We start from the raw sequence: 106,061 nt of genomic DNA on the forward strand, positions 1-106,061 counted from the left end.
ACTGGTAACACCCGTGCATCATCGGGAAGGGGAGGTCACCGACCGAAGTGGCGAGAATTCTCAGACGGGGGGTGGGGTGCTACGCACCAATCCGAGGATAAATGGAGATACGCACATTGCGAGAGAGGGGCTCGCAGGTTGCCCTCACAGACATCTCCCTCCGCGGTGTCGGATTTTGGCGCATGAAACCCCATCTGTCTTCTCTGTCGCGTCAACACACGTCATCAGAGTTGCTGCTTGCTCGGATGTTGTTTCCTGCTGTTGCTTGTGTTCTTTATAGCCGATTGTCATCACACTCAGTCACACTCAAGGAACACAAAAACAGAAAGAGAAGAGCACATGTAGTGTGTGTGCGTGTTTGTGTTCAGTGTCATCACGGCTTGCGGAAGGGGTGAGGTAAAAAGGCGGAGCTGCGACTCTCTGCGACTAAGGAATGTGAAGTGGTGCCAGAGAAAATCAGGGAGGCTGAGGAAGACGCATGACACACACACAAAGAAAGTGCAGATCGCCGGCGATGAGGAGCACACAACAACAAAGCACACAAGCACGTCGCTCTTCTTGTCTTCTGATGTACTCTCTTTTGTTTTTCTCGCGCCGCCTTCTTTGTTTCTTCTTCCTGCGAAACTACCCAACTACACTGAAGCGGAGAGAGAAGCAAGGGAGGACCTCTTCCATGCCGTACACATGCCCATTGGAGACGTGGAGAGGGAGTACCACGGGGTCACAGAGAGGAGCGGTGAGGACGATGAAGGGACGCCAGGAAGGTGAGGTGGTGAGAGCCCGGCTTACCTGTGCATTTTCCGCTTTCTCTACAGTGTCTTCATCTCCTTCCTGCTACACACAGAAGCGTACGCACATCACCCACGCAGACACGTGCGCCGATGCTGTGGAAGCAGAAGAGAAAGGAAGGGCAAAGGAGAGAAACGATAGGTAGCTCCTCCTCTCTTCCGTTCTTCAACGTGAGGAGGAGTGGTACGTGCACGTCAGCGTGTGTGTTCCTTTGTGTACACACTCATGTGCGCTCAAGTGGGTGGTGAAGAAGGGCACGTGAGAATGCACGTGATTGTACGGTGCGTCCGTTTCGCTGTTCTCCTCTTCGTGGAAGCGCGCCTTCGTTGCTCGAGAGGACCGCTCGCTTACCCTCGGAAATGCGCCAATTAAACGACGAAAACGCGTAAAAGGGCGAGTGGGTGAGACACGCATACAAAAGGTGCAATCGGACAAGAAGCAAATGGAGCGACGAAAGCTGCGGCACGGAGCGAGCAAGGAGGAGGGTTGACGGACGGTCTGGCATAATGAGGAACAAGACGGACATGGTCCTGCACGTTCATGGAAGGGGAGGCGCAAGAAAAGCAGATCCTCTGCCGCGCAAGCCTACGCAAGTACACATGCGAAAACACTCAGTGGGATTCGCGCTCGAAGGCAAGCGTGGACTCTGAACCGCAGACACTCGCCCGCACGCACGCGCAGATACATCCATATGCACCTACACGCAGCATTGCGCCTTCAACAAGGTGCCAACCATACGCACGTGTATGACATCGCACAGTAGCAAGCGAAACAAAAACACACGCCAAACACATGCACACACACATACACACCAACATCACTCTGGCACAAGCTCACAGATGCGAACACGCGCACGCGCATGGAGAAGGAGGGGGCGAAGAGGGAGAGATAGACTCATGTACGTATGGGGAAGGGGCGGGCGTAAGAAAAATCAACACAAAAATAAAAGAGGCGGACTGAAACGAAAATAGAGTGGAAAATGAGCGTGTTGTTATGTTAGCCAAAGACAAGTCGCGAACTTTCTTTTTGCCTGTGCTCCTTTTCGCCCCGGTGGGGTGGGGTGGGGTTTAAAACGAGATGAAAAATGAGAAGGCAGAGAAAAAGCGATGTGAGAGACAGAGAGAGAGAGGAACAAGACGTAGCAAATATTAGATCCTCATCAACAGACGCACAGACACACACGCACACACAAACGCACTTGCGCCTTTAACATTACATTGCTCCCGGTGGACTTCCACCGCGTAGGAGAGATACGTCAGCACGCATACACACACGCACACCCTCCCCCAAAAATCCCAGTGCTTGGAAAGCACACACAACACACACCACGAGCGGCAAAAACAACGGCGTGCCTTGGAGATGTGAGCGGGAACAAGGTGAGAGAGACGTGAGATGCACACGGACTCGCGCATCAACACACAAGCCCTCCAAAAAAAAAACGACTGGCGTGCACAGCCCCGAGAAAAAGAACCACACAGATACACACTGGCACCCACCTCAGGGAGGGCCTCGAAGCCAGAGAGGAAAGAGAGCGCTCGTCCACTTCACTACTCGAGACAAAAGATAACCGAACAGAAAATAACTGCGGTGTGGAGAAGGTAGCTTTTCGTTCTCCAGCGCGAATGTGGCGGGTGTCGGGACATACAGGGAGTACCGTACTGAAGTCGATCCACATCGTCTTCGGATACCACCGTCGTCCTCCAACGCCCTTTCCACGAGGAAGTCAGCACAAAGCATTACGTTACATGACAACCTCACTGCCCTCACTCCTCAATTCTTCGCCGCGCGAGCACTGATGTAGTACGGCTTGATAGCATCAACGCCAGATAGCACCAGCGCACCAGCGACACCACGCAGAATGTTCGCGCCAGCACCGCGGAACAGCGAAGCCGCGCCCTCGTTCTTCACGCACTGCATAAAGCACTCAAGCGAGTTGCGGTAGTTCTTGCCGGTGCCGGACGTCATCATCATGCGACGGCGCACCGTGTCCAGCGGGTATGAGATCAGGCCAGACACGATGGTCACAACCCAGCCCAGCATGAAGTTCACAATGAAGTTGTTCACCGGCAGCATCGGCTGCAGCGTGTCGTACAAGCCGAAGTAGAAGCCGCGGTACGCAACAATGCCCACGCATGACACGCAGAAGCCGCGGTACAGACCTACCAGGCCGTCGGTCTTGAACGTCTTGATGTAGCAGTCCACCATGCCGCTGTACTGGCGCTCGCCACCCTTCTTTGCAGACTTCGTGTCGTTCGCGAGGCGGGTACGCACGTAGTCCAGCGAGTACACGAAGCACAGCGACACAGCGCCGGCGAGACCGCCGGACGCCATGTTGCCCATGAACCACTTCATGTAGCCGTCACGGTCCTTCTTGTAGTTGAACATACGCTTGAACTGGTCCTTGAACGCGAAGTTCAGCGCCTGCGTCGGGAAGTAGCGGATCACGTTCGACAGGTTGCCGCGCCACAGCGCGTACAAGCCCTCCGTCTTCACTGTGCGCGTCAGGCAGTTCATCACGCCGCTGTACGGGCGGTCGAGCGTGCCCTGCTTGATCATCTCACCCTGGTTCTGCACCAGCAGCTTCACACGCTCGATCGGCGCCGCAGCCGTCTTGGCAGCGCCAGCGGCCACACCGCTGATCATGAACTCCTCCCAGAAGCCAAGCTTCGGCATATCCTGGCGCGCCTTCTTCGGGGCGGCCGCAGAGTTATTGTTGGCAGACATCCTTTCGTCGCGGTTGTGAATATGCGGCTTCGCTGGTGTATAGTGAAACAAGTGAATAAGAAATATGGACAAACGGTGGTAAGCGGAAGAAGAGGGAAAAATAGAAGAAGTCGAGAGGAGCTGTATGTGGTGGTGCAGGTCATGCGTGGCGACATTCGTGGGTCAGTGAGTGGGGTGAGTGGGATCAACGGGTCGGCCAATGGGCCAGAAAGAGGGAGAATAGCAGAGGAGAGTGATTCTACATGAGAGTGAACTTAACGAGGTGCTAAAGCGGGGGAGACAATGAAGCACCACGTATCTGTCGTGATGAACACTTGCCGGCTACGCTGCACAGCAGCCTCCGCAGAAAAGAAAGAACGGTAATGAAGCGGTGTCTCCAGCACGTACGGCAGAAACGAAACACCGACCATCAGTTCTGCCAAAGAGGTGAAGGTGGAGAAGAGCAACGTGCTGACCCTAACAATGCTTGAACGCAGTTATGCTTCCGACTGTTTCCTTTCAGTTCCCTTTTTGTTCTCTGTCGGCATGTATGTGCGGATCTTTCTCAAGTTCGCCGCATACCTCGCAGAGGCACGGCACACGCTCAGCTTTAGAGAATCCGTTTGGTGTGAGCAAGCGCTCGACGCAATCTCAACGACATCAAGTACTCATGCGAACGCACATGCACAAAAGCCGGAAGTTCCACAAAACTGCACTTCCTGGCAAGTACAGGTCGACAGGGGGGGGGCAGAGACTTGACAGAGACCATTGCTGTAGCTTTCAGCGGATGCTGACAAGTGACGTTTTCTTGCAGGCATCCCCACCTCTCTCGCCTTGTACACACACCATGCGCAAAGAAGACAACTTGTTGCAGCAGAGCAAGAACACAAGCAAAAACAAATAACAATTCCACAGAGAACAGTGAAGCAGAATGGAGTGCGGAAAGGAACAAAACGAGCCGAGAAAGAGAGGGCTGCGGAGGCGTCGCGCGGGGGAATGGTGCGGACGTAGAGACGGACAGGGGTGAACGCACATCGTCACAAGCAACTGAAAAACAAAGAACACACACGCACACTCTGTGCGCGAACCGCACTGCAGCTGGTAAAAATGGGAGATGGAGAAGAAGCGGCTGTTGCGAGGAGGTGTATTTGTTCCCGCGCCCGTCCTCCGCCATACAGCACGCCGCACCACTCCACCCTACCCCTCACAGTCAGCCACAGGCCCCCGTTCCGCGGGGTGCGAAGCAGCGCCAGAAGCGCGTTACAGCAATGCGCCGACACAGTCATCGGAGCACCGTCTCTGTCTCAAACTCTGCCCACCCCGCCCACCAAGCAGGTTGCCTCACAGTCGCTTCCCGTTATGCTGCTCCCCACATAGCGCACCACACTCGGGGTGGCACACAGGCGGCCCGCCAGCAGGGCAGTGAGGGCCGGGCGAGATACGCTCGAGTCACGCCCACACTCTAGCCATCATACGGATGGCACAAATGTGCTCGCTCTCACAGGTCGCCCCGACGCAGCGCCATCCAGCACCCGGCCGCCAACATCAGTAGCGATAAGTCGCTCTGACCTCCCACACGCCGTCAGTGCCTGGCCCTATCAGCAGCAGAAGTGCTTCGGCATTTGGCACGGACAGAGGCGGGGGCTGCTCGGCCTTCCCACAGAGTGGGGGTACTGGACCGCGGATACCACGCACTGAGGCGTTCCCTCCCACCGCCATCAGGGTTGCCAAAATGTACAGAGAAAGAAAATTGGGGGTGCGCTAGAAATTATCTTGCGGGTGCGTTCACGTGCAGCATTCGCCTCGCCTCCTCCCTCCCCGGTGCTGGAAAGAAAGCAGCGCCATGGCGAAAGAGTGGCAATGAGGCAGAAGGCCCTGTGGCACTGCTGCGTCGAGCCTAAGAGAGAAAACGAGAACGAAAAACGCCTGTGTACCTGCCGCACAAGACGCGTCAGCTGTTCACACGCATGACATTGGCCATTGTGAGCTCCTTTCCATGTGTCGACGCACTCGAGCGCGAAGAGACGTCTTTGCAGTTTATGTGCAAGTGAGCAGGCGTGCGTTTTTCCTCCTCTCCCCGTTTCTTTAGTCTTGCAAGCTCTGATTACTGTGTCTGCCCTGCTTGCATGGAAAGGTCAACGCCAAGAGTGAGAAGAAAGCAAGAGGGACGTGAGCCGTGAAGGCGGTGATGAAGGCGCTTGATGCGAACGCCGTGGAAACGCTTCCTCCATTCCTTTTCGTGCGAACATGGGAATCAGCTTCTTTGATGGTGGTAAGGGGTGCATTGTCATCTCTGGGAGAGACTACCAAAAAAGATAAAAAGGGCCCGAACACAAGAGGAAGCACCGGCGCAAAGCAAAGTGCGGCACTGACGCAGAGGCGCAGAGGGCGAGTAATACAGAGAGAGCGCCCACGTCCAACCTCAAAAGGCGCGGAGAGGGGTGAAGGGGAAGGCGATGGGCGAAACACCGGTGGGCAACAATCAATCAAGAGTAGAAAAGGTACTACCGCGCCTGCCAGTATCTGCCGCTGCATGCTAATGACTTTGTGCGTGTGTGTGTGCGTCCTTGTGACTGGGGGACACATATACCTATGTGTGTACCAGTGACACACGCATACAGAGCGGGAGGCGTCCTCTCTCAGCTTCCACCCGCGCGGCTATTCTTATGCGGCAAGGCTGAGATAAAAAGAGAAAAGGAAGAGAGGGCGCAAAGGATGACAGCAGCAATAAAAAGAGACAGGGAAATGGCGATGCCCTTGCGTAGATCAAGTGCAAGCACATACACACACATATGCCAGTGAACGTCAACTACTACACAGCAGAGCGACACAGAATACTTATTGTTTCACTTGATTTGCCTTTTGATGTGTAAGCGCGTCTCTTCATTGAGGCTCCGGGTGTTGCTGTGGACAGGCATGAGAAGGACGGAAATAAAGTCGAGGCAGGCGTGTGGGATGGATTCGATAGAGCACAAGTGGAGTGCGTTGTGTGAAGAGACGCCGCCGTTGTCGAGTCCTTTGATGCACACGATTTCGGCATGACAAAAAAAGCACGAAGAGAAGAGTGTGGGCAAGACGAGGAAGCCTTGGAAGTGTTCAACGCATCATGCCATGCGCACATTTCGCAATCGAAGAGGGGGAGGGGATGAGAATATCTCATGGCCTACTCCATTTTCCGTGCGTTCCAGCCAACGACGAGAGACGGCGATGGTAAAGTTCAGGGTTGCAAGGGGGGTACTGCAACTGGAGGGCAGAGCGCTTTTCACCAGTTCAGCGGGCGTAGGCACGCCATGCGGACTCAGCTGACGGCATGGACACACCTCCCCCATAATCAAGAGACCGAGTGGCTGCGCGTTGCTCGCATCTTCCCGGCTCCACACCACATCTATGAACACTGTAGCAGATACAGTGGCACGTGCTCGTACGAAACACATATGCGTGGATGCCTCCCAACCACAGCAACGCATCACGACACGTGTGTCCGTGTGTGCTTGTATGACTATGTTTGCAATTGCCTTCCACATCTTCTTTTCGTCGCTATTCCTTACACGGGACAAAGCCCATCATTTTTTTTTACACAACAAAAAGCGAAAGAGAAACAACGCCCACAGTCGTCCTCCCTTTTCCTTCATTCGCTCTCCATCCTCTGTATCGGAAATGCACCCCATCAGACGAGCGCCTTTGGTGAGCTTGCGCACCGTGAGAGAAACGCACCAGAGGCGGCCAAAAATAAAAATAAAAAAAGACAGCGACCCATTAGAAAAATAAGAGCGCAAGAGACAATATGCGCTGCCAAAGATCGCACACAGAGACACCGACACACACGCGTGGGTAGATGCGTATGATCTATTTCCTAGCTCCGCCGATATACGTGTGTGGCCTGCGTACTTGACTACACACGTCATTCACTTTTTTACATATTATGGTTTCTCTCCTCCCTAAAACTAACCCGTGCCTCGATGATTACATCGACCAGATACCCGCTCTTACTTTCCTATTTTTCCCCGCTCTGGTGGGCAACAGCACACCCGCCACCGGTCTTTTCCCGCCTTTTGTGTGTGTGTGTGTGTGTGTGTGTGTGTGTGTGTGTTGCATTCCTTGTCTTTCTTTTGCACATCCTCTTCTTCTGACTGTTTCACACACTCTCGATTTCCCTCGCTCACGCACACGCACACGCACGCGGAAAGAGACTAGGCAGCAGCAGTGGAATCGGGATGGCAGTGCCGCGCCTTGGCTCACCCAGTTCATACATATCTCACACCCGAGAATGCCTGACGAAAACCAACACACAGACAATGGCACAAGAAGAGGCGCCAAACACTACACGAAAACACAGGGAGCACACATCAGGTTGGTCCGGATTACAACCCAAGACACGCACCACCACAAAGTGAACACCGCAAAGGAAAGCGTCGGCAGTCGCCCAAGTCCCTCCTCTCATCCTCCGTCCTATAGCGACGGAAAGAGACCGGGGGTTGACACCCGCCTCACTGCCCTCACTCCTCAATTCTTCGCCGCGCGAGCACTGATGTAGTACGGCTTGATAGCATCAACGCCAGATAGCACCAGCGCACCAGCGACACCACGCAGAATGTTCGCGCCAGCACCGCGGAACAGCGAAGCCGCGCCCTCGTTCTTCACGCACTGCATAAAGCACTCAAGCGAGTTGCGGTAGTTCTTGCCGGTGCCGGACGTCATCATCATGCGACGGCGCACCGTGTCCAGCGGGTATGAGATCAGGCCAGACACGATGGTCACAACCCAGCCCAGCATGAAGTTCACAATGAAGTTGTTCACCGGCAGCATCGGCTGCAGCGTGTCGTACAAGCCGAAGTAGAAGCCGCGGTACGCAACAATGCCCACGCATGACACGCAGAAGCCGCGGTACAGACCTACCAGGCCGTCGGTCTTGAACGTCTTGATGTAGCAGTCCACCATGCCGCTGTACTGGCGCTCGCCACCCTTCTTTGCAGACTTCGTGTCGTTCGCGAGGCGGGTACGCACGTAGTCCAGCGAGTACACGAAGCACAGCGACACAGCGCCGGCGAGACCGCCGGACGCCATGTTGCCCATGAACCACTTCATGTAGCCGTCACGGTCCTTCTTGTAGTTGAACATACGCTTGAACTGGTCCTTGAACGCGAAGTTCAGCGCCTGCGTCGGGAAGTAGCGGATCACGTTCGACAGGTTGCCGCGCCACAGCGCGTACAAGCCCTCCGTCTTCACTGTGCGCGTCAGGCAGTTCATCACGCCGCTGTACGGGCGGTCGAGCGTGCCCTGCTTGATCATCTCACCCTGGTTCTGCACCAGCAGCTTCACACGCTCGATCGGCGCCGCAGCCGTCTTGGCAGCGCCAGCGGCCACACCGCTGATCATGAACTCCTCCCAGAAGCCAAGCTTCGGCATATCCTGGCGCGCCTTCTTCGGGGCGGCCGCAGAGTTATTGTTGGCAGACATCCTTGATAGCAAACGGAACGAGCTTTGAAGTCCGATGCGCGATTGGCGAGATGAAAAAAGATGACAAGCAGGTGTGGGAGAAAAGACGAAGTAAGGGAAACATTCTGGGGAGTACGAGAGGGTGGAGTCGTGGCGTCGAGTACGGGCTGCAGCCACCCACCCGCATTACACTCCTGCCTACCTCCCGTGACAGCAGCGTGTGGGAAGAAAGCCTCCAACAAAGGATATGGTGCTTAAATTCGACAAGCAGCGTATCACGGCTGACACTTGTCTCGCTATTTCATCAAGTTCGAGAGACGAAGCGCTTTCGGTACTGGTGTGACCATATATCAAGGCGCAGCATGCAGGGTCCCATTTGCTTGAACGTGTGACTCTTTCAAGCAAAAACCACTGCGATCGTATACGATTGGTATGGATTCGGAAAATAGAAGTGTGTAGCAGACCAATGCGACCCACAATAAAGGACGGCGACCGTTGGCCGACTCCTGCGCTCACACACACACACACTAGAGCAACAGATAGTCTAGCGAGTGCAGCCATGCAGTAGAAAAAAAAACGTACAGGCGAAACAGACGTAAAGACAAGACCGCAGCACAAGCCATTGAGCGCCAGGCCCAGACGAGAAAGGAGTTGGCGGAGAGGCGAAGCTTTCGTTTCGAGGCGTATACGGTCTCCGCCATACAGCACGAGCGGAACGCCGCACCACTCCACCCTACCCCTCACAGTCAGCCACAGGCCCCCGTTCCGCGGGGTGCGAAGCAGCGCCAGAAGCGCGTTACAGCAATGCGCCGACACAGTCATCGGAGCACCGTCTCTGCCTCAAACTCTGCCCACCCCGCCCACCAAGCAGGTTGCCTCACAGTCGCTTCCCGTTATGCTGCTCCCCACATAGCGCATCACACTCGGGGTGGCACACAGGCGGCCCGCCAGCAGGGCAGTGAGGGCCGGGCGAGATACGCTCGAGTCACGCCCACACTCTAGCCATCATACGGATGGCACAAATATGCTCGCTCTCACAGGTCGCCCCGACGCAGCGCCATCCAGCACCCGGCCGCCAACATCAGTAGCGATAAGTCGCTCTGACCTCCCACACGCCGTCAGTGCCTGGCCCTATCAGCAGCAGAAGTGCTTCGGCATTTGGCACGGACAGAGGCGGGGGCTGCTCGGCCTTCCCACAGAGTGGGGGTACTGGACCGCGGATACCACGCACTGAGGCATTCCCCTTATCGGGGACAAACTAATACTGCAACAAAAAGAAGGTCATTGATGAATTAGTCACCATTCGACGAGGGGTTTGGCTGCACGGTTGTGACGTTTAACAACCGCACCACTTCGTCTCTTCGCTCTCATTGCGCTGCTGCGCGTTATGTCATACCAGGCCGTGAGTGCAGCAGGGACACTACGCCTCTCCGCTAAACTGCGACGTGCTCAGTACTTGCGCTCCACAAGGAAAGAGCAAAATGTGCGCATCAGCAGTTTCGGAAAAGAGTCCTCGAGCAGCGGGTCTAGGGCGTTCCACATCTCCTGAAGGCGGTGGCGCGCGATCAGAAAGCACTCCGACGTAGCGTCAACTTTCATGATAAGTTCCACTGCCTGCTGAATGTCTGCCGCTTCCTTCGTCGGCTTCCGCAGAATTGCCCAGAGTGTCTGCCGGTCCGCGGCCTCAAGACGACCCATCGCGATGGCGGTCGGGTATGTTATCTTGCCGTCCTTGATGTCCTCCGCTTCCTCTTTCAGATTTTCTTCAAAGCCGCGGATGTTTAGCGCGTCGTCCACGATTTGGAATGCGAGACCCAGCGCGAGGCCGAACCTCTCCACAGCCTCCGACAAAACTGTAGGTGCCTCACAGAGCACACACGCCATGGAGCAGAGCGCTCCTACTGCACCACCCGTTTTGTATGTGTGAATCGCATCGAGCGCATCGAACAGCGTGCTCGCATCGCCAGTCTCTACGACTTTAGGCATCAGGTAGTCGAGGCGGTAGATATCCAAGCCTTGGCCCGCGTGCCCAGCGAGCAGCACGTCGAAGTACAGCTGGTAGATGCGGCTGGCTTTCTCCGGCGGGAGGTCCTGGATGCGGGCGGCACGCGGCCCCATAAAGTAGCAAGCACTGCCAGCGTTGATGGCAGTCGCGACGCCGTACTCCACGTGCACACACTTGCCGCCGCGGCGCACCACGGAGTTGTCCTGAATGTCGTCGATGATCAGAGACCCCACGTGCAGCAGCTCGGCTACCGCAATGTAGCGGCGGCAGTCGAAGTACTGACGAGACAACGCATTGCAGCAGCTCACGAGGATCAGGCTGCGCCACGACTTGCCGCCACGGTCGATGATGGAGCGCACAGGCCGGAACAGAGTTTCACAGATCTTGTCCGCAGGCGCCCCTCGATCCATCGCATAGCGCCCCAGTACATTCTCAGACAACCAAGAATCAGACGCGGCCAGCGGATAAATCTCCTCGAGCGCACCATGCACGTACGACCCAACGTACTTCAGCAGCTCCGACGTGTTGCGATACGGTGCGGCGTTCTTCTTGTACTCGAAGAAGCCGCGCAACGTCACGGCGTCTCCGCTGCACACGCCACTGCCCTCCACGACTCCCTCGTAGAATCCTGCACCGCCAACCAGAACTGTGCCGATCTCCTGCGCGTCAAAGGCCGTGTGTATTGTCACATCCAGTCCCATCGACGCCGAGCATAGGCGAAACTCAGACGGATACTGCATGAACGTAACAAGGCTTGACCAGCTCTTATTCGTCTCCATGATCAAATCGTCGTGGTAATGGCGACTACCATCCGCTCGCGTCTCCACGATAACTCTCTCTTTCCCTTCATCTTCAGCATTACCTGAGATATAGAAAATGCTCAATTGCGACATGTTCGAGGCATGAAGAGACAGCCACGACCAAGTGTACTTGGCTTCCCTATCGACTTCAGCGGTAGACCCCCCCACCTCACGGTCATACCACCCCAAGCCTGTCACCTCGCGCTTCAGACCCTTCACCACAACGTACCCTGTCACACTCATCGACGGGAAGTAGTAGTAGTACATGCCGTTCACACAGCCGTCCTTTCCATGTAACACTGGCTGCTGCTGCGTCTCCAAGCACACCTCCACGTGAACATCATCCGCCGCGTTCGTCAGTGAGAAAGTATAGCGCCGCGCTGATCCCTCTTGTGCAATCGTCATCACGCAGCTGTCGTCCAGTGCGATGCTAAAGGGATGCTGTGTGTAAACTGCCTTCCTCTTCAAGAGACGGTCTGGACGCGGCACCCGCCCCTTGTTGAGAAGCTCCAGTAGCGCGACCTCCACGTGCTCCAACTTCCGACCCATCACTGCCGGATCAAGGCGAAGCTTCAGCTGGTCGATTGACTCGGGGTCGAGCGCACTTTCCGCATAACATTTCTTGTTTTTCAAGTCGATAAGGGCCCACACACAAGCGTCGTAGTACTTCGTAGCGGCTGTCGGACAGTTGTCCCCTGCCTGCCTGAAGAAGGAAGCAAAAAACGCCAGGGACGAGTTGTCCTCACCCTTCACTGTGAGGTGCGCATTGACGTACCACCACTGCAGCGTGGACGCGCTGATAAACTGATCATACACCTCGGCATCTGGCACTGTTCCCCTCGGTGGGAAGTGCTGGGGCCAATCCTCGCTCATGTGCGATGCGCAAATATGCAAATTAGTGCTTGGAGTCCGTTTCCTAACTGAGACAAAGCCCACAGGATCGCCTAAAAGGTACAGAACGTGTGCAGCAATAACTACCGTTGACGATCAGATCGATACCCGGGACAGCGCAAATGCGGTTAAGCGAAATCTCAATGTCAAAGGCAACTTGACTACTCAGATGCTTGCGACACTTGACCCATAATAAATGAAAAGACACGAGGATAGGTGAGGGCGGAGAGTATCATACTGTTATGAGAGGAATTGAACACGATGAATACATCAGCGTATCGCTTGTCCTGTACATAGCGAACAGAAACAGCGAAAGATGTTGGTGACAAACGCATAGTAGCTTGTTTTAGTACTCAACATAGTGCTCTGGAACATGACACAAGCAATCGCTTGATTTTTTTTTTGGCCACATCAGCTTATAAGCAAAAAAGGGGCTTTGCAACCCTTGTGATGACACGCGCAGAGGGCAGGGATTAAAAGCCATGAAGGTTATACAATGGCGTTTTCGCTTGTCTATTTCTCTACTTTAGCACGCGACAGAACATGTATACATACATGTACTCATCGGTGCTTTCACTTCAGCAATTGAAAACATAAAACTCGGCAGAACTGACACGAACAGCACATGCGAACGATGCGGTAACCAATAGTCGGGCACTGAAAGCGAAATAAAATGTGCTCATAGGGTCAAAGACCGTCTTTCATATGCATGCGTCACGTGCAGTACTGCAGAGCTGCCACCTCCTGCCCCTGTGCAGTACAAAAACTGAGACTGCGTTGAGACACTGCAGCCGAATATTTTTCTTTTTTCCCCGACAAAAAGGGTGCAACGAGAAAAAGCTGCAAGATGAGTGAGGCGACCAGAAAAATGCAAAAGAGAGACCGTTCAGACTGGGGACAAAAAATATGTTTTCAGCGTCACTGGAGCATGTAAGCATTGAAAGCAAGAGCATCGTATGATATACTACCAGAATTTCTATAATCCGTAAACTCAGTACACCGCCCAATTTGTATGCAAGCTGAAACACTATCTTAAGGATGGAAATGTCTTTTTTCTTCGACTTTTTCCTTGAATAGTCACATACAGATGGGGACGCCACCTCGGCTCTCAAGAAGCCCGTGCCTTCTTCGATCAGTTGGCGCAGAGCTCCGGCATTTAGAAGCCAAAGTTACACCCGGCCTCGTCGATGACATTAAACTACCGACACATCCCTACACTCCCATGCTGTAGCGAAATTTGGAATGCCTTAATATGAAAGTGACTTGAACCCACTCGAAAAGGGGTAAACGCAGCTTTTTGTTGCTTTTCTCACACGTGAAGCAATATTTTGAATAAATGCTACAGCGCAATGATTTCTAAATATCCTCCATGAGAAGGCCCAGCGTATAATCGATTTGCTAAACAAAAGAAGCAGAAAAAAAACTGCTTTCTTCTCTACCAGTCACACGTGCCTCTGCGCTGGCGTGGAGAAGTGGGTCATTAACGTGTGATCAGGAACTGAAAAATAGATCCGAACTGGAGAAGGCAGGTGACCTGAACGGTTGCGCCTCTCGCGCTTTCGTTGATTGTCAACACCCATATATTAAAAGAGCGAAAAAGGCATGGTTTGTCGTGCTTCTAGAGTCGCGAGCACACGTTCGCTGTCAGTGGAAAAGGAAAATATGCAAAACCAAAGATAATTACACGTCCCCAACCAGCAGCTCACCTTATATGTACAACTGAAAAGCAAATTTTACATATCTTTCAACGCCTCGACTGTCGGTGAATAGTGCTCATTGAATCCCCTTTCCAGGAAAAGAAAAGGCCTTCAAAAAATGAAGCTAGAACTGCGATTATTACTCAACCGACTAGAAAAAAAAAACAGAAACAGCTCGCAGTCCAAACGATTAGAGTGTAGATACAAGTATACTTTTTCGCATTTGCTGCAGACCATTATTTTTTTTCTTTTTGCGCCCACAGTGAGCCACCACGCACTTCTTTCCATCACGCGAAAGACGGTCAAGCACATTATGCTCTCAAAGAAACAGGAGACACATCACTGGTGTCTACAAATGAGTTTGACAATGGTGACCGCTTGCGCCAACCGCTTATCTTGTAGCGCTGAAATAGAGAAAGAGGTAGCGAGTCCGAACCAGTCGCTTTGCCAGTTACCGACTCGAACTAAACTGAACAATTTCTCTCGTTTATGGGAGGCTTTCACCACAGTAAATTTCATGAATAATGGAGAAAATAAACCATTCGAGTCTGAGTATTAACCCAACAAAGATCTGTGCACACTTAGTCTCCAGTGCAGCTGACTCGAGCTTCGTTCTCGGAGTCTTTTTCGAACCGCTTTATGTGCTCCCATGCTCAACGAAAAAAAAATCATACGAAAGGGGGAAAAGGTGAACGGCGAAGTAAAGGATTTTCCTCCGTTCTTGCAGAAAACAAAAGCGAAATGGAGCGTCAAAGATGAGATTGACTGTCCGCTGAGCTAACAACTTTGATAGACCGCCTTTGCTCCCCTGGACACTTCGTCACTTCGCCATCTTGATGCTAGAACGATCTCTCCAAGCCTCAGATGACTGTGGCTTCGCGCTTTCCGATATGCAGCGCCGAGCTGCAAGCTCATTATTCAACTGGCACTCATACAATAAACCCAGCAGGCGGAACGCTGTCCGTCTCGGTGTTCACTTTGTCATCCATTAGTGAAAAAAAAACACTGTCGAGTTCTGCCATGAAGAGACAGCTTGGTTTTGTGCTTCCGTCAAATGTCGCCGCGGAAAACACAGAAAAAGAGGGTCTTGCCGTAAGTGGAACGCACCGCTCTGCCTCGCGTGCTCCTGTGATTCATTAAACATCCAGAGCGAAGGAGCCAGTAAAAACAAAAGCAGGCCTGCCAGCAATTGCGGTGCGCTAGTGCAGAATGCAATACTTAACCCAATAAGCTACTATATCCTAGCACCCATCCCTCAGCCCCGTTTCCCTGAGGGAGCCAAAAAAGTATAGGGTTTGCAAAGCGTTGGCAGGATCTCTCTCGGTAGAACTTTCACAGCTGCTAGAGAACATCTGAAAAAGAACGATGTTCATTTTACTATCATCTACGCACTCGAGATACGCAGTGTGGCCATCAGCTGCATGGACGTAGGGATGGTCAGTGTATTCTTCACATGCGCTTTTAGTAGAGTTTTCTGAGTACCTGCTCACAAATTTTACGTTTTAGCTTCCCGTTGCAAGAGGAAGAAAGCACCGTTTGCTTTTTTCTATCACAGAAGAAACGAACTGCCCAGTCTCCACCATGCTTCTCGGAGAAAACAAGACCAGGATTGGGGCACAACTTCAGAATCACTACATGTTTTTCTGAGCCTTTCACTTCGGTGCAAAAGAACGTCTCACAAAATAATTACAGTTTAGCGTCCACAAAACCTGTAGAGGTTTGCGTTTTCACCCCTGAACAGCGGTTTATAACAGTTTCCTGTCAGTGTGCCTCTACTGTACAGGTATGCCAAACTTGGAGAAGGAAGCAGTGCCCCCCCCCCTTTTCTCAACCTTGAGCGCAACGTCTTACACTCTGTCTGCGTGAAGGAGAGTCGCTCAGTGCTTCTTCGCACCCCCCCCTCCCTTGTCCTCAAGTGTTCCTAGTCTATATAGTGCGCAGATAACATACACTCTTGGCACGCAAGGAAGGACAAGCGAGCGGGCTGCTCAGTGCTTTAGTGTGGAGTATTTTGTGAGCCGCGTTCGTGTTTCAATCATGCGCCCCGTGTGTTCCGCTACATCAGCTTTCGGAAATCGACGGCCATCAAGAATGGATGCCGTGAATGGTGGTAAGACACCACTGCTTTTTTTTTCCAGCTTGAGTTTCCTGTGTCCCTGGAAGATTGTTTTGCATCAAGCAACTCCCGGAAAGTCCAAGGTATCTCACCTGTCAAAGGCCATGCTGTGTTCTTGTTTCTTTTCGCAAACCGAGGGTAGGGCGAGATGAAGCAGTGGTGATGGCGCTGCACGGCAACGAACTGATGGAGCGCTGGGTGTTAGTTAAATTGAATCTCGCCTCTCAACGACATCGAGAATTGTTGACCGGCATGCTAGCCGCCACTTCCCGCAGTCAGTGACTAGCAGGTGCTTGAAACTATTCGGTGGGCCGCACTGAGAAGTGATGCTCTCCGGGTACTACTATCATTTCTCCCCTTCTTTTGAAGCAGCTTTGGAGCTGTAAGTTGATTACCTCGCTTTTTTTCTCGACATCTGGTACTCCATTTGTTGTTCGCTAAAAGCCAAGCAAGGTTCTTTGTCTGTTGATGTGCTCGGCTGACAAACTATAGCTGTTGTAAGGACGATTTCGCCTGGACGCTTGCTGGTGTGGCGAAAGAACAGTACAGTGTGTAAGGCACACGAAAGCGTGCCTACTCCCCCGCGCGCCGCGCGTCCCAGTGAAGTGCCTGGCTGAAAGCCCTTAATCAACTGTTGTTCGTGCACTCCATGTTTTTCTAGACTCTGTCTTCTGCATGTATATATGTGCATTTTTTCTTGTTTTTGCTACCTTGAAGCATTCTGTCCACCTTTAAAGATGCAGACTGAGACTTTCATTTACCTGTTTGCTCAAGGTCTGCTGAAAAGAGCATTTATCCTTGCTCAATGTCAACCCAGAGTTCACCGTTGGGTTTTGGGCATACAACGGGAAAGCGAGCATGAGCTGCATATTTGTGTTGCATTCAATTTCTCAAGTATTAGGAGTCCCCTCCTGCTTTCGTTTTCATTGTACCCAGTTTTCAATGATGTGCTTGGTGAGTCGAAAGAGTAGAGCCCGTATCACATTACCTTTGTTGGCTTCTAGCACTTCAGTGCCGGGATTGAATCATGCTATGCTTGTCTCCAGCGGCTCGAATGCAACAACTCGCTGCCGATGCGAAAGCCTTGCTCCACTTTCTGGTTTGGCCTTTTCATCTTTGCCGACTGCTCCGTTGCGTCTTTCTGTCGTACATTTACCAGTGTCTTGACGGTGAGACGGATCGCTGGTTGATCTTGTCATTTGTTTTCTGCATACCGAAAGTGGACACAGGCTCTTCAAGTAGCGGAGGGATCAGAACTTTCTACGGCGCCAAGAATCATCTGCTTTAATGCTTACTCGGTCACTGATCGAATCAAGCTTTCTCTCTCATGCCTCTTGTCGTCCATCTCTCCTTTTGCATTTCTCGGGTACGTGTCGATTTGAGTTTCTTTATTGAGGAAAGACAGTAACAAGCTGTGCAGAGCATTCCTGGAGTTCTTGCCGTGCATTATCTTATCGGCGAAATCGCCCCTCCTCTGCTCCTTGGTATAGCTGTACTTATGCGCTTTGTTTCATGCTTCGAGAACTCCTCAGAGCTGCGTATCTGCTTCCGTCTCAAACACTGACGAAGACGAGGTGCCATTACCGCAGAGAAAAGCACTTTTTGTTAAAATGCTGCGACAATCCAGCCTTTAGTCTTTTCCTTGTTGAATGAACTTTGCCAAGTGTCAAGTAAGCCATTTACTCCCTTCTATGTATTACCTTCTTTTGCTTTTTCAGGACACTGTTATCTCTTTTTCCCCTGTTGTGTTTGTTATGTACAGCGTTTTCGCTGTGGATTGTGGAAGCAAGTATGCTCGATAGGCAGAAACATCGCTTTTATGCAGCCAGTGGCACATAAGCCCATAGCATTGGCACCCCAAAGCTTCGAGAGTGAAAAAAAGGGGGCGAGTGGTGGCAAAGAGTTTCGTCTGTTGAGGCTACAGGACACTCGACTTTTAGTTTTTTTTTTATACGTGTCTAACCTTGCTTCGGCCGCTCTGCGATACCTCAATCGTGCGGCTCCGGGTAGGGACTTTTGCCAAATGAATTCGCGTAATGGGGTCATTTGACATGAAAGCTTGCTAGTCGTGCTAAACCAACAAAAAGAATGATTTGCGGGGCTACAAAGACAGAGGGCGATGAAGATCAGCGTACCGTATCCTTATTGTTCCACTGGTTTTCTGTTTGTCATACAGGCAGGGTTTCATTGCCTCTTTTGAAGTCGCAATTTTTCTATGTTCACATGAAGACTTCCACGGTGCGATGGAAAGTGTAGTAAAACTGATACGAAGGCATGTGTGCTCCTACTTGGCAGAGCGCCAGTTTAGCTTTGTATTGTAACAAGTGAAAGAAGCGACGACATGGAGAAGGATATAAATATCTATGCACACCATATTGACTTGGAAGACTCCTTCTTTTCGAAAAAAATCCACCGAAGAAAAGGCCGAGAGACGGCGCTGAAGATGTGAAGGGTTCTTGTATCTTGCGCCGGTAACTCGAACGTGATTTTCTGTTATGTGCTTCTCTGGAGTATGCAGCGTTTTGAGAGAGCGAACCAGGCCGGGAGAGTGTCACCAGGTCGTTGGTCGTGAAAAGTAGCAATGGTAGTGATGTCATTACTAAGAGCTACCACGCGTTATTGCGACTTCTATTCAGGCAAAGAGGCCGTCCACAGTCAGCGTTGCTGTTAGCTCTTTCTGTTTTTGATTTGTTTTTCCTTTCCCTCTTCTGCATCGACGGTTCATACCACACTCTGACTGCAGAAGCAGTTGCCTTTCAGCGCGAATTTTTTTCCCGGTTACTGTACTTTTGGTGAGTGTAGGCCGTCTACGCTTGCGCTGCGCGTATTCAAGCAACAGAATCTTAGTTGGGGTACGGTGACAAGCATGGTATTATTTGGCCGGTCGGACGTCTCGACTGTGTTTTTGAACCAAATAATGGTTCGGAGTTTTTCGGTGTTTTCAGCTTGCGTGGACGCACTGCATGCGCTTTTCCGATGCTGGCAGCATCCAGTGTCCGGCGGTGCATTTCGGTGGTCCTAAGGCAGTTCCCATCGACTCGCAAAACGAATTCGGGGAGCTTCACGCAAAAAGTCGCCGTGTCTCTCTCTTTATCGAATCACACGTTCAAATGAATGCGTACATTTTAGTCGCTCATCTTCCCCCCCAAAAAAAAACATACAAAACCTCATCCTGGAATCTTCAGCAGCGGTTCTCAAGAGCTCTAGTAATAATGGCAATAAAACAGTTATGAAAGCGAGCAAAGGGGCGCTTGTTCGAGCGCGCGGCAGAGATACAAAGAAAAGTGCCTCGCTTTGCGGTTTATTGGCGAGTACTCATGATCCTGCTGTGAGCTTATACCCGAACACCCATGCAAAAGAAGCGTTATTGTTTCTGCCGTTTTGCGTCTCTTGTACATTTCATGGTTTCTGAGTATGCTTGCTAAGATTCCCTGCTCTTCGCATTCATTTCCCGTGTTTTGTTTGCCGCTACCTTTGTTTGTTACTCCTTAATCATATTAATACCACTTGACCATCTTCCCCACTCCATTGATCCCCTGCTGCGAATATTTTAGCAGTGCTGTCTCGTCCAAAGCAAAATGTTACGGCGCCAGTGCGTGCCGCTGCGTGTGGTGGCTGCAGGGTTGCGCCTCAACTCCTCCAGCTCTGGGCCGTCGAAGACGAATGATGGGGGCATTCCCAACGCGACGGGCATGGACAACGCGCCTGGGCTTTATGCTGAGAAGCCTTCCAGTACCTATTGCGAGGAAAAGTACCCCAACAAGGTTGAAGAAGTGGGTTCTCTCAAGCCACCAACGTACGACGTGCCTCATGGCCGATCTGACAACATCAAGACACCTGAGTTCAATACATCTTTAGGAAAGTTTGATCAGGCTCCCTACTTCACCGGCGGTCCGCCGGCGATGCGATACCACGGCTACAAGCGGGACCCCGCTGTCGAGGGTGTAGACTACCGCGATGTCCTGCCAAAAACGCCGATTGAGGACCATCATCCCCACATGGAGTTCCTTTCAGTCACTGGACGCCGCGAAGGAAGTACGTTTCTGCTGGCGAACGCTGGTGTGAACTGGGAGCTGAAGGCCGCTGCGATGTCTCTCTACCGCACAATCCTCAAGTCTTTGCCAATGATTAAGCACTACTACTGGCTGCTCGTTCCTCTTCCGGCGATGAAGGACAAGATTCGCCTCCGCTTTTTGCAGAACCAGCACACGAAAGACCCAGACGCGATTCGGCACTTGCTTCACAACGGCTGGATGGAGTTTCAGGAGTCTATCATGTTCCGCCGCCCCCGCGCGACCATCGAAAAGTACTTCGAACACGAGAGCATGGATGAACTAAGCAAGCAGTACACCAAGGAGGAAGGCCTGATGAATAGTGAACGCGAGTTCTGGAACGGCGAGGAGCAGCGCCGCGAAGGCCCGCACAACGGTCATTGGTCGTGGCTAGGTGAGCAGTGCGAGAAAGAGTTTACCAAGATTGCGGGCCGCATCCCGATTTCCTGGACAGCCTCGAAGGGCTACTTTGAGAAGGGGCAAGCCGACGGCACGAACTACTGGGAGAAGAATCTTGACTACGAAGGTTGGTACATCAAGAACGTCGACCCTGACCGGCAGAATGCGCGGCGCGAGATGCAGGGGTGGGTTGAGAGCGGCTACAACCAGCCGAAGCACTACGCCAGCAAGAACCGTCGCGGCTACCGCCGCATGGTGAAAGATATTGAGACGCTCATGGAGACCTCCATGGAGGATCTGTATACGCACAACCGCGAGCAGCTATTTCAATACCTGATCCGCGAGAGCAGCCCTGAATCCAATCGCATCAACGCGGAGCGCACGCTGGCGTACCAGGACGACGACTTCTACTCTACTCGCTTTGAGGAGTACGAGAAGTACCTGAAGCAGGCCATGCGCGAGATGCCCAACCCGCGCCTATGGAAGACCGACGCCTTCTACTTCCGTCTGCGCTACCTGCTGGCGCCGTTGGAATACAACTGGGCCAAGGTACCCGTCGGCGCGACTCAAGAGAAGCTCTTCAACGAGTGGATCTCGGACAACTGCAACTACGCCATATATACGAGTAGCGTCTTCACTCAGATCAAGGCGGACAAGACGCGTAACCCCATGGCCAAGACGTGGGCTGACTTCTACACGGAGTTCGATCCCGACGTGCCGGAGACGCGCAATCTCCCGTGGTACCATAGGGACTTCGACTACGACCGCCGCCACAAGTGGGACGAGCGGTGCATGCGGATGAAGCGCTGGGTGCAGAGCGGCACCATTGACGGCAAACACGCGTACTTCGACAGCATCGTTGCCGAGTGGGAGCAGTATGTGAACCGCCCAGAGCGCTTCCGTGCGCCAGACAGCGCCGAGCGCCGCTACGCAGCACCGCGAATGGTACAGCTGTACCGTGCACTGAACCGCGTGATGGATGTGGCGCTTGCAGACCAGATGAGGCAGACGATCGAGAAGGGTTGCGACCTCAGCAAGATGTCTGTCGAGGATGTGCAAAGGCGGCTTGCCGCGGCGGACTTCACCAACTTCCGGTTTGAGGTGCCTGTCATTATTTACCCTGACTGCGCTGCCCAGCCGCAGCTTGGTCTGAATGGCTGCGCTGTCGCCACCGCCGCCGCCTCCGCGACAGCGGCTGCGTAGAGGGCGGGTGAAATCCACGTTGCTACACCTGCATGCTTGAAGAATGCTCCTTGTTTTCATCGTTTTTTTTTTTCACTGTTATTGCATTTTTTTTTTAGCGCTGCTTATATATTTTGTTGGACGTTGTACGTCTCCTGGTGTGTTTGTGTCTTGGCACTGGTTTGATGCCCCGCCTTGGGGCAGGCGTCTTGTGTTTCCCTCTTTTTGTCGTTTTCTTTCCCCCTTGTGTCTTTCATGCCTCAGGCTCTGTGCCTTATGGTTGTGTTTCTGCTTAGTAGTAGCTTGCCGCGTGTACTGGGATGTTTACGTGTGACGACTTACCTGCAAAGGGAGTACGCTGCTGATGTGGAAGGTTGAAGGCAAGGCGGGAAGAGGGACCTGCATGCTGACGCTGGGGGCGCTAGAGCACATTATCAGTAGGAGCTGCTCGAGCTGATCTAGTGGGTGAAGAGTATCTTAAGAACCACAGAGGCAACAAAGCAAAGCCTGCACTTCTCGTTTCTCTCATACGTCGCTCACTGTCACCCGCAGCCGCTGAGGAGCGCGCACCACCGGCTCTTCGCCTCTCCCCTTCCCACTCTTGCATAGACTTGCGTAGAGACATGAGGATACCGTTCCTTTTCTTCGTGCGCTCCATCGGTGCGGCACACCTATGTCTCTTTTTTCGTTTTAAGTTCCGTCCTTCTCTCTTCCCCTCTCCACTTTGGAGAATCTCGCTCGCACGAGTTTCTTCTCACCAGTGGACCCCATGCACGCGGCTGGGAGACGAGGCTGGGTTCTGTATCCGTTAGGGATGCCGAGGGATGGGGGAGGTGAGAGATACTGGAGGGTTGCTCCATCTAGCGTAGAGGAGAAGGCGGATTTTCCTGCATTCAGGGAAGGTAGCTAGTAGCAGTAGTAGTAGCGAAACACGCCTGGGGGCGCCGAAGATATGTATCGAGAACGAAACACAACGAGAGCTCGAAAAAAAAAGGCGCCGTAATGTCGAGGGTAGCTGTCATTCCTCTCTCGTGGTTCTACTTAGGGGAGATGTAGACACAGCATGGAAGCCACGCGCTACAGCGAAGGCTGCTGGCGCGTGTTGGGGGTTAAGGAGAACGCAGGGCAGCGCGTTTGCTTGGAATGAAAATGGTGCTTCCGCCCACTTCTCACCACAGACTTGCTCACCCGCTTCTTGCCGCGCGCGCGCGTCGATGAGGCGCTCTCCTGTAATGGCGAACCGTCGCACAGTGGCGCTTTTGCACGCGAACTCACCACGGACGGTGCGAGAGTGGATCGCGTGACCGGCAAGTTCACCTGCATGATTCCTCTCCGTGCGCTGAAATCCTCCTTGCCTTCTTTTTTTTTCGTTTTCGACTATCTTGACTATGACGCTGAGGGCGTCTGTGCGTACGCTTTGGAAGCTCCCGTGCGCTGTTGGCCCCTCACGCGCGCATACACCCCCTTGCACACAGAATACAGCGACAGCATCCTTGACCTGCGCACACACTAGCGCGGTGTAGTTTCCAACGGTTTCTTCCATCCCAGAAGGTGCAGCTTTTCATGTTCGTCCTTGTGCTTGGAAACGCTCATCGTTTTGCTACTCTCTCCATCGTCTTGTGGAGTGACCTTCTTTTTCCTTCTTGACGGCATCTGTTTTGTTGCCCCCCCCCCCCCACTCACACACCCACCCACCCACACACCCACTCGCAGACAAGATGGTGAAGGTAAAGGCTTCCAAGTCGAAGCGCATGTCTTCGAAGCAGCGCCACAAGATTGACCGAAAAAAGCGCGAGCACAAGCGCGATCTGAAGAAGGCGGCCAAGGCGCTTAAAAAGACTGGAATGGCACCCAAGAGGAGCAAGAAGTCACGCGACATGGCAAAGCTGGCGCTGCAGGTGTCAAACCGTCACCCAGACAAGGAGCAGATCCTCAGCCACGTACTACAGGCGCGTGAAACGGCGCGCGTGATGAAGGCAGAGCGTCGCGCCCGCAAGGGCACCGACGCTGAGACGGACGGTGGCGAAGAGAACCAGACAGTCAGCGTCGGTGCATGTGCTAGCAACCGGCGTCAGCTGCTCTACATTTCCGCAAAGGACTCGAACCACTTTCGTGTGCAGTTTAACCGCGCGCTCACGGAGCTCATCTTTCCTGCCGCGGCGACGGCCGAGGTTAGTGCCGATGTGCCTACACTGGAGCTGCCGGCTGCGGCGTACGTCGTGACGCTCGACGTCCGGTTCGCGGTGCAGTCGATGCCGTGGACTCTGTTGGACGCAATCATTGACCAGGCCGCCGGCTACACGGGAGGGCGGAAGGTTCTGCTCCTCTTCACTTTGACGAAGGCAGATGTGGTCTCCGCTCCTGCTATGGTGTCGCAGCTCGCTCTCGTAGCCTTCGCCCTGCAGCAGCGCTACCCCAAAGGCCTCGGCGCCAACATCGTAGCAACCGTCACGCCTTTTTCGGTCCATAGCGAGCGCACGCAGCGCCAGTTTCTGCGGGTGCTGAATCAGTTCCGTCAGAACGAAGGTTGCAGCAGTAAGAAGATGGCATCGAACTTGACGGGCAAGATTTGTGCGTTTGTGATCGGCCTGCCCAACACCGGCCGTCGCACACTGTGCCGTACCCTCTCGAGGGAGGCCAACGAGAGCGGCGTGAGCACCGTGCCGCTGCGCGCCGCCCAGCTGCAGCTCATCCGATCCGGCCTCACCGAGGAGGAGGAGAAGGTGCACACGAAGTTTGCCATGCCCAATGCCAAGGCAGTGACGCTGGTGCAGCTCCCGGAGGATGCCGGCATGATGAAGGAGCTACACACCCCGGTCGGCGGCGACGTGCTTTTCCGCTCTTTGGCGTTCGTTGAGCGCGCCCCGGAGCCGGAGGCGATGGGGTGCGTCTTGTTTGACGGGGTCGCGGACAAGACAACAATGGCGCAGGCCTTCTGCGTGCCGGCGGTGGGCGGGGCAGAGGGCGAGGAAAAGAAGCCGCTCAAAGTGGCGGAAAAGTTCCTGCGCGAGCTGGGCCGCGCTGTGCGTCGGGATGGTGGCTTCCACGTGTCCCCGCTCTTCGCGTCAGACGCGGGCACCATGGGCAAGGTGACCAGTAGCGGTCTCACCGGCCACGGAGGCTTCAACTCGGGCCAGCAGCACAGCCAGTCTACCCTTCTGAATGTCACCTATAGCAACGCCACGCCAAGCAAACTCGTACACATCTCAACTGTCATGAAGAAAGGCAAGGGCAAGGCTAGGAGGTACCAGAAGGTCTCGCGCTCCGACGCGCACAACGCGCTTCGGCTCGGCGCTCGCACGTTCCTGCGCGAGATGTCGGAGGGGCGCCACGTGCCGTGGGCCGTCATGCGCGCGCCTGGCGACGTCACACTGACGCCTGCAGAAGTCGGCGCTGCGTCAGAGATCTTCTCGGTCGCGGCTGCCGAGGGCAAGCGGCTCGCAGGAACGGACGAGCTAAAAGGCACGGACCACCTCAACGCCCTCGTGGACGTGTTGGCTACAGCGGTGCGTGACATTGCGGTCATTTTGCCAAACGGCGTGGTCGAGATGAATCCTGACTTCCTAATACCTCCTCAGTACAAGCTGGAGAAGGACGAGGCGACTGTGGAGGAGACCGATGAGGATGATGTAGAGGAGGCTGCTGGCGCGCAGGGTGGCAGCGACGCTGAGGAAAGCTGCGAGGAAGCGGCGGAGGGCAGCGAGGAGATCGACCTGGAGGACGAGGAGTCGTAGAGGAGCGCCGTGCCTCTTTTCAGTCTTCGTTTTCTGCGTAGCACGGTATCCTCTCTCTCTGTGGACGAAGCGGGCAGAGCCAGCCGCTGACGGAAGGGAGGCGCGCACATCAGGCGTACCGCCGTTGCCCCCCTCACGCCGTCTTGTGGTCGCCGTTTTTAACTTCTTTTTTCTTCTGTCTGTCACTCCTCGTCCCTTTCCGCTCATGTCCCGCCACTCCTATGTTGTTGTCTTGCGTTGAGTGCTGCTGAACTCGCCTGAATTTGAGAACATGGCTGATTGGCTTTGGTTTTGGCATCTCCTAAGCGCATCTTGAGTAACTCTCGCATAAACCGCCCGCACAGCCGATTCCGTCTAACAGGCAACGAGGCAGCAAGACTCGTACACTCGGATAAGGCATAAAGAAAAGCGAGGCACATGCCAAAGGCACACACACACACACACACACACATATTTATATATATAGACAAAAAAGTAGGCATCTCGGAGGCAGCAGCGACGCCATTGCTGCTGCTGCTGCTGTTGGACAGATGGGGCGGTGCATCACGCTGCTGAGCATCCGGGGAAAGGAGAACGTGGGCGATGAGATTCAACGTGAGTCTGCGTAGCCGTCCCCTTTGCTCACCGATGACACCTCATGACGCACTTTGATGCCTTCCATAGGCGGCGCGCTGCACTCGTGTGGTGCTGTTAGCGCTCCTGCAATGATTATGATGCGTGGAGCAGAGAGAGAGCCTGCGCATCACTTTTTTGCAAAAAAAAAGTGATGCGCATATAAGAAAGCACATGTGCACACACACTCTCCTTGTCCCGCTCCCCCTGTCTTTCACTTTGCGCCCACCCTCCCCTCCCCTTTTCTCTTCCCTTGTATGCCCCAACCCTTTTTTTTTTGCGTCTGCGGCTCGTCTGTACGCGACGCTCCGCCCCTTTCACCGTTGCTTGCGGCTACGCGGACTCCTTTCACGGCGCGCCCTTCCTTTGCGTCCCTCTTTCTCATTTTCGCATGAGTCCTACTCACAAAGTCAACGCGTCAACTTGCCGCGCTTCTCCCTATTTCCGTGTCTGCATCTGCTAGCTGTAGAGGGCGGAGGAAACCTGCCGAGACGTAGCCGCTCTCTCGCACCCCCTCTTCTTCCCCCCTCGTGCGTGTAGGAAGGCGAGAGGCCATTTTGCGTTCCCTGGAGTCCACAAATCGCTTGCTCAACAGAAGATAGAAAAGCACCACCATTTTTGTTTTGCTGTCGTTGTCTCTCTCTCTCTCTCCCTCTGTATTTGAAGTAGCACTCTTGCTTGCTCTAACCGACGGTCATTGAGTTGGCGGAAAGCAACAGGATTGAAACCTTGCTTGGGGCCGAGTCGTCGTCTCTTGACTGTCACTGTTGCTTCGCCTCCTCGCCTGGATTTCTTCTCTTATCCGGTGTCTACGGCCGCGCTTACGTGGTGACGTTTTTTTTTTTGCTGTTTTCCTTCGTTCTTCTTTTGTCTTCCGTTGAGTCGTCGGCATCGGCGATTAGAGACGCCTGTCGGCCACTGTACCCCATTCTTTTTCTCTGTTCGTGTGCGCGTTATTCTTCCACCGCCGCCCGCCTCGCTTCCTTCCTTTGTCCTGCAGCAGGCCGTGAGCAGAGAAGGACAACAGAAGAAGCTATCTGTAAAACAGTAGCATCCGCAACACCGCCTCCCCCCATCCTCCCTCTTCGTTTTAATGATTGAACCACCCCTTTTATTGTATTTGGACGCTCCTCATGTTTCACTCCGAGGCGAAGTATGGCCCTCGCCTGCATATGTACCTGTGCCACGTTAGCTCCCATGATGAAGTCCACCCGGCAGACGCGCTTCGCGCGCAGGATGGGTACTCGTGCGGATGGGTCTCGCGGAAACACGCATCGTACCCGCAGGAGATGGGCTTCCGCTTTGACGGTATCGTGTTGGCAAACACCCTACGCATTCTCGCCAACGAAAACAAAATATCGTCTTGTATGGTCGTCTATGTTGCCGAGCCGACGGCACAAGAGGAGCAGCATGGCGTGTGCGGCCCGTATAGCAAGGCAGCCTTCAAGCGTCTTGGCCACGTCAGCTTCTCCAACAACGCGGCTAGTGACTACCAGGCGCGGGAGCTCAAGACCGTTGGCCTGCAACGTTGTTGCACGTACCTGAAGCTGGTGCTGCGCAACCCCCATCCTAACGGCTACAATATTTTCCAGCAGATCGGCGTTGTGGCCCTGGCGGTGCACGGTAATCTGCTGAAGAAGCTGCGGGACTGGATCGATACCCCACTCGCTATTCACGTAGGAGAGCGCGCCACGGTGCCACTGGATGAGATGATGCCGACCCCACACAGTGAATACGCCCCAGGCACGCCGGCGAGGGTGACCGGCAAGCTCATCACCCGCGTCAGCGAACTCGCTGCTTTGAAGCAGAGGGCCGTGGAGGAGGAGGACTTTGATGCCGCGGAGGCACTCAAGCAGCAGATCATCACAATCGAGAACGGCGAGCGCGAGGTTGCACAGCTCGAACTAGAAAAGCAGCGCGCAGTGGCGTTGGAGAACTACAAACTAGCCAAGGAGCTCAAGCTGCGTATTGAGACCCTCCGAGTGGCAAACGAGAAGATCGCCGCTGCCCCACCAAACACAGCACCGTCTGCCACGGCTGCAACAGATGCCTTTTCATCACCACCGCAGCACCGTTCCCCTACGGTAGGCGCGTCAGGCAGCGCCGTAGCGCAGGAAAAAGGCAACAGCACCGCCTCCTCACGCCCCGTGCAGAGGGGATGGAACGTGCATGACGAGGTACTAGTAGGCGGCAAAGGCTACTATGACCTCTCCGACGCCACAGGTGGCTTGACGAGCAAGCAGCCAAGCAAGCAGAACGGCGCCGACGAGGACGAGGTGCCGCTCTCCGGCGACGGCGCGGCCTGGGAGGTGGTCCTCAACACCGCCATCAAGCGCGTCTTGACGGCGCCGGTCGGGCCGTCACCACTCACTGGGGACGCCGCCGCAGCGGCGAAGCCTTACACAAAGGACCTCGGTGTGTACTGCGTAGCTTGCTTGTTCAGCCGAAAGGGGCAGCAGCGGGAGGCAGCCTTGCGTGGCGCCGTGTCGAGTGACGGCTGCCAAGCCCTAGCCTCCCATAGCACTGCTGCATGGACGCAGCTGGTGCTGTACATGTCTGTCAAGGGCTACGGTGTCGGGGACCAGGTGGCAGGTGCTGCCATCGCAGCCTGCAACGCTCTGACAAAGATTGTGCAAGGCAAGCTGCCCGGGGCCTCGGCAAACCAGGTCGCAGAGTCTGTCACCAAGGTGCTTCCGGAGCTGACGGCGCGACTCGGCGAGTCAAACGCGCGCGTTCAAGAGAGCGTAGAGAAGACAATAGTGGCTGTCGCCCGCTCCCCGCTGGGTCATCGCCGCATCGTGGAGTTGCTGCTGGTGGACCCGGACAAGCAAAACAAGAAGCCTGCCAGCGTCCGCGCGCATGTGTCGCGCATCAACGTTCTCAGCACCTTTGTGGATGAGTTCGGACTTGCACGCAACGCTCCCGATGGCCTGGACACACACAGCTTGTGCTCCATGGTGCTGCTGCCCAGCCTTCAGCACTTCAACGCCGATGTGCGACTGGCCGCAGTGGATCTGTTGGCCAAGCTGCTCTTCCTGGACCCTAGCTCCACGAGCGGCTACCTGGAGGACATCAAGCCGGTTCAGCAGGCACTCATCGAGGAGCAGTTGGAGCAGTACAAGCAGAGCCAGCTCGTTGATCACAGCATTGAGCGAAATGTGTCAGACATGCAAGCGGACACAGTGGCTGTCCAGCCGCGCGGCAGGGGCAGTCCAGGCTCACCACAGGCACAGCCCCAGCGTTCATCGGCGCCTCGTGCGAGAGAGGCGGGTGCCGCTGCCGCTGAAGAGGCCAACCTTCACGTCCCCACTGCGCCACTTTTGCAGCGGGCGCCTGCGTTGATCAGCGAGATCGAATACCGCCGGCTGCGTACGTGCCAGTTCTGCGGCGAGTACAATTCAAGCTTCAATGAGCATAACTTAGACCTGCACTACGTGAGTGCCTGTCCGATGCTCTGCCCGTGCCCGCTGTGCGACCAGGTGACAGAAATATGCCAACTGCAGCAGCACTTGGTGACCGAGTGTGAGAAGCGGCGGCTGGTGCGCGAGTGCCCTCGATGCCACGAGGCAGTCCGCGCAACAGAGTACAACGAGCACCTTGCGGCGAAGAAGTGCATCGAGGCTGTGCTGACGCACAGCGTGTGCCCACTGTGCCACGAGCGCTTCAAGAACAGCATGGACGAGTGGCGTCATCACCTTGCCTCGAGTCCTGGTTGCCCAAACAACCCGCGATGTTACGACGGCTCCGGGCTCGCCATGTAACTCCCCTGAGACTCTTCTTTCTCTCACGGTGGCTCTGTGAAGCCAGGAAATGATGGAGGGGCTCGGGGCAGATCGACGCTGCGCGCCTGCCCCGGCGGGTGTGCCTTGTGCCGCACCCCCTTTCTCATAATGGGGACGACTGACTCGCTTGTGGTGTGCTAGCCTTCCTCCTATGCCCTTGAGCATCTCTTTTTTTTTGTCGTATGTCTTCCTTCCACATGAGGAGGATCCGGATGCAGCCGTGGGGTGCAGCTGAGGCAGGTGACTTGTGGTTGTATCTGCGCCTGTGTTGCCTACATGTTTGTGGATGGGATCGGGACACGCTGTAGCAGCACCCGCGCAGCAACTTGTTCTTCTCTCTCTGCTTTTTTTCTGTGGCATGGAAACCGTTGTCGTTGCTGTTGTTGTTTGCCGTTGTTTAGTTTTTTTTTCCTCTGCGTGATTTGAACCTGCTAAGTGATCTACGACACTGCTAGTGAGATATCCACCTTATGGATTTCTGTGTACCTGTACAGTCTGTTGTGTGTGCTCGTCCGTGTGAGTGTATGTGCATAGGAGCCGCTGCAACGCCCTCTTCCCAGCTTCCTCGGCATTTCTCATCGCCCTTCCTCTTGCTTGTCCGTCTTCTCCCATTCCTCCCTCCGTCTTCTCACCTCCCTCACCTCTCACACACCGAGACTGGCTCGCTTTTTTTTGATAGATGTGTGCGTACTCTTCCCTGATGACGAGGTACGCCTCAGTGCGTGGTATCCGCGGTCCAGTACCCCCACTCTGTGGGAAGGCCGAGCAGCCCCCGCCTCTGTCCGTGCCAAATGCCGAAGCACTTCTGCTGCTGATAGGGCCAGGCACTGACGGCGTGTGGGAGGTCAGAGCGACTTATCGCTACTGATGTTGGCGGCCGGGTGCTGGATGGCGCTGCGTCGGGGCGACCTGTGAGAGCGAGCATATTTGTGCCATCCGTATGATGGCTAGAGTGTGGGCGTGACTCGAGCGTATCTCGCCCGGCCCTCACTGCCCTGCTGGCGGGGCGCCTGTGTGCCACCCCGAGTGTGATGCGCTATGTGGGGAGCAGCATAACGGGAAGCGACTGTGAGGCAACCTGCTTGGTGGGCGGGGTGGGCAGAGTTTGAGGCAGAGACGGTGCTCCGATGACTGTGTCGGCGCATTGCTGTAACGCGCTTCTGGCGCTGCTTCGCACCCCGCGGAACGGGGGCCTGTGGCTGACTGTGAGGGGTAGGGTGGAGTGGTGCGGCGTGCTGTATGGCGGAGGACGGGCGCGTCGGAAAAAAGGCTCTTTCTTGTGTGAAACGAACTCGTTGCGGCTTGTGCTTTCGTTTTTGCTTGCCTTATTTTGGGTGTGGACTTTTGTGCGTTTCTCGACTGGCTGGATCGCTGTGCAACCGTCTGTGTGATGGTGTGGATGAGGTGTTGGGGACGTGGCTGGGGTAATTTGCTGTGGGAGATACGAAAGGGACTGCATCACGCTAACCTTTCTCTGCCACACAGAAGCTGAGGAGCGGATGATGGGAAAACGAAAATGCAGAGCTGCGCATACCGACACACTCGATGCTTCCGATGCGTCTCTATGCGTTTGCTCTCTGTTAGTGCGCCGTGCACCACGCGCACAAACTCACAGAATGGAATGTTATGCAACAAACAAATCGAAAAAAAAACAGCGATAGCAAGCTCAGCATGGCCAGGGGTGGGTCCTACAGTCCTACACGGGGTCGCCGCGCCTTCGGTCTGTTTGAGCTGTTGTTCCGTGGGTGTCTCCTCTACCCTCTTTTCTGTAGTCATCCTCACAACCCCCCTCCCCCGCCACCAGACGCACGTTGTGAGGGCTGATAGCGGGCGGGTGCTTACAGCTGTCGCGTACTCGTGGCCGACATTTGGTTGCCATCCTCCACTATTTCGCATCATGGTAGATTCTTGCAGTGTATGTGAAGCTCAGCCCCTGCTGTCCTACCGGGTTCACTCGAAGTAGAGAGGCCACTACGTGTTCAACCCATGCGCAGAGACTGGTCAGAATCCTCCTGCTTACTGGCTGTGGCATTTATTCTCGACCTCGTGTATGCCCACCATCGACAACCTTCTCTCCAACCTCCTGCACTCGCCACGCCGCCTCCACACATACCTACTCGCTTTGTGGGCTGTCAGCACACCCGCCATGATCACCTGCAGGGACAAGAAGAAGCATACTTTCGAACACATACACATACAGGATCATACAAAAAACAAGAGTTGTGCGTTGACCACGACCTCTCTCTTTTTCCCTCGCTCTGCGTGCAGTGTCTCTCCGTCTTTCCGGGCACTTCCGCTACTTTCCTGTACCCCGCCCTCTCTCTCTCTTGTGTGCAACTGCGCATTGTTGTCTCCCCACTTCACTGTTGCCCTCGCGTTTTTGCAGCTTTGATAACGGAGCGACTCGGACCAACAATCACACGACACCAGCAAGACCCCCGCAGAGCGCGTGATGAGCCTGCCGCCGAGTCGTGGTGGCCCACAGGCCGTCGGGACCTCTGCTATCGAGGCGGAGGTGCAGGAACTGCTTTCGCGAGAGCTGTCCTCGCGCAATGCGGATGGTGATCCGGATGCCACGGCCCTTCTCGTCGAGCATATCCGCCGTGGCAACGGTGGCGCTGTCCTCGAGGGGATCCGTCAGAACTTCAAGTACAACCCGCCCGCGACGCAGATCTGCATGTTGACTGTGATGGATCAGTGCCTCATGCATAGCGGTCCGCAGTTTGCCGTGATGCTGTCGTCGGAGAAGTGGACAGATCGTCTGTTCAAGGTCGCCAAGACGACCACTGCGAATGAGGTGCGCGAGAAGATTATCTACACTGTCATTAAGTGGTACCAGCGCTACCACACGAGCGGCCACCAACGTCTGATGCAGCGTTTTCAGCAGAGCCGCGTCCTCGGTGAGCCGTTTCAGCATATCTTCAGGATGGCTAAGGACCAGCAGCAGCCGCGTTCTGTTAAGGATCAACGCGACTTCACCACCCTCAGCACAGCCAACCGCAACGAAATCCTCGACACGGAGGAGACGATTCTGCTGGAGTGTCAAGGCGATCTGGCCTCTCTCGAGTACGCACTGGAGCATCCGCACATTCTCCCGGATACCGAGATTGCAAACGAATGCAAGGAGCACAAGCTGGTGTGCATGCGCATGCTCGAGTCCGGACAGCACGAGCGCATCGCAACTGAACTGATGAGTCTTATCGAGCGTTTTTCCGAGGCTCTGAGCCTGTTCGAGGCAATGACCGGCATCGACGTCGGCGAGGGCGATGCCGCCAAGCGGCGCGCCGTGGCCGACAAGGATTTGGAGGAGACGGATAGCGATGACGACGACGAGCAGCGGCGGCTGCGCCAGCGCCGCAGGGGTGGCAAGCGTGCTGATGCGACCGCGGTGATGATGCAGGCACAGCAGGAGACGGAGAATCTGGTTAACCGCGAGCGCAGCGAGGCGCTGCAGCTGCGAGCGCAGCTGGAGGAGCTGCGCCAGAAGCACGAGGAACTGCAGAACAAGTACAAGGACGCCAAGGCAAAGAACAAGGAGGCCGTGGGCATGCTGGAGCAGTACGCCCAGCGCGTGGAGATGCTGGAGACGGGTGCCAACGGAGCTGACTCCCACCTATCACCTCTACCAGTGCTGGGTGCCACCTCACTTGGCGCGCTGGATTCTGCTGCCGGTAAAGGCTCCGTGTCACCGGCGCTCACCGCAAACATGCGCAGCTTCTTGGCAGCTATTCGCAAGTCCCTGCGCGAAATCAAGGAGGTGTACTGCACCGACCTCTCCCAGCAAGGCCGCTACTATTCAGCGCAGATTTCGAACGCCATGGCCGCCATGATCCAAGCGAGCGACATGGACCGCGAGGCCGACCGCAAGGCACTGCAGTGGACGCAGGAGCTGTACAAGCGTGAGGTAAAGCTGCGCAAACAGTATTACAATACCATCCAGGAGCTGAAGGGCAACATCCGCGTGTACTGCCGCGTGCGGCCAATGCTGTCGAAGGAGATCAAGGGCGGCTACTCGGACGTCATGTCGTACCCCACGCAGGACGAGGTGAGGCTCATCGACGCGAGCGGGCGGCCGAAGCTCTTCGAGTTCGACGAGGTATACCCGCCGACGGCTCCGCAGGCGCGCGTGTTTGAGGACACAGCCCCCCTTATCGATAGTGTCGTCGATGGTTTCAACGTCTGCATCTTTGCCTACGGCCAAACGGGCAGCGGCAAGACCTTCACAATGAACGGCACTGAGGGCGAGAACAAGGGCATCAACACACGTGCACTCGAAAGGCTCTTCGGGGTCATCGAGGAGCGCAAGGAGACGGAGGTTTCTACTGTGACGGTGTCGGTGTTGGAGATTTACTGCGAGCAGATCCGCGACCTGCTGGCCACGAAGAAGGAAGCGTCCGGGCTGACGTACGAGGTGAAGCAGGGCGGGCCGTACGGCACGTATGTGACGAACCTCAAGGAGGTGCCGGTGACGTCTGCGGGGGACATTGACGGCATCATGGCGACCGCGCAGACGCACCGCAGTGAGGGCATGACAAACATGAACGAACACTCGTCGCGGTCACACATGCTTCTGTATATCATCGTGCGCACCACGAATAAGCAGACGAACATGCAGGGCTACGGCAAGCTGTCGCTGATCGACTTGGCCGGTAGTGAGCGCGTGGACAAGAGCGGTGCGGAAGGCCAGCGCCTCAAGGAGGCCGTGGCGATCAACAAGTCGCTGTCGGCACTTGGTGATGTGATTGCTGGACTCGCTCAGAACTCCAAGCATGTGCCCTTCCGCAACTCTGCCCTCACCTTCCTGCTCCAGGACTCCATGGCCGGGCAGGCAAAGGTGCTCATGTTTGTCTGCGTGAGCCCGGCTAGCTACAACGTCAGTGAGTCTAGCAGCTCGCTGCTCTTTGCCTCTCGTGCCCGCGGCGTCGCCTTTGGCCAGATCAAGAAGAACGCCACAACAGAGAAGGCATCGTAAGTGGTAGAGGGCCGTAGGGAGGGAAGTGAAAAAGAATGAACGGGATATGAACACACGCGAAAAGTGGTGTGAGATCAAGGCCGAGGGGCATAGAATCAGGGAAGGATGCGTGCGAGCACGCCGAGGGGCGAGGCTTGGTGGTTGGCATTTGAACTTGCTCATGTTATTTCTGTGTTGGGTGTGCATCTCTTTTCAGTTCCTTCTCTCCCACTTCTTTCGAGGTTGTCTCCTCTGCTTCAGCCGTTCCGCGGAGAGGGACGTGTGTGGTAGTCTCTATTCCCCTTGCTCTGGGAGTCTGTTGTGCGGACGTGTAGTGTCGGAACGCGTTAAATATGACGCTTAGAGAGACAGGAGAAGGAAAGATCGCTGCGGAAGCGAAAAAGAAAGACACATGAGTACATACAGCCCCCCACCTGTACCTCCACTTCCCTTCAATACCTTCCCCATCTTCCCCCTCCTTCCCCATGCTCTCACACGAACACACGAAGGCACAGGCCGATACCGTCCTCCTACTCTCGCTTCTCTTGCTTCTCCACGGCTCGACTTGCGTGGCGGTCCCCCTCTTCCTTTGACTTTGTCAGAGGGTGAGGGAAGGGGCGTAGCGCCAGCTTCTCTGTTCTTGCGTCAGCGGTTGCACGTCTCTCTTGCCCAACCGATTGCTTTCCTTCCCTCTCCTGCCGCACATGTGCTGCGGTCTTGTCACGTTGCTCACTCTCGTTCTTTGTATCGCTGCTAGCCTCTCTTCTCTCTCGTGGCCCCTTTTTTTCTCGCATTTCTGCTTCTTGTTTGCGGTCGAACGTTTTTCTGTTATTTCACCTCCCCACTTTCGGTTGTGTTCAGCTTTCTGTTCTCCCTCTTTGTGTATGTGTATCACACCAGTGCGCTTGGTCTGTTGTTTCCAATGCTGCACCTCTCCCGCTCTCAAACTCGCCCTCATCTTTCCATTTTCGTGTCGGGCTTCTGAGTTCGCTCTTTCGTTTACTCCCCTTATTTGTTGTGTGCGCCTCGTGTGCATTTCTGTGCTGATTCGACTTGGTGTCCGTGTGTGTGGCTTGCGTGTTTTCTGATCTGTTATACGACGGTTTTCGCTCTTCTTATGATGCTTGTGTGTGTGTGTGTGTGCGTGTGTGTGTGTCGCTCTTCTTCGGTCTCGAATTGAGTATGGCAAGTGAGGTGGCTCTGTTCAAAAACGAAATCAACGAAAGAAGGAGAGGGGCGAAAAGGAATATATATATATATATATACAACAGTGGGCCGTGCTAGTTATCCAACATCCACGCACACGTCCGTCTCACATACATGCGTGTTTGAGCAGCACACAGCAACAGACATACAAATCGCCGATGAGTAAGCGATCTAGTCGTCTCCGCCTTCTGTTGCTTTTTCTTTTTCGTTCTCCGGTGCACAAGTTAGAGGCTAGAATGTGTGTGTGTCTGCCTTTGTCGCCTGCGGGAAAAATTATAGGTGGCGTAGAAAGCAACGATACACGGAAACAAACACCTTGAACAGTGCACATCTGTTCGACGGACGGCGTTGGGTCGCTCCTCGCCTCCTCAAGCGCAAGGGAAGGGATGGTTGATCACGTCGATCCGTTGGTCGTGCCCCGTGCACCTCTCTTTCTGCTCGGCGTGCGCTCTTACGAGTCTCGGATCCTCTTCCCTTGGCTTTGGGCTCGGACGCTGACGTTCGACGTGCACCTCTTCGGTCACTGCCCCCCCCCCTCGTGTTCTCTACTCCCCCAAAACTCAACCAAGCGCGCGTGAAATGGCCCACACGGGCTCCGTTTTCATATCCTCCTCCCTCTCCCTGTCTTCTTGTTGCCTCTCTCTCTCTGCACGGAACTACAAAGTATAACCGAAAGCAAACAAAACACACACAGACTGATATACTCCCCTCCCCCCACACAAAGAAGAGGCAAGGAAAGTCAACCATAGCAAGAAAAAGCAATTCTTACCATTATCTATCCCTGCAGCAGGAGAGAGTGACAGCTGGAGACTCCCTCCCCCTCCCCCACACACTCTCCCGTGTGTTCTGTCCGAATCAGCGCACGCACGCACGCACACACACACACACACACATTTTTCCTTACCACTTCAGACAGGTCCAGCGCACAGATCAACTTTCGATTCGCCCTTTTTCTACCCCCCCCCCCTCTGACAACAACAAAAGAGAGAAAAGATTGAAGTTACCTGTATCGCAAGAACGCACAAGACAATTTACTCATTGCCGCACCCTAACTCCTCTCCGTCTGACCGCCACTGCTACTTGACAGCGCATTTTGCTGACTTTGTGCGTGTTTGTGCTTGTGCTTGTCTGTCTGTCTCGTATCTGCCTGTCCGTCAAAACTTTTTTGGGAGTTGACTCTCGGGTCATCGGGATCTTTCCATTTTCCTCATACACAAATACACACAATCCCCCTTCCCCATCGCGGCCCCTCTCCTCTTCACCCTGCTGACGTCTCTCGAACCCCGCACTACCACCACCACTACTACCCAACACAACCCACTCTCTCTCTGGTTCACTCCCTCTGTATCTCTCTATATCTCTGCGATTCACTTTGAAACAAAGCGGTGCTTCTTCTCCCTCTCCACTCGCCTTCCTTTCTGCCCCCCCCCCTCCCCTCCTTTTGTTTGTTTGTTCGCCTTGTCGGTTTTGTGTTCCCTTTTGCGTGTGTGCTTTCGTTTTCTCTGTCTCTTGCGTGCGTCTCTCGGCCGATTCCGCGTTGCCACTCGTTCTCTCTCTCTTTCTCGCTTTCTCTTTGCACTTTTCACTCTCATCTCTGCTTGGTCGGTCTTTCGGGTTCACAAGAAGTTGTCTATTTTGTCTTCGCTGTTGTCGTCGGTGCTGGCGCTGGTGCACCGCCCCGTTGTTTTCACCCTCCCTCTTTCCCTCTCCCTTTCCCGCTAGTCTTTTCGTCTTCTAGCCCTCTCTGTTTCTCTCTCTCGCATCATCTCTGTTCGTCTATGTTGTTGTCGTCTGTCGATTGACCGTCATTACCTCGTTGGTGTTGCTCTCGCCCTTTTCATCATCGCTTGTGCGCACGTGTGTGTGTGTGTGCCTCTCTCTATATGTGCTTCGACCACGTTTGAAATTGCAGGCTTGTCTCCCCGAGCAATCTCTTCATCAGTCTCTCTCTCCTTGTCAGAGTGAGTCTCCTTCTTGTCGCTGTCTGTGCGCTGGCACTGGTGCCTCAGTTTGTGTGCTCGTGCGCGCGCTGTCTTGTATGGGTGCGCGCGTGTGAAGGTACGGAAAAGGAGAACGTAAAGCAAAAGAGCGAAGGACGGCCTTTCTCCTTCCATCACACTTCCCTTCCCTCCCCCTGTCCCCGTGTTTTGTTGGCCTTGCGTAGCACGGCTGTGCTTTTTTTTTTTGAACCTAAAGTGCCTTCTATACACACCCCCCCCTTTTCTTCGACTCTTCAACGCCATTCCTTTGTGCCCTTGTTCTCTTTTTCTTTTCGTCGACGGCTCTTGTTGCCCGCATCCCTTTCTCTCTCGATCCCGCTGTCTGTGTCTGTTGCCTGTGCCTTGTCTGAGTGTTCTCATCCCCTCCCTTCGCTCTCGTCGAACGAAAGCAGCGTAGCCGATAGCTCGAAGACAAGCGCGGTGTTGTGGGCCACAAGCCGCTAGCTCCGCTCCAATACACGAAAAAGAGGAAATCGCTACACAGCGCATACCCTCCTAGCGATCTCACACGAACTTAAACGCCCCTTCACACCTCTAATCCGCTCATCACCGACATTACCGACCAGCTCAGGCGCAATTCTATCCGAAGCGAAACAGTCGAACGAACATAGACACACACACGCACACGCACATACACACACACACACACACACACACGCACAGGAACAGCAGCAGCGCCGCGTTGTTACGCTGACATACGCGCGCAACACAAAAGACAAGGCAACGAGAAGAAAAACAAACAACAAACAGGAAAGGGCGGGGCGACAGAGCCCACATCAGGTAAGCAGAAAAGAAGGAAGCAAGCGTTCAGTTAAAACGCGATACAGCACGAGCCGTAGAACAAAAATAAAGAAGGAAAGCGAAAAGAGGGAGAAGAACAGCGGAGCTCTACACAGACGCATTCACGTACTCAAAGGAGTGTGCGCCGAAAAGAGAGATCAGGTCCCCTTGTCGTTTTTTTTTTCGTGACATCTGAACAGACTATACAGGAACTTGTACATACTAGTATTGGTACTTTCTCTTTCTCTGGCGCCTCTTTTTCTCTTGGCGTTGTCTTCTCTCCGCTTGTCAGTGCAGAGTCGCCTGCCATTCACTTTCCCCTCCTCCTCTCTTTTTGTATATTGTGCCTTGTGACTCTCTCCCTCTCTGAGTTTGTGTGGACGTTCGGTGTTCTCTTTCGACACCTCTTCTTTTATCTTACGCACCGGGGTTTTTCTCGTAGCTTCTCTTTTTTCACGCGTTTTTTTTTTGCTTCTCCTCGTCTTTCTCTTGAGCATACACCATTGCCACGGCGCGTGTGTGTCGGTGTGGCCGCATCGTTTCTGTCCACTCTATCTCTGCCTCTCTGTACGTCTGTGTGTCGACGGGATTCGATTGCTTTCTTCGCTGGACCTCCTCTCCTCTCCGTCACTCTCCCTTTCTGCTCTGCATCTCTCCTGCCAGTGTGGCTCTTGAGTGTGTCATTCGTTGTGGTTGTTCGTCTCTTCGGTATCTCCTTCTGCAGCACTGTGTGGTGGCCGGTCGTCTGCTGTGTGTGCGCTGCTGTGTGGCGTCGTCCCTGTTCCTCGTTTACCGTTCTTTTTTTTTCTACACACTTTCTGTTCTTCGCATTCGTTTTTCCTCTTTCCTCTCTACGCCCCCTCTTCACCTGAGCGATTTCAAAGATTGTGCGGCTTGCCTCTCTCTCTTTCTTCCCTCTCCGCCTTGCCTGCATTGATAAGAAAGCACGCATATATATATATATATATGTATACATACATATATATATATGTATATATATATGTATACAGCTCCCTCTATCTTGTTCTCTTCGTTTACTTCTTTTTTTTTCGTAATCCGCGCATAAAGCTCACGCCAAGTTGCTTTATCTCTAGCAGAGACTGAGAAGACGAAACACGGAGAGAAAAGCAAGCAAGAAAAAAGAAGAGTCGGAAACTGCTCTCGTTGGCTTAGGCCACCACCCTTTCCCTCTCTCTGGCTGTATATCTATCCTCTCCTTGGTGGTGGTGTTACTGTGTGAGCTGCTGCAGGTCATCTCTTTACGTCCTCTCTCTTTCGCTCTGTCCCCTTCGGCTCCTTCGCCTCTGCACGTGTGCGTGCGTTTTTGTTTCATTTTGTTTCTTTTTTTGCTCTCTCCCTCCCTCCCCCTCCCTCTCCCTCTGTCATCATCTGTGAGCCTCCTTTCTTTGTCGTTCGCTCTTCCCTTTTTGTTCTCCCTCTTTCACGGGATCATCTTTTAATATACAGACACAACGAAGCAACGAACGGAATAGAAAGGAAAAAAAAACAGCCTCACTGTACACACAAGTACAGATAGAGAGACGCACACGCGGAGCACCCAACCGCATATCATCACGCCAGTTATATTGTTTTCTTTTTTTTTCTGTTGCTCGTGTAAGTCCTCTCTCTCCTTGCACGCCGTTTTCATCTCTTTTCTTTCCAAGTTTATGCACGACTGACACTACGCTCTATTTATCACCTCTCCTTCTCCCTTCTTGACTCTGTCTCTCTTTCTCTCTCACTTTTTCTTCGTGGCGTTGTCGGTCTTATACCTCTTGCTCTTGTCTGTGCCCTCGTGTTTGTGCGCGTGTGTGTCTGCCTGTGTGTTCTGTTCGTTGTTCGCTGTCCTCCCCACACCTCGCTCTCTGCCTCTTATTTTTCTCGCTTAGTCGCTTGCTTTCACGAGCAGCTGCTCTGTATGTGTTGTTGCTGTTGTCTGCGTTCCCCTGCTCACCTTCGCTTCTCTGCCACTGCTTGAACTTCTATCTAAAGGTGCACTGCGGTGGTACTGCCACCCTTAATTGCGGGTTGTTGCTTGTGCACGTGTGAGCAGCGAAGCATTCCGTTCTCTTCTTTTCCATCGTTCTCTCTCTCTCTCTCTCTCTCTGCAGCACCAACCACGGAGAAAGGAAAAGAGAGCCGTTTGACGCTTCTGCTGTGGATGCGTGCCGCAGGTTTATCGTCGTAGGCGGTTTCATTGAGATACCACTCCGACTACTTTCATAGACGACGAGGACAAACAAAATAAGACACGTGCTCCGCTCCTTCAAGTGTGTGTGAGTGCGCGCTCTCTGTTGTTGAAGCGACGCCTCGATTGTTTTCGCGCTTCGCTTAGTGCTTGCTCTGCCTTCCTCTTCTTTGTGCTCCTCTGCTGTCTTCTGTTGCTCTTCCGGCTCATTGTGTGGACGTGCTCACTTGGATATTCGAGGAAAGGGAGGTGCTCCGGTTCTCCTTTTCACATACGCACATACACAACATATAGAGTGCAAGGGGTGCACTATAGAAATAAGGCGCGTCGGCTCCCCGTGCGTCCGTGCATACATTTGCTGTGAGAGCGGCGCATAATCTTGGGTGTCTCTGCCGCATAATTCTTGTTGCTGCCGCTGCTTTTATTATTAGTTTTGCTATCATTGTGCGCGCGTGATTGGGCGAAGTTGGGGTTGGAAGTCCCCCTCCTTTTTGGGGGTTTCTGTATCCAAGCGTGCGTGTGTGCCTGTGTCCGTCTGTATCTGTGTTCGTGTGTGTCTCTTCTCCTTTCCCTCACCCTGTGATGGTGGGCTGATCTCTTCTCGCCTTTCTGTTCATCTATTTATATTGCTGTCGAGGGGATCCGGGATCGTTCTTCTGCATCATAGTATTGTCTCTTGGTGTTGTTGTTGGTGTGTTATCATCATTTTACGTTTGTTCTCGTCTTTTCGTCATCCCACCCTCCCTTTCCGTGCTCGTGTGCGTGTGTGACGGCCCGCGCTCGCGATCTTTCCATTTCGCTCGCTCTCTCTCGCTTCGTCGGCACCAGTAACCGGCATCAACTCGCCCTGCCTCGTCGGCAGGTCTTCTTTCCTTGAGAAACGTCTGCGTCCCCTTCTCCCACTCCCCCCACTCCCTCCGCACCGCCTACACCGACAAGCGTCCCTTTTTTCCTGTGGGCACGCAGCAGTGAAGAAGATTTCCGCTGTTCCTGCGGTCGCCTGTGCATACGTGGCTGACACCCACACCGACACACCACTCTTCAGCGCGGGCTTTGTCGCACCCATTTTGTCCGTTGTGGCACTTGTTTTGTGTGGGCTTGCGTTCGTCTGCGTCGTTCTCTCGCTTCCTTCCTTTTCGCCTTTTCATCTTCCGCTCATTGCGTCTCCGTGTCTTCGCCTCGTCGCCGTCGTCGTCTCTTTCTCTGTCGCCCTTCCCATCTTTTTCGCTTCGCCCGTTGCGTGTCGTCTTTTCTTTCGCAATCGTCCACGATTGCGTTGCGCCTCGTCGGGTGGTAGTGGTGGTGCCTGTTACCGTGGTGCTGTCGAAGAAACGTTGACAATTATTTCGCCTGTTTCGTTCCCCATCGGCGTGCGCTTCGCGCAACGGCGGCGAAGGAGTGCGCCCCCTTTTTTGGTGCGCTCTCGCCCTGCTCTTTCGGATTGTTCTGTATCGTTAACGGCCGCCTCCCTCATAGCGCCACCATGGAGACGAATCGACCACCTTCGACGGCGAAGTGGGTGAGTCGACGCACGCTTGACAGTCAGGCGAACAACCGCGAAAACAACGCAGGACTGACGCACCCGCGCGGGTCCAACTCAGACAAAAACCCAAACAACGCGAATTATCACCACAGCGCGGAGAAGCGCAAGTATGGGCACGCCCCAGACGCTGTCATTGCGGCAATCGGTCGTGGCAGCGGCAGCGGCAATGGCGGCGGCGCCGCTGCCGCTGACAACTCGCCGTCCGCACCCTTCCACACGAACGGCGGCTGCGGCAGTAACCGATTTGGCATTTCCGGCAGTGGCCACGGCGGCGGTTGGGGCAGCAACGCTCCCAACTCACATGCCACCAACAACAACGAACTCAACCACCAGGGTAACACGTTCGGCACGAACACCGTTAACGCTCATGGACCACACAGTAACGGCAATAATAACGCCAATGGCGGTAGCCGTCGCGGCTATGGGGCCGGTGGTGGGTACGGAGAGGCGACGGAGCCGACAATCCCGCCACCACCGCGCAGCGTGCAGATGGGGCAAGGCACCTTGTCTGCCCAAGCCGCCGCGGCCACCTCGCGGGATTTTATTCCGCAGCCGCGCCACGCAAAGGCCAACAGCAGTGCCAGCAGCCACTCTTTGAAGTCGATGGAAGCATCACCGCCTCCTCCTGGCGCCGTGCCTTCTGTGCCTCCTGCCACCCACAGCCCTAGCTCGGCCCCAGCGCTCCGCTGGGGTTTCAACGCCGCCCGAACACCGCGCAGCGCGAATGGCGGCGCAGCAACGCCGAACGCACCCCCATTGGGTTATACTGCCGCCTCCCACTTCGACGCGCTGGCGGGGCTCCTCGTTTCCAAGTCAGCTACACCGTCGCCCCTCGCGAGCGCAGCAGACTGTGGTGGCCCCGAGGCAACGGTTGCTGCCCAAACACCTCCGCCTTTCACGGCCGCACCGTTGGCGTTTACCACGACAGTGCCCTCCGTCAACGCCTGCCTCACCTCCACCGCACCAGGCGCAGGTGCACCAGCGCCCCAGCGGCCGTCCGCTACCACTAGCGCCATGAATGTCGAGCCCTCGCCCCTCGATTCGTTTCACATCGGCGAAAACCTCAGCTTTGGCGCCTCCGCATTCGGCGGGTCGCTGCACTCGCATCCGTCCGAGATCGAGACGCTGCTGGGCCAGGTAGAGCGCAGCGCGGGGACGCTGCCGGTGGGGGCGGCGGGTGAGCGCGTGATAGGCGGCTCACTGCGCGAGCGGCGCTCCGTGACTGACTGGGGCATCGAGGAGGCGATCCGGACGGTGCTGCCGGGGATGGACGAGGACGAGAACTCGGACAACATACAGGGCCCGAATTTCTCTGGCGGCATCGCAGCCATCACCGGCAACTGGCACACATCCGGCGATGTCGAGGCGCAACCTGTTGCCAGCGGTGGCGTCATTGGCCTGCTGGCTGACTTCCCCACATCGTTTGCCGCGTCCTTCTCAGAGTCGGCGAGCACGTTGCTGCAGTCGCCCTTCGCCGTCGATGCAACCTCGAACACGATCGACAATCTTAGTCGGGCCTTCAGTACCGCTGCCCGCGTGGATTGCTGCTCCTTTACTACGTCGCCAGCCACCACGACGGCGACCCCGCTGCAGCGCCCTCCAACGTCGCCGGGGGTGCGGCTGCCAAACCACGTCACACCGGTAGAGGCAATGTCGATGCCGCCCTCGATGAGGGATTTGGCACACCATAGCGGCAGCCTCTACACGGCTCCCACAGCGACGCCGCCGCCGCCGCCGCGGTCTACCAAGTCGGAGGCCTCAGCGCGCGTCGAGGATCTGCCGGGCGCCGGGCAGGGCGGCAGCAGCGAACTCTTCAACCTCTACACCCTGCCGCCGCCAACGACCACGTCTCCGTGGCTTTCATCAGGGATCGGCGAGGCAGCGACGCCGATGGCGCCTGTGAACCGCACAAGCGATTCCATGACCGCCAAGCTACCAGGGCACCGCTCGCCGCGCACGACTACGGCTCGGCCAGAGAGGCTGCAAGCGATCCCATTGAAAGAAGGGAGCATGAACAGCAACGGGGGGCTGACGACGACGACCGGCAGCACCACAAGCCCTGCTTTGGCAGCGGCCCGTCAGTCCAGCACCTCCAGCCACGGCGGCTCGGCGCCCAACACGCCGTCCCTGCGCAAGGAGCTCTCGACGCCGCTGTCGGGGAGCCGCTCGCAGCCCTACACGCCGGGCGGCTTGCGCCCGCAGCGCCCCTCCCTCTCCGCCCCTCTCGTCAACCGGCACACCATCACTCACATCTTCCGCGAGACGCCGCAGTCGCTGCGGCGCAGGGAGCGTATGGAGCACAACCACTATCACAGCGACCGGGCATTGTGCAAGGATTTACACTGGCCCCCGCACGACGAGGCGGATGCAGAGCACATGCTGCGGGAGCGCAACGCGACAAAGCTGCTGCGTCACCTCACCATAATCAGTTTTTCCCGGCAGCACGTCAGCGGGGTGCAGGAGCTGTTCGACACGTGGGCCAAGAATGGCATTCCCGCGCCGGACATGGGCTTCGGCGCGTATTACTTCTACGTCAAAGAGAAGAGCGAGAAGCTACTGTGCATGAAGCACAACGGCCGAGGTGCCTCGCCGGGCCACGGCTACGGGCGGTGCGACTTTGAGAGTCGCCGCCCGTACAGCACGTGCCGCTACGAGCACGTGTGCCTCTTTTGCCGCTCTAAGGAGCACGGCTGGTTCGAGGAGGGCAAGTGCCAAGGCTACCAGCAGCTGCTGACTGAGATGGAGGAATTGGGGGTCACCGAGGAGGACGTTGTGACGCTGCTGAACGCGATGGAGAGGCCGGTGAAGCCAACGCGATCCAGGTAAAGCCCCCCCCCCCTCCTCTCCCCCTCCCCACACAACCATCTTTTAGGTGGAAATCAGCGACGCTGTTCGCATACATGCTTATCGGTTGCGCTCCTCTGACAGATGCCACGCACGCACATACTAGGCGCCTCGTTGAGCTCGCCCCTGTCCGTCACGTACGTCTGCAGGGTCGAGGAACGTTGCGGCTAGGCGACGCATTGTGGAGAACATTATTGCTTTCCTCTTTCGTTTGGTTACCGCGCATCCATGCGCGCCCCTGTGTATTCGCGTGCGCGTGCGTGTGTATGATCGTCCTTCTTAGCCGCAGACGTGTATGTAAAGATGTACATCAAGGGTGGGATGTGTAAGTACCCATATATTTATCTATGTAATCTGTGGTGTATGTAGTTGCGTGATTCGTTGTCATTGATGTCGTTGCCGCCTTCTGCTGATCATACTGTTGTGTGTGCGTATGCCTGTACGCGTATATGTTACCGCGTTGCGATGGCAACGGCGTCCTTTACTTTATCTTTCGGTATATATATATATATATATATGTATCGTCGTGCTGGCGTGTGTACGCCTTCCTCGCTTTTTCTTCGTTGCGTTTGTCGTTCCTGCGCCTTGTTGGGTGCCGCCGTTTTCGCCTCGGCGGCAGCTGTGCGCGCGGCTTCTATCACCCTTGTTGCGCGCACGCGCTGTAAGACCCTCTTCCGCATTTCGCTCTATCTCTGGTCATTCGACGACTCCCCCTCTCTCCTTTTTCACCGTGTGTGATGTCTCTGTCGTTGCAAGGGCCGAGCAGCGCTCATTTTGTGTTGTTTCCTGTTTGTTGTTGTTTGCTGCGCGCCACGGTGTGGTCTTCTGTACCCCCGGCGTTTGCTGACTCTCCCTCTCCGTTTCTCTCGCCTTGCACAAGTTTCTCTCCTTTCAGGTAGCTGTGGTCTCTCTCTCTCTCTTCCATTTTTGTCGTGATACTGTCGTTGATGCCGCCTGGTTGCGCTACATGTGTGTGTGTGTGTGTGTGCGAAGTGTGTTTGTGAGCGTCTTGTCTACCTGTGTTTTCTGTCTTTTCTGACCAGTGATGGCAATAGACTTGAGATTCTTCGCTTTTTGTTCGCATTCTCTCTTCTCATCGATACGTGCTACTGTTTTGTTTCTTCCTCAAGTGCTCTGATACTCACAGAGACTCTTTCTGCCACACGATAGCCAACACATGCACCAACCTCCCCCCACCCCCCCCCACACACGCACACACGCACGTGGTACTAGGAGGCTCAATCGAGCTTGTACAGGTACTCAGTCCCTCTTTTTTTCGATTTCTTTTGAATGTTATGTTTGAAGGCGAGTGGAACCTGTTATGCCTGTGTGGTGTTGTCGAGTCACTGCGGCTGCTACTGCTTCTTTGTTGCTATGTTCACCATCGCTCATGCACCCCCTCCCCCTCTCGTTAACTCCCTCCTGTGGTCCGACTCTCTCTATCTCTGACTCTTTTCTTTACCTCTTCCTCTAGATCTCTGCGTTGTGATTTTCTTTGCTGCTTCACGATTCCCGAACCTTTTTGTGTGTGTTCTTGTCGACTTCTTTTCAGCTTCACTGGTGCTGTCCCCTCACATACTCCATCACCGCTTGTGTGTCTTTGCGTCGCTGCCACTGTAGCTGCCTCTTCCCCTATTTCTTTACGGGTTTCTGCAGTGTCCGGCGTCCCCTCTTCAAGTGCGAGTGTGCTTGTGGGCATCGTGGGTGGTGTATGTGTTCCACCTCGAGAAACACGACGCGGTGTGTGTGTGTGTGTGTGTGTGTGTATGTCTGTGCCTGTGTCTAGGCATGCAAGATGGTTTTCCGTTGATACAGAGAGTGCCCGTCACCTTCTTGACATGTTTGCCTCTCCGTTCCTCTTGCACCCTAATGTGCCATGAACGCTCGCTCTACCGCTTGTGTTTTGCCGTGCATCGCGGATGTGCGGATGTGACTCACCTTTTCCCTCTTGATCCTGCCGGCGCAACTGTTCTTGTGGCTGTGGCTTCGTAGTGGCAATGTCGCCGGAGTAGAGAACAGCATCTCTGGTGGGGGCTCTCTTCCTCTCTTCCCTGTCCTCTAGCGTGTGGCGCAGCTGGACTGTGGGACGTTGGCGGAGGCCGTTTTTTGTTTAGCCTTTGCTTGTGTTCTTGTGCACGGGCTTGCGCGGTGCCGTGCACTGGGAACCTGCTCTCTTTTTCTCTCCGAGGCCCCTCTCTGTACATATTTTCTGGTGTCTCGTGTGTGTGTGTGTGTGTGTGACTCTGTCTCTGCGTGCCCGCTCCCCCTACCCTGCGAATGTTTCCCCATCCCCTCCCTCCCTCGTGGCGCGTTGGTTTCGGTGTTTGTAGTTTCCTCTATTGTGCCACCACCACGACACACACACACACACACACACACCACTCTCTCTGTTGCTCGCTGGCCACACCCCTCTTCTTCCCTCTTTTTGATGTTTTCGTGGCTTCTCACCTCCTTCGTTTATTTCCACGTCATTTGCTTCTCTCGTCATGTGCGCCTCCGTGCCTGTTTCTTCGTCAAGTGTGTGCGTGTGGTTCTCTCTCGTCTGGTCCCTCCTCACCTTCTCCTGCCCGATCTCCAGCATCTTCTGAGTCCTTCCTTCCGGCAGCGAATCGAGTGGCCAGATGATGCGCCACCACCTCTCTCTCCCACTCCCACCCATGCACGCAGCAACAACAGTAAACAGCGCACGGACAAAGAGCCGTAACAGATGATTCAGCAGGGAGACGAGAGCACAGACACTCTGCCTAGCTCTCCTCCCCTTTCTGGCCAAGGCTGGACAACGGTGACGCGCCTCTCTCACGTGTAGGGGGTGGGGATGGGACACCGCGTCTCACCCTCTCCTATCTCTCTGACGTGTCCTCATGTCTGGGGAATGCACACATGCAGTGCATCTCACGCTCTTCAAGTCAACGAAAAAAAAACGGCCAGAAACTGGCACCGATCAACCTTCACGTCTTCCCTTCTGCCTCTGCTCTACGTCACTCTTTTTTTTTCTGCACCACACAGCACATCTTCCATCGTCCCACCTGCGCCCCGGACGTGTGCGGCGGTGTGCCTTTGTACCCCCGATCCGTGCGTGCCATCATGCGTGTATCTTGAGCGCTTGTTTGCCTTTCCGTCTCTGGTCCGCCATTTGCTTGTGTGTGCGTCTGTCTGTCTTTGCTTGGGCGCATCTTCTTTCTCTGCTCTGGTGGAGCTGCTACGTGAGTGGTTTGCTTGTGTCACTTGCAAGGCTGCTTTGCCGTTCTCTCTCTCTTTCTGTGTGTGTGTGTGTGTGTGTGACGCCGTCCCGGTCTTCATCCCCATCCTCCTCATCGGCGTCGTCGTACTGATCGCTGTTGCGTGCGTGAGAGCTGACGTGCGCTTTGTGTGTCTGTGGGCGAAGCGGGGAAGGGCGACTTCAACAGCGTCATCTCTCGCAGCGAGTCTTCGCCCCTCTTCTTCTTGTCTTGCGCATCTTTTTTTTTCCGCGTTGCCGATGTCCATCTCGGGTGCCGCTGCCCCGGCGCCTCTGCGTGGGAGGGAGTCGGGCGGCAACGTACCAGGCAGCATGGGGGCGCTCATCAAGAAGCTTCACCCTCTCTACACTCAGCGCGTGCGGCCGCTAGAGGAGATGTACAGCTTCGACGTCTTCCGCCCCAGCTGGTATGAGGAGACAATCCTCAACGAACGCCCCTTCATTACGCTGTTTGGCCCGTGGTCGGCTGGCAAGACCACCTTCATCAACTACCTCTTGCAGAGCAACGACTTGTGGACTGGGCCCCAGCCGACAACGGCAGAGTTCACGGTGGTGATGTACGGCAAAGAACCGGGCCCGGTTGCCGGCCAGGCGCTGGCCAACTCGAAGCATCTGCCGTTCAAGGGGCTTCTCGATTTTGGCGAGTCCTTCATCAGAAACCTCAAAGGCTTCCAGGCGCCTCATGCACTCCTGGAGCGCGTCACGCTCATCGACACTCCTGGCGTGCTGGAGAGCGCTAAGGACATTCACCAGCGCAAATACGACTACGTGAACGTGTGCCGCTGGTTTGCGGAGCGAAGCGACTTGATCTTTGTCTTTTTCGACCCCAGCAAGCTGGACGCCGGCGGGGAGCTTCGCCAGCTCTTCCAAACCTCCTTCAAGGGGTTTGAGAATCGTCTCCGTCTTGTATTGAACAAGGCCGACACCATCTCCACCCAGGAGCTCATGCGGGTCTATGGCAGTTTGTTCTGGAACTTATCCAACTTCATCAACACAACGGAGCCGCCGCGAGTCTACGTTGGCAGCTTTTGGGATAAGCCGTACAGCCCAAACTCCTTTTCTCGTCTCTTCGCTGAGGAGAAGTTAGACCTGCTACATGAGTTGCTCGAGGTCATCCCGCAACAGGCGAGGGACAAGAAGGTCGCGTCGCTCATTCGGCGAGCCAAGGAGGTGCTCGTGCACGCCGTCATCCTTGGTGGCATCCGGGCCGACCTGCCGCTTCTCTTCGGCAAGTCTAAGGCGAAGAAAAAGGCCGCGGAGCAGCTGCCAAGACGCTACGAACTCATCGGCGCTCGCTACAAGATGAACCACCGCGACTTTCCCCCGGTGCAGGCGTATCGGTCTTTTCTGGAGCGCTTCGACGTCGCGAAGTTCCCACCGCTGCAGAAAGCGGAGAAGGCTGGTCTCATCCGTGGCATTCAAGAGCTGATTGACACGATCCTGCCATCCATGCTGCGGCCGGTGTGCAACACCCGAGCTGCGAACCCGTTTGAGGAGGATAAGCAGACGGGCTTGCTGAGCATGTACCGCGATCATGTGCTCTTGCAGCGCGATGGTCGGCCTGGCATGCAGGGAGGCACTGACAAGGTCGCCTCCACCATGGGTCAGGGGGTGCCCGACTCGGCGACCACGGGTCCGTCTTCCAGTGTTGCCGCCGCCCCCGCATCCGGCCCGTCGTCTCTACTTGGCCCCGGCCCCGCAGTTACAGCACTTTCTGCGTCGCCACCCTTCATAGAGTTGCCTTCCCGCGCGATGGCTGCTTCTTCCACGGCTGTCGCCGCTTCGTCGCCGCCGCCACCGCCGCCATCATCAGCCGCGGCGACATCGTCGCCAGCTGACATGCAAGCCATGATGGCGATAATGCAGCAGATGGTCGCATATCAACAGCAGCAGCAACAACAGCAAGACCGACAGAGCAGCAGTGCACCTGCTACCGTCAACTCACACGGGACACTATCCTCATCGTCCTCAGAGACATCTGGATGTCTTGCTGAGTCCTCCGTCCCGGTGACCCCGCAAGAGTCGAACCTCAACAGCGAGCCGCAACCACCTACCGTGGTGCCTCAACTCGGCCTGCCCAACAGCTGCGCTACCCAGATTAGCGCATGGGCTGGCGGGGACGAGTCAAAGTCGCAACACTGAGCCGAGTGCCGCGCTTCCTGCGTATCACAGCCTTGTCTCTATCTTTTCTACTCGCATTCTTGGCTAACAAGGAGTATCACTGATCTGCCGCTGTGGGCGCGTCTAAGTTCTTTTCCTTCCTTTGCGCGTCTTCTTGTGTGTGTGCGGGTGTGCTCGCGGTCTCTCCGTGGTCTCCTCTTGTTCATCCATGACGACACCACCTTGCCCGGTGTATGATGGTGCATACCTTGTGGTAGCGGCTCGTGAGGGGATGGCGGGCAGGGTCAGAGCTTGACTCCGTCACCCCTCCCTCCGCTCCTGTCTTTACGCGACCTCACTATCCCTTTCCTCTGTGGTGCACCCCCGTTCGCTGGTCTCTCCCTCAACCTTTGCTTCTTTTCTCTCTGCGCTGCCGACTGGTCATGGCGACATCGAATGGTGCGGCCAGGAGTTGGAGAGCGCTGGCCAACTGCCCTCGCTTTATGCTATAGGGCACCATCAGCGCAAGGCCTACCCCGCACTCCTCACGCACACAAAGCCGAAGGGACTGAGGACGAGGGGGGGGGGCGGCAGCGAAGGGAACAGATGTTGAAGCCGCACGTGTGCCTAAGAGACGTGGTGGCCATCGCTGAGATGGGGTAGCGGGGGTGGGGACACACGCACCAACAAGTTCCAAAGAGGCTTTCTCAACTTTCACTGACGCTGCGTATGTGACGCTGCCACAGCTTCTGTCAAGGATGTGCGCAGGAGGCGGGGATGGGGGCATCCATGTGGGAATAAAGGGGTGGGGAGGGTGTGCCGTTCCACCCTCTCTTCCGCTATCTTCACATGGCTGCCACGTTGAAGTCCCTACGTGTGTTGTACGATGCGAATTTCAGCTCCGCACCACTAGCTTCCCACTGCTCTGAACACGCTGACCCCTCTCTCCACTTGCTACGCTTCTCTCCTCTTTGTTTGCTTCTGCATGTCGGGTCACATAAACTGCGACGGTTGCTACCTGCTGCTGCGCCCTACCGCGTGAGCGACGTGCGTGCGCCTTCTGGCCGCATGACCGCCTCGTTGTTGATACTGCAGACGGCTGCATCGTTGGTGCGCGCAGACACAGACTGTAGTGCGTGGGGAATAAAGAGAGGAGGAAGAGTCATCACACTCTCCTTCCCTCGTCCTGCTCTGGCTTGTGAGTAGCGTGGAAGGCACCCATGCACCCACACACGCGCACATTTCGGCAACGCGCCTCCGCTGACGCTGTTTTAACGACCGCCGCCCTACAGCCTCTGCTTTCCCAACGCTGTGCTGCTATTTCATCGCGAGGGATAGGTGTGTGGGGGGGGGGCGCCCACCACTAGCGATACCGCGAAGAACATGAAGCGCAGCATCTCTATTGCGCCGCTTTCACTTCCTCCCTCACTCTGCGTTTATCGAGTGCGTGTGTACAGTGACGCACAGTTCCCTCACTCAGTGCTCGGCGGGACACGATGCGCGGCGAAGTCTGTGATGATGGCCTACATGCAACGCCGCCGTCGAGCAGTTGTGACAGCCACAATGGCAGTCATGTTCTCCATGACCCAGAGCTGCTTGATTTGATGGAGGCTGCGGAGGATACAGCGCTGTTCTTCCGCGCTCGAGCTGACTACAGCGAGGCACCGCCTTCCAACAATGAAATCGCTTCTAGCATGTCAGAGCAACCACCCAATGCCGCGAGCACAGACAGCCCGGCAGCCGTCGATGTACCTGCCGCAGCGTCACTGCCTTGCCTGCCCACTTCGCTCCTTGTTGGCGGATCGCTGTTTGTGCGTGAGACTCCGGTGTCTTCGCCCGCTGCCATAGCGCACGGCAAGACGCCATCTCCCTTTGGAGCGGCGGGTGTCGCAGCTGGCTCGGTCTTCTGCCCCTTCACGCGCGGCTTTGTCTCCATGTGCTCGCCACACTGGGGCCACCTGTGCGCGGTCGGTTTCAGAGTTCGTATGTCGCTGCAGGGCGGCAGGCGCGTGGTGCTACAGAAGCCGCACCTACTGCTAGCCCGCGCACGTCAGCTGCAGGAATGCACCATGCAAGACAGCCTCAAGATACCCAGCAATTCGACGGAGCCTCACAGCGCCAGCTCCGCGAAGACGCTCAAGGACTCTAGGTGTACGGAGACGAGACAGAGGCGTCCAGCAGGGCTTTTCGAGACGTGGGGCTGGAGCCCGCACCTGCAGCAGACTCTCGGCGCCACATTGTGCTCGGCCCCCCTGGAGAGCGTGGCCGCCTTCCGTGCTGCGGTAGAGGCGAATATGCTCGCTGGAAGCCTCTGTAAAGGTGCACAACTCATACCAGTCGTGGGGGCTCGTGGCAGTCGTGCGATGATGCCAGCTCCTTTTGTCGCAGGGCAGCGCACCGCGCCCGCGAGAGATGGAGCCCGAGAGGGATGGGCAGCGGCGCGCTGCCCGTGGAACACTCGATGTCGCGTCCTGCAGCCCCCCTCCTCCTTGAGGCTGGGCTGTTCGTCTACAAGTGCGGTCGCGTCATGGGTCACCGCTTGGACATCTGAGCCGATGGGGTCGCCGCCGAAGCTCCTGCATCCGTGGCCTGCGTGGACGGAAGCCCACACGGACCGCCCCACGTTGCGGTTATTCGGCCTACCCGCCTCCGTGCGCGCTGCTTTTCTCGACGTTCCTTTCCCCTCGCCCTCCACATCCTCGTCGTTGCCGACGCCAGCAGCGCTGATGGAGGCTGCCTGCGGTGCCGCGCTGGCCCAGCTGGCGGGGCAGGTGCAAGATGCGGTGGAGCACGGCCAGCTTGCCGCAACGTCGCGACTATACTTCTGCCCCCTCGCCCACGCCGTGGACTACAGTGGCACTCTTGACTTGCGTGCGTTTGCTGTGGAGTGGGGCCGGCGGCACTGCGACGGCGGCAGTGGCGGTGGCGCATCCGCTGCGCCGCGAACGACAGCGGTACTCAGTGACTCGTCTCCTGTGCTATCGCTTGGAGCGGAGCTGCCCATAAGCGATGATGCTGATCCTGCTGATGCGGCGGCCGGACGCGCCGCTTCTACTCCGCCGCTGCGAGTGGTCGTCTTCAGCAACGCCCACATGCTGTCGAAGCGAGCGATTCGCCGCTTGCTAGATCAATGGACCCGGAATGGAGCGTCAGTGCGCAAGCTACGCCAGCAGCAAGAGCGCGCGCAGGCCGGGCCGCGCGAGTGGCGCACGCTCATGGGTAGCCGTCTGCTTCTTCCGCTTGATGCCGCGGCCATTCTGCCCCACGTGCGAAGTCTCTCGATTCCCTTCGGCGACGTACAGGCCGTCTTTATTGGCTACACGGCAAGCCAAGGCCCTGTAGAGGGGGCGAAGGTGATGAATTCGCCATTGGATGCGGGTAGGCATGCGCCACTTCCTCTGCCGGTGTTACCGCCATCAACAACGCCTGTAGGCTTCCCCGTGCGCGTCGAGCTTGCGGTGAGCACGAGCGCGCATGCGGACTTGCTTCATGTGGAGGAACCCCTCTCCGCTGCTTTGCTCCGTGCATCCACCCTCTATCGCAGGTGCCTCGACGCAGCACAGCGTCGTGAGTTGGTGGAGGCGGTGGTGCAAAGCACTGTGGATGGCGCGCCAGCGGGGGCCGTCTTCGCGAAGCGGCAGTCTCAGCGACTCTCTAGTGGTCGTATTTTCTTCGAAACCAGTAAGGTGCCCCTAACTGGCACTCAAGGTCGCCTGCAGCTGCACGAGGCGTGCGAGGCTGCCCTGTCGCTCTTATCCCCGCTGGAAAGCCTCCTGCACCCACACCTCGGCACTGAGAGAGCTCGCGGCAACCGTCCTGCGAGGGACGACGACGTCGTGTCACTGCTTGTCATGTACCCACTCTTGAGCACCGTGCACATTCGCCACGTGCTGCTAAGCGCTTTTCACGTACGTGTCACGCCGACCTCCACCGCGGGTGATGAGGCTCCACCGGCTGTGGCTGCTGCTGCTGCTGCTGCTGCAGTCGATGGCCCCGTCGCAGCTGCGGAGATGGTGTGTCTCCGCGGCGGCAACGACAGGACCACTGCCGGTGCCGCAACGCCGCCTCCCTCCGACCCCCGCGTCCGCTTTGTCGCGTCGCGCCTACGCGCTAATGAGCATGAGCAGCGGGAGCGTGATGTCCTGCTGCAGGCGGCGAAGGTGCGTGCCGCGGCGGCGGCCGCAGTGACGGCAACCCCTTCCTGTGCGCCGCGCGCACCGCTTCTTTTTCAAGCGTATGCCGCTCATGTGGAGCCCGCGGTGCTGCTGGGGTTGTGGACGCCGACGCTGCTCTTCCGGGCCCCCACGTTGGCGGATGTGATGGCGTTGCGCTGCTTCTTGTTAGAGCCACTCCGCACCAGCTACGCAGCCTCGCACCGAACTCCTACAGAAGCGCTGCCTCGCGCCAACTTCGCGGACGGCGGCGGTGGCGGTGGCATGATCGCGCTTCGAGTGGATGATGTGGACGTCATTCACTTTGACTACGCCGACGGGGCAACGCGCCACAGGCGCACCCACCGCCTGTTTGGTGTCCGGGCATCCTTGTGCCCCGCATCGGCAGCTACACCACCCCCGCGAACAGGAGCCGGCGCGGTGGGCGAGGAGAGTCTGCGGGACGCGAGCGGCCGCAACCTCGTCGCGCGTGAACTGGCTCTGTTGGAGACGCTGCTGCAGCAGTGTCTCAAGGAATGTGCGCGGGCAGCGACGTTTTTTCCGCTGTGGACGGAGCACCGTCGCTACGGCGACGCCGCTCCCTGTGCTACCACGCACCAGAACAGCGAGGCGGGCCCCATGACGAACCATGGCGATGGGGGCCCCGCAGGGCTCAACTTGCTGCCCTTCCCGTTCTTTCCCTCGAGCACCAATCACCGTTCCCTCCTCGACTTTCCTGGCGTGACGGAGTCGTTGGCGTCGTGGGCGCCACGGTCGACAGAACTGCGCCTTTTGAGCTTGGCTGCGGCACAACGGCCTTCCCTCTCCCTGACGATCCGCAGTCGAGTGGTGCTGCTGGAGTCGGTGTACGTGCCGGCCAGCGACGAGGTGGACGCACCGGACGACGATGCCGGGAAGGTTGCAGCAAGGAGCGGTAGAAAGGTCCCAAACCGCGTGGTTGCTCGACGCGGGGAGGTGTGCGAGGTGGCCGGCTTTGTTCCCTGCAGCCTTCTCCTTGGCCGTGGAGTGGCGTCAACAGCGTCGGAGGGCGCCGGGGGGTCCAGGAGCCGCGACGAGAGCGCCACGCGTGAAATGTCTCTTCCACGCCTCGTACGGCAGCAGGTGGCTGGTTGGTCTCTCACTGAGCGGCGACTGATAGAGCACTACATGGCACAGCAGCAGCACGCATCGGCCTTGCCGTTGCTGCGCTGTTGCGCCGCTCCCCAGCCGCGCCGGGAAGATCACCTGAGACAGCCGAGCACCAGCCTTTTCGTGCTTCCTCCACGTTGCACCGTTGTCGGCGGCTACCGCTCCCTTCACTACTACGGCCTGCCGTTGCTTCACTTGCCATTGCTGATCTTGGCTGGCGGCTTAGCCCGCGCTCAGCCTCCCCACTCGGCCGTGAGCCCCTCCAAGCTGAGCAAGACCGCCCTAGGGTCTTGCAAAGCGTCGCGCGCGTCTGCCTCGGACAGCGATATTGGCGCACCGCCAGCACTTCTTACGGCCACCTCGCCCTCGGCCTCCTTCGACTATGCCCTGCCTCATCTCTTTCACCCGCATCACGCCGACCCGGCCAGCTGCAGAGCAACTCTGTGCTTGACATCACAGGAGCGACAGCAGGCCCTCGATCTGCTTTTCGCACAACTGCGCGACGCCACTGCCGCGGTCAGCGATGGCGTGAAAGCAGCGTGTGGGAACGACGCCGCACCACGCTCGCTTATATCCTTTGTGGAGGACGTTCTCTTTACTGAAATGTCGGATGGCACTCGCAACAAGAAATCCGCAGATGCTCTCACTGCAGGTGACCGTAACAGCAGTGATGCACATGCGGTGCTCACGCCACCGGTGTGCTGTCCGCTGCTGACCGAAATGGCCCTCTACTCGCACGTGCGGTAGACCATCTCCAGCCCGTGCATGAGGGCCTCGACAGCGCCGCGCTCGTCTCTAAGCGGTACACATGCGCGTGCGCTGAGAGGTGGTTGAGTGTTGACAAGGAGCAAAAATGAGCTCACTCTCCATCGATTCAGCTATCCGTGAGAGATTTCAGCGTGCGAATACATGTGCGTGTGGGCTCCACACCGCGCCACGGCCTCTTTTTTTTTGCGGCGGCTGGGGAGGGGGGGGGGGCTGTGGTGACAACCGCCGTGCACTTGATAAGTGTCCCCCACTTAGCTGTTGACTGGATTGCTTCCCTACGCGCACGCCCCCCTCCGCCTCTTCCCATCTCTCCCTTTGTTCCTTTCTGTTCCAATCGCTGAAGGGACACAAAGCGCATCTGCTCCTCTTGATCTGCTGGCTCTGCTGCTCTTCTTTTTTCTTTTTTTTTTGGATGCGGCGGTGGAGAAGGAGAGGGGAGGGGAGGCGGTCTCCACTTTTTTTTGTGGGTGCTCTCGTGGTGGACTTCAGGCCGCCTCGCCCGGACCCCGCCCCGCTTTTGGTTTTTCTCCCGTTCATGGAACGGAAGACGAGAAGGCCACGCGAAAAAAAAAGGTAACCAACGAGTATCACGAAGGGCATGGCTCACCTCCACAGGTGTGCGCGGTTGTGTGGCGCGCCGTTGAGGCGAAGTACGCTGGCCTCTGTGTGCATCCACGGTGCAGAAGGGGGGGGCAGCGACGGATTACTCACTACCCCGCATGGGACCCTCTCTTTGCATCTCTCTCGCCCCTGGTGTTTGCGTGGCTTTTGCAGTGGGCGACGCCGCATCGGGTGCCGTGGCCTGCGCTCGTGCGTTTCCTCTGCGCCTACCGGTGTCTGTGCCGTCACGACTCTCTCTTTGCTCTTCACTGTCTTGCACCCGTTCACCTCCCTCCCCCCTCCCCATGCGTGGGTATCTGTGCGCGTGTGCCAGCTGTGTAGTAGGGATAGTACGCGTGATCTCCTATTTTGGTTTGGCTTTGTATACCCTGTCTTTAGTGGGCGCGCTAGGGGACCATCTCTAGCATAGTGATTCCCCGTTTTGCATCATACACACACACACACACACACACGCAAACACACAAACAGACAGACAGACAGAGAGGCACAGAACGGCACACAGACACACTCAAGCCCTTGCCCCACCCGCTCCACTCTTCTCTATCACACACACACACACACACACACACAGAGACACGCCCGGCCTTACTCAGACGCACGTTGGTGACGTCGAGCCAAGGATCTTTGGCGGCGAGTTTGATTTCACAGATAACGCAGGAGGATTGCCCTCTAGCTACAAATATATAAGGAAGGAGTCCCACGCCAAGGGAATCGGGTGAGCACGCGCACTTGTTGATCGCCACGCACAACCTCTTCCCCACCCTGCTCTCCACGTGCTAACCTATCCTTTGTCTTTCCTCCTCCTTCCCCTGCCCCTCTTCTCCGCTCTCTCTGCCTCTCTCGTTCTCCCGGCCCTGCGCTTGCACATCCTCGCATCGCTGCGGTCCGTTTCTGCGCTGAGCCCCATTTGATTTCCTTTCTGCCGTCTTGTCGCGTCTCTTCGCCTTCCTTCTCATCCCTCTACCCCCCAGGTCGCCCCCTTTTCGTCTTCTTACCTTGCGCTGCCGCCGACTGTCGCCGGATGATGAAGTCCAACGTCGAGGCCGACGCCGCCGCGACGGGCCCCTACCACTGCAACGGCATAATGGCGCCTGCCATGAGCGCAAACGAGCCCATGCAAGTGGTGTACAACCGCACACAGAAGCGCGTGCCGGTTTTCCGTGACAGCCTGATTATGTACGAGCAGCAGATGGTGCAGGTGATGGAGGAACTGCGCACGCTGACGATGGACGTGAATGCACTACGGGTGCATTACGAAGAGGCGCTCCAGGAGAAATTGTACATTGAGAACCTCGCTGCACAGGCGGAGAAGCGCGTGCAGGACGTGAAGGAAATCGTGGACCGCTACGTTGGTGTCAAGGACGCGGTGGTAGCCAGCGACGGGTTCACGTATGAGCGGGAGACGATCTCCTCGTATATCGAAGGCTGCAAAGAGGCTGGCGGCACGCCGACGTCGTACCAGACGGAGAAGCCGCTGACCTCGCTGCTGATCCCGAACCGCTCGCTCAAGACGCTGGTGGATCGCTTGGTGACGCTGCAGAAGGCGGAGCCGACGCCGCCGGCGCCGGCCGACCGCAACCCGGTGCAGCACCACTCGAAGTCGATAACGGCGGGTCGTGCAGGAAACATCTCTATCAACCAGCACGAAGGCCAGCGGCGCAACATGCACGGCGGCGGAAAGGACAGTTCCGGCCCGGTGGAGTTGAACGCCAAGGGCGAGCGAGTGCACCCGTGCATTCGTGTGTACGGATACTGCAACTACAACGAGAGCTGCGCGTACGCGAAGTATCCCTACGATGCGTGCTTGTCGAATCTCAAGAACAAGTGCCGCTTCAAGAACCAGTGCCACGAGCGCCACGTCGAGTTCCGCGGCCCACTCGACGACTACGGTAACTGCGCTTCCACTAACCAGGGGCCTAACCAAGAGAACATTGCGTCCGAGCCCGTGGGGGAGGCGAACAAGTAGGCTCCATGTCTTTCATCTTGGACGCTCCCCCGTCGCTCTCTGCCACACGCACACAGACGCAGACGCAGACGGAAGTGGGACGGCAAGAGAGGAGAAAGGCACCGCAGCCACCCTTGCCAGCGGGCCGCCTTTTTTTTTCGTTGTCGCTTTAAAGGCTATATTTGTTGCATCTCCCTCTCTCTGTGTGTGCAAGAGGGCTGTTCTTGCCCCTCCGACTTCCTGTCGGATGCTTGCTGCTCTATTTCCGAGTGTGCTTGTGTGCGTGTATTCTCTGTTGTCGCTCGATTCAACGCCGGCATTTCTGCACCTCTCTCCCTCCCTCTCTCGCGGCGCCTCTTTCGCGAAAGAAGCCGTTCTCTCCTCACCCCCGCGCATGTTGTCTTTTGCAGCCGTCCCTTTGTTTTCGTTTCGCTTCTCCTTCTCTTCCCCTCTCTTCCCTTCTTCCTCTCTCCCTCCTCCTCACCTCTCCTGTTCCGTGCTCGACGCGCTCTCGTTTCTTCGGCTCCTCTTCTCTTTCCCGCGACCTGCGTGCTGGCCGCGCGCCATTGTTGGCGTCTTCGGCCAGTGTGCACTGGTGAGGCACTAGCTTCATTGCGCGTATGCGTCGACTGTGATGGCCGAGGTCTCGTGAAGGCACTTCTTGCCGATGGGGTTGGCGGGATGAGGGGTGGGGCGGGGTGTTGAGAGGAAGGCTCACGGGCTGGGGTGAGTCGGTGACTCGGCAAAGACGACGCCTCGTCCAAGGACTGTTGTTAGCACACACCCTTCTTCCCCATTCGGCTCCCCGGCAAGCGACTCTTTTTTCCGGGGTTGTCTCTTCTCCGAGTTGCGAGACAACAAGAGGACGTCCTTGCCTAGGCGCGTGCGGGCACCTGTCCGCACTTTGGATGCCTGCAGCCACGTGTGACGAGCATCGACAGCGTGCAGTGCTAATGGCGTACTGCCCACTGCTGCGCTCGCGTTGTTGTGCCCTCGCCCCCGCCGGCGCCGCTGCCCTCCTGCCTGCGCCTGCTGCGAGGGCGTCCGGCTCGGCGTTGTGCTCTATATGCCGCGTGTAACCCGTAGATCGCTCACGGCTCAAAGCGCAACTTCTTGCACGCCATAATCTTGTCCACAGCGGCCTGATTGTGCACACCGCGCTCGCGCTGCGTGGGCTCCTCACTTGTCAGGTGTTCATGGCTGCACACCCTCTCTGCCCTCTCAGAGGGCCAGACCACGGGCTCTCTGTGCGCGGGCGCATGCCTATGCACGGGCCCCTTCGGCTGGTCACACCGACTCCTGTGGGGGGCGTGCGTATTCGGTAGAGGATGGTGTGTCCCCTGCCGCCACAGACTCATGGCCGCGTTGCGCCTGTCGTGGCGCGTGCGGGCAAGCCCCGCAGACGCGCCCCGGTGAAATGGACGGAAATGGAGGATGAAGACAGCGAGCCCCCGAGACAGCAACGCCGTCCTAAAGCAGGCCCCATGATCCGAAAACGTGAGCGCTGTGTGCACGCGCTCTCAAGCACAGGTGGCATGGTGTGTCGCATTCACGCAAGGCATCCAGAGGCCGGCAGAGCAAGAGTGATGGACGGAGAAGGCGGGAAGGGATCCATGCAAATGGCCCCCCACCCCGCCACACACACACACACACACACAATGCATGCGTGCGAAGCATGTGCGGCATGCCCTCCATCTGACCGTGTGGGCTGGCGCGGCGCCGATGCGGGAAGCACGCCGAGAACACGGCGAGTCGCGCCATCGAGTCCTCCCGGCTCGAATGTGGCGAGCCGCTGCAGAATCTTGTGGAATGCCGCGGCTTGAGGCGACGGAGGGCGAAGCATGGCATGCGGCCCGGGCACAGGGACTCGGAGGGCCCTGGCCCGCAGCTGGCCAGCTTCCTGCTTGAGCTCACCAGGCATGCACCTTGACCACCACCTGTTATCCTCACAGCGGATGCCACCGTTTCCGGCCTGGGGCAGGACCCTGGGCGCAACCCTCTCGGATCAAGGCATGCCGTCCTCCCGCGTCTCCGCCTGGCGCTGATCGCGCAGCGCGTATCGGAGAAGGGGACGAGGAAGGGCGAGAAGAGTCCGTACGACGCACGGCCCGATTCGACGGCAGGGACGGCTACGTCCTGGTCCACCAGGAGGTAGCTGTGGTGCAGCAGAGGTAGGTGAGCTGCGGTTGTGTCTGCGTGTGTACGTTTATTAACTTGTGCGCGCGAAGGTGTGGAAAATGTCTTCTCAGCTCTTTCTCATCTCGTTCTCATCTCGTTCTCATCTCTTTCTCATCTCTTTTGTTTGATTGTGTTTTCCATCGGCTACTCTTGGCGTTTTCGCGTGCGCGTGTGTTTGTTTGTGCCGGCGTGATGTGGGACAGGAGGGAGAAGACCGCCTGTGTGTTAGCCCCTTTCTCTTGCGTGCTAGAGTGTTGCGAGATGCGGGCAGATGGTGGGGAGCGACTGTCGGGGACGGCGAAGCTCATGTTCTGGTTGACGGTGTGGCGCCTACTCTCTTGCGTTCTCTCTGCACGCGTGCGAATACTTTTTCCTCAGCGTTGTTGATGGGCAGACGGTGCGCAACCGCGTGTGGTCGTTCTCTCTAGCATCTGGGTCTCTCTACCGCCAAGTGATGCGTTCTTGCATGTCTGGTGTTATCCTCCTGTGTCCGTGTCTATGCCTGCGCCTCTCTCTATCTTTGCAGTTGTATTATGGTTCATGCACCGCGCGCTTCTGATGCGAAGGATAGGTGGGGGTGGCCTTTCCGATGGTGTGTGTGTGTGTGTGTGTGTGCGATGCGGGGTGTGGTGGAGACGGACAATGTTTTTGTTTAACGTGGCCAAACCGAAAAAAAAATGGAAGAGGGAGTGTGGGAGAAGAAGAGAAAAGTGGGAGGGCTGCTCCTGTGCTCTCTGTAAGCGAGGGCTTCACCTTCGTCTTTTTTGTTGTTGTTCGCTGTTGGCGAAGGGAGCAGACAAGGATCGAGTGAGCAGCAAGCACAAGACGAAGCAGCAAGAAGGAAAGCATGGTCAGGGGGGAAGGGGGCAAGAGAGCGTCGAGGAGAGGCAGCCTGCAGATGTGCAGCACAGGGGTGGTAGGGTGGTGTGTGGTGGCTGTGTACATGTGTGTGAGTGGGGGGCGGGGGAGTGAGGGAATGGCGAGGAGCGCGGCGATCTGCTGCATTCGCTTGGGCTGTCATCGTCTCTCACGTGACTCGTGTCTCGTGAGAAGTTGGGGCCTGGTGCCCATCTGGCTGTGCATGCGCACACGCAAACACACGCGTCCTCTGCTGCGTGTTGGCTTCTCGGCTGCCCACCATCTCGGCTGCGCGTGCGCGTGTATGCATGCCGTACGCACCGACGCAGACAACTGAAGATGGCTGCTTGTGCGTTGCCCCTTTCCATCCTTGCCGTTTCACAACGCCTCACACCCTTCTTGGATGCTCTTTCCATCCTCTTCTCTTACCTTGCTTGCCATGTTTCCCTGGCCTGAACAACAAAACACACGTGCGCGTGTGCACACCTTCCTCGCCAGCGCGCTCCTTCGCGTGGGGACCTACATTTGGGTACGCTAGACGTGTGTGTCCGTGTATTGACTTTCCTTTGTGCGCGTGCATGCTATGCTGCCCTTGCGTGAAACTCTAGTGCTTAGCCAGCAACGGAAGCAGAGCAGCAGCAGTACGCCGCGCCGTCAGCGCTGCAGCACCGGCTCCAGCACCAGCACGGGCTGCGCGCCCGCTCCCTAACCCCTCTTGTCTCCGTCTCCTCTGCCGCCCTTTCAAGGGAGCGATCAGCCTTCACTACCCTTACTGCAACAGCGTGCCCCAAATTGAAGGCGGTGACACACAGACGGGACTTCTGGCTGGGACTCTCTTCTGTATCCGTACGTGCCGCAGAAGCAGACACACCGCACAACCAAAGGACACCCGTCCGTTGCAAGCGTGTTCGGACCAGGCGCTCGAACAGCAGCACAACGCAGAACACTTGGAGACATACGCTAATACCTCTCTTCATCTTGCAGCCCCTTTTCCTAGGCCAGACAATGACAATCCGCAAGTCCACAAACCTGCTGGACGGCTTCCTGTCGTCGCTGTCCATGATTCTTGTGAGTGAGATTGGTGACAAGACCTTCTTCATAGCGTGTCTCATGTCGATGCGTCACCCGAAGCTGACGGTATACATTGGCGCTCTCGGTGCCCTAGCTGCAATGACGATACTGTCGGCGCTGATGGGCGTCGTGGTGCCCAACCTGCTCTCTGTGCAGGTGACGCAGATGTTGGCGGTGGTGCTCTTCATGGCGTTTGGCTGCAAGATCCTTTACGACGAGCTGATCCGCAAGAAGGCTGACGACGAGGAGAGCGAGGACGAGATGACGGAGGCTGCTGCGGCGTTGCGCCGTCGCGATCCGAACGATCCGGCTGAGACGGGTAGCATGGCGTCGTCGGCCTACGTAAGCGCACCGGCTCGCCGCTGGCGCAAGCTGCTCAACCCCGTCATGGTAGAGGCATTCACGCTAACCTTCGTTGCCGAATGGGGAGACCGCAGCCAGCTGGCTACGATTGCGCTTGCGGCTGCGAAGAACCCGTACGGCGTGACAGTCGGCGGTATTCTCGGCCACGCCCTCTGCACCGGCGGCGCCGTTGTGTGCGGCAACCTCATCGCGCAGCGCGTGTCCATGAAAACGGTGAACATAGTTGGCGGCGTTCTTTTTATCATGTTCGGTCTCGTGACCTTGTACGAACTGACTTATGGGGGGCATGAGATCGCCAAGACTCACGAGCGCCCGGCGAGGACGGAGTAGTCAGTGTGGAAGGAGTAAGCACACGCACGTTCACATGCAACACCTTACAGCGCCGTTGCGCAGCTCACCACAGCACCGAGGATTGTGTCCGTTGCGGGCACGCTCTCCTCTGCCTCCCCTGCCCTGCTTCTTCTAAACGCTTGGTTGTTCTGTTCCACACGGGCTCCGTGATGACTGGGTCGTCTCACTCTCTCTCGCTGCCGTTGTGTGCCGGTGTGTCGCTCCGCTTCTCTTGCTTGCTGGTGTTGCTTGTCGGAGAGCAGCAGCAGTCCCCCCCCCCGTTTCTCCTTTGGCCATTCGACTTTTTCCTTTTTTTGCTTTCCATCCAGTTGCGTTGCTACCGCATGTAGTTGCTTGCATGCGGCAGGCGCCCCTTACCCCTCTCCCTCGTCGAGTGCATGCCCTCCGCCCGCCCCTGCCCTTCTCCTTGTGTGGCTCTCTTCCACGGTCATCCATGAGGAGCGACTGAGGTAAAGCGCACGCGGCTGGGGGGGAGGGGACTCTGTGCGTCTGCGCATGAGAGAGAGCGAGGGGAAGGGAGGGGGGGGGCGAGCAGGCGCTGCGGCTCTTATCACTGATTATCTCGTCCTTCATGGAGCACTTGTGTGCGTGTGTGTGTGTGTGCGTCTGTGTTTTCGTCGCTGTTCTTCATTGCTCTTAATCCTTGGCGCTGTCGCATCTCTGTCCGCTGGATTCATTCCCTGCCACTGCTGTGTAGGTCCGTTCAATAGGCGAGTGTCGGACTGCTCGTCTCTTTGGGCATGATGGCGGTGGCGAGCGGCTTTTGTGCGTGTGTCCTGTGGTTGGTGGCAGAGCGATGCCCCTTTCAGTCAAGGCCACTGGCCAAGTCTCTCTGTTGGATCGCTATTTGTTTTTTTTTTCCCTTTTCGGTTTGCTTTGAACGCCGCCCTGATGACAGGGGACACCCCTCAGCGCGTGGCATCTCAGGGTCGAGCACACCCGCTCTGCGTGGGGCAGCTGAGTAGCCCCCCGCCCCTGTCCCCCGCCAGTGCCGAAGCATTTCTGCTGCTGGTAGAGGGCCAAGAGCCTACGACGTGCGGGTGGTCAAAGCAATGTAGCGCCACTGACGTCGGCGGCCCGGTCGTATATAACGCTGCGCTGGAGCGATCTGCGACTGTGAACACGACTGTGCCATCCATATGGTAGACAGCGTGTCAGCGTGACTCGAGCGTATCTCGCCCGGCCCTCACTGCCCTGCTGGCGGGCCGCCTGTGTGCCACCCCGAGTGTGGTGCGCTATGTGGGGAGCAGCATAACGGGAAGCGACTGTGAGGCAACCTGCTTGGTGGGCGGGGTGGGCAGAGTTTGAGGCAGAGACGGTGCTCCGATGACTGTGTCGGCGCATTGCTGTAACGCGCTTCTGGCGCTGCTTCGCACCCCGCGGAACGGGGGCCTGTGGCTGACTGTGAGGGGTAGGGTGGAGTGGTGCGGCGTGCTGTATGGCGGAGACCGTATACGCGTCGAAATGAAAACAGAGTAAACCTTGCGACATGAAGATGCAAGAGGGGAATAGGTGGGAGTATGAAGGAGTAAGAGAGACGAGGCGGAGAGGGCAGCGGACAGACATGGCTTGCGATTAGGTGTCTTTACTTGTGGCTCGCCTCCATCCTTGCATCGAGGGTGTGCGCGTGCTGCGCCTCGCTGCTCTTTTCTCTTTCTCGCGTATTCTTCCGCTCCATCTCTATCTTTTTTTTTTCTCTCCCTCACCGGTACGGTAAACTCTAAGGGACAATACCGATGATGCGACTCGGTGAGTACGCGGATAGAAGAACACCATGCAAAAAGAAGCGGGACGCCGCTCACTCGCTGCCGCATCCCCGTCTTCCCTCCCTCCCTCTATCCTGCTGCGAGACGCCCATGCAATACGCACTGGATTGTCACGAAGGAAAGTGATGCTGCTGGTTTTGCATGTGGATCGGTTGAAGCAGACCCACGCACACGGTCGTTCTCCCCACCAACACCATCACCACTCTCCCATCTTCCTCTGCTGCGTCTTCTCTATGCGTTTCTCCATTCTCCACAACCCCCATTTCACTTGCACACACGCGCGCGGCGCACATGCGGTATGCGCGTTGGTGTGCTGAACCGCGTGTGTCTGCGATGTTTTCTCTTCGCACTTGTGTATTGCCTTTCTGCACTCGACGTGAACAGGTTGTGTTACTTAGAGAAGTAAGAACCCTCTCACAAAAAAGAGCTACGCGGGGCGACCAGCACTGGCTGCGCACTCCCCCAACAGCCGCCGCAGCAACCACACAGCCGCGATTGAGGCCACGGCGCAAACGACGTCGTTACTGTTTCTCCCCTCTCGCTCGCTCGCTCTTCTATCGCTTCCACCGACGCTGTCACGGCGTGTGGTTTTGTCGACTGGCGCAGTGGTGTCGGTGAGGAGGAGAGGTTTCGCGTTCCTTCTCGCGCTCTCTCTCTGCGGGTGATCTCTGCTCTCTTGCCCTTCCAAGCACCCCTTCCCCACATACAAGTAAACGTGCCCTGCCGCAGCCCTACCATGACGGAGGTGACTTCACCATACCGTGGCAGGGTAAAGGAGATGTGGCCGGCACCGACGGCCGGTGTAGAGAGCGAAGCCGCCGCCGCCGCGCCGCCGCAAACGCAGCAGACAAAGGTGTGCTTTAACGTGTGCCGCCAGGAGCCGTACCACCCCAACAAAGGGTACCGGCACCTCGCGCGGAAGCTGCGGCAGGGCGGCACGGTCGAAATGAACAAGGAGGACATCACGCTGGACCGCTTGAGCGCCAGCGACATCGTCCTCTTCCCTGCGCCGCAGACGCCCTTCTCGGAGGAGGACATCGCGGTGATTCGGCAGTACGTGGAAGGTGGCGGCTCTGCCATGATCCTCCTAGGTGACGGCCACGGGGGGCAGTACTCGTACCTCAATAAGGCCCTCGACGACTGGACAGGGATTACCATCAACGAGGATTGCGTCGTGCGCACAGTTCTGCACCGCTACCTGCATCCCAAGGAGGTGTGCGTGACCAACGGCATCACAAACCGCGCCATCAACAAGGCCGCTGGCAAGAAAGTGTTCGGCGCCGTGGGCGGGTCGCCGAGCAGCGGCTTCGGTGTCGGGGCGGGCAGCGTGGGGGCGAAGGGGGTCACCTCCACCATGGGCATCGGCTCCACGCTCATGACGCTCAACCGCACGGTCGGTGCTGGGCAGGCGACAAACGCGGCGCTACTCGCGCAGAGCGCGGCCGCGGGAAGCGCTGCGGCCATGGCTGTCGACGAGGCCGAACAGGAAGCCACAAGTCTGGTCTTCGTGTATCCATACGGCCTCACCTTCAACGTGCAACGGCCTGCCATCCCGCTTCTCAGCAGTGGTTTCATGGCGTACCCGCTGAACCGCCCGATCGCGGCGGCGTGGGAGTGCCCAAAGGTGGTGGAGCACCTTGGCCGTCGCAAGCAGGGCAAGCTGCTGATAATCGGGTCGGCGCAGCTCTTCGATGACGCGTGGATTGAGAAAGAGGAGAACAGCACACTCGCCTCCATCCTCTTCGACTACCTTGACCACAAGCTGAAGCTGAACCAGATCGATGCCGACGAGCCGGATATTACGGACTACCATCACCTTCCTGATACCGCCTCCCTCTCCGAGCGGTTGCGCGTCGCTGTAGAGCAGCACGAGGAGCTACCGCGTGATTTTACGCAGCTGTTCCAGCTAGATTTGTTCAAGATCGACACGGACAAAATACCAGATGTGGTGGACACCTACTCGAAGCTGTCCGTGAAGGTAGAGCCGCTGACACTGATCCCGCCGGAGTTCCAGACGCCGCTGCCGCCGGTGAAGCCTGCCGTTTTCGAGGCGATTCACCGCGACCCGCCCCCGCCTGGACTGGACCTCTTTGATCTGGATGAGGAGTTCGCGCCGGAGCGGGTCCGACTCAGCCAGCTCACGAACAAATGCAAGGCGGACGACGTGGAGTACTACATCTTGCAGGCGGCGGAGGTGATGGGCGTGACGAAGAAACTGCGCAGCCCACGCAACCGCGACCCGCGCGCGCTGCTCGACTACGTGTTCCGCCAGGTGGTAGACTACAAGAAGGTGAACAGTGGCCCTGTCGCGTCGCAGGAGGCCATACATGGCGATACCGCCTCCGGGGCGGCCGCGGCAGACAACGCCGCTGCCGCCGCCGCCGCGGAGAACATGATGCGCGTGATTCGCGTCAGCAACGACGGCACCGGCGACCCGACCCCATTCGACGAGAACCCACTCTGGAACCTCTACCTCGAGGCGGACTTTGCAAAGGGCACCATCGAGGGTAACCTGCAACTGCTGCGGGACTCGAGCCGCTTCGGTGCACAGGAGGCGCGCATCGAAGGCGACATCAAGCCGCCAGGCGAGCGTGAGTACCCGATGGAGTGGGGCGTCGTGCTAGACGCCGCCAATGGCGAGCAGATCATCTACGTGTTCTTAGGAATGATCCAAGGCAACCAGCTGCGCGGCGTGTGTGAGCAGGGCGGCGGCGGCAACACCCGCAACTTCCTATATACGCTCGAAGAGCTGTAGCGCGGAAGCGGCGGTTGGGCGACTGTCGTTTGCCGACGTCTCTCTCCAGCGAGCACAGTGTATATATATATATATGCATATTTTTTTTTTCTGTTGTTGTTCTCTTGCCTCGCCGCTCGTTGTCGCGTGTGCGCCCCCTCCCTCCCTCCTTACCGTTCTCGCAGAGTCTTACCCTCCCCTCCCCTCCCCCCCCCCTTGTACATGGGAGTTTGCTCTTTCTCGGTCTTGCGGCGTATGCGTGTAGTGCACGCGTCTTCGTTGTGCGTGTATTAGGACTTTTATGCCTTCCCGCCTTTTACCCCGTGCGCGTGTGTGCGTGCGCGTCTTCAGTCGCCCCAGTGCTTGCTTCTCTTCCTAGTTTCTCCATCGCGTTTTTTTTTTGTTGTTGTTGTTGTTGCACCGCTCGTGGACAGTTTCGCAGGTGAGGGTTGTGCATGGCGGCCTGGTCGTATTGCATATGTGTGTGTAGGTGTGTATCGTGATGTCAGTTATGTTGATGTATGTGCGCATGCGTTATGCTTTTTTCTTCCTCCCCAAACGCGTGGCGGGGCTCGCCGTTGCACCCAACGAACGAGGCTTACCTGTGCGCGTCTGTGTGCAGCCAAGCAACGGAGGACGACATGGAAGCGAGCGACTCGCTGGGGAGGGTGAGCGAGGGAGACGTGGGAAGGGTGTGCATCATGTTACAGGAGGAGCGCCTTTATGTTTTCCGATGTAGATAAGCGTGCCCGGCCCCCCTCCCCCCTCCCCCCTCCCCTTCGCACAGATCTGTAGGCTAATGTGCCGTACATAGTGGGATGAAGGCGGCGCGCTCCAAACACGCACAATACGAGAGAAGGGTACGAACAACGGCAAAAAACATGGATTCAGCTCAGCAAGCAGCATGTGCAGGGTCACTGCATGTGCTTGCCGGTCGTGTAACCGGCTAGGGCGGCTGCTAGGATGACAGCGGAGGCAGCAGCACATGGTAGCACTGCTATTTGTTTGCGTTCGCCCGCGTTGGGCATGTGGGGCAAGCGAATCTACTAGTGGGGCGGCATGAAGCAAGTCGATGCCAGTGATGAGGGCACGAAGTGGGCCGGGGGTGGCGCTGACTAGAATTGTATGCCCTTTCTCGTCTTCTGATCCCTCTCTCTGATTTGCCCGCACGCGGCCGTTCTCGATGCACTCGCGCATGCTACCCTTTCTCATACCATCCCTCTCTCCTCCCTTACCCCCTCCCCTCCGTGCGTCACGCTGCTGACCTTGGGCATGTCTCACAAGGACAAAGGAGAAGTGCATCCGCCGAGTAGTCGAACCTGAAGCATCCCCACAACCCTCCCTCCGCCTTCTCAAGAGGCTCTTCAAAATAGAGGCCGTGTCCACAAGAACGCACGGATAAAACCAACGAACGTACGGCCACACACACACACACACACACGCACACCCACAGCGGAGGAGGGGGCGTGTCTCCAGAGGCGTTCTCTTGTCGTTATTTCTGTATTTCTGCTTGCTTCGCTCCCGCTCGCCACGTGACGGGAATCATATCGGAAGGCCGGTTCCGAGCCGCCCTCCCTCCCGTTGGACGCGCACACCTCGGAGAGACGAGATGCGGCTGAACATCACGTCTGCGAAGGAACGCCACGGGGAGGCGTGCACGACTGTCGCCGTCTCGCTAAACGGCGACATCATCAGCGGTAGTGACGACTTCACTGTTCGCCGATGGAACGCCAACGGAGAGGCGCTAGGGGTGGTGAAGGAGTTTGACAGCTGCGTGACTTTCGTGACATGGGTGCCGACGGTAGGGCGCGGTGCGCGTCTGGCCCGTGGAGCGGCAGCGGAGACGCGTGAGGGGCGTGACAACTGCCTTGTCGCGTGTGCCGATGGTAGCTTTTCCTTCGTGAACACGGCGAGCGGGCGAGTGGAGCGGACTATCGAGGCGCACGCTGGCAGCATTACGGCCGCTGTCTACGCCGCAGATGGCTCCTCCATCATCACGGCTGGCGAGGACGGGTGCGTGAAGGTGTGGTCGCAGGCCGGAATCCCTCGCACGACTCTCGCCAACGCCGGTCGGTGCATCAACGCGCTCTGCTGGGGTACGGAGGCGACCGAGCTGGGCGGTGACTGCGTGCTGTACGCCGTAGGCAGCGACGTCGTCATCAAGCCGCTGAACCCTGCCATGAAGAAGCAGATCAAGTGGAAGGCGCACAAAGGCGTTGTGCTGTGCGCGGACTGGTCGCGCATGAGCGGCATGATCGTGACGGGCGGCGAGGACGGCGTCTACAAGGTGTGGGATCCCTATGGCTGCAGCATCTTCGTCGCTGCCGCTGGCGAGCACCCCATTACGTCCGTGCGCTTCGCCGCGGATGGTGAGAGCTTCGCCGTCGGCTCCTTCATGAACGTGCGTGTGTGCGACAAGACCGGCTGGAGCCACTCCTACGAGCGCACCACCGAGGGCAGCGCGATGGCGCTGGACTGGATGCCAGATGGTACGCAGATGATCCTCGGCAACGGCACTGGCGCCCTTAGCATTGCGCAGATCGTGGACCGCAAGGTGAGTTGGGGGCCCTACACCGTCACCCTCCTTGATAGCCGCCGGCTTACCGTGCAAGACGTGGTCAAAGACACGGTTCAGGAAATCGAGCTGGCGGACAAGGTGATCAAGCTAGAGCTGGGCTGCGGCTACCTCGTCGTGTGCACGACAACGCAGTGCTGCTGCTACCCCATGGACCGCTTGAACGCGCCAGTGCAGTTCGACCTGCGCGACCCCGTCATCTCCATCATTCTCGGGCCGCGCCAGTTCCTGCTGGCCGACTGCAGCCAGGGGCTGCAGGTGTACTCGTACGAGGGCCGCCAGATCAGCGTGCTGCGCCTGCAGGTCACACTGAAGCCGGAGATCATGACAACAAACCTGCTTTCGCTGTCCCCAGAAACCGTGGCAATGCGTAACCCGGCCGACGCTAAGCGCATCCTCTTCTTCGATGTGAGCAGCGGCAAGCCCTTCGACGCCGCCTCCGTGGCCCATCACCTCGACATCGTCTCCGTTCACCTCTCCCAGTCCGGCTCCCTGCACGACCGCAAGATCGCCTTCATTGACCGCAACAACGACTTGTACTTTGGCCCCGTGCACACCCAACTCGGCTTTCATAAGCTGTCGACGATGACGACCAGCGTGGCATGGCACGACTCCCACGAAACCCTCGTCGCCATCGCAGACGGTCACCTTGCAACGTGGTACTACCCTTCCACCATCTTCACCGATCGCGATTTGCTGTCGCTCACCAAGACCGTGCGCGACGGCGGCCACACCGAGTTCACGCGGAACGACCGCATCACACACTTTCACCACACCCGCGTCCTGGTGCGGCGCGGTGGCGATGGTGCGTTGCTGACGCTGCCTGTCTCGCCGTACACCGTGATGATCTTCCAGCTTGTCACGCAGAAGAACAACTGGGACGGCGCCACACGACTGGCACGTTTCCTGAAGGACCCGTTGTTGTGGGCGGTGCTGACCGCTCTGGCACTGCGAGCCGGCGAGCTGAACGTGGCCGAGATCGGCTACGGCGCTCTCAGCGACCTGGCCAAGGTGCGGTACATTCACTACATCAAGGGCATCCCGACGCCGGAGGCGCGGCAGGCGGAGCTTGCACTTTTCCAGCACCGCCCCGCCGAGGCGGAGCGCATCTTGCTGCAAGCCGGGCTCGTCTACCGCTGTATTGACATGAACACACGTCTGTTCAAGTGGGAGCGGGCACTGGAGATCGCAAAGGAGCGCAAGACGCATCTGGACACGGTGCTGGGCCGCAGGGAGCGCTACCTGCAGGAGGTCTCCCAAAAGGAAATGCTCGCCCCGTTCAAAGACCTCTCCGGCAAAGTGAAGGTTGACTGGGCAGTGATTGAGGAGAAGGTGAAGCAGGAGGTCATCAAGGAGTCGGAGCGGCCCAACGCGAAGCCATATGCGTAGTGTCTCTCGTCTCCTTCTTTATCTCGCAGCGCTCATGTCAAGTGCGCTGCCCCTGGCGTAGACTAGCGTGGTCGCTAGTGACCAGCGGCCATTCCATGATTGCTTCGGCGTAATCTTCACCGCTGTCGACGCCCCCTCCCCCCGCCTCCTCTTCTTGCCGAGGCGCACAGAAGCACCGAGAAACGAACATCTTCCCTTTTCTCTTCACGTTCTCGTTCAACGCTGTCGAGTGCGGATCTGTGGGAGACGGCCGTGCAGCTTGCTGCTGCTTGGTGCCAGCACCGATAGTGCCCCCCTCCCGGTGTCTGCCAATGGTGAGCAAGTGCGCTCATGTGTTTGGTTGCATGGGGGCGCACGTGTGCTCGACCACGCCTCAACTCTCTCCCCTCCCCTCTGTGTGTGCGGTGCATGAGCGGTTCCGATGTAACTTAGAGAGTCCACACCGCCCCCTTTCGTTTGTTCGTTGGTTCCCCGTTCTCTCGTTATGTTTTTTTTTTCTTCCGTGCTCCGTTTACATACGCGGGGGGGGGAGGTACGCACGTGGATGTGTGGTGTGTGTGTGTGTGTTATCTGTGTGTGGCGCATGCGGGTGTTTGTATCCATTGGCACTCAAGATGCAAGCAGAACACACGCGCAGGCGCGCGAAAAGGAACGGTGGCACTCTGTTACTCACGGAGTACGCCGAGTGCGCGGGGGGGGTGACATGATGCGTGGCGGATGGAGGCAACGTAAAAACGCAAGGCCGCCGGATGGCCCCTCCCCTTCCCCCTCGCGCTCAACGGAGGGGAAGCGAGTGGTTGACATGATCCAAGCACATCTGCTTGCTCGCGCTTCATCTCACCCATCTTGTGGGTTGCGTGTGTTGCTGACGACCATGTCCGCGACGCCATGCAGTCCCCGTGTCTTCCTCTGCTCTGCTGAATGTGTGTGATCACCGTCTTTTTTCTCGTCGTTGTGAGGCTCAAATCAACTCTTGCTCTCTGCGCCCTTGCTTTTACGTCTGACATGTACTGGCCTTTGCACACTCTGCACGCTCACACGTGGACTGCAACAAACACCCAAGCATCGCAGAGACGGGTCGAACTGTTAGTTGGTTCGCTGCACTTCCCTTCCTCTCTTTGAGGAAGAGTCACCATTGCTAGATCGCATTGCTCATCTCACGAAGCCCACTGCTCTTGTCGACCCTCTCCTCGCTCCACGCTGGTATCATCGTTCTCCAGCAACTGTCACCACCGTCGCACGAATCGGTTAAGCGAAGAGAACAGCAGAGTAACGGGTCAGTGCCTCCATCCACTGCCTGCGCCGCACCTTCCCCTCCTCCACTGCACGTACGCCACAATCGACACACACTGTAAACAACAACGAAAAAAAAGCAAACATTGCACAGCCGTGCGGCCGTCTTCGCAATGATCGGTGGGGAATACAAGAAGGAGCGGCTCAGCGAGCGCTTGACCATGGCGCAGAACCAGCCCAAGAACCGCGGCTACCTGCCTGGGACACATCTCAGGACGGGCGGCTACGGCACCGGTACGCTGCTGGGCAACTGGAGTGAGGAGCGATTTGATGCGGGGTACTACGACGGCAAGGCAGTTGTCGCGTCCAGTCTACGCCCGGTGTGGAGCACCACGTACCGTGAGATGGTGCAGAACGTCTCGGCGCCGCCTGGCTTCGTCGCCTCCGCGTCCGGCGCTGACAGCAGCAGCTGCGCGACCGCCAGTCGCACACCCGAGGCCACCGCGTGCGATCGCACACAGTTTTCTCAGCAGACGTTCATGGTCATCGAGGACCGCACGGGGAGATCGTACCCAGGCCACCAGCCTCAACTTGACCCTGCGTGGCAGGAAGCCGTGCAGAGCAGCCACCATAGCACTTTCCAGTCCTCCTACATCCATCCCGACGTGCGAAGGCAGGAGGCAAAGGCGTACGTGCCGCCGGTGCTGGGCGGAAAGCCGTCGTCGCAGTCCACCGGCGTCCTGCTGCGCCTTCGCCGGCAGTTAGAGCTGGCACAGGAGTCGCTGCACGGCGCCGCCGGCACGTGCACGGTCGTCTCCGCCTTTCCGGGCAATGTAATCCGCTCCGTCCGCAAGGCGTTGGCCAACGCCTGCACTGACCCCAACGGCAACGTCAACACCGACGAGCTGCAGGAAGGCTTCGCCGCGGCGGGTGTGACCGCAGCTCCGGCTGAGTGCGTGGCGCTGTTGCGCTACTTTGACCATGAAGGCCATCTCACGGCGCCGTACATGGCGATCGTCGAAGCCGTTCGAGGAGAGATGAACAGCCGCCGTGCCGACCTTGTCGAGAGCGTCTACAGCCTGTTACGCTCCTTCAGCCCTGAGGGTGTTGTCCGCCTTGACAAGCTGGTTGAGTGGGTTGACGTGGAACAGCTGCCGGCAGTGCAGTCGGGCTCCGTGAACGCGGACGCGGCGCGCGCCGCCTTCGCCGCCCAGTGGGATGCCCGCACGCCAACAGCGCACATCACGCAGGCCCGCTTTGCCGACTTCTTTGCCGACGCGTCCTTCGAGATTCCACTGGACAACACGTTCGAGCTGACACTGCGCAATATATGGCACATGAGCGGCGGCCGCGGCAACTGCGAGAACACGTCCTGCCGGCGGGTGGAGGTGGTGCACACGAACGGGCGGGTGACGAAGGAAGAGATCAAGAACGACCTGCTTGTAAAGGATAGCGGCGACGGAGCTGCCTTGGACTCGCTGCTGCGCGCAAACTTGGCGAAGCAGGGTATCAAAGATGTCAAGTCTGTTCGTGTGGTGTCACCCGTCTGAGCCATCGTGGTGCAATGTGGCCACCCGAGACCTATGGCCACGGCCGATGACGCGCTGCTGAAGTTGCTGTGATACTCGCCTGTCCCCTTCTTGGTGCAGGCGCCTGATCAACGGCGTTTTTCTTTTGTCCTGCAAGGAGTGACGGTTCTCAAGACGGGTGGTCTCCATGCACAATGCTTCACACGTGATAGCGGTGGTGGCACCGCCAACGTGAGTCACGTCGCTTGCGCATCACCGGAGAAGTAATCCAGCGAGGGAGACAAGGAAGCGAAGAGGGGGGATGGTGGCGGCTGCCGACCGACGGGTGATGATCGTCAAGGACGCCGTCGCTTCGTTGCTCTTTCCTTCATCCGCAGTCGTCTATCCCTTTCTTTTGTTCTTTCTCCACACATCGGACCCCCTCCCCCCAAAAAAAAAGTGAATGACCACGTGCTCTCTCTCAATGTCCGTTTCACGCTTCCGTGTGTGTATATGTGCAGCTGGCGCGCAGTCAAGCGAGGGTGTTGGTGGGTGGTGGCGCTACCGGCGTTAGTGCCCTCCTCGTGTGTTCGCATGTGAAAGACGGAGGGAGCGAGAGCGAGAGAGATGGAGATGTATGTACATTAAAGCATGCGTGCGCACATACACGTACACATACATGTGTACGCGCGTGTATATGATGTTTCCCTACGGCGTCGTTTTTCCCCTTCTTCCGTCTTGGTGACGAGATGGACTGTTGATCGCACGGGAGGCACCGGACGCACGCGCACAAGAAACGGGCAGCACACCCAACAGCAGCAACAACAAAACCAAACCAAACACAAGTAGCTGGTGGCGTCTTTTCGCTCTGCGCACAGGCGGAGCGAAGGGCGACGGTGATCCATGTGAGACGAAGAAGTCTCAGTGGCTGCGTGGATATGTGTTGCGGAGTAGAGAGAGCTGGGGGCTTAGGGCGAAAGCATGTGTTTGCGCTACTAACGTCGCGAGTACGGCGGAGGCGCGCCAAGGCACCTTTCACTCGACAACCCTTCACCGCCTGCGAGTGAGTGCAACATCCAGCCATTGTGAGGGGGCACGCGTGCACATATCCATCGTTAGGGACTAGCTTGCATGGCGGGGCACACGCGCGCGCCTAAAATGAAACCCCCGCGCCTTACGTATTGTCTCTGTCTTTCCATCTCTGGCCACTCGCCCCCTCAGTTTTACTTGTCGCTGCGCCTCCCTTCCCTTGCACCCATTTCTCTTGCTCTTCTGCTGACACCCGCGGCATCGCCTCTCACGGCGTGAGCACGGACGACACGCGTGCTGCACCGCAAACGGCAAGAGATACACTTTTCTTTACTGTTCTTGAGTTGTGTGTTCGCTGGCAGCGCAGCTGAATCTTCATTGCTGCATCTATCCTCTCCCCCCTGCTCGCTTCCCAAGGGCACACAGTCCAGAATAATACGAAGGAGACGCCTAGCACCATTTTTTTTTGTGGTGGAACGCCTCTCTCTCGTGCTGTATTACATCACGCGCGCGTTGTTTCTCCTCCTCTTGCGTCTCGTCTGCTTCTGCTCTCCACTGATACTCTCTGCCGCCCCCGCTCACGTTGTCAAATGACACGTGCGCCTTGTTCTCCCTCCATCTTGGCCGACGCAAAAGCACCAATCACGTGTTCCTCTTCTTGCTCCGCTCTTGTGCGTAAACCAGGGACGATCTGGAGTCCAAGCGCCCACTACCACGCCGGTGTGCGCCGTGACACACCCACACCCACACCCACACCCACAACGAATAAGGGCATTTGGTTCACCTGCTGGCACAACCGTTGCCATTGACACCGCTTCTCCTTTTTTTTTGTCAGCGTTTTCCATCGCCGGCGCTCACTCGTGAACGTCAGCGTCGACTGTTGTTTCTTCCTTCCCTGACTGGATCCCTAACAAGCGAAGGAGAGAGGTAGACGCAAGACACACACACACACACACACGCGGAGGTGCAGGAGCAAGGCGTCCGTCCCTCATCCGCGGTGCACTTCATATCGTCGTCTTTCCTTGCGTGTGTCTGCTCTCTGAGCAGCTCACCCACGCGACCTCCCTCCTTTCCCTTCCCCTACTCACCCACGTTTTTTTTTGTTCGTGGGTGTCTCATTCTCCCCAGAAACGAGAAAGGCACGTCAAACTATACCACGACCAACACAGAAAGAGAGAAGTCGGGGCACGTGCCCGAGACTAAAGCAACAACAGGAGAGCACGAAAAAATACAATGCTGCGCTGCTGCTCTGCTCTGATGTGCCCGACGGCTGTGCCGAGCCGCGTCTCGCCGGTTGCTGCTGCTGCCGCCGCCGATATCGCGGGTTCCTCAGAATCGACAGTCAGCCTCGTGGCAGATGTGGACAAGAAAAACTCGCAATACAAGCAGATCTTTCTGGAGCGCTTTCGCAAGAAGCTTCAGTCGGACAAGACGGGCATGAACAACTTGGAGAGTTTTGTGGAGCTGCCCGAGGGTGTCGCGCCGTCGGCGGCGTCGATTGGTCCTATCAAGCGGGGAAGTGAGCCACTCCCGCCGTGGATAAAGCTAAAGGTGCCAAAGGGCATGACGCACCGTCCGCGATTCAACCGCATCCGCCGCAGCATGCGCGAGAAGAATCTGTCGACCGTGTGCGAGGAGGCCAAATGCCCCAATATTGGTGAGTGCTGGGGCGGCAGCGACGAGGAGGGCACGGCGACGGCCACCATCATGGTGATGGGCTCGCACTGCACCCGCGGGTGCCGGTTTTGCTCGGTGCTGACAAGCCGCCGCCCGCCTCCGTTGGACCCGGAGGAGCCAGAGAAGGTCGCGGCCGCGGTGCACGAGATGGGCGTGGACTACATCGTAATGACGATGGTTGACCGTGACGACTTGCCAGACGGCGGTGCCTCGCATGTGTGCTGCTGCATCCATACCATTAAGAAGAAGAATCCGGAGCTGATGCTGGAGGCTCTCGTCGGCGACTTCCACGGTGATCTGAAGCTGGTGGAGCAGTTGGCGGTTACCCCGCTGAGTGTGTACGCGCACAACATCGAGTGCGTGGAGCGCATTACGCCGCGCGTGCGTGACCGGCGAGCCTCGTACAGGCAGTCGCTGCAAACGCTCGAGCACGTTACGAAGTGGACCAATGGCAACATGCTCACAAAGAGCAGTATCATGCTGGGCCTCGGCGAGGAAGAAGCGGAAGTGCGGCAGACGCTGCGCGATCTGCGCACGGCTGGTGTGTCGGCGGTGACCCTTGGCCAGTACCTGCAACCCTCACACACCCGTCTGAAGGTGTCCCGCTACGCCCACCCGAAAGAGTTCGAGATGTGGGAGAAGGAAGCGATGGACATGGGGTTCCTCTACTGTGCCTCGGGCCCGATGGTGCGCAGCTCCTACAGGGCTGGCGAGTACTACATCAAGAACATTCTGAAGCAACGTCAGAGCGCCGAGGGTGGAAAGGCTGCGGCGGCCGCCACCGCTGTCAACGCAGGTACTGCGATTGCGTGAAGAGGAGGTGCATGTGCAATGAGCATCTCTCCGGATGGCGAAGCGGCACTGGCGACGCCGCCGATATCGTTGTCGGCGGTTGTGTGACAACATTAGCGCGAGGACGGCGCAGCGTTCTTTGTTCTTGCGCGATGTCTCTGGTGTTCAGCTCAACACCTTCAGCACAGACAGAGACGTGTGTTCCTGTGTTGTTCCACACTTCCGTGTGCTCTGCGCGTGCGTGCCCCCCCCCCGCATGATGTGCGTCGCCTTTCGTTTTTATTCTACTTCGGTGCTTCTGTTGGTCCACACGGTCGTGCATTGTAGCAGAACGTTCGTACTGAGAAGAGGGAGTGAGAAGGAGGGAGTTGAGCTACGCGGCGTCTCCCGCCGCCACCGCATCATAATGGGCGGAGGATGTGCCTTGTCAGGCGTACTTTCTTCACCGGGACGGTCGCTCTGGCTGACTGCAAAAGCATGCGATGATGACAGGGAGCCGCGCCTCCTCCTCAGTCCACTCAGCCGCCGTGAACATTAGGGTCGGTGGGGTAGAGATAGGCGCGCACCCTTGTGCGCGCGTCCACCCGTCTTCTGTTGTGTGGTCTCTGAGTGCCCGACCTGTGAGGCAAGAATTCTGCCTTCTGGCATGTCACGGACACCCGTGTTTACTGCGCGCGAGCAGGGAGTGAGGGACATGGGCGGCGTAGCTGTCCAGTTGTTCGCGCCAGCAGGGCGGTGGCGCGAGCCCGTTTCGCTTCCTCTAAGGTTTCCACTGCATCCCACCCCTTTCTCCCTTTCCCTCTCTCTATCTCTGCGCCTTTTCTCTTGCGTGCATTGAATACCATCGTGTTATCTGCGATGGTGTGCCACCTCCTGTGCGGTCCACTACCACCACCACCACCACACACACACACACACACACACACACACACACACACATAATGACACGCCCTTACTCGCGGCAAACGCGATACAAGAGCAGCGAACTGCACCCCGTCCGCGTGTCTTCCTCCCCTCCTCGTCGTTTCCCGCGCATTTGTCCTCCGCGTCTTCCTCGTTTGGAGCAGGCTTTCGTTTCGTTGCTGCATCGCGCGCGCTCTCTCTTTCTCTCTCTCTCGCAGACCGTTGTGAGCCATTGGTGAGTCGGCGTGTGCGCGTGCCTCATCGTGAAGGAGCTGGCACAGAAAGTCGCCGCAGACGTTCTTCTTATTTTTGCACGGCAGGAAGCAAGCTCGACGTCGAACGACAACGCGAGGGAGACACGCACGCGTACTCCGGAAGTCTTCCCATACGTACTACTGCAGAGGTATTCAACCCGCCTCAGTGGTGGAGGCGCAAGCCGCCACCTTCAAGCGCGCAGCCCCATACACACCCACACCTACCACACTTCCTCCGCTTGTGTGTGTGTGTGTGCACACATTTGGCTTCGCTCGTTTCGTTATATATGTTTCCTGTTAAGTCGCATTTTTATTCTCTTCGTTGATTCATTTATGCATCATCACTCTCTCCCCTTTTTTTTTCCGTCCTTCGTCTCTCTGACTCCCCACCCCCACCCCCACCCCTTCTCGATCTTTTCTGGGGGGTCTCCACCACATCCGCTTGGCACGCCCCGTTTATATATTTATGTGTTGGCTCTTTGATTTCGCCGCCTTTTCCATTGACACACACACACGCACACGCACACAGAGAGAGAGAGAGAGAGAGACACACACACGCGACCGGAGGAGACAAACTGAAAAAAAAAACAGAGAAAAACGACTAGCGCCTGCCCACCCTTACGAGAACCCGTCACATCCGTACAACTGGCAGAGGGGGCAGGCGGAGGAGAAACCAACAAAAAAGCAGGTCGTTACTAGAGGCTGAGAGAGGGCGTTATATTGTATATATATATCACATGCATGTACACTACCTTCTTTTATTCATTTTGGTTATTTATTATTATTTTGTGTGTGCGCGCGCGCGTTGACGGCTGTCCTGATTGAGGACATTCGCGGCCTTCTTCTCGTTGGGGCATTTCTTTGGTGGTCGTCGTGGTTTCGCTTCTACCGTGTGTGTTTGTGTGTTTGAGGTGCGCGCTCTCTTTGTTTTTTTCTCTCTCATCGTCTTTCATCTTTGTGCGCGTCACTGCTGCCGTTGCCGTTTGCTTGGATCGAAAGAAAACAAAAGAGTCGCCTCCCCCCTCTTCCCCTCACTCTTCACCCCTCACTCCCCTCTCCGTGTTGCTCGATCTCTGCAGCTGACGATCTCCTCCTCCTCCTGATTTTTTTTTTGGCGTGCTTACTGCTGTTTTGCCCGCATCGCCATTGCCTATGCCCCCTTGCGTACGTGTGCGCGTGCGTGCTTCTCCTTGTTTCATTTATATTCCCTCGCGGTACGATTTTAGCTTCTTCTCTGTGCGTTTTGGCTCGGGTGGTGTTGGAGAGCGGAGCAGGCGCGTGCGTGTGTGAGAGCAGAAGTGGCGGCCGCCTCCCCCCTCCCTCCTCCCTCCTCCCTCCCTTCACTCGCTTTTCGCGTTTTTGCTATTTTTTTTTCTTTCGGGCCTGTCTGCGAGGCAGGCTGCATCACGATATATTTTTTCGAAGTTGGATGCGGGCGCGCGCGCGTTTGTGAAGGGACCAGAAGGATCCGGTCATCTAGCGGGCTACTCGGGCATCACCGGTGCATCGCTTTCGCGTACCCCGTCACCGTCCTTCACGCATCCTCCATCGCTACGCGGCCGCAGCACGACCGCAACGACCACCGCCGCATCACACATTGTCTCATTCTTCCTCGCTTTCCCGCTTTGGTTTTGGTTTGCATCCTCTTCGCTGTACATTCGTTCGCCATACGTGCCCTCCCCCCTTCTCCCCCCCTCCCTCTGCCGGTTTCCGTGTTCCGTCTCTCGTTGTTTTATTCATTACTGTCTCCCTCTTCTCTGTACCCCAGATGTCAAGTAGCAACCTTGTGACAGACGCGTACCACAGCACCGAGTCTACAATCAACGTCCTCTTCTCTAGCCCCGCCGATGCGAACCCCGTCACGGACAAGCAAGCGACCAAGGTTCCAGTAGTGCCCATCGCTGCCTCGCTGTTTCCGGCAAACGCCGCAGTCATGATCGACGATGACCTCGCGCCTGGCGTGGCTGACGCTGGCGCCACAGCAGAGCCAGCTGTGCGTAGCCCGTTGTCCGTTGAGCGCGAGGCTTTTGAGAATTCCATCGCAGGCATCGGCGGCGGCGGCGGCGCCCTATCTCAGTCAGTGGTGAGTCGCCGCGACATGTCGCTTGCGGACATCTCCCGAATGCGACTGGAAGGCTGTCGTGCGCGGCACACACTCTTCGCCGCTACCACGTCACTGCGTGGCAGCATGGCCTCGTCGCTGCGGTCTGCCTCACTGTCGCCCATGTTCCCGCTGACCGGCCGCGTGCGTGATCATGCGGGGATCTTCGATGAAACCACTTCGGCAGCCATATCGGCAGCCTCACAAGCCCCTGCGTGGTCGTCCCTTAATGGGCCTGGTCGCTCATTCAACCGCCGCTCCAGCTTGTTATCGGCGCGCACAAACGCACTTGACACGTCGATTGCCATTCTTCAGCACATGGCGCACGACACGGCTGCTCGTGTGGAGGCTGTCTGCAATGCTCAATCTCTCGCCGGCACCGCGTCTACTGCCACCTCCGCCTGTGGCTCTGTTGCGCTGCCCTCGTTGCAGCCGACACAGCTCTATTCAGCGGACACCCACGCCAGCGCCCGTGGTTACAAGGTGGTGGGAAGTGGTAGCACAGCTTCGGTGGAGGACAGCTGTAGCGACAGCGACCAGCACACGCCCGTGCTGCACACCGTGCACACGCGACAGTTCACCCGCGCTTTAGACTCTCCCTCTCCGCTGAACTCGCTCTCTGAGTCCGAGCTGCGCAGCGGGCACCTGCGCGCTGGCGGTTGCTCACATGTGTCTGCACAGGCCTCGGCAGCACGCCTTACCGGCGGTGCTGGCGTTGCCAAGGCGGCGTCGGACTTACAGCACAGCTCTCCACGGTCTCACCCGGACAGATCTCCCTTGCCTGCAAGGCGGCAGACGAATGACACAGCGGATCATCGAGCACCCCATCAGTCAGTGGCGGCCACCGACATAGGGGTCGCATTGCCAAGCGCAGAGAACCAGACGACCGACGTGAGCGTCTACAACCACGACTTCCAGCACATTGTCCCACTCGAAGTGAAGGAGGCACTCCAGCGCAACATGCGCCCAATCTGCGAGGACGACGATGAGGACGAAGACGCGCTGCTGCACGACGGGCTGCGTGCTCCGATGCCACCGCCGCTGACATCCTTCGCGAACGTGACGCACAGCATGTACGAGGATACCTGCAATTTGGACACTCCGTCCAACTATGCGTGCACTCATGGCACCGTCAGCGTTGGTTGTGCCGGCGCGGCGATCGCGGATGCCCCGTTCAGCTTCCCTTCGAGTGCCCTTCACGCACCTAGTCGACTGTTCGCTTCACCAAACGCACCGGCGCTGCAGACAGCCACCCCCTCTATGATTGCCTGGCAAACAGGCGGCACTGTCGAGGCCAAGCCGATCCGCCCATTCGGTAGTGGCACAGCGGAGACGCTGGCGGCTGGCCTGAGCATCAGCGGTACGGGAGTACCCTTCCAGACGTGGAAGTTTCCGAGTTTGGGCAAACCGAACTCCGCGTCCTCGCTGCGCAAGACGTCGCTCGGCGAGAACGGCAACGCCGAGGCGTTGCCGGAAAGCGCGGTGGGGGGTGCGGCCGCGGCGCGTCAGCCGGCTGTTCCGCTCTCCGAGCACTGCAGCCACCCCACTCGCGAGACCCTCGTGCCGGAATCGCCGCAGCGGCAGTGCAGTGAGTCTTCTCCGCTCACCCGCAACGGACGTCAGGCCACCAGCGAGCACAACACCCTCAACGCGGCAGCCACGCCGTGCTCTTCCGTGGCGGTCGGTGCTTTGTCTGGCGCTGGCGACGTTGGCCCGTGTGCCGCGTCGCTGCTGTCCGGTGTGGACGGCACGCATCGAATGTCCTCAGTTGCGCACGGCACCCCGGTGCGCTCCAATGACGGCGCAGGTGGGCACTTTGTGCAGGCTGCTGTCGCGCAGGGCTCGACACCCAGCGCGGCTGGTAGCTTGAGCGCCGCCGCTGACAGCAGCAACACGCGCAAGCTGGAGATGATGTACACAGTCTATGAGCGGCTGCTGCACGCACGGCCTCCCGACAACAGCTTCCCTGAGGCTACCCGGAGGAGTCTGCAGACGCAGACTTCGCCAAGTCTGACTGAGGAGGTGATGCCGCCGCTGGACATGTCGCCGTCAACGCCGGCTGCCCAGCAAGCGCCGCAATCTGGTGTCGCCGGCGCTTGCTTCGAGGCGATGAGTCAGGGTGACTGTTCCCCATCGATGTCCTACTCCGGCGCTCTGAGCCGCTCGGCGGGTTACTACAGTTTCGGTAAGCGGATCAGTCTCAGTCACCCGAACAGGCAGACTCTGCCACACCAGTTCCTCGGCAGCGCCTCAAACCTGCATGCGACGTCGTCGCCGCCGCGAGTGGCGATGCTCGGCACCCCCGCAGTGGCAGGCGTGATCGTGACGTCGAGCGGTAACAGCAGCGGCACCACCATGGCTTTCTCGCCCACTGCGCGCGCGCGGCGACGTACTCTGGATTTGTCGGTGCTGCAGCGCATCGACTCCCGCCCGCTGCTGCAATCGACGTTGCTTTCGCAGAACAACATGTGCACCATCTGCGAGGCGCAGGCGCGGTTCACGCCGAAGGAGAGAGTGGAGGATGCTGGACGTGCGGATCAGCGCACCGCGATTAGCTCGGCACCGTCGAAAGCGGCTGTATCCGTGACGGTTGAATCCGTGCCCCAGTACACTGTTCCGTTAGAGGAGCAGAGTGCGGCTGGTTTGCCGTCGCCGGCGAGCGTGGCCGACGTGGAGACGCGTGAGGGTGTGGCAGGGGTGAGTCAGGGGCGGATGACTGGCCACACGGCAATCGCCGAAACGGCTTCGCCGGTGGGGCTGGGCTCCGCTGCCGCTTCGGCCACGGCAGTGTCCGCCGCGCGAGAGTCGCAGCAAACGAGCGGCAGCTGCAGAGATACTCAAGTCCCGTCTGTGGACTCTGTGCTGCCGTCGTCAGTCTCGTCCTCAATAGGCAAGCGGCCCAACGCGTCGAGTCTGTCCCTCGACTGCATTCACGAAGGGCAGGGGGGGCAGGAGGAGCACCTCCGCAAGCAGGCCGAGATGCACGTGAATCCCACCGCGGCCACCGCCACCGGCGTGTCTGTGGCACATGAGAGCAACGGGATCTCACCACATCGGTGCTACCAAGCCCTCACGGAGGCAAAGCGCCTCGTGCGTCACGTTCACGGCGTCGATGGGGTGGAACGGGAGGTAGACGACGACTCTATGAACTTGGTCGTGCACGTTGGCATGCACCTGATGGGCTGGTTGGAGGTGGTGAGTCTGCTGGGCTGCGGCAGCTTTGGCCAAGTATTCCTTTGCAAGGACTTGCGCATCTGCGACGGCCACTTTGTCCACCCAAGCGAGATCGAGGGCGACGACTACGAGTATTGGAACTGCTCCCACGCCTACCTCCCCTTCAGCAGTGTCGACGCCGTGCCGACGCATCGGCCGCTTGTCGCCGTCAAGGTGGTGAAAAGCGTGCCGCTGCTGGAGCAGCAGTCGGTTCTGGAGGCGGAGATGCTTGTGTTGATCGGCGCGCAGACCGCGCTACCTCCGGCGAACGCAGCGGGGGAGGGGTGTGAATCGGCCACCCCGACATTTGCAGCCGCAACAGGAGGTCGCATTGGCGTCAATGAGCCACCGCCGGCGGATCCACGCTGCGCCAACATCGCAAAGGTGCTCGCCGACGGCATCTGCTACGGCCATCACTGCATTGTGATGGAGAGGTACGGCGCGAACCTGTACGAGTACATTGCCGCGAACAACCACCGTGGGCTTCCCATGTACCAAATCCGCTCTATCGGCGCACAGCTCTTCTCCGCGCTCTCACTAGTGCACGAGGAGTGCCACATCATCCACGCTGACGTCAAGCCAGAGAATGTGCTGCTGACGCTTGGCTCTAGCATGGGCACACTGCGGGTGAAGGACGAGCCGTCGCCCATAACCACTACCACAGCAGCTGCGGCGCTCCCCGCTGGGGCGATAAGCAAGAGCAACGCCAGCACCACTGCAGTGGCGACCAAGACCCCGCGTAGCGTCCCACAGCGAAAGGCGTCTGCTGAGGCTGCGCATCGCTCTCCGAGCAGCACGTCGCCCAATACCGAACCGCCGTGGCACCAGCAGCGCACCGAGTATGCGGCATCGTCGCCCGCATCGCTCTTGCTGCCGGCAGAGCGTTCGCACACCGCGCGGGTCGGCCCTGGCGCTGTCGCGCGGCAGCGGCTCAGCTTTAAGGGGAAGCGCCAAAACTCGAACACCCTCCTGGACCTCTCCTCCTCGCCGATGGCGCTCGCGACGTACAAGGGTCATAGTTTTTGCCACCTCCGCTCGAGCTCGGCCAGCCGCGCCACCAGCGTGGAGCAAACAGACATGCCGACCCCCGAGCCGCGCCGCATGCACATGCTGAGCCAGTCGGCCGGTCTTGTCACCAGTGCCGCGAGCGGCATGTCGTTGCTAAGCCTTGGCGGTGGTGGTGCCGGCAGTTATAGTCGTCAGATAGTGCAAGCACCTGCTGCGCCCGCGGAAGAGGCGCCGGCGGCGCCAGTAGCACCGGCTGCTTCACACCTGCACGTTCGGCTCATTGATTTTAGCTCCAGCTGCTACGACGGTGGCCCGTTTTACCAATACATCCAGTCCCGCTACTATCGCGCACCGGAGGTAATCATAGGGGCGCCGTACAACTCTGCAATCGACGTGTGGTCAACTGGCTGCTTGCTTGCGGAGCTGCTGCTGGGCATGCCGCTGCTCCCCGGCTGCAACGATCACCACCAGCTCTCGCTCGTGGAGGAGATGATTGAGCCGCTGCCCGACCACCTGGTAGAGAATGGCGACAACGCAGGCTTGTTTTACATCGTAGCAGCGACGGGGGGCGAGGGCAGTACCGATGCCGCGCTGCCTCGTGCGCCAGCAGCTGCAGCGCCCGGCGCAACTGCGTCAGCGACGCTGCAGAAGCCTCGGTCGTTTGCTTTGCGCACACGCGAAAACTACCTGGAGGTCACCGGCAGCGAGCCGCTGCCGTACCGCCGCTACTTCACATACCAGACTCTGCAGGAGCTGGTGCGGCACTGCCCTTTGACGCTCGAGGAGCGGCGCATGAGCAACGGGCTACATCCGTACGTGTCAGCGAATGAGTCCTCTGCGATCCCCCCTGATGCGACGCCGTCGCTGTCGGTGCGATCGGACATGATGAAGCAGCGCTTCTTGCTCTTCGATTTGCTGCGACGTCTCCTTCAGACGGACTCGAAACTGCGCCCCACCGCCGCGCAGGCACTCCAGCACCCGTTCTTCAGCTCGCTTCCACCGTATTTCACGACCTTCGCGCTCGACTGAGAAGCCTCGCTGCCGGCGGTAACGGTGCACCTTCCCGAGCACGTGCGTGCTCTTGTAGTGGCTGGTGTTGATACAGGTGCCCCGATGAGGACAAGGGAGGATGGCGGCATCCCTCAGCGCGTGGCATCTCAGGGTCGAGCACACCCGCTCTGTGTGGGGCAGCTGAGTAGCCCCCCGCCCCTGTCCCCCGCCAGTGCCGAAGCATTTCTGCTGCTGGTAGAGGGCCAAGAGCCTACGACGTGCGGGTGGTCAAAGCAATGTAGCGCCACTGACGTCGGCGGCCCGGTCGTATATAACGCTGCGCTGGAGCGATCTGCGACTGTGAACACGACTGTGCCATCCATATGGTAGACAGCGTGTCAGCGTGACTCGAGCGTATCTCGCCCGGCCCTCACTGCCCTGCTGGCGGGCCGCCTGTGTGCCACCCCGAGTGTGGTGCGCTATGTGGGGAGCAGCATAACGGGAAGCGACTGTGAGGCAACCTGCTTGGTGGGCGGGGTGGGCAGAGTTTGAGGCAGAGACGGTGCTCCGATGACTGTGTCGGCGCATTGCTGTAACGCGCTTCTGGCGCTGCTTCGCACCCCGCGGAACGGGGGCCTGTGGCAGGCTGTGAGGGGTAGGGTGGAGTGGTGCGGCGTGCTGTATGGCGGCTAAGGAAGACCTTGTAAAAGAAAACGAAAATGACAGGATGGGAACGCGTGAAGGCGTGCATTGCGTGTGTTGTTGTTGCCGCGCGTGCAGCGCTCGCGACACACGCACAACGCGCCCAAAGCCTGCATGTTTGCTTTGTATGTATGGTTGGAATGAGAGTGACCGTCTGCCTTATGTTGCGTTGTCCGTCCAGCCTTTTTTTCGTGTGTGCGTGTGTGCGCGCGTGCGTGTCTTCTTCGGTGATGCGGTGGATGGGTTCCTGTTCGCTTCCTTCTTTCCTATTTTTTGAGGGTTTCGCTTTTGTAGATGGACTGTAATTTGCGTCCGTGTTTCGGGTCTTCCTCTCTCCGTCCTTCACTGTCACTTGCTCGTTTCCATTTTTTTTTCTTCGGTGCGCGTACGTGTATGCGCTTGCCACGCGATGGCGAGGATCTGTCACGTCTCGAAGTGTGTATGCATGTAGCATGTATATGTACTTGTGTGTGTGTGTGTGCGTGCTGACCACGCACGTGTACAGTTGTCTGGGGTCCCCGCCTGTGCATGCGAGTCTCCCGTCTCTCTGACTCTCTGTCTCTGTCTCGACTTATATATATATATATATATATACATCTCTTGTCCCCCCTCCCACACACACACATAAACGTCGCCTCTTCTTTTTCTGCCTTATTGTTGCTTAGCGTACTTTTTTTCGTGTTCGGTAACGCAGCCTCAGTGGAGCGTGTGCAGAGGAAAAGGTCTCGTGAGTCATGCGCCACCACACGCGCTGCCGTACCTGCTCCCACGCTTGCTCCACCGCCCTTCCATGACGGCATAGGGGTGGGGAAAAGGGGCCCTCCACGAGAGCAGCGATGCAAACGGAAGACAACTTGCGCAAGGAAGGGATCGGCACGGTCTGCAGACACGCTTACGCACATACGCAGGCGCTCTTCTTAGCGCCCCACGCCCCACCAACTCCTGAAAGGCTGCAGAGCAGAAGAAGGGAACAAAAGGGGGTGGAAGAAAATTCGTACAAACCCCCTTTTTTCCAGTGGCGCCGTCGTTGAACAGCAGATTGCGCTCTGCGGCAATCTGCAGCTCGGCGGCTCATTGTCGTCGTCCTCAGCTTCGTTCCCTTTGGCTAGGAAGCGTGCAAAGTTTTCAGACGCTACACCAACCACAGTTTCTCTCGCCCTTCTCTACCTTCGCCGCATGTGCGTGCACCGGCAGCTCGAGGAACTTTCTTCTTCCCTCGCGGTGACGCGCCTTTGAAGAGGTGTATCACACACGGTTTCTTCACCGCATCAAGACGATCGTGTCTGCTCACTCGTCCACTCCCCCCGCCTCACCCCCTGCGTCGTCTGCCTCTTTTCTGTTTCAAACACGCAATCGAACACAACTGCGTGGACTTCATCGACGACACCCGAACCGCGCACAACACGCTTCACGGTACACCGCACTTCACCATCCCTTCAATCGACCACGCTGTTCCCTGTGGTGCCCTCCCTCTCTCCCCCCGCTTCCGTTTGCTGCGGTCAACGAGAAGGAAAGAGATAGAGAAGTCGTTCCTCTGTCTCTCTCACTCTCCGACGGGACAGAGAAGAAAAAGGAAAACACGAAAACGAAAGGGGAAGACATCGCACTCAAAATAGAGTAGCGGTCTTCTCCCTCCCCCTCACCCCCTCCCCTCTCCTTCCACGGCATACTCATTACGGGGGAGGTGAGCCGAAGCCGAGCGTCTTGATCCTTTCGTGTTCTTTGTTTTTGGTGTGCTGCTACGGGAGGTTTTACCGCCCCTTTTGCTGTCTGTTGTGAAGTGGGGAGGAAGACGCCGACTTGCGCCCCTCCCTCCCTCCCCTCCCTCTCCTCCCTCCCTCCTCTCTCCCTCTCCTCCCTCCCTCCCTCCCCCCCGGTCCTCCGCTTTCTCATTGAGGCACATCTACCTTGCTCTTCGATCGCCGCGTGACGAACTTGCGTGCGCAGAGGGGTTCAAAAGAGAAAGCAACGCGAAAATCCACAGCGGCCAGACAAAGAGAGGGGAGGGGCAATCGCCTGAGGGCATCAGAGGTTGTTCTCCTCCCCCTCCTTCCTCCACAGAGCTGGTTTGATCGCTGAGACTCTTGCGTCCTCTCCCTTTCGTTTTTGTGCCTGTGTCTCTTTGGGGGGGGGTGACGGTTGCGTAGGGCGTCCAACTCAGAGTCTTAAACACGTACAGAAATACCGGAGACACGCCTGCTTTTCACTCATCAGGTGTGTGTGTGTGTCTGTGTGTGTGTGTGTGTGTGTGTGTGTGTTTGTCTGGCTCTCTCCCTCTCCCTCTCCGTGCATGTTCTTCTCTTTCCGTTAAACCCCCTTTGATTCTCTTGTTTCAACGCTACGCTCTCACTTGCGTGTCGATCAACCCACCCACCCTTTCCCCCTCCAACGTTGACAGAGACACGCGAGGGTGGGCTCTTCCCTCCTCTCTCTCTCTTCTCCACTCTCACAGCCCTCCGCCACACCGCATTTCCTTCCTCATCTTACGTCTTCTATAATCACTGCCACACACGATCTCTCTGATTCTCTTTCTGCGTGTGTGTGTGTGTTTGGGTCTTCTTTTAGTTTTCCCCTTTTTCCTTTCGCTTTGAAGCGTCCGGGTGCCGTTGTTTCTGATCTGCTGCTGCTTCGTCTCTCCCTCGTCCTCTCCCACTCTCCGTGACCTCATGCATGAACTCTGCGCTTGGGTGTGTGCGCGTGCTTGACTGCTTCTCTCGGTAGCATTTGTGCGTGATTTCCCGCCTATTTTTCTTACTTTTTGGGACACCTGTGTAACGAAGAGAGAGAAACGACTTTCTGTCCCCCCCCACCCCCACCCACCCACCACCACCAACCCCCCACGTTCTCTCCCGGCCAGCGAAGATAAGCCCCTCTCCGTTTGCCTTTCCTTCGGGCCCCTGTCTCTCTCTCTCTCTCTCTCTGAGGGAGTCTCGTACGAGGCGTTCGCCGCTTCTTTACATACGCACAGCGACACTCACTCCCTCACCCCCCCCCTTCACACACACATACGCGCTCGCTGCTCCCTGCTACACAGCACACCTGACCATCCCTCACGACTTCTCGCTTCCAACAAACACGTTCGAACACAGCTATACTTGGTTTACTCTTCTTCCACGTTGTTCTCTTTTTTCTTCGTTGTTGCTGTTGTGCTCTTAGCATAATCACGTGTGCGTGCGTCTGTGTCGCGGGGCGCGTGGTGCAACCCTGCGCGGCTCGCTGGTGTTCGTCTTGATTTCAGAACGAAAAGGGATCTCTGCGCTTTGTTTCCTGTGGAGGTGGCGCGTCGCCGAATCTTCGTGTTTGTTGCGTTCTTCTCCCCCTCCCCTCCCCCCTCCCCCTCCAAACATCGAGTTTGCGCGTCCAACGTTCGACCACCGACACGTACGCATTACATTGTCTGCAACGCCCCCGCCCCTCCAACCTCTTCTTTTTTTAGTTGTCTACTTCTTCGCTCTCCGCCGTCGATCTAGGCAAGTCACACAACCCTGCACAGAACCCACGAAAGGCAGGACGAGGCGAGTCAGGTACGAACCAGAGCTAGAAAAGACACGAAAATAAGAGCAACCAGACAAACAGAACAAGGAAAGCAACGACGACACGGCCACTCACGCACCCACACCGTGTTCACAGGTATATATACTTCGTTTAGCGACAGGAAAAGAGAAACTCATCTGCCTGAAAGAGGGAAGGCTCGTGCGGCGAGCGAGCTTCAGAGGCAGAAGGGGCGCAGCATCGAAACGAAGGAGGAGACGTAGTTCTGCATCCTTTCTTGAGAGGAGAGGAGATTGAACCTCTTTCCCTTCTCGTTTTGTGTTGCCCTCAAGTTCCGAGTGCGTGCGTCTGCTCTCTCTTTGTTTTTGCCCCCACTCCCTGCTTTTCTTTCTTCACCCCACGTGGAGGGAGAGGTTTGGCAGAAGTGCGTGAGCGATTCAAGTGCGAGTCCACGTGCGCGCGTGTTTCTCTCTCGGTATATATGCGTGTGTGCGCGCATTCTCGTGTTCTTCACTCTTTTCTTTTTTTTTTATGTTTCCAACCGTGAGAGAAGTCTCTAGGCTCTGTCTTCTTGTTTGCGGGTACCGAGCGTGCACGTGTTCGCCTCAGTTCCTCCATCTCCTTATGTGATTCAATCATTGACTGTTCTTCTTTTTCGTCGTTTTTTTTTTGTCTTCGCGTGCCCAGGATTATCATTGCTTCTCCTTATCTATACCTTTACTTCCTTCCCTACTCCCCGCTGTGTTTGCGTGTTTCTCTCTCTGTGTGTGTGTGTGTGCGCGCGCGCGAGCGTGCATGCGCGTAGCTCCGTGATTGGCCGTTGCTTTTTACGCTGTTTCTTTCGTGGTTGTGGTTGTTGTCTCTTTTTTTTTTCGTCTTTTCGCTTTGTTTGCCAAGTCACTCCCCTCCCCTCCCCTTCTTTCTTCCCTTCCCCCCCCCCCCCTTCTTTCTCTCGGCTGCCTTTCCTCTGCTGGCCTTTGAGTCCGAGTCACTTCTATGTACCTCTCTGCGTGAGTGTATGTGTGACCTTCTATATTTTGCTGTGCGGTAGCGCTCACTGTTACACACGCCCTCTCGTTTTCTTTTCGGTTTGTCTGCCTAGTAACACGTCTCCTGCTGTTCTCCCTTTCTGCGCCTGTGCCGTTCGCTCTCCCCCTCCCTCCCCTCCCCTCCCCCTCCACCACGACTGCCTCTGCTTGGCGCATCGTTTTTTTTTTCTATTGAATTTTGAGTCGTTTTTTTTTGTGTGTGTGTCTTTTTACGTTGTCACATCCTCGCGTTTTCTTTTGTTGGTTGTTTTGCCGTATTTTTTTGTTCTTTTTCGGTTTCCATCGTTTCCTCGGCCTGTGTTGTGTGTTGTGTGTTGTGTGGGCCTCTCCACATTTTCGCCCGTTCCACTCTTCGCTTCTCAAACGAGGAAAGAAAACGAAAACGGGAAACGAAAAAGTCATCACTTCTGCGTTGCTGTGGCCTTGAACAATACACGTACACACAGACACCCAGACACACACACACACACACACACACACACGCACACACAGGCATATATATATGTATATGTATAGGTAAGGAGATAACACACATATAAAAGAACGTTGTACCGGTGGTGGCGGTGCCTTGATCTTGTGCCGCTGCTCTTTTTCTTTCTGTGTTGCTCTTCCTGTTCTTGTAATCCTCCTCCCCCCCTCCTCCTCTCTCGCTCTCTGTTTCTCGTTGTGCTTTAGTCTGTGTGCGTATACTCGCGACCGCACGCGCGTCTCTCGGTCTTGTGTGCGTCTTCACGCGGAGCACACATACTGCACACCCACCCCGCTGCTGTACAGCGACAGAGGGCTGTTTCTAGAGATTTAGTGGCCGTCACTAATCTGCAACGAGAAAGGATGCCTGCCTCGTCCTCTGGTGCCGTGGAGAAGAGGAAGTCGCCGTTCCCGGTCGAAGCTGTGCAACTGACCAAGGATTCAGTAAGGCACTCGGGATCGCGGAGGGGCAGTGCCGCGTCATGGCTGCACCCGCTGTCGTCCACCGAGGTCCCCGACTCGGATCTTCCACACAACCCGCTCTTTTCCCGACATGGAGTTCAGCTGACCAACAGCGACGACATTGTTGTCGGTGGTGGCGGCGCCGGATCCTCGAGCCTGCTCTCCGCAACGGAGATCTCGCCCATGCGAATACGTGAAGCCAGCGGCCGTAAGTCGGGACTCGACAGCTCCAGCATCACCTCCAGCAGCAAGCGAGAAGTCCGCAGCTGCCGCGGCTACGCACGGTTGACAGGGCTGCTAACCCGCCGAGGAGGTGAGGGGAAATCGAGCAAAAACGTCGCCGTCAGCAGCACCTCCCATTCGACGACGACATGCTCGGGAGGTGCACCGCAGGGCACCGTAATCGCCTCTCTCAGTAGCGCAGCGACGCGCAATCCTCTTCAGCGCTCCTGCAACACCAGCGGCGAGGCGGACCTTAGCGAGGAAATACGCCTGGATGACGGTGGGTGCGACTGGCCCTCCACGCCGTCGCCAAAGACCGCCTCCGTGTCGCACAGGTGCGGGAGTAACAGTCCCAGCGGTGCCGTCGGCGTCGTACCATGGCCGAGTGCCGTGAACAGCACCATTCACAGTCGCAGTCGGCGTGAGCTCTGTGCCTCCCCGCTGGCCTCGCAATCGTCCCGCCCCTCGCCGCACGCGACGCTGCGGCTGGACGGCGGCAGCGCTACAAACGGTGCCGGTCTCGACTCGAGCGGAGCGCAGTTCGTGCCTCTCGGGTCCTCAGATCTGGCGAATCGCAACGGCAGCCCGAACCGGCTGCAGCGATCCTACTGCGGCGGCGTTGACGACGACAAGACGACTACATCGTCCACTCTGCGGAATCGGTCTCTCCGGCAGAAACTGATCAGTGGCAGCTCTCTCTCCACGTCAGCAAGTCAGAGCCTTCTCCAGGTTGGGAGCACACGCGCTTCCCAGGGGCAGACGCCCCGAAATACGGGTGACCCTGATGCCTCCGTGCATCTTTCAAAGAACGCGCGAAGCCTGCGAGACGCCAAGGCAGCGCTGCTGCGGCGCACGCAGCACGGGGCCGCCCATTCCCTGCGCAGCTCTCGCACCCACAGCTTTCGACGTAGTCAAAGTAACGCCAGCACCGGCGGCGGTGACCCGTTGTCGCAGCGCGGCAGTAGGATGCGTCCCAGCAGCCGAGAAAAGCGATCCACGAACAGCACCAAGGGTGCCCTCGCCGGTGGCGGCCGTGTCGGGTCAGCGCATTCCATCGCGGCGGTTGAAGACGACGTGGTGCGCATCAGTGTGCGGCCAGCCGGTTTGAACTCTCCGCTGACACACTGGGACATAGACTTTCCCTTGACCACGGCGGTGCCTGACATGGGTAGCGGCAAGTCAGAGCACAATATCTGTGTCAGCGGGGCGCAGCGTCGATTTAGCCGCCCCGAGGACAACCCCCTGCTCGAGGTGATGGAAACGTCGAGTTGCGCTTCACAGGGCTGGTACGAGGCTGGCAACGGCGCACCCTGGTGTCCTTCCACGGCGGAGCAGGCAACACGTAGTCGCATCGCGGTCGCTGCCGGCTCGCTGAGCAAGTCTATGGAGCGCCGAACTACTGGTTTGAGTCGCGACGGGAGCCCCTTCCAGAAGTCCTCCAGCACCCGCCGCGGTACCTTCTACCCGCCTCGCATGCCGAGCGGCTTCCACTCACTCAGTCCAAACGGCGGCTACAGCAGCAGCACCGACAGCGAGGAGGAAATCCGGCTGCGAGAGCGTCACCGCAATCGCGTTGACGAGGTGCTGCGCCAGCTGAACGCGCCAATGAAGTCGACGACCGTTGATGATGGACTGGTGGCGGCGAGTATGCGCAACAACTCCTCCTACCCCTCAGCGAGGGACGCGTCCGTCGGCGCCGACGCATCGCAGATAGACAATAACAACTCAAGCGCGTGGGTCGGCATTGGCGGCCTTGACTGGGACGGTGGGCTCGTGGCGTTTTGTGCTTCTACCACCGGCGGTGGCAACGCAAATATGAGCACGACTGTGAACGCCAATGGCGGTGGCGGCGGGGACGGTGGTGGGTGGCACGGTGTGGGCGGTGCAGCCACCACGGAGGACTGGTACGCGCGCATGCGCAAAAGGTTGGAGGAGGAGGAAAAGGCTGAGGCGGTGGCCGCCGCTGTCATTGCCCGCGATGCGAACTTCACCTCTGCGGCTCCTCCAAGTGAATCGGCGCCTACGCATTCTCCCGCGACGACCAGCGGGAACCGTAACAAGGATTCCACGCCGTCAGAGATGCACATGCCCGCCATCGATCGCGCCACGGCGTGCAACAGGCCTCTGCCCCTCCTTCGCTCCACCCGCAGCACCCGCGCCCCCTCCGCGCCCCCTGCACATAGCAGCTTGCCGCCCGGAGAGTCGCAAACGGCGCCGCCAATGTTGAACCAAACATCCAAGCCAAAAATTAGCCCTGGCGTGTCCTCGACTGGTGAGCGTTTTGTGCGGCGCCCGCAACCACCAGGTATCCCCGCGCGGATGCAGCTGAGCCACACATGCGCTGCGCTAGGCAGCGCCGATGGCGGGGCCGCGACCACACACCCTCACCCGCCGGAGGCAAGCGGCGCGAAAGAGGATTCCGCGGCAGCGAGGTCACCTTCTAAGCGTCTGTCGCTCAAATCGACCGCCGTGACAGTGCCTGTCAATGCGGCCGAAAGTGCAGACAGCGCCGGAGCAGCGCCGTCGCCGGAGCTGGAGGTCATGGAACCGCACCACCGCCTCAGCGCCTTTGATCCAGATGATGGCAGCGTCAGCGGCATGAGCGGCACATCGACTGTGGCACCGCTGATGTCGTCTGCATCGAGGCAGCTGTCTGAAAAGCTCATCGCGATGCCGAGCACGAGCGCCAGCATGGTTGACACAAGCCACTCCCAGTCCGACCTGCGACGTCATTGCTCGCTTCCACGGATAGTGCCAAAAGTGAGCATGACTGTGCTGAAGCCGTCGCCGCCAGGGCAACACCCACACAGCACTATCGCCACCTCAGTGCCGTCACGGGTGCACAATGGCGTGCGACTCACACTTGTGCCGTCCAGTGCTGCCGCACAGTCTTCAGGGGGCAGCTCCGCGACGCCCACGAGAGAAGTGCCGGTCTCCGGCGTTGGTGCTACGACGCGCGACTCTGTATGCACCGGGGCTGACGTGAATGGCGGGCTGCGCTGCAACCCTTCAGCGCCGACCCTTAGGCAGGGTACTACCGCGAGAAAACAGCCGACGGCAGGCGCGCGCTCAACCGAAAACCCCACGAGCTCGTCGGGTGCGCCGGCCGTCGTTCTCACGTCGGCGCGTCTCTCCGACTCGTGACGGCAAACTTACTCGATGACAGCTATGCACGCATATCGCGAGTGCTGCTTTTGCGGGCTTTTCCTCTCCACATCTGTGTGTGTGTGGGCGGGGGGTCGCGCTGCGGTGTGACTGCTGCTCGCTGTTCTCGTCGACCATGCCACCTCACCTTCCTGCAAATTACTTCTGCCCCCTCCCCCCTCCCTCCACGCCCCCACACACACCAAACAAAGGCGCGCGCTGTTTCTCTGAGTTGCATGTGAGTTGACTAGCAAAGACGCTGCTGTTGCTATCGATTCTCCCCTCTCCTCTTTTTATTTTTAACCTGCTTGTTCGTGTGTTTGATTGATTGTCGATGTTTCTCCGTGTCTTCGTCTTCCCTTCCTACCCTCTCGCTGTCCGTGTAGCTGGACACGGCGCCTGTGCTTCTCTTGTCCCTTTCCTGTTTCATTCGGGTGCTTTCTTCCTCTCTCCTTTGCTCACGCAGCGCGAGCGAGGTAGAGCGACGCCAGCGCCCTCCCCTCTCCTCCTCCTCCCCCCATGCGCAGTGTTTCTACGGCTTCCCTTTTCTTCTGTGCTGCGAGCGAAACACACACACACACACAGGTTCGAAATACCGATGGAACAGCGACCGTGTTGCACATTGGGCCATGATGAGGTTGCGTCTCTCCCTCCTCTACGCGAAGTAACTGGGCAGCGGGATGTGTATGTGGAGGGAGAAAATGAGGGGGGTGAAGGTGCATGTCTGTTTGTGTTTGCCTGTGTTGAAGGTAACGGTGCTATACGTCGGTGTTTATGGATATCTGTCTCCCGTCATACCTGCGCGTGCGCGTATGTATTGGCAATGACAGGGGAGGTTGATGTGGAGAGAGAGATAGAGTGCTCGAGGGGGCGCATCGGTGCCCTCTCGCTTTCCAACCGTCTCTCCATCTCTTTTTGCTTTGTTTCTGCCATTCATGACGTCCACTTCCGTCTTGTTGGTGACACAGCCGACTGCTACCCCTCTCCCTCCCTCCCCCTCCCCCGACAAGGGTGTTGTCCTCTGTGTGTATGTGTGTGTGAGCTTGACTTTCTTTTTCCTGGCCGAGGGGAGGGGACACCCCCCTACCCACCCTCACCCACGCTTGCAAAGAGCGACTTTGACAGCAACGCGAAGGAATGACAAGAGCCGAAAAAAATAGGCAGAGGCGCCACAGACACAAAATGGTCGCTGCCGTGTTTGCACCCGGCAGCGGCGGATGTCGGCCGGACGTCTACGCGCCATTAGACACGTGCGAACACCCTTGAATCTGAGCACCGCAGAGGACGAAAGGAAAAGGGCGTGAGGCCCAGTGAGGACGCGACTCAGCTTCTGCGCGGCACAACGGACTTCTCGGAGTCCCAAAGATTGGAGGGCTGCATGGCAAGGAGCTCCCATGTGTTCCTCGAGCTTGATCGGTTGACCGTGCGTTTTGCGTGCTTCTCTCCCTCCTCGTTCTCTTACTCTCCTCGGTGCATGTGTCTGTGTGTTTGTGTGTGTGTGTGTCATGTAGCATGTGGTGCAGCACGCTTCTCACATTCTGCTTCAGTGTGTGTGTGTGCGTGCCCGTGAAGGCGTGCGCTGTACTGATGGCGAGCAGCGGGTATGCAAGACGCATAGTGTCTGAACGCTTCGTTCGCACCACGGCGATTCGCCTTGTTCTCTCCTTTTCCATTCAGCCGCTGCATTGCTTGTATTCTCCTCAACTCCTCCCCCGCGACGCTCTCTATCTGCTTTTCTTTGCCGATGGAATTGTCTGCCTCCCTCACGCACGGACCATCACCACCCTCCTCCGCTCGCTCGGTCGGCCGCTCGCCTGCACATATCTTCTCGGAGCTAGTTTCGGTAGGGGATACGAAGAAATAGAGGACGGTATCGCAAGAAAGACACGCACCGATTCCCCTACACACTCACACACAGCAGCGTCAAAAGCATCTTGACCCTCCGCACAGGAAGGATTCACAGGAGGTGGTGTGAGGATACTTGTACACATTCCGCTTTCCACCCCCTCTCGTCCCCCTCTCGCAGGTGAGAAGGCGAACGTGTGAACGATCGACACCCCCACCCCCTCGCCGCACCTCCCTCCCTCCTCACACCGTTCACATAAACAGGCGCACAAGCGTACATACATTTATAGCTGCTTGCCTCCCTTTCCCCTCTCTCTCTGCATTTGCCGGCTGTCTCCCTTCCGCGGTTTTCGCTTCCTCGCCTCGATCTTGGTGTCTGCTGTTGCTCCCCTTTGCGCGTTTCATTTCGCCTGTGCTCTCCTCCTTCTCTTCCTCTTCCCGTGGACTTCTTCCTCCCCCCCTCCCCCTCCCCTTCTCTCTAACTGTCAGTCGTTTGTTTGCGCGCCACCGTTGCGTAGACGAAACCCGTGGCTTATCTACATCAGCCGCTGTTATTGCCTGTGCATCGCCTTCTTCCTCCCATTTTGGCCTCATCCTTTTTTTTCGCAGGGGCGTGGCGGCACTCAAGGTGCATTCGAAGAGATTCGCAACAAAAGGCATCCTCCCCCCTCCCCCTGGCCCCCTTGCCCTCTCCCCCTCCTCTTCTCCCCGGCCCACGTCCCTTCGCTCATCGCAGTATCAAGTGCTCATCAGCATAATCACACACACACACACACACACACACACACGCACACACACACACACAAAACGACGAAATACCTGCCGCTCAGCGCTAACACGCTCGGATTTACTTTCATTTATCCCCCCCCCCCTCCTCCCCCTGTTCTTGCACTCCGCATTGTCCCAAGGAGCGGCGAAGATCTGCATCGTTTGTGCGTGACGACGTGGACGGGAGAAGGCGCCGACGTGCCGTCTGAACACAGGCAGACAGGCAAGACGGAGAGAGAGAGAGAGAGAGAGAGAGAGAGGGAGGGACGCAGTTTGTGGAGGTGACGAAAAGGGTGTCTGAGCACCCCCCCCCTCCTCTGCTGTTGCCATCTTCGTCAAATAGCGGCTAAAGGACTCGCTGTCTTTTCTTCTTCATTGATGCGTGGTTCTCCGTTGTCATTGCTCGCCCTGTTTTTCCTCAACTCTGCGCGTGTGCCGGTGTTCCATGGCCATCCAGCGTGCCAACCGCAGCACCCGCATCAGAAGCCAAATAGACATCCACAGGCAACACCACCACCCCCCGCCCCCCTCCAGCACCTCTTGGCCTGCTCCAGCCCTTCGAGAAACGAGACGAGCATACATAACGACGCCACTTTGTGACTCTCTGCCGTTCGTCATTTTGTAGTTGGCGTGAGCACTCTTCTCACGTTCTCCTGGTTCTTGTCTGCTTGCCGGCTGGTCTTGTCCTTTTTTCTTGTGTGTGCTTCCACCACCCCACGCATCCACACCCCGATTTTCCTCGGCCGCTGTCTCTCTTTCTGTGTGTGTGTGTGTCGGTGTTGGGTGTGCTGCCTTCGTTGTGTACCACTACCTCCTCTCTTACTCCACTGCCCTCCCTCGTTCTCTTTATTGTCCGTCTTCTTCGCCTTTTTGAAGTTTTCGGTGTTGTCTGCCTGTCTCTACCCGCGTGTGTGTTTCCTCGGGTGAATCTGTGACTTTGCCGCGAGAGGGCAGTCCCCGCGCCCCCTCCCCTCTCTCTCCCACACTTCTTCACTCACACGCACGCCAACAGACGTACAGCGGACTGGGCTCTTCCCTCGCTGTGGGAGTGCGACAATGCCGCTCTCATCATTGTGTCATGATACTCAAGGCGCAGCAGACAGAGGCGTCTGTGGCCGCGGTCGTTCCCAAGGAAGGCGGACCTCAGTGCGCCCGACTGCGTCGTATGTGGGGAGAGGCAGGGCAAGCCGGCAGTCCGCCACGACAGCGCCGTGTCTGCAGCCGGCTTTGCATCGCGAGGTGTCCACTTCTTCTGCTTCGCCTTCGAAGCCGATCAGCACCACCCCCACAGGCACGCAGCGGCTGCCGTCGCAGGACCATGTGTCAGACGCTGAGGATGAAGTGGCGCCAATTGCTGTGTTGACATCGGCCGCGCTGGCGCAGTCATGTGTTCAATCGGAAGGCCACGTCATGGCTTCTCGGTCACCGCCGTCGTCGGTTAGCCGCGACAACTTGCTCGACGGTGACTCGACCGCCGTGTCCACCATTGTCTCCGACTCCATCGCGCAGCAACGCCTTCTTGTGGCGTCAGCAACCGCCATGTCGGATGGTAGTGCCCTCTGGTCCGTTTCTGGGCGTTGTCCGTCGGTGCAATCGTTCCAGAGCCGTGCCACGAGCCACTCGACGACCAAGGCGAGGGGCCGCACCGGTTCCTTGTCTTCACAGCCCGCTGCTGCCTTCTCATCGCCGAGGTCGTCGAGCTTCTCTCATCTCCGCCCGCTGCCGTCGAGCAAGGATGCGGATTACCTCAACTTAGCTCATCAGCGCAGTTTTATTGGACGCTTCCGCTGTGCGACACCAGTGGTGATACGCACGCCAGCTGCGGCTACGTCGCATGAACGTCTCGCACCGTCCACTATCGACGGTTCCACGCCGTCGCACATGTACAACGGTAAAAGACATGAGGAGACGGCAGCGGCATCGGTGTGCGTCGCCGCCGCCGCCGGTGCGACCGCTGAGGGCGGCCGCACGAGTCCCTCCGCCGCTCCTGACGAGCGCGCGCAAGGTGCCGAGGCCGAGGCGCAGCATGCCGTTGATGTGCCCCCTCTTCACGCCGTGGCAGCTGACCATCCTTCCTCGCTCGCTGCACCGGGTAGGTATCCGCGGCAATTGGGGCGCCGCGTGCCTGACTCCGGGGCGTCGATGGCCAGCAGTGGGGCGGCGGGGCGCGGCGCTGGTCGGGGCCGGTCTTCGTCGGTCCTCAACGGAGCGCGCCCGCGCGGTCTTGTGCCTTCTTCATCTGCTTCTGCTCTCGTGAGCTGGACAGGGGCGACGGCGTCTGCCGGCTTGCAGCGCAGACCTTTCGCTGCCCGCTGTGGCCGGCTCGCTGCGAACATGGAGCCGCTGGTGAAATCGGGTTTGCACACGTCTCTGTGGTTGGCTCAGCAGGATGGCGGACTGGAGGTGCGTAGCATGGCGAACCCCAATCAAGTGCTGGCGAATCTTCCGCGCCGCGACCCTCGAACCGTCATCACCTCCCTGACGGAAGTCTGCGGCAGCCGCGTCGTCGCCGGATGCACGGACGGCATGCTGTGCGTCTACGATGCCGTCACGATGAAGCTAACGGCGGAGCATCGCGCACATACGGCTGCCGTGACGTGTCTGCTCTACGTCCAAGGCGCCCCGCGCCTCTCCCTGCACACCGGTGCCGGCACGGAGCCGCACGCCAACCATGGGTCGGCCCCCACGCAGTCGCTCCTGCTCACAGGCTCGCTCGACCGCTCCATCGCGGTGTGGGAAGCCGCGAGCATGTCTTACCTGCGCAAGCTGAAGGGCAATCTGCGCAGCATCGGCGCGCTTGCGGCGACCGCGACTGGCGGGTACGCTTTCAGCGGCTCTGACGACGGGACGCTGCGCATGTGGGACGCGGTGCAAGGCGACGAGCTCACTATTACAAAGGAGGAGCGAGCGAATGCCGTTCAGAGAGTGAGTGAGATGGACTTGGCTGCAGCGGCGCCTCTGCCGCAGCCGTTGGTGGTGGGTTCGACCGCTGTCCCTGCTGCGGCGCGGCAGTCGAGCAGCTCGGTGTCTTTCCATGGGTTCCACAGAGGGGAGACAGAGGCAGCGGCGGGTCGAGAAGTGCGCGCCGGCAAGTCCGCAGTGCCCGCGCCTCGCGTCTTCCAGCGTCCGTTGCTGACGTCGGTGTCGGCTAGTACCAGCGGATTTGCGGCTGTCAGCCCACCTCGCCGTTCCACACCCCTAGCCGTCGCAAACGGTCGCCATCACCGCTTCCGGGAGGGTAACAGCGCGATGGAGCAGAGCTCTCTAGGCAGACGCGCCGGTGCTCAGAGAGCGCCGGTTGTCATGCGTGGCGCCTGTCTCCTGACTGAAGCCGCCAAGGGTGGCGGTCGTGCGTCATCGCTGTCGGCGTCTTCGTTGATGCTCTTGGCGGAGGTCGGGGCTTTTGAACCGACGGAGACGGGCACGACGTTGAGTGCGTTTCGTGAGGGCAGTGCGCTGGTGGGCCCCGAGGGCGGCATGTCACCGCTCCGCGGCAACTGGGAGCAGGAGGCCGAGCTGGAGGACAACGACGACAAGAGGGCGGCGATAGGCTCCGCTGCTGTGGCGGACGGTCGCTACCGAGATGCTGACAGGAGATCCTTTGCGACGTTACGCACACCGCGCAGTCTCAAGCGCGGCATAAAGAAGCGGGCGAAGAGCCTCCAAGCCAAGCGGGATGCCGGTATCGCCTCGGCCAGCAGCGGAAGGGCGGCGACAAAGACGAAAGCGAAGAGCACATCCGCCGCCCCGGCCGCCGGCACGTGGGCGAAGCGCAAGAAAGGGGCACCGAAAGGGGCCACGAAGAATGCGACGCTGGCAGCCGAGTCGACACCGGTGCGCACGCGGTGGCTCGCGAGCTCGTTGGAGCAGCGACTGGAATCGTGGCTGCGTCTGTACCAGCAGCGCGTGCTGCTCTCGGCGGCATCTATGCAGCTTACGCAGCGCATCTCTGCCGGGTACGACGCGGTCACCGCGTTCAACTGGCCCATCGAGTGCGCGCACACTGAATGCGTGACAGCGCTCGCGGTGGTAGAGGACCGCCTGCTCGTGAGCGCCTCGCGCGACGCCACAGCGAAGGTGTTTGCCCTGCCTTCTGGCCAGTACGTCCGTGCATTGGGTTCGTCGCGCCGCATGCCGCTCTCGAACGTGCTGTATGACGCCAGCGTTGGCCGCCTCTACACCGCTTTCTTAGACGGCGGTCTTGCTGTATACGACACCTGCAGCGCGGAGTTGCCGTTGCTCTCCCAGATGCAGTCACCGTACACGATTCTCTCTTCCACTTTTGTTCAGCTTCGCATGACGCCGATGCGGCGTTTCGTGTGGATGGCCGTCGTGCGTGGAGAGGAGGCGCCGGGCACGTCTCTGAACGGCAGCGGCGGCCTGTCGTCGGTTGTTCTGGGCGCTGCCCAGTTTGATAGGACCACCATGGCGCATGGCCCCAACCAAACCGCCACAAGCTATCGCGTGGGCCAGCCGTCGCTGCGTGAGTTGAACGCGGCCGTCTCGCTGCAGCCGCTACAGCAGCAGCGGGTACGCAACCTTGCCCAGCAGGCGACACAGCCAACAAACGACATGCTGGAGGAGATGGAGTTGTCCGACATGCGTCGGTGCGGGCTCGTACTGGAGCGAGAATACGTGCGCCGGCAGTCGTACGGCGTCTTTGCGCGTTGGCGGCAGTGGGCCCAGCGCCGTGCGCTGCGCTCGCACTCTAAGGCTGCCATTGCAGCCCGAGCGGAGAGCTGCGCGGTGACGCTGCTCGGTCGCTATACACAACGGTGGCTGAACTGGACGCGCGGACGGAAGCAGACATCTGCAAGCAAGGTGTTGCGAGAGGTGCAGTTGCAGTCAAGTGAAGTGGTGCTGCTCGCCGTCTGCAGCGAGGTGCTTGAGGGACGCCTCCGCGTGTGGACGTTGGTGGCCGATGCCATGGGGAGGCAACAACAGATCACTCGGCTCGCCTGTGCGTACAGCCGCTGGCGTGAGTTCCTTCGAGCCCGACAGGCGCGTCTGCGCCAGTGCGTATCGTTCAACAAACTGCTCTTGTCGATGAACGCCAGCTCCTACACCCCTGCCAGCTGCACCCTGGCCCAGATGACGCGGAAAGCGACGCGGGTCGCATCCCAGTCGACGGCGCTGTGGCTTCTGACAGAGCAGGCGCAAGGCAGTCAGGCGCACGCGCGCCGGCGCCGCTGCTTTGACCTGTGGCGCGCGTGTGCGCGGCAGCGTCGGCGCGTTGCCGCCTCCGCAGCGGTGGGCCGGGAATGGGCTGTGGTAGAGCCGCTTTCGTCGTCGCTGGCTCAGCCGTGGAAGCTGCGCCGCCGCTACTTTACGCTGTGGCAGAACTTTGCCCTGTATGTGACGCGCAGCGAGCGACTTGCCAGCGAACGCGACACTCTGGGAGTGGAGTGGGCCACACTGCAGAAGACATTGGAGAAACCGATGTCGGTGCGACAGCTTCAGGAGAAGCTGAGTGCTGCGGAGTCCTCCACGGCTGCTGCGGGGGCAGAGGCGAAGCTCCTGGAGGCACGCCTAGAGACTGTGTCGAGTGAGATGGCCGTACTGCGTACAGAGGCGGCGTTGAACATGCTCATCGCCGGCTACCGCATCCCGAGTGTGGTAGAGGCAGCAACCCCGCTGCTCCCATCCGCGGCGTCTGCGGTGACGGAAGTGTCGTCCATGGCCTCGCTGCGCCGAGGCTCGCTCGCGTCGTCGACGTCGACAGCGTTGTCGAACGGCGGCGGTTGCAGTGGTGCGGTGGCCTGCAGCCACACGCCGAGCATCACAGATGCCGACTGGACGGAGGAGGAACGCGCGCAGCGGCAAGAGGAGGATAAAGTGCTGTTTGAAGTGAGTGCCGTGCTGCGCGCCCTCAAGGGCAAAGCCGTGCAGTACGACCGCGATGATAAGCTGCTGTCCACCGCGCACACGCTCGCGCTAAAGCTGCCCATCTACGAGCCTGCCCACCGCGCGCAGGCGAGCTTAGAGTCTAGTGCAGGCCGACACTCTCGCCTCTTGGCCCAGCAACCGCGAACGCCTCGCATGCTGTCGGCGTGGTCTGTATCAAACGCCAAGAGTGGCGGGTCGACTGCTGTGCCGGCGCTTTCATCGTCATCGCAGCAGCAGCAGCAGCAGCAGCACCGGCCGAATCGCTCCGCTGCTGGACCCGCCGGCAGCGCCTCACCTTCATCAACCACCGTTGCGCTGCCCAAGACTTCGGCTACCGCGCGCAGGGTC

General features: G+C 57.8%; 19 protein-coding genes across 19 annotated transcripts in view; 16 read left to right on the forward strand and 3 right to left on the reverse strand.

Annotated features, from left to right (window-relative positions):
- Positions 1-2,559: 2,559 nt before the first annotated feature.
- Positions 2,560-3,513, reverse strand: ANC1 (putative ADP/ATP translocase 1; the record flags this gene model as incomplete). The annotated part of the gene is made up of 1 exon (XM_001682545.1): positions 2,560-3,513. One exon carries the CDS (start codon positions 3,511-3,513, stop codon positions 2,560-2,562), a length of 954 nt encoding a protein of 317 aa, XP_001682597.1.
- A 4,482-nt stretch (positions 3,514-7,995) lies between these two features.
- On the reverse strand, positions 7,996-8,949 carry ANC2 (putative ADP/ATP translocase 1; the record flags this gene model as incomplete). The annotated part of the gene is made up of 1 exon (XM_001682546.1): positions 7,996-8,949. The coding sequence occupies one exon, from the start codon at positions 8,947-8,949 to the stop codon at positions 7,996-7,998; it is 954 nt and encodes a 317-aa protein (XP_001682598.1).
- Positions 8,950-10,377: 1,428 nt separating this feature from the next.
- Positions 10,378-12,606, reverse strand: LMJF_19_0220 (putative polyprenyl synthase; the record flags this gene model as incomplete). Its single annotated transcript, XM_001682547.1, has 1 exon — positions 10,378-12,606. One exon carries the CDS (start codon positions 12,604-12,606, stop codon positions 10,378-10,380), a length of 2,229 nt encoding a protein of 742 aa, XP_001682599.1.
- A 7,523-nt stretch (positions 12,607-20,129) lies between these two features.
- LMJF_19_0230 (conserved hypothetical protein) lies at positions 20,130-22,091 on the forward strand (the record flags this gene model as incomplete). The annotated part of the gene is made up of 1 exon (XM_001682548.1): positions 20,130-22,091. The coding sequence occupies one exon, from the start codon at positions 20,130-20,132 to the stop codon at positions 22,089-22,091; it is 1,962 nt and encodes a 653-aa protein (XP_001682600.1).
- Positions 22,092-23,788: 1,697 nt separating this feature from the next.
- Positions 23,789-25,804, forward strand: LMJF_19_0240 (conserved hypothetical protein; the record flags this gene model as incomplete). Its single annotated transcript, XM_001682549.1, has 1 exon — positions 23,789-25,804. The coding sequence occupies one exon, from the start codon at positions 23,789-23,791 to the stop codon at positions 25,802-25,804; it is 2,016 nt and encodes a 671-aa protein (XP_001682601.1).
- Positions 25,805-27,549: 1,745 nt separating this feature from the next.
- On the forward strand, positions 27,550-30,177 carry LMJF_19_0250 (conserved hypothetical protein; the record flags this gene model as incomplete). The annotated part of the gene is made up of 1 exon (XM_001682550.1): positions 27,550-30,177. One exon carries the CDS (start codon positions 27,550-27,552, stop codon positions 30,175-30,177), a length of 2,628 nt encoding a protein of 875 aa, XP_001682602.1.
- A 2,473-nt stretch (positions 30,178-32,650) lies between these two features.
- LMJF_19_0260 (putative C-terminal motor kinesin) lies at positions 32,651-35,170 on the forward strand (the record flags this gene model as incomplete). The annotated part of the gene is made up of 1 exon (XM_001682551.1): positions 32,651-35,170. The coding sequence occupies one exon, from the start codon at positions 32,651-32,653 to the stop codon at positions 35,168-35,170; it is 2,520 nt and encodes an 839-aa protein (XP_001682603.1).
- Positions 35,171-42,806: 7,636 nt separating this feature from the next.
- LMJF_19_0270 (conserved hypothetical protein) lies at positions 42,807-45,692 on the forward strand (the record flags this gene model as incomplete). Its single annotated transcript, XM_001682552.1, has 1 exon — positions 42,807-45,692. The coding sequence occupies one exon, from the start codon at positions 42,807-42,809 to the stop codon at positions 45,690-45,692; it is 2,886 nt and encodes a 961-aa protein (XP_001682604.1).
- Positions 45,693-49,188: 3,496 nt separating this feature from the next.
- Positions 49,189-51,090, forward strand: LMJF_19_0280 (putative sarcoplasmic reticulum glycoprotein; the record flags this gene model as incomplete). The annotated part of the gene is made up of 1 exon (XM_001682553.1): positions 49,189-51,090. One exon carries the CDS (start codon positions 49,189-49,191, stop codon positions 51,088-51,090), a length of 1,902 nt encoding a protein of 633 aa, XP_001682605.1.
- Positions 51,091-52,982: 1,892 nt separating this feature from the next.
- LMJF_19_0290 (conserved hypothetical protein) lies at positions 52,983-57,095 on the forward strand (the record flags this gene model as incomplete). Its single annotated transcript, XM_001682554.1, has 1 exon — positions 52,983-57,095. The coding sequence occupies one exon, from the start codon at positions 52,983-52,985 to the stop codon at positions 57,093-57,095; it is 4,113 nt and encodes a 1,370-aa protein (XP_001682606.1).
- Positions 57,096-58,758: 1,663 nt separating this feature from the next.
- Positions 58,759-59,703, forward strand: LMJF_19_0300 (putative RNA binding protein; the record flags this gene model as incomplete). The annotated part of the gene is made up of 1 exon (XM_001682555.1): positions 58,759-59,703. One exon carries the CDS (start codon positions 58,759-58,761, stop codon positions 59,701-59,703), a length of 945 nt encoding a protein of 314 aa, XP_001682607.1.
- A 4,020-nt stretch (positions 59,704-63,723) lies between these two features.
- LMJF_19_0310 (uncharacterized protein) lies at positions 63,724-64,482 on the forward strand (the record flags this gene model as incomplete). The annotated part of the gene is made up of 1 exon (XM_001682556.1): positions 63,724-64,482. One exon carries the CDS (start codon positions 63,724-63,726, stop codon positions 64,480-64,482), a length of 759 nt encoding a protein of 252 aa, XP_001682608.1.
- A 2,523-nt stretch (positions 64,483-67,005) lies between these two features.
- LMJF_19_0320 (putative intraflagellar transport protein component) lies at positions 67,006-69,024 on the forward strand (the record flags this gene model as incomplete). The annotated part of the gene is made up of 1 exon (XM_001682557.1): positions 67,006-69,024. The coding sequence occupies one exon, from the start codon at positions 67,006-67,008 to the stop codon at positions 69,022-69,024; it is 2,019 nt and encodes a 672-aa protein (XP_001682609.1).
- Positions 69,025-71,182: 2,158 nt separating this feature from the next.
- Positions 71,183-72,967, forward strand: LMJF_19_0330 (conserved hypothetical protein; the record flags this gene model as incomplete). Its single annotated transcript, XM_001682558.1, has 1 exon — positions 71,183-72,967. The coding sequence occupies one exon, from the start codon at positions 71,183-71,185 to the stop codon at positions 72,965-72,967; it is 1,785 nt and encodes a 594-aa protein (XP_001682610.1).
- Positions 72,968-74,373: 1,406 nt separating this feature from the next.
- On the forward strand, positions 74,374-75,750 carry LMJF_19_0340 (conserved hypothetical protein; the record flags this gene model as incomplete). Its single annotated transcript, XM_001682559.1, has 1 exon — positions 74,374-75,750. The coding sequence occupies one exon, from the start codon at positions 74,374-74,376 to the stop codon at positions 75,748-75,750; it is 1,377 nt and encodes a 458-aa protein (XP_001682611.1).
- Positions 75,751-77,994: 2,244 nt separating this feature from the next.
- On the forward strand, positions 77,995-79,227 carry LMJF_19_0350 (putative lipoic acid synthetase, mitochondrial precursor; the record flags this gene model as incomplete). Its single annotated transcript, XM_001682560.1, has 1 exon — positions 77,995-79,227. One exon carries the CDS (start codon positions 77,995-77,997, stop codon positions 79,225-79,227), a length of 1,233 nt encoding a protein of 410 aa, XP_001682612.1.
- Positions 79,228-82,131: 2,904 nt separating this feature from the next.
- LMJF_19_0360 (putative protein kinase) lies at positions 82,132-87,714 on the forward strand (the record flags this gene model as incomplete). The annotated part of the gene is made up of 1 exon (XM_001682561.1): positions 82,132-87,714. The coding sequence occupies one exon, from the start codon at positions 82,132-82,134 to the stop codon at positions 87,712-87,714; it is 5,583 nt and encodes a 1,860-aa protein (XP_001682613.1).
- Positions 87,715-93,749: 6,035 nt separating this feature from the next.
- LMJF_19_0370 (conserved hypothetical protein) lies at positions 93,750-97,214 on the forward strand (the record flags this gene model as incomplete). Its single annotated transcript, XM_001682562.1, has 1 exon — positions 93,750-97,214. One exon carries the CDS (start codon positions 93,750-93,752, stop codon positions 97,212-97,214), a length of 3,465 nt encoding a protein of 1,154 aa, XP_001682614.1.
- A 4,152-nt stretch (positions 97,215-101,366) lies between these two features.
- Positions 101,367-106,061, forward strand: part of LMJF_19_0380 (conserved hypothetical protein) — a gene marked incomplete at both ends in the record, with an annotated part of 6,054 nt that continues 1,359 nt past the window's right edge. Inside the window, one exon of the mRNA XM_001682563.1 lies at positions 101,367-106,061. This exon is cut by the window's right edge and continues 1,359 nt beyond it. Coding sequence (XP_001682615.1) covers positions 101,367-106,061 — 4,695 coding nt within the window.

The sequence above is a fragment of the Leishmania major genome, chromosome 19 (assembly GCF_000002725.2).
Source record: "Leishmania major strain Friedlin complete genome, chromosome 19".
Lineage (NCBI taxonomy): Eukaryota > Euglenozoa > Kinetoplastea > Trypanosomatida > Trypanosomatidae > Leishmania > Leishmania major.